Source organism: Diplotaxodon limnothrissa, linkage group LG4 (genome assembly GCF_057381915.1).
Source record: "Diplotaxodon limnothrissa isolate DT_005_m linkage group LG4, D_limnothrissa_male_GT1.1, whole genome shotgun sequence".
Taxonomy (NCBI): domain Eukaryota; kingdom Metazoa; phylum Chordata; class Actinopteri; order Cichliformes; family Cichlidae; genus Diplotaxodon; species Diplotaxodon limnothrissa.
In genome coordinates this window covers 25,166,479-25,281,676 of record NC_140599.1, presented here as the reverse complement: position 1 = coordinate 25,281,676, position 115,198 = coordinate 25,166,479, and the positions used below count along the sequence as shown (strand labels likewise).

Here is a 115,198-nt window from a genome sequence, read left to right as displayed (position 1 = left end):
GACACACACATTACAGCACATTTCTCCATTCAGCCATGTTTAAGTGTATCTGGGCATTGTCGTTACATACGATCATCACAGTATACCCATTTGTTGACTCTGCTGTTTTAGAAATCATAAAGAAGTAGCATTCAGTGCTAATACAAATGCATTTCTCTGTTTGAGGAAATGATATAATAAGACAATTGATGTATAACAAAGTATTAGCAATTTGATTTGATTTGATTTGATTGGAGCTGTGGAGTTAGATATCCTATCAAAATCAGCCACATGTATGTGTTGTCTCATTATAACCCAAACAGAGACGCTAAATCATTCCTGCAGCCTCTTAAGTTTTCCTGAAAACAACCACTTGTGTTCTTGAGACACAAGGTTCAACCTGACAGCAGACCAAACTCTGAACCTTTCATATAGCACCCTGTCCTGCCAATTCCTGTCCCTATATTAAGATTAATTACACAAGCGGCCAGTATGCTGAAATGGGAAATTATATGCCCCCAGGAACGGGGCCGTTAGATGCTCTGTCTCAGTTAGTAGAACAGCTTTTAGATTGCTCTTGCATATTCTTATGCTGAGCAAAGCAGGCATGGGATTGGCTGTCCTGGTCTATTCTATGGGTTTGATAATACCTGGCAGAGGCAGCTTGGGATATGATGACACTGATTAAAGAAACTTTTGCTCCATGCCAGGTGGGGGCTGGAGTCCCTTTGTTTTTCTAATCAGTTGTTAATCACAGTGAAACAATGCGGCTCTGTGTGTTCTGATCAGATTGTTGGTACAAATTTTTCCATTCAAACAGAATTTATAAATGTGTCCGGTAGCATTTTGAACCGTATTGTGGGAATGTCTTACCTGGAGGCAAAGAGGAAGTAGAAATAAATTAGGAACACAACTATTTAAAGTTAATACAGCACACCTGTTAGCATACGGTTACTCAAAAATTCAACATTTCCATGTTAAATTCCATTATCCATTCACGATTCATTTTTATAGCAAGCTGCCAAATGTAAGACCAAATCTGTAAAATGTGTCACTATGTTTACTGGTAAGCTAAATTTTTCAGTTATTTAATTTTGTTTTATTTTTGAAAAGCGCTGTCTGCTAAATTACTATGAAAAAGGTGAGAGTGAAACATGACAGTCAAACATGACAGTGAGGGCTAGACTGCTAAACAATCAGCTGGGAAGTGTGTACTGATTTGACTTTGGAATTGTAATAAAGTAGCAAATTGATGTTCATTAGCACCTGAAACCATTTAAATTATTTTGCTATTAATTAATTCAGGTTTTGTCAAGGATGTTTTTCTATATATTAGCACAGCTTCCCTAAAGAAAAAAGATTTCATGACATGTCACTTTCATGTTTGTTGTTTTGGTGTTTTTACTTTGAGATGTTGTAAATCTTGCATCACATTGCACAAGACCTGCTGCCCATTTTTTGAGTGCTTCAAAGTTCCAGTTATTATCTTTTAGCTGATGTTTTATTCAAACTAACACAAGTGGAATGACCGTCTTTCTACAAAACTGCTTTATGTTAAAAACTTTGCCTCATTGTTACTGCATATTTAGCTCAAAATTTGATGCACTGTGCCTCTGAAACTAGGATTATATGCGTAACATTTCTGTGTTTTTCTGAGTCAAAGCTGCACGCAGACAGTAGACTGATGACTATCACAGACTTTTCTTTGCAATCATTGCAGAAACAGCATCAAAGGCCCTTCATGTATTAGAGGAAAAGCTTTGACCAACTTGGACCAGCTCAACCACCCAATCCCCCACTGTGAACATTACCAAGGGAAAATTCATGCCGAGAGAACTGTAGGGGAGCAGAGGAAAGTGTAGCACCTGGCATGTTATGCAATGCAACCTCCTCATTGTTCATTGTGCAGCTCTGTGTGCTGTGATTTGCAGTCTGTGACACATTATGTCCATTATGTCCTGGACTGTGTTCGATCCTCTCACCAAGGATGGAAGCTGAGCTGGGCAGCTGGTGGCTGCTTCTAAACGATTTCACACATGACAGACTCTGTCAAAAATTTGAATAAATTCAGTTCTGAAGAACGACTTTGAAGAGAACGCTAATGACTAATGCAATGCTTTCAAGGTATAAGGACAAAAGGGAATCCAAAATCTAAACACAACAGGCCCCAAAAGAGTGCACCTCTACTATTTTGTATCAGTTCATAAAACGAATATTTCAAGCTGCAGAGATGGTGTGTATGACACAGCACGCATGTGCTCAGTTTGTTCCCAATGTAAAGTTTTGGATTATCAAGGATGAAGGTCCAGAGTAGGGGTGGGTACTGTAAAATTATATCATGATATTTCAAGAAAACTTGCGATAGCAGTATTTCTGATGATACAGAAAAACTACTGAATGTTTTATCAATGCTTGCGGCTTGCAGGTAGCAGCATTCATACAGTAAGTGTAAGAAATGAAGAGCATTTCCCATTTTTCTTTTCCAGTGAGCTACTGTCATTGATGATACACTACCTAATTTGAAGTGTGAATCTATTGAAAAAGGTGCTAGCAGCAGCAACATTATAGTGCGATAGTAGTTCTAAGTAACAGTATAAAACAACTCAGTCACACTTTAGTTTAACATTAACTGAAGTAACTTAACCTTGTAACTCTTCTTCACATATTATTGTCACATAATATTGGGATATTGTATCTAGGGCCGAACTTTTTTAACCAGTTGCTTAAAGACCTGCTTTCCCATCTTTTTGTTCTTTGTGTCATATAGAGAGCAACTAGCAGGTACTCCACTGGGTAGTACTGGGTGGTGCAATTTATTTACATTTACATTGCACATCACCAGCTACTAGCATTCACTCCTTCATAACCTGGTAATACTAGACCAGTGGTGGTCAAGTGCTAAAACACATTTGCTGTTTCCAACTTGAACAGTTCCACAGTTTTCTTGCATATTTTGCAAAAGTACTGTGTTTTGCTGACGGTTGCTAAAGTAGCGCCCTTGTTCAGTAATAATTATGGTGGCTGAACACGTCTCTTGCTCGACATGCCTGGGCTTATTTCTGGTGCACTAGAGAACATAAACACATGATTATGTTATAGATGCTATTGTGATTATATTTTTTTTTTATCACTTATATATCTTTTTTTACCATGTTTGGTTGTTAGTGCATGGGTTTACACAAAGTGTAAAAAAAAAATAGAGCTATTAGCTATTTGCCAATATTTGGATGAACATTCATTAATGGGCAACAAATAAATTTAAAGAGTAAAGAAGAGAGAGCTGTAAGGTCATATTACCTTAGTAAAGACCCATAAACTACACAATTTTAGGGAAATCTTTGTATGTTTCATGTATATGAAAGAAAAAATTATTTTAAATCACCAAATACAAAAACATAAATGTCCTCATATTTGATCACTGGTTTTTTCACTATATATTTTCCACTGTGCACAATATTGTAAATTAACTTTTACAAAAGCTTTTTTTAGTCACTGAAATATTAGACTGTGTGCACAACTTGTGCACCACTGTGTGGCCCATCACCTACAATGTTATACAAAAGGTATTCATTCAAAACTGAGATCAATACTGAGATTCATGACAGACACAACAGCCGGGGGCTTTGGAGGTACGCAGCAATAGCCAACTGTGTTTTTATCTCATTTCTGTGTTTTACTTTCTACATTTTTCTATACGTGTCTTCTGGCTTCCACTTCTTTATATGTATACATTTTCTTTGTTGTGACGATAGTTGTCTGGAAAACTGAGTTACCCATGTAAGCACTAAAGAGAGAAAAAATAAAAGGGGAATGGGGGGAAAAAGTAAGATTTGAACAGTGGTTTTTGAAGCTGGCAAAAAGTCTCTGCTGAGGACAAGAAGAGAATACTAAGGAGAATTGCTGGAGCAAGCAGTAAGGCAGTGAACAATAAGTATCCATCTATCCGTCCATTTTGCTCCACTTATTCAGCTAAGGGTTGTGGTTGGGTTGGAGCCTGTCCCAGCTGTTATAGAGCAGGAGGCAAAGTATGCACAATATCACTGATATATTCTGCAAATTAAGATTAGCAAACAACTGTCCTGTGTAAAAAGTGCAATAAATAAAAGAAAATACTGTTTTTAGTAAAATGTGGGTAACTGTAATTGTAGGGGCTAAGCCTACGCTTGAAGCCACTGAGGTGTTCATTGACGGGGGTGACGCGATGCCACTGGTATGCTTGAAATTATTAAACTTGATACAGTCCAATAACCCCAGCCTTACTCATCTTGTCCTTCCACGATTTAACATAGCAGCGCAGTGGTCACAAACTGTTTACCTCCTTCCAATCAACAACACACCTGCCGCTAATTACGCGTGTCTACCTTAAATACATTCAACACATCAAAAAGTGACTTCTAGCTGCATACATAGGGTATCAACCCAAAAATAGCTCCTACAGTAATAAGGAAATGCTAACACTGAATGGTGGCTGGAAGAGCATTCAAAACAGGCTTCAAGGGAAAGCTTGTGAAGATGAGAACAAGCACTTGAATAGTATAAGCTATAAAATTTCATACATATCATTTAATTGAAACCTGGCATTGATCACTTAGTAACCAGAACCAAAGCTGTGACTTAAGACATGAAGGTGGATGTCTTCTTCATTGGGCACTGGTACCTCCTTATGTTGTTCAGCTGACACACATTTGTTACCCATTTGAGAGTTACAGAACAATATTTTTGTCCTTCATAATCAATAGTATTTGGCAGGCAATGTTAATGTGGCAAATCTCACCAATACTGATGAGTCACAGTAATCAACAATGTAACCCAACTCCAACTCATTCCTCTGGCTTAAATAGCAGAGGCTGGGAAGAATTAAGAATAATGGCTTTATGTTAGCACCAGATAGAAGTATCAGTCATGTGAGGATAAATGATGCAGTCAAGGGAAAGTGAAAGTCTTCTGCTTCTTTGTAAGACCTGATAACTCTTTCCAAACATATCTTGTCCTTCACCGAGATGTCAGTGCGAACCCGATTCAGAGACAAAAGAATGCAATGATTAAATTCCTGCCTTCAGCCACGGGGAAACTCGACGCTCGAGAGGATAACGCAAGCCAAGGTCACCGCATTCACATTCCAAAACATGGTTTCTTAGGTCTGTTTGCTTGTTGTTGTTTCCTCTGAGCCCACAGAGAGGAAAGAATACCAGAGACAAATCAGTGGAAGAACTATCAACATGGTGGACTGTAATCTATTACAGTGACGTTCCCAAGGATCAAAAGCAATGAGCTGCTGACTGTTTAATAAACTGCAAGCTTACACTGCAGTATGGTCTTAACTATGATTCATTACTGTCACTGCATCTTCTATGAAAATAAAAGAGGCGCCTGAGGAGGCTGCTGGATTCCAACCACACTAAATTGCTGTAAATTGCCTCTGCATTACATGTAAAGACTTTTTGTGGAGTTCATTTTTGCTCTGTTTTCTTTCCCGTTCCCTTTATTTTACCACCAATTAAAAATGCATGAAAGTAGGAGTTTTAAGATCCTCGTGAGTTGCCAGGGGGTTTTCAAGTTTACACACTCAAGGCACAGTTTGATATTTTATTCATTAACGTGTTTCCTCACGTCATAATTATAGAGGTAGACTTAAGGAGCTTGCCTCAAAGTCAATGCTGACATTTCAAGGAGCAAACTGCAGTGACTCTTCTCCAGCACTTATGAGCTTCATCTGATCTTTTACATCAACAGCTAAATGAACTCATTCTGGCTGGAGACGATAAGAATATATTGAGTATATAAATCTGGAGAAAAAAGATCCCTTTTTATGGGAAAATTGAAAAAAATAGTCAAATCTGAAATTCTGTTTCATGCTATCCACTGAGAATCTGAAATTGTTGGTATCTATGTCTCAAGAATGTGCTGTTCTTGTGAGGCTGCAGCAAGTATTGCTTATTTGCATTTTAAATAACAAAATTTAAAAAAAAAAACAACAACAAAGGTAGTGCTTATCACCGAAGAAAGCCTGTTTGGGAACCCAGCCAGAAACTGGTGGGAAGTGAAGGAGAACGCTTGAAACACAGCATACACACATCAGCAGGAGCATGGGCTCTGGTTTAAGGTGCTGCTCTGGCTAAAGCCAACACTTGGCTGACTCATTACAGCACCATGAGTACACTCATTAGTCAGTTTCTGTGGGTGCTGAAAACAGCTTAAAAGTGCCTTAAATGGTCACCAAAATTTACTGTGTACTAAAGCACTCGAATTATTCTTCAGAGTATAGGGCAATCTATAATTCATTCAGCTGGGTTCATTGTTATTCTCACTGGTGAAAAGGAGACTCTGGGGAATGTGATAGGGTCTCTTCTTACTATTAATTAGCAGAGCAGAGAGATTGGCTTTTTTTTTCACTTCTCATGAACATGACACAAGGCCGTTACTGAGTGCAGAATTTGATTCATTGCCATATAGCAGCGGTACAATTTGTAGTTCACTTTTCTTTGTAAAAGCTATCTTTTAAGCTATCTCTCAGCAAGGAAATATGAATAACAGTAAAAAAAAAAAGAGCTCAACTCAGTACAAGGGAAGCACTTTGTTGCTGTATTCATCCACATTAAACCAACAGAATTCACCAGAGATTGTTTTGAATAGTAAAGCAGTTTTAAATGTATCTTTGTGTCAACCAAAGCGCTCTTCTCAAATGCTACAAAAGTAGAACTACAGGAGTAGGGATATATCCCCTTCAGACACTATTAGGTTTATCATTCATTCAACTTCAAAGCACAAGGTTATGTTTATTACGTAAATATGTCAGTGAAGATGGAGTATTTGCATCGGGGGCATAAAGAAATGAAGATCATTTCCTCTTTTAAAGCTGCATTAGAAAAGGACTCTATTTTCTTTATACTCAGAAACTATTTGCTCGGGCTTTTACTGCTTTCCTGCTTTGGTGAGCAATCAACAGCATTTGCGCTTCTGACGATTATGATCAAATTTTCATTTCTGTTTTTAGAATGCATCAACTGCAGGATATAATAACAAAAGCACTTATTTAGATCTTAGTGCCTCTACAGGCTCGACTGTCATCCACTGTCAGCTCCTGCAGATTTTCTGTATAGTAGGGGGTGAAAGAAAACAGGAAAAAAAACACAAATGACAAAGTGTTAACTTTAGAGATTTGACAGGCAATAAAAAATCCCAGGCCATGCTTAACAAAAATATTAGGCCATTTCCCTAAGCCCAGGGATGTATTAGTGAAGTTGGAGGATATTCATTCATAAATAAATAATGGTGAAACAGCTTATAGGGACATCTGGCTTTATATCCGTAAAGCTGCTGTGCTCGTAAAACCATGTATCATGATAAAGAGGATTCATAGCACCGAGCCTCATTAAAATATTGTTCCTTCAAGCCTTTTCTTCCTGTAGAAAAACATAACATTAAGAGTCATGTTATATTTCTTGTCCAAATCCAGCAATGTGATGGTTCACAGCAAAAACAGATATAATACTGACAGAACATATATTAGGTCAGGCTGCAAAGTTTATGCTGGATCTAGTCTAAGATATACAATTTACACTTGACCATGCATGACCTTTACAGTTTTTACTCTGCTGCCTTGATTATTTACTGTCCAAAGGGCGATCACATAAATATGTGTAGAGATTTCTAGACAGTGACACAGTGTTCCTTTGTGTTAAACGAAACATGATAAATACAAGTTCAGGCTTTTTGCTGTAATTTAAAGCATTGAACAGAATAACTGCATTAACTTTTGAGGAACTGCATTTGTTTGTGTACACAATCCATCTTTTTATCCTTCAAACTTCATCATTTTTGTGATGCTTTTACTGCGCCTATCTTAATAATGATAATAATGGATTGGATTTATATAGCGCTTTTCAAGGCACCCAAAGCGCTTTACAATGCCACTATTCATTCACTCTCACATTCACACACTGGTGGAGGTAAGCTACAGTTGTAGCCACAGCTGCCCTGGGGCAGACTGACACAAGCGAGGCTGCCATATCGCGCCATCGGCCCCTCTGGCCAACACCAGTAGGCGGTAGAGTAAAGTGTCTTGCCCAAGGACACAACGACCAGGACAGAGAGCCCAGGGATCGAACCGGCGACCTTCCGGTTACAGATACGCTTCAGTTGATTGTTCTTGGGTCTTTATCCTCTAGTTTTATCTTCAGCAAATTAAATGCATGCTCAATGAGGTTGAGATCCGGTGTTTGACCCATTGCATAATATTCCACTATCTGACCTTCAAAAACTCCTGGCAGCTTTTGCCGTATGTTTTGGGTCACTGTATCTGTGCTGCGAAGTGCTGCGAAGTGCTGCAGAATCAACTTTATCCCATATGCCTGAATATGAGCAGAACACATTGCTCTACACACTTCAGAATTCATCAGAATTCATCCAACTTCCACATCATCAGTAAACACCAGTGTAATGAGCTCCCAGTATTTGCTATCACAAGGTCATTTCTCTATGGTCAACTTGCATAAGGACATCCTCTGCCAGCTGGAAAGTGCTATTCAATTGGCTTGAGTTTTTCTTTACTATGGAAAGGATCCTGTGATCAACAACCACCGTTGTGCTCAGTGGACAATCAGGCTGTTTGATGTTGCCAAGTTGATTTTTTTTTATCCCCCTGATTGTTTTAAAACTGTTTATCCAACCACCCCTAAAGTTTCTGCTCTCACAATGTTGGATTTGCTTTGTTGTTGCAGCTGGTGGTCTATTTCTTTTGCACTGATATCTTCTAATCTCGTAAAATAGGGAACTGCGAAAGTGAGAGTCTAGACTTCAACTGCATCTTGCTTTATTTATTTTTTTAAAGCTGTTGTGATGACTTACAGACGCAAAAATAATGAAATTTGTCTCATTGCTGAACTGCAATGAGACAAATTGCATTATCCATTATAAGATTTTTGTTTCCTGATTTGTTACAACTACAATGAGGGACACGGCTAAGGGTGTAATTTCCTTAGAATTAAAAGGAATTTAAATATATTTTATCTACACAAGATACAAGAAGACACAAATTAGCCTGCAAGCAAGTAGTGAGTATCTTCCACGTATTCCCGCATAAAAATAAGCAATATTTCCACAACTTATTCTGTGAATGCACTGTACTTTCAGGGCCACGGGCTGTATTCTAGAGTAGCTTAACCTTCCAGTCTTATGTCGTAATTGCACAATATTTTAGTGCACATGATGGGTTTTTGACTCTTCAGCTGTACTCTTATAGTACATATAAATTGTGATAATGACCAATCTCCCTTTCCTACTTACAATAAAAAAAATAAACACCATCAAACATTGCAGGTTATAGGCCTATCTTATATACTTCTAAGACATTATGCACTACTTAAAATTACGTATAGTTCAATTATTTCTTCTTTCATGTATCAACTTTAAGTGTTACCCCTTTATTTTAGTATATTTCAGATATAATAGATTCCGTTCTAGCGGAAATACACAATTAATTGTGGGCCTTATGAAAATGAGTTATTTCTGTGATATTTTTCATATTTAAAATGTATGTTTCTGTAAAGCGTTGAGAATTATTTTGTCCTCTTAGTGAAACGGTAGGGCAGCAATTGCATTAGCTACACTAACTGAATAAGTACTCATTTTCAAGAAAATGCTTACAACATTAATGTTCATTTTACATCATTATTCCAGAAATGTATGCAAATACATCTATGCAAAGGCAATATTCAAGTACCTGTCACCTGCTCAGTGCCAGGTTTGAGTTCTTTATGTTTTATCCCACACTGAAAGTAATACAGCCAAAATAGAAACTGGCCATCAAAGTCATAGTGAAAAGGCTCTCACTATAAATCTGCTGAGCTGTACAAAAGGTTATTGCACCTGTCTGATTCTGGTCATGCAACCAACATAAGAAGGGATTTTTAATACATACTGCAAGCTATGCTGCAAACTTTGAAGATTCCTAGTCCTGCCGATACATGGTCGCTGTATAGTAATTGTTTATTCAGTTATACTTTATGCTGCCATATACTGATGAATACTTCCATATATCGTCACAATAACAAGCTGCCGGCTGAAGTCAAAATCTTGTGTCAGAAAATGTTTCCTCTATGAGACGCACACAATATTATGTGAAAGGTCATCCACCTTTCCACAATGCATACCCTGAAGTGGAGAACCCAGCGATATCAACTTTTAAAATCACTTTTATAAGCATGTTGTTTTCATAAGAGAGGAAAAATCAGTGGAACACTGCAGCTGCACTGCGATTGGATGTGCATGTGTGTATGTATCTATATTAAAATCAACTCACCGTTCGGATGGCTCTGATCAACATCAGGAAGAGTGACGATTTCTCTCAGTGCTAATCTTGGGGTATTTGCTTTGTCTGAGAACACTAGATAAGAAAGGAAAGGAAATGACAGCAGGGAATAATAAAAAAAAAATTCAATAAGAGGACAAAGAACAAAAAAAGAGAAAAAAAAATAAAAGATTCCATTTTCTTTGAAATTTTACTCATCCCGAAGCACTGGTGGATCCCCAGGTGCTTAGATCTGAGTCTGCAGGTACTGAGTACCATTCAGCAGTCCTGATGACAGGAGGGATATGGCCTTCAGCCAAAAGACCACACACAGGCCCGCTCGCATATACACTCTTCACCACATCTGCAGTTTTTGCCCCACCTCCACTCTGCTCTGCTGGTGCCTTGGATCACTGCTCATGTTGTCCAACACTGTTCCGCCTGGGAAAGATCTCAACTATCAATCTCCAAGCTGTCAGCCACGCTGACCCATCAGACCCCAGACAAATCCTGCAATAGAAATCAAACAGCCTTTTTTCTCTGTACTGAAAGTCTGTTGCTGTTTTGTCCTGCTTTGAACATTACCCTGATTGAGTGGTCTTGGAAATAGAGGACTGATAAAAACTCAACCTTAAAAGCGACAACAGGAAACAGGAAAATAAGCAACTAATTGGCTGCTACAAGGAGAAACATCACCATGAATGCTTATACAAGGGCAGCAGGTTTTATATCCGATTTAATGCATTTTTTTTTTAAATGAACAGAAAATGTCAAAATCTTACAGCGTTTATAAGCACAACTGCCAAAAAATGTCTTCTCTTTTAAAAATCTCTAAAATTGACTTTTACTGAACTCAACACACCTACCTTTTTATTGAATAAAATGACTTACTGTCACTGTAACTGTTTGCAGCTGCCACTATTCTTCTTTTATACGCGAGACCTCAGTAACTGCGAGGCTAGACACTTTATAATCTGTTGTTACAGACAGGTTCATGTTGGTGACCTTTATCTGTGCCAGCACATGCATATTATGCTTAGGGTCTTGCACCTCTTTGCTCGTACCTCTCTGTCTCTGTCTTCCTCTGGTCCTTCCCTTGAATTCTAACCTCCTTTTCCTGCTTTCTAAAATCAATTATTATTGATTTTGCTGCACTCTCTGGGGTGGAGTCAAAAGAGGGGACAAAGAAGATAAAACCACAGGCGAATTGCTAAAGTAACTTCACTGTACCACAGGGGACTGGTATTATCGTGAGAGGAGACTCAGATGCTGCTCTGACTCCATTTAAAAGCACTGGAGAATAAGAGTAAATGGCATCCTTCGTTTACCAGGAAATTTCAAATGATGCATGAAGTGGATGTCAGCCAGCAGCTGACTGGCTGTCCTGTTTGATAGTGTAAGCTGACAAGTTGATAACAGTCAGACAGACAGTAAGAGATATTCAGATGCCTCAAAATTTAGGCAAACACCACTATGGCTTAACGGCTGCTTTACAATGACCCATGACAGAGAGCCAGTAACGAGGCCTCTACATGTGGCACCTAAATGCTGATTGTTCTTATCTGGTAACGAAATGAAGAATCTGATTTAAAAAAAAAAAAAGAACATTTATCAAAGATCTTTACACAAAGTATTAATACGACCACTATGAAATATTTTATAGGAGAATAGAAACTATGCTAAACTAATAATAAATTCATGTTTTTTTAAGGGTTCTTTTAAAAAAAATAATCAGTTTATTTAAAACATAATTGTAAATTTGCAGTGTCTCAGAGCTGGAAGTTTGAAGTATTACTGGGAACACCTCATATTTTACCTCCTGCCTGAAAAAGATATGTTTTATCTAATTTGTTGCAAAGTATTGGCAGAAAATGATCTTCTTTTAACTTGTCTTGGGAACATGCTCTGCTATTCTGCTATGCAAGTTTTTTGTTTGTTTTTTAAATCCCTTTTCACTGACACAGAAGCCAAAAGGTGGATGGAAAAAAACAAAAATCTGACAAGTGATTACGTCTTTGAGTAAAAGCTAAGCTCAGACTTGCTCCCATCTGCACTTCCCACCCCCGGACCTCGATATTCTGGAACCAGTGAAAGCTTGAAATAATAACCCTGTCCAGAAATTTAGAGCCTCTTATGTATTTCAAAACCTTGAGATCTCAGACAATAGTCTCTACAGCAGCGAGACAATAACCAGTAAATTTTGTGTGCTCATTCACTTGGACATCCAACCTAGCTCACGTTGATATTGATAAAAAGGGAACTTTGTACTCCAGAATGCCCTTTCTTTTTTAATGCACTAAGCTTTGAACAGTGTTCTGAAAACTGACCACATATAGGTTTGCCTGAATTATAGGTAAGTCATGCTTTTCTGGCATTTATCAATCTCGAGCTGTGCAACAGTAATGCACACAATCTTACCCAAAGACTACTTTTTTTTTTTCTTCATTTTTTTAATGATGCATAAACCAAGAAAACACATGAGATGCATTAGGAGTCATGCTGTGGACAGATTTGTTAGAGAAACACTCCCCCTAGTGTAGGAATAGCTATACCTCAACATTACACAAAGTAAAAGCACAACAACCAAGACAGTTTCAATATTTTTAATCTTTTTCAATTTATACTTGCATGGATTAACCAACAAAGTATATACACATTCATTCTTTTGGAGGGAAAAAAAGTGCATATATGACTTTTAAAAAAACGACAAATACAAATAAATTAACAGAATGCTTGGACACAGTCTAATGAACTTGAAACTGGTTGTTTCAATTGTAAAAATATATATTAAAAAAAAGTGAAATAGCAGGCATATGCTGGAACAAATATTCTAATGTAAACTAAAATTAAAAAAAAAAAGAAAGAAAAATTGGTCTATTCAGACACTGCAGATGTCAATATAATAACCACATAGTTCAGCAGGGAGTAGAGTAAAAGACTTTAGAATGAAAACAAATCTCCATGAATGCAGTGTACAAACGCATTACAATTTATACAGAAAGTAAAAGAAGAGGCATGCTTTCATTAAGCACTGTAGTGTTAAAATAGTTTAAAAGAAAATGAGACTTGTGACATTCATTCATCAAACCTCTCCTTAGATTCTCTGATCCAAAGATAGAAACTGTCCATTACAATTTTCTTTGCTTAAGGCTTCTGAAAAGTTTCAGCATCCTTTTTTTGTAGTGTTTCCGTTTGAAAATGCTCTCAAAAGCTTCTCAAATCCTAACCGGCTATTTCAGCTCATCCAGGTGTGTATTTGCAGTACCTCACCATCTGCAGAACCTTAAGTCTGTACCTCAAATGTAGGATTATGGTAGTTTTGCTACGGCAACTTTGAATTGAACATCATGAATTTAACAGCAAAACAAAACGTCTATGTCGCAACAACAACTCTAAGCAGGATTCTCTAATCCTAATTAAGTTCTGCAGGGAAGCCTGAATGCATTTTACAACTAAAGTGATTAACGTTTAATACCCACTTCACCAGTCATTAGAAAGAAAAAAGAGAATAAATGGCACCGTTTTAAAACATTGGAAGTTACCGTTTGTTGATAAACAGTTTACAATAAGAAAAATAAAATAAAAAAACCCTCAAAAGTATTAAGATATTAATATTATAATGTCACTGATCATGTACTGTGTTATAAAACTATAAATTTACTATCTTTGTTTATTGCATTGAGCTACATGTATCTATTTTATATGACAGACAGACCACATCTTCAATGCAGCTGAGAACATGGAAACAGGGGTTCACAAACCGTTCACTGAGGTGAACCAAAGTTGGAATTCTTACGATATACGCGTACATAATGAGTCTATATAGTGATCAAAGAGAGATAATCGATTCCATAGTGTTGTCTCTGCTGGTGTACAACAGTAAATATTAAAGAAGACACACAATAAACAACCACTGTGGTAGGAGCACCCAGAGAGCACAGATAAGCAGAATTAAATAACAAAGTGAGAAAAAAACAAAACACTAATTGATATAATGCTATATGCAGTTAGGGAATTAATTAGATTTTCTTTCATATAGGCAACATTAAGTTTAATCCTTTAAAGCAATGATGAAGTATGCTAGATTTTACAGTTTCTAAATGACGTGCAAATTAAGCAATGAATATACCAGCCATGCCTTGCTTTCTACTTAACACAGCTGCAGAATTTTGCATAGTTAATAAATACATGCATTAGCGTTTTCATGCAATACTGCATTCCTTAATCATTCTCGATTTTGTACACTGACAACAAATTTACAAACAAAAATGAAAAATGCAGACACATAACTGGCGTGGAGATAAAGCTACGAGATGACCGATCCTGGAATTGATAACTAGGAATCTTATATTTTGTCCTTCAACCGTTAATAAATTCAGTGGCCCTCAAATGCGGCAGTTTGACACGTTTTTGTAAATCAAACTGAATCCATCTGATGAACACCAAACAACAAAGACATTGTTATGATTTCTTTTTTTTTTTAGATTTTTGCAATCGTAGTGTTTTTATGGTTCATGTTTGGCAGCAGGGCTGTAACAGGTGCGCAATATGCTTCCAGCTTTCTTTCAAGAGTTTAGACTGCACACCGCCAATTTTAAGCTCAACAAACTGCTTGCCATTAGGACCTTTAACTGCAACTGCTAAATCAACAGCTCTCATCTAACCCTACGTTATCAAAACAAAGCCAATCTATAAAAATGAGTGAAAACATCCTGCAGTTTTTAGTGTCCAACATATACAGGAAAAAAGCCAAATAAAAGGTTTGGCGACATCCGCACCTCAAACCACAAACCGTATTTACACAGTGTGTTATAAACACTATACATTTTGACTTTATTACATTATGAGATTGTCTACTGCTTCGTGAGATGTTCTAATAAATTGTTTATGTAGCAAGAAAATTTATGGGCAAAAAACAAAAAAGCTTAATGCCAAGGCCCAGCTCTCTAAAATACACACTAACCACTACATTTCAATTACAGACTTCTAAACAGGCAAACAAGAAAGGGAACGCTAAATGTACTTAAAATGATCCTGCTTTGATCCAAAGTGCCATTGTCAGCTTCCTGATAGATTACACATGTTAAGTAGAAAAGAGCAGCTACAAGAACACCACCATATTTAAACAGCTCTATGTAATCTCTGTGGTCTGTTGCAGCTTGAATGCCATAGTCAGTCCACGTACGGAGAAAAGTCCCAGGTCTGCAGCAGACACCTTTTTATGCAACCCCACACTAACACTAAAGATTAGCACGCCATGTTAAATCGCAGAAGTAGCGATAAAAACGTCCTGAGGATAAATAGGATGTTCATCACTGACTGAGACCTTCAAAAGCTTCCCTTAAATGTCAGGTTTGAGGCTACTTTAATAAGTGTCCCAGTTATAAACAAATTAATTATTACTGGAAGGTTAACAGGATGTTCGACCAGTTATTAAATGCAAGGAAAGGTTTAACAGGTGGCTTCAATAAAGACATGAAACGTCATCTAGTGTTGCTCGAGCACATCGTGTTGTCTAAACGTGACAATTCATCAAGCAAACCAGGTAGATTAAACGTTTCTGGGTATAATTTCAATTTTAACAACCTGTACAGACCATTGAAATAATACACCGAACTGTTTAAAAATGAGTGGCATCCAAAACCATCTGAGAACCCAATGTAAACCTGAAACCTCATATATGCTACAGAGAAATAGTGAGAAAGATACTGCAAAATACCAAACTCAAAATGTTTTATGCTAGAAGTAAAATCACTTAGTTGTGGTTTATAATAAAATAACTTTGAATCTTTTGAAACATACACTACAGTGGTGCCTAATGTATGAGTATTGCCTTATAAATGGGGCATTTCTATAGTGAACTAAAGCTGATTGTTCACAAAAAGGCCAGCAAGCATCATGACGGCAGCACTGATAATATTCTGCCACTGCTTTGAACTTTACTCCACAATGCATCTGTTATTTTCGCATACATGTCCATATTTGGACAACAACCACTCCATGACAATGTATGTGTAGATCTATAATCAACCAAATGGCTCATTATCAATATTCTGATTCAAGCTGATGAATAACAAAATGGAAAATATTCTCCAGTGAGGTACCGCGGGTTATGATAAACAATACCTTTTCTGAAGTTTGTGGTCACAGTTCTGAACGTCATCATTTGAAAGAATGCTCATTTAAGAAACAAGAGCTAGTGGAGCAGTGGCATTTTAGAGCACCAGGTGAAATAAAGGGGTGATTTCTTAAAAAAAATGGCCCCTGAAACATCGAGATGAATGTACACTTTTATCATTTCAAGTCTAAGGCCTGTTGAATCTACTGTCTGATATGTCTCGAAACTACTAAATTAATAATTACGACACTGCTTCGTGTTTACAAAGTGCGAACAAAACATTCCTACTCAGTGATGCATACAGTAGAAGACTACTATGTTGCCAAAGGCAATTATTTGTTTACATGTACAGCATTGAAAGGCGCTTAAGATTATTTTCATCTTGCTCATGGAAGGAGAAAATAAAAAAATGAGTTACATACCATATACTTTCTGTCAATATATGTACAGACACATATACATATATTTATATACCGTGACTGTAAAGGGTTTCATTCCAAAACACACTATCAATTTAATGCAAAAGTACTTCAATAAAATTTTGAAAAATAGATTTATATTTAAAAAGGTACTCGTAAAAAAAATAATAACGTTTTGAATTATTGGACAAATTGTAAACCAATTCTAATTTCTTGCCAACATTAGTTCTGGTTTTGTTCTTCCTGCTGCTCTGTATCAATGCTAGGAACTATCAAGTAGAGCCACATTATGAGATTACTTATTTTTTCTTAATGGAAAAATGGAGTAAGAATAATATTTGTAAGACCTTTATAGACTAAAGCAGTAGGTGCATGGAGAAACTTGCTTGAAGAACAGAGATTTAACCCATCAGTGGTAAAAACAATCAATGAAATGTACTATTAGCCAACTCTATTTCGGAATGAAACTCTTTTGTATTTGTGTGCATGTCTGAATAATTTTGTTTCAGTATTTGTCAGAGGCTATTTTTGATGTTAAAGTTTTGTACCCTTTGACAATGATTTGAAATGCTTACAGAACAGCAGCAGAATTCAAGCATCAGCAGCCAGCTAATCAATTCTAGAATAACTAGAAGACTTGGAACCTGTGTAACAGAAAACTACAACAAAACTACTACAATATCTGAATTACAAGTTACTGGTGCACAAGACATTGATAAGTATTTCGTAGAGACTCAAGTTCAAATGGATAAGCTGCTGCATTTTAAATCAAGTTTTGTTTCACGCTCGTGTCGTACAGGTCTTCCGTGCACAAAATCAAATATGCTGCTGCACCACCAAAGGTGGAAAAGGTATCAATATTTACTACTGGAAGAAGCTAAATTGGCAGCATACTACACAAGTGCTTGGCACTCAGGTAGGCGGATGATGATACAGTACTTTTAAATATCTTTAAACACTCAAAGCTGGCTGCCAATACTAAAATTGCAAACCCAACATGTGCATTTAAACCAAGAGTACAAAACCATAACATCAAAAATGTGTCTTAAATACATCTGGAGCTCGCTGAAACTTAGGCACAAAGATTAGCTGCATTATGCTTGTTCAATATACCGACTATAGATGTATCATTGAGGCCTCTGTGTTGTTCGTGCAGGAGATTGCATGCTCGATGACAGTTTTCGGGAAGATGTCATTCTTTCAAGGGGTTTCTTCCCATTAGGAGATTTGGAACTTACTTCAGAAGTGGAAGACTTGGACTTGCCTACATTTAAAAGAGAGCGACTCAGAGAGCTGGGGGGCTTGGAAGACTCCTTTGTCTCTGATTTTGTCTCACCTCCAGGAGTCTCTGCAGATTTCGGAGAAGACGCCGCGTCTCCTGGCTTTCCACCATTGCCACCGATCTCCTTGGCTTGTCCATTCTGCTTGCATGTCCTCTCCGAGGCTTTTTTGGTGAGCATGGTACTTTTTCCTAAATCAGCCGACCGGCGGCTTTCCCTTTGTCGGAGGGCACTCTTGAAGAAAGACAACCCTTTCTCCTCAGATTTGCTGCTGCGCTGCAGATCTCTGGTGGAAACGCTGGGTGAACGCAGGCTAGTGACAGAAGAACTGCTGCTGGAACTCCGCACAAATCTCCTCTCAGGACGGTTGCTTTCGCCGCTCTTTGAAAGTGAGCAGCGTGCTACCGAGCCGCATCTGAGGTTGTCAGCCAGAGGGCTAGTGTGCATAGAATCTCTACTGTAGCTCCTTTCTATAAGCCGCTTCCTGCTGTTTGTTGAGCTCTTCTCAGTGACAGTGGAATTCTTCTTTGAGGTTGGTGAAGGAGAAGCTGAGGACTGAGGCGTGGAACGGACGCATGGCTTATGTTGTGGCGTAGCCTCTGGAGGCTGATTTGACTCTTTCGTTTTGGAGGGAGTCCCGCTAGGTGTCGAGGTGCTTTTCTTAGCATTTGCACTCTTCTCTTTAGTATTGCTCAGCTTTTTACCTTTCACTGGTGTACTGGAAGACGTCTCAGGTGCAGAGGTCTTGTGGGTCGAGCACAATCGTTTTTTGGAGCTTTTATCTTGCTCCACTTTGCTGACACTCTTTGTGGATCCTGTGCTTTCAGCCTTTAAGCCAAATCCTCCGATACTATTCTTACGTTTCTGTTCTTTGGAGGGAGTAGCTTGAGTGGGTAATATGTTTTGGTCTATAGCTGTGATCTGGTTGTTGTTTTCAGTTGGCTCATTTTTGGTGATCTTCTTTTCCACTGGAGTGGAAGCCCGACAGTACATGTCTAAGAACCTTTTATTGTTGTCCTGGTCGGGGAAACTGCTCTCCATCATAGACAACGGAGTCCTGTTGCCAAAGTATCGTTCGTGTTTACTGTAGCTGCCAAAACACGATGTGGAAACCTTGTCGTCACATGCCTCTCCTATCCTCTCTAAAGGAGGGGAACACCGAGAGTCAAGGGAGAATCGTGAGGGCGAGTTAGATCTCATGTGCAGCTTGGCAGAGAGAGACCAGGAAGGTTTTATCCCACTGTCACTGAAAGCTAAAGGACTGGCAATGGATGACCTGGAGGACAAACTCTGTCGCTGAATACTCCTCACAAAGGGGCGGACAGAGAATCCTCCTAAAAAACAGGGAATTATTTAGTTTAAAACACACCAACATCTACACAATAATGAACAAGCATTATTATTTTTATATTAAGAATCAAATGAAATAGTTGTACTGTTTCACACTTTTGGGGGGGTAAATCCATCAGTGTATCTACATCAATAACAATACTGACACTGATATTTGATTATTTAAAAAATAGACATTTTGGCTGGTTTTCTTTTTTTGAGTCCTTATTAGATGATGTGACCGTGTTGTTTAAAAAAAATAATCTTGTTTTATTACCACAACAGATCATCTATTGCTCATTAACACTGACTCTACTGTGATCAGCTGGTTGTTTTGCAGCATTATAAACACATGTTACCAACAGGGAACTTGCAGAGTGCCATCTGATGGACAAACTATGTAATACTCTCTAGTTTTTAAATTTTCATTTATTAGCCATTATCAAAGCCAATATCAATAAAATTGCAAACAGCTATAACCCACTGGACCTTAAACATCACTCAGGCCATATTTCTACATTGCTACAAAGCTATGCTATATAATAAAGGACTTTATCACATTTACAGTGCCTGTAATGTTATTCTCGCTTAGTACAAGACCAAGGCCTACACGATGACTAGTAAAAACCATGTTAAATTATAAGTTAATAAAAAGGGAGCATCCAAGACAAGTCATGCATAGTTTTCTGAAATTTTACAACATGCAAGCCATATCTTGCAGACTGGCTAGTGAAGGTTTCCCACACCTCAGAGATCTGTGGGGACTTGTTCATTTCACTCCAATGCCATATTTGCCTTGTGACTTTAATTATTAGAGTTGGGATTGGTAAATTTAAGGTCTGAGTTTGTAATTCTTGACTGTAATGTTTAATCCCACTTTAGATATTGTCTTTAGAGGAAGCTTTAAAGTATCCCTATAAATGCGATGGACTTAAAAACCTTGAAACCAAACTCTGAACTTTGTGCATTTCTGAAACTATGACCTGCTCAGGAGGCAGTAGATGTGTGTATGATGAAAATCAATGAAAATGAACAATCAGGAACCTTTAAATAAAAAAAAATAAATAAATGAAAGTTCAGCATTTTCTCACCGTCATCCTCACTACGTTCGACTGGAAACTCAACCGACTCAGCCAGTGAAGCCAGAGAAGTGCGTCTGGATGAGGCTCCAGAGGCCAAACTAGCAGGCCTGCTGCCAGGTAGCCTGTTGATCCAGTGATCACACAAGGATGAACTAGTAGAGCCTGATTAAAACACAAACATGGATACATTTTAAGCCTTAAATGTCACATAAAGCTTATTATGCCACTTTATGGTACGGTATACATTACATATGCTAGGTGGACAAATGGTGTATAAATAAATACTGACCAGCCACAGAGCTATTGGCAGACCAAGAGGGGATGACTGTTCTCCTCTGATAGAACAGTATATAGGCTGTTTGCTGGCACACGTCATCATCAGCTATTGCTGTAACTTCACTGTCATCAAAGCAGTACCACTGACCATCAATGGAGTTTTTGCAGTATGCTGTGAGCACAAAGTAAAGAATGAGTTAACATGGATGGCAAACACATTCAGCTGCTTGATATGCTCATTTCCAATACAACGTTTAATTTGCATCTTATCACAGTTAAAAGCAAATCAGTGATTCATTGTTTGACTTGATCTTTTTTACTCCTTCCCCTGATGTCCCACTCAGTTTTACCTCAGGCTGAAACAAGCCATTTTTTGGTTTTGTCCCTTTAAATGCCCGCTTGTCTGAAAGCCCACTTTCTCCTAATCCCAAAATACTGCTCAGCAAAAATGTTACCAAGCAGCTTGTAGTTTGACTCTACTGGGATATAACACTTGGAAATATAAGGAAATCATGTGCTTCGCTGACATTAGCTTGGCATGAAGCTTATATTCCAGTAGTCTGGAGGCTGACTCTGAGCTTTTGGCTTACAGGGATTACTTTTATATACTTTTACATCACTATTTGACAGCTTGCCCACATTTCATTTGACTTTCAAACACAGTAACATTGCACATATGAGAGAAAATAAGGACAGGCATTAAAAAAAGGTTTAATTTGCATTTCTGATCCATTTTAAAATAGGTCTGAAGCAAAGAACTGCTCGCATTACCAGTGTAGTGGCCTCCGTGCATGTTCCCGTGATGGTTGCAAACAGCATACAGGTCATACAGGTAGTCATCAGGATTCCTTCCCAGTCCATAGGACCGTCTCCACGGAGACCAATGGGAAGGTAAACTCCAGCTACTCTGGCTTCTCTTAACCACGTGAGGAGCCATGTCCATCCCCATCAACGGGAACCTCACCATGTTCTGCATCTTCACCCTCCGGTCCCCCTCCTGAAACAAAAATATAGAAGCATGTTGCAACAGAGTCTCGTTATCTGACCATCAGCTGTCCACCTAGACTAAAACTCTAACCTTTAAGTTCTGCAGATGTACAGTGTTAATTTTTAATATCTGCTGGTCAACATATAGGATTTAGCAAAAAACTTACTTACAAATTCTTACTGAAAATATCCAGATGAACTAAAATACCTGTCTGAACCTCTTGAGATGCAGTATGAGTACATCCGGGAGCGTCCACAGGCTGAGCTTAATCCGGCCCTGCTGCAGCTGCTTGCAGTGGGGACAGCGCCAGGCGTCGTCTGGGGCCAGCTAAAACACACAAGACCCAAGGAGTAGCTATGAAGAGAAAGCCCCAACCACAGAGCTTATATAATAGACCTCACACAGGATGAGGCCCCGAATTTCCCTCCAACTTCTCTCTTTTACTCCAGAGCAAAACACAGTAAAACCACTGTGAGCGCATGTGCCAAGGCCAGTTTACGATTTATTTATTCAACTTAAACTACTAACAGTGCCGTCTTGCACGCATGCATACATGCTCGTGTGTCTACCTGCTCTTCTTTAGTGTACAGCTGAAAGCACTGAGCAAGGGTGCAGGCCTGCGGCTGGTGATGTTGTTCTCTATGCAGATAGACACTCTCAGCATCCGGAATATACTCTTCCTCGGTGTGTCCAAACAGACTGTGGGAAACAGAAAAAGAAACACACCCTTCGTGTAACAGCGCAGTCAGGTGAGGATCACAGGATCTGAGATTGATAAAAGAAAAATAAACTGACCAGTATTTTATTGTAACTGAGACAGATGAAGTAATTGTTTACCATGTCATAAGAATGCTGTTTGTCCTTACATTAACGGTTCACACCCAGCAGTGCAACTAAAGGATTTAAGACTTTAAAGGGCTTCACAATCAGCACTTGTGCAGACATGCATTACACATGAACTCGACAGGATTTGTTCAAAGCCAACATCATCAACATCATCAACATCCAAGTACCAAAAAGGGGGAAAAAAAAGTTTGATTTGGCCAGCATGGGCGTTTGTGTTAACTGCTCGACATATTAGTCAGCTTAGTGAGAAAGAAGGAACTGCTTCAAATGCAGCGTGAATTTTTTGACATTTTACATAAGTTAGTTCTTGAAAAAAGAAATCCTGTCAAGCAAATGATATGTTAGGAGGTACGCACAGAAAAGGCCACGTCCTCTGAAACATCCTTAGTTAAGTTTGAGGTGTTGCTCAATTTGAACGTCTTTTCAGAAACACTCGGCAAAGCAATTACTGTCACCATCAATTTTACTGAAAATGCTGAGACACATTGAACTGCTAAACCACAGCCCTGACAGCTATAATAGAAGAGATGGGAGTAGGGAAGGTGGGGGGTTTTCTGTGTCTGTGGCACTACAGATTTTGCCCTTAAAGTCAAAAGGCAGTTACATTAAGTCAGGACCAGAAACGGGTCAAAATTCTGCAACTGCAGACATCAAAACACTTTGAAGTTCAGCCGCATTTGTCTGTAATGTTCCATCATTTCTATGGTGGCCTGAATGGAACTGCTTACGAAGCAAAACGAGGCTGTCTGTAGCAATCATAATCAATTACAGAGTCAATGTTATGTCAACAAAGTCAGTTATAACCAGTGGCTTTACCAATTTTCAGAACAGTTTTCAGCATTTCCCCATCTCAAAATGGGTCTTAAGCAGAATTGGTCTGCCTATAGTAAAGACCTCATTTCTTACTATTTGTCAAAGCTGGCTTTTATATTTGGGTAGATAGGTCATGGCTAACAAAAACTATACTTTTTTAATTTAACAATGATATTTGTTTAGCTCTGGTTAAAGGGCCCACAAATTCCAATTCAAACTTTTTATCCTTTGCAGAACAACTGTGCTGTAGACAAGTGAAACTGGACACATACACATCCGTATTTTTTTCCACTTACTAGTCCTTGGTCTCTTTGTCCCATTCAACCACAATTTTCACATGTGGTGGTCCCCCTTGTCCACAGGACTTGTATGCTCTGTAATGAGAAAAAATAATTTAGCAACAAAGTAAGATGAGTGAAAAAGGTTTTTTCCCCTCTTCCAAGCACTGTATGACAAGAGTTTCATTCACTTAAATGTAATTTAAAAACACCTTTATGTCAGACAGACATTTGAATACAGTATGAGAGTTAATAGTTTATACTGAGAACAGAGCTTTATTAAATGTTTCAGGACTGTAATCAATAAACAAAAGAAAGAATGCTAGTTATGATCGCCACTGATTAATCATGATCATAATAAAATCAAATATAATTGCACTTTGGTTTGTGCATCTGCAGTGTTGTGACTTGTTTTGTTATTCTGAAATCATTCAGTTTCTAAGTCAAACAGGCCAAACTGGTAATTTAACATTCAAATCCTGTTAGGGCATGTCCTCTGCTCAGGTCATAAGTGAAGTAGAACTGATGGGGCAAGTGTGGAGAGGTGAGATTAAAGCTGAAAATTGATGTAATTACAACTTCAAACTATTTACTCAAGCTCATGCCTGCCTTTACCTTTATGTTTATGCACCAGTATTTATTAGGATTTCAGATTTTCTCACTTTCACTGACGTGCTGTGACTGCTGCAAAACATTAAGGCATTTGGAGAGCCTGGCACCGGTAATACACCTTTTTTAAACTGCTGAGTTTGTTACTACATTACATGACTACGACATGTCAAACGGCTATACTTGTTTTGCAAGGCAAGGTTGCATTTTTATTTATTTTTTTAAGTTCAGTGATCCAATATAATTATGGCAATGTAAACAGGCTTTAGAGAGAAAAACAGTCATTTTATAGTCTGGGTTATTAGCCTTATAAGTTGCTTTTATGAGCTGTAACAAGAAGTCACAGTGTGAGTAAGCTGAAATTTACTAAAGAACGTTCTGAATAAACATATCCCGACTTAGTTAAATTTTAGGTCATACTTCTCATCTGAAATCAAGAAGTTATCAAATATAACAATGGCTATCTGAACGGACCTTTCCACAGTTGGATGACACAGTGGTCGCTCATCTTGGGGCAGGAGGTAGGTGATGCCAACAACGCCAACCACTCGAAGACTGAAAGGTCCAACCTGCACACAGAATGAAAATGAAATATAAACCCCCCCAGTGTCATCCAACTACTTTAAACTCTTTTGTCTTAAAAATAGTTTTGATACCTATTAAAATTTCAACTTCACTTAAAAAATAAATTAAGACTATTGTCTTTCCAGCTGTACATCATCTGTCAGAAAGTGTCACTCGACATTTGTTTCTGTTTTATGAACTTTCATGTTAAGCTAGCAAAGATGTGACCCATCAGTGCAGGAGGTATCTAGACTGATGGGTCTAGATACCTTGTTGTTTAAAATAAAGCTTTCTTAATAATCTCCCCACAAGTGGTAGTCACTGCTTGTATAGTCGGTATAAACAGGAGAATGCTGGAGGAAGGTTTGTACTTACTTGTGATCAAACAGAGGGTACGATCACTATAAACCACCTCCAAATAAAACCTTTGACTTCAGCAGTTCAGGTAAATAAAGGCTGCAGGACTACTTAAGGAAATAAACTGAGTATAAGGCAGTGAGTGGTTGTCATCCTACCTGAATGTAGACCCCAGGCCTCAAAAGATGGCGCATTTTCTCAAGGATCTCTTTTTGCAGAGCATCCCAGGTCACAGTGCGCTCCAAGTACAGTACAAAAGGCAGGCCAAACCTAAAAATAAAAAAACAAAATGCACAAGTTCCATTAGCTGCTATCATCTTCTCCATCAGGCCTGTTATTAGGTAAATGCCAGGGACAAATTGTGGGTTATGTCAATAACCCTTCTTTATCACTGACAGACCCACAAGAACAGGGCATGTATTACATAATCAGAAGAAGCAGAGTGGATGAGTAAGAAATGCAGAACATAAAATCATTCTGAGATGCAGTACCTCTTTCCTTGGTGGCCAGTACACGCTCTGTTACACACCAAAAGGATCATTTTTTCTGGTCCCAGGTTTTTATTGGGTGATGCAGTTACAGGTGTCACAGCGCCCTGCATAAAAGACGGAGTCCTGCTGATTTCTGTCCCATACTTCAAGTTGTTATGATTCAGATTTGCCAGAAGGCTTCCTGCGAAAGACAGAATGGCACGCGAGTCTTTTTGATTAAACGTGGAAAATGCAGAACACACCTTTTAAAAAAATAAAATAAAATAAAAATGTAAAACTACTGAGTAACCTCTTTTTGTGCGGATGTTTTCCAGCCTGAAGGTCTCGGGTGTCTCAAAGGCAAAGATGGAATCGCTCTCTTGTATGATGTCAAGATCGTCATCATCGTCACAAAACGAACGGTGAAAGCCGTCGTAGTACATTTCAGTCAAAACAAACTACAAGAGAAAAACAGCACATTTAAACCTTGTAGCAATTATTCTGTATCAAGTCCATATCAGTATTACAGCAATTCAGTAATCTTATTAGCAGCTGCATCCTGCTTTAGCTGTAATTTACATATGCTCTCAAGCCCTTTTTTGCTGCTGTAGTACTAAGAACAAATGTTAGAATTGCGTACTACCTCCCAAATATAACCTATAACAGCCAGGGGCTTGGAGCAAAACTCGCTTCTGTTTTAGAACTGGCTGTACCGACACTGTGCCCGTAATATAGTCTCACTGTGGCAGACCCTGATAAGTGACAGGAATAGCACCTGGTCCATTGGGATCTTAGTCTCGCGTGACACAGCATCTCTGAGGCGATACACGGTGCTGTTGAGCGGAACAGCAACTCCAATCCTCATACAGTGAGAGTACTTCCCCTGGTACACCACCGTCACATACAAGGGCCTAACAAAAAGAAACGGGAATGAGCAGCACAAATAAAACACACACACAAAAAATTCACACACCTATTTAATACTGGACAAAATGGGGAGGGTGTGGTGTTGCAGCTTGGCCTTTAAGTAAGCCGGAGCTGAACTGATATGACGGGAAAGGTGCCACACTAGACGCAGGCACTGTTGTGTAACACATCACACCTCTGATTCTGCATGCTACCTGAAAGTACATGCTAAGATAACATTACGCCAGGTTTGTTTAGTCCATGACGCTGTCTTTGTGTCCAAGTGCTATAAAGCCACTTTTTATCTTTATCGTACTGCAACCATAAAAATACTTTGATATGTAATCCAAATACTTTGAGCCTAAAAGCATTTGGACAGTTAGGCAATATTTGTTCTTTGCGAGTCCAGAACAATCAGTGTAAAGTATAATAATGGATATTACAATAAAGTAAATATTTGGATAGGATCATATCATAGAACAGAAATGTCTATGAGACTTCTAATAGCAGAGCCCTGGTGATGCCCAAGCTCCAGAGGTTAAAAAGTAACAGGATGGTGACACGCCAAAATCCTCATATTTCATAGTTTGTGGAACTCTGTTTGTCAGTGACCTTTAGACATCGCCATACAATTTGTAGCTTCCCTGGTGACATCTTCCTCTTTCTTTCACTTAGCTAGGGAATCATCTTTACTTTATCCAAACAGTAAAGCTTTGTTCAAAAACTCTGCGCTTCTTTTGTATGCTTTTGAAATTTCACTCTGGGTCTTTCAGTCTCTGAGGCTTACAGAGTGTTTGTTTTCTGTTATGAATCCTTTAAGGTTCTAGTCACATACTCTCAAATTCTCTTCTTCGTGGGAGGAGTCGTGCTTTTTGGCCTTCCAACTCATCTCCAAAGGGCTTTATTCCTTAAAATGTCAGACAACCTCGATACACATTCCAACTCTGTCACCTCTGAGCCATGTGAGCTCTTTTCTTTAGGGAAGAGATTACTTTTTAGCTAATGGAATTCATGTTAAGAGGGCCATATCAAATTCTTTCACTACTGATGTAAACTTAATCATGGCTTTAGACCTTCATGTAAAAATCTATTATTTTAATTGAAATAAAATGTGAATATCATGGCCTGAAGAACAATTTTTTTTTTTAATTTATAAAATGAGATCTATGCTCTACAACACAACAACAACAAACAAATCTACTCCTGGACATTTAACACGCCCACTTTTGCAATCACATATACTGCATATTTTCACACACATTCTGTTTTACATCCAGTGAAAGGTATCATTCCTCTAAAGACCTTTAAACAAACATGCCTGCTTAAAGTGTAGAAATGCAAACAACCTGGTAGAGCAACAAACACATCAGAAACATGTAAGAACATGTCATCAAAGTGTTGTTAACTGATTACTCCCTGACCTATAGCACAGCTCAGATGGAGAAACTCACCGTGTGTGAGGCAGCGGGATTGGTAATGAGATACAGAGGAAGGGATCAAAGGTATTGCTCTGCTTTTGGCAATGAGGGCAGGTAAGAGAAGACCTGTTGGGAAAACATTAAAAATCTTAATGTGGTGCAGAGACTTCCCTGTCACATTGTCAGAGCAACAGAGCTTCTACATCTACGGCTTACCTGTACTGAGCCTGAAACAGTTCTTGTACAAACGACCCAGCAGAAAGGGGAGGAGATGGTCCCTCTATGCTTTGATCGTCTTCTTCAATAGGTGGCTGAACAAAAACAAACAGGTTTGTTTAGTCTGATTACTTCATCATAATAAATTCTGGTCTATCAGGGTTCACAAGCTGCTGTGGGAGCTACACAGTCTTGTTATTGAGTAGCTCTGGGGAAAAAAGAGAAAACAAAGCCTGGCAAGCCTAGATGAGCCAGACTGTGAATGCCGCTCATTTGGAAGCTGCACCAAGTGACCAAAACACCCCGAACACTGATGAGATATAAACTGAAACAAAATAGCCTTGGAATGAAAACTGATGAGTTGCAATGAGGAGAAAATACCCAGTTAATGATTCACAATTGTGGCTTGATTAGGGGGGGTTACGTACATTAGAACACCAAATATTTTCTGGATTCACCTTAATAGCAGGCCTGCTGTTGGGGTTGACGGTGTTGAGATCCTCATGTACTCTGTCCAGCAGCCACAGCAGAAACTCTTGGGCATCATGCTGAGCGTTTCCTTTAAACTGTGTGGCATTTTTTGACACAACATTCTGCAAGAAACAGCATGGTCCAAAAGTTACGATGCCTGCCACCGTTTATCCTGAAATCACTCTGAATATCTAGATCATTGAGTAAAGCTTTATTAACAACAGGTATAAGACTTGTGTGGTGTAGGTACGCATTGTTTTTACCATACACTGTTATAAAAATATAATCCTGGTCATCTTTACTTAAAGAGGGCTTGTTATGCTCAAGTCCAACTCAATACTTTTTTTATCCTATGCAAGTAGTTCTGCATCAGCAACGGTTCAAAATAATCTTTATTTATCTCAGATCCCTTATCACCACTCCTGCTCATCCACGGTCTAAAACGAGCCCATTCAACCTCCCTTTAAGCTATTTTATTAGAAGTGGTTGGTTGCATCAACAAACAAAAGCAGCCACTGCAATCACTGACATCATACAGAGACAAGAGTAGAAAAACATATCTCCATCCAAGCATCTAAAGCAGACAGAAGCTTAAGTTTGGCCCAAAGGAATTCCTTGTTTATACAGTGCACTGCCCTCATTCTTTGAAACTTTGGTCATGTTAAATATGACTGTATACACTACTGTAAGAGTATATATAAGACAGAAAACATGAAAAAGCATAATAGGTCCCCTATTTATCTCGCCTTGATTTATTGATGTCACTCTTACCTTGAAGTCCCTGCTATGCTGGGGGGTATACTCAAACGTCCATAAAGCCCGCACAAGTCCTGACAGCTGCTCCGTGACCTCTCCTTTGGCCAGAAGACCCTTCTTCTGCAAATGCACACCATTTGTCTTTGGTTGGTCCTCGTCCTCCTCCTCGCCTTTGTAGTGCTCCAAAACGAGGTACTCGGCAAAGAGTTCAGTGTTACTGAGGCACTGCAGAATTGCATTCATGAAGCAGGTGTTGCCGTGGTTTTTTAGACCGGACACCCCAGGAACCCTTTCCCTGGATAGGAAGCCCCCCAGGTCCCCATCTTCCATGGGTACATCTTTACTTCCAGATTTAAACGTGGAAAATCCTCCATCATCTTTGTCATCCTCGGTTTGCACTTCGGATCCAAAGTGTGACAGCGCTGTGAGTGTCCTCAGGAGTTTACTCATAAAACTGCCCACAGAGCGCACAGAGCCTCGCCTGAACAGCTTCTTGCTGAAGCTGGACTTCTTGTCCTTGGTTGCGGCTTTACAAGACATGATTTCCCCTCTCACAGACAGCTCACATGCAGACGGAAAACTCAGATGTGCTGCACGGAGTCCGAGTCATCTTGCTGGCTAACTGATGCTACATCTCAAAATATGTAGACAGCAGCAGTGGTTAACGTTAGAGCTGCAGGGAGTGTTAGGTGCGTTAGCGGGTAACATGTTCACTAAGTTGTGTCTTCCAAAAGCATGCAGCGGTCTTTATGTTGTCAAAAAACGTTAGCTAATCCTCCACAACAATCCTGCCTACAAAACAAAACAAATGACCTAATGGCGGAAGAGATGCAGCACTGACATTGCTTAGGTTAGCTGTTTATGCCTGCAACTTGCTTCAAAGTTACCGTGTTGTTGCGATCTACTGCCCTGCAGCACCGAAGCGACAGCGGCTGTGCTGAAGTAAAAACAGCAGCGTTAGCTGAATTAGCTAACGGTTCAACAAGAGCAGCAGAAACCGCGGCAGTGCTTCCCGGCCCATCCACCACGGTCCGATACGAGCAGACAGTCCGCCATGGTATGCAGGTAATTACACTCTAAGCAGAGTGTGTACGAAATCCAGTTAAACCTCACATCTTCTAGCACATTCAGAGGCACATTCGGGATAAGCTACCAAGTAGCTTGTCGTTTACTTCTTCTTTTTCTTCTTGTCCGAGTAGTCGGCAGATAACTCTGTTTAGAGCTAATATACCGCCACCTATTGGCTAGGAGTTGGATCAGCGGTTTAAGATTATATTCTTTTGTTAACTGGGAAAATGTACCTACCGTGGCTATCATTCAGTTATAATTAACTCTAAAGGTCTGATCAAAGGTTTAATTTTTAAGAGATATATTAGTTTCAGGAAGGAGATCTTAAGAATTCAGATTAGTGACAGTATTGGGCTGTACTCACCACAGGGGTGTAATACACGCAAAGGACTAACCATGCTGATACCAGTCATCGTCTGTCTCTTATATTGATCATTTATGATTCTGTTTACAGTCATTTGCTCCTCTGCGTCTGCCCTGTTGACACTGTTTTTGGTTGGGTTGTTTTTTTGGGTTTTTTTTGTTTTGTTTTTTGCATCTTTAGTGTCATTTTGTGTATCTTTGTGTTATACTTTCTTTTGTTTTGGGGGTTTTGTCTCTCATTTGGTGTTTTTATATCTCATTTTGTGCCACACTTTGGGCTTAGTGAATTTCTCTTGTAATCATTTTGCATCTCTTAATCTTTCTCAAATTGGTTAGATCACATCTTATTCTGGGATTTACAATTGTAGTCTGAAGTTCACACACATCATGGACATGAGTAATTTGGGGATTTTAATGATTTCTTTGAAGTGTTCTTTTTCCAGGGTATACATCTATTATGTACTTTACAAAAGCTTACAGGAGCTGGATTTTCTCTAATCCACAAAGAGTCAAAAGTAAACATACAGGCTCTAAATACATACACCAGCACTAATATTTGGTTAAATGTCCTCTGGCAAGTTCCTCAACCAGAAACTTTTGGTAGCTAATAACCAGTTTTCTGACATAATTCTAGTTGGATAAGTGACCACTCTTCTTGGCAAAACTTAAGTTGGCTGGTTTCTTGGTATAGACCTGGCTTTTAAGCATTGTCCACAATTTACAACACAACTTAGTAGGGTTGAGACCAGGGCTTTGGGAAGGGTATTTCAGAATTGAGTGTTAAGTTGTTAAGATGTGTACACACTGGAAGCAATTGTCTCAACATGCATTACTTTCAGTTCACTATTGTGCCTGAAGGAGGTGCAACTAGCATTAAAAAAGGAAAAGGAGAGCCACAAGTGTGCCTATTTATCTGATTATCTGAGTAACTGAAGTACATATATTAGAAGGTGGTATGTGTATATCTACACGTGTGTGAATTTTGTATGGCCATGCTAGCATATGGTTGTCCATATCTTTGTACATTTTTTCAAACAAAGAATCAAAATAATTAACGCAGGATATGTCTGATAAAATACATTGTCGTGACTGTGAGAGAAGATTGTATTTTATTTATCACTCCAAATGCAGCAATATCTTATTTAAAAGCTGCTTAGTCAGACTTTCTAATGTCCTTGTGTCCAAGTCAAATCTGATATCGGTTGTGTTCAGTCTGAAAAGGGTCATATGCATTTTACTCTTAGCTAGTTAGTAGCAGCTACATTGTCAAACTGACTGTTATTTGTGAAGTGTTTTTGTACATGTGTTTTTGTGGGTTATAATTTAACTCAGGCTGGATATTTTTGATGCTCTCAAAACAGTCAGGTAACATTGTTGCTACTAACCTTAACAGGGTGACACTTCCAGCCATCCTTTTAAAGATTACAGAGATTACAGGGCCAAATGTGAGCTTCTTTTTTTTTTTTCAAATAAAGCATAAAGCATTGTGTAAAAAAGTCCGAGCCACCCCACCCTATTCATTCATTTATATTTTGCTAGAAAAAGGAGAACTAGGCTCAGTAATTTATTGAAAGATGTTTGTCGTACATAGAAATACAGTATATAGATGTAGTTTAAAAAAGAGTTTGTGCACTTCTAAAGTACTTTAAAGCCAATAATTTGTATGATCACTTTTATTCTCCAACACAGGCTAAATTTTCTTTAGAAGGTTTCTAGTAATTCTTTAAGTAGTCTTTAGGAAAACCTTTCCAGGCCTATTTTGATGCTGGCTGCCTTTTTTTTTCTGTTCTCTCTAAGCTGTTGCCAATCATTTACTTTCCAGATGGTGTGGCATCATAATTCCACCAATTTTGACAATGTCCCTAATACCACTGAGTGAAATGCAGCTCCAGACCACGATCTTCTCTGCTGTACCTGTCTCCTTGAAGCAAAAAGTTCCCATTCGCACTCATCACTTCATAAGAGCTGTTGCCACTGATTTCCTGTCCAGTTATTGAGTAATTTGGCACACATCAGTCTTTTCTCCCTGTTTTCTTTTCTTAAGAATGATTGCTCGACAGCCACCCCATGGACACCATTTCTGGTGAGGCTTTCGTGAATAGTACATGAGTCAAATGAAGGGACAGATGCATCTCTCAGGTCCTCTGTGTCACATCCTTCTTAAAAATGTGACTTTCAGATACTGTTCATCTGCTGCAGATAAAGGCTAAGACCTATTAAATTCTCATTCGTGATCGTGACGAACTCCAATTGGCAGTTTTCTCTGTGGCAGCATAAAAAGGCAGCATGGAAGTAAAAGTTTGGATGTGTCACCACTTTGCCCAGGTCTGGAAGAAGACACAAACTGTCACCCTTGGATAAAATTGCTAAGGATTTTCAGAAACAACCTAGAAACCACCAAAACTCAACCTTGCCAAGAACTGGACACTGCTAGAACACCAGCGTCCCATCTCCCACGTGAAGCCAGTTTTTTATCATCATAAACTGAGGGTGCAGACCAAGAAAAAAATCTTAAAATTCAGTTTCGCAGTTATCCACATGGAAAAGCCAAATGCACTTCGGAGAAATGTTTTATGGTCAGACAAACATTGAGCTATTTGACCACAATGACAAGAGGTATATATTTGGAGGAGTGCAGTTGAGGCTTTTAAACCTCCGATTTCAAGCATGTTTGCAGTGGCATCATGCTCTAGGGATGTTTTGCTGGTACTTTGCAAAGCCCTAACCTCACCTCTATTGAAAATTTGTTCAAAATGTATGCTTAGAAGACAGGTCCCTGCCAGGAAACCAACCAGTTTAGATGAACTCAATTCTGCCAAGAAGAGTGGTCATATATTCAGAAGCTTACTCCTGACTACCAAAAATGTCTGGTCAAGGTACAACTTTCTAAGGGACATTCAGCAAAAATATTAGTGGGGAGTAAGTATACATTTTAGCTTGTACGTAAAATTTTAACCCTGTGTGAATTAGAGAAAATAAAAGAATCCAACTTGTAATCCCAGTAATTGTTTTTTAAAATCAATAAAGCTGTACGTACCTACTGGATCTGGACACCCTTTATGCAATGTATAATGGATTTATCTGTACAGAGAACGATGTTACAACTAATATACATATGTGCTGAGAATATGACGCTGTTGGGTGGGTTGGGGATTTCAAGGTAACAGTTACAGGAAGTGTATTTTAACCACCTTATAATGGTTGAAAAAACTGAAGTTGTTAGTGCAGTTCTCATCAAGAAAGTGCAAGGTCTCGTTCAATGGAAGGAAATGATTCAATGCACTAAATTCCAAGACTATATTGAATATATACTATAACTGCTCAATCATGTGGCATCTGTAGGACTTTAATCTCTTCAAGTGCTGGACTTTGAAAGTCACTTTTGCTTTTGTCTTCCTTTTGAAAAATCCTTCTCTTATTATTTGCCACCAATACTTCAAGCACTTGGAGCCAGCTGGGGAAGTTCGCTAATGATGTGTCCATGGAAACAAGGCACAGGGTCACATGTGTCTTATCACTCAAGACAGGAAAAGCCCTGTGCTTGATTTTTCTTAGATTTTAAAATGATGTCAAAATACATCAAAATCAAGGAACAGTCTACCTTTTTGGTTTTCCTCATTAGTAGATTTGATAAGGCTTTTGATATTATTCTTCCGACTCCAGCTTTGGAGTCCTTGTCAGTCTATTTTTGTATTACTCACAGGAGGCACTTGCAATCAGTCATGAAAAAAATACCTCTCATAAAAAAATAGAAAAGAAAAAATAAATGAAGAAATAAATAAATAAATCAAATAAACAGGCTTTTAACATTGGCAATTATCCCATCACGACCCTCCCAGTGATCAAGTATCAATTAGGAAAGGCTTTGAGCAGAAAAACAGCAAAATATAAGATTAATTTTGAAGACTGAACTACAGCTCTTATGTTCTTGAATGCCAATGTGTTTACTCAAAATACAGCTGAAGTGCTCTGGTATTGTTTTGGTTTTAATTGGAATGTCAAGAGGCTCTAAAATAGATGTAAAAACTTTTTTTTGTTTACCGTGATTTGAAATAATATGCTAAATTATTTCCATAAAACATGTCTATGTTTTATGGGCTTTATAGGCTTTATAAACAAAGGTCACTCTTACTTAATTTAAAACCATTGTAACACAATAACTGCTCCAGGCTTTTATGTACATTATTGTCAGTAAACTGTGATAAATGAAATCCCCTAATAAGATAAGCTTTGACTTTGTTGACGCTGATGAATAGTATACATTAGTGAATTGCCAGTCCTACGCTACAAGATGATGCCTGCTTGCACCTTCTGCTATGATATCTATAATTAGAAAAAAGCAATGGTATGATTAATGTTCCTGAGCCAGTTTAAAGCACATGCACGTTCACTCGTGTGTCGTGTGAGAAAATTTCTGACGTGTCATAAAAGAAATGACTCCCATATGCTGTGTTTTATCTATTTAATCCTCAGAGTAACATTATATTACTGCAATGAAAAACAGGCCCTGAACTTATTATCAAAGCAGGCGTATTGCCAAGATGTCTAATTTAGCTACATAAAGAAAAGGATTATTTCTATCATTTAAATACTAATCCCACATTTTTAAATTAAATGGGAAATGATTATTAATAATGGATTACCTACTGTGGCCATTATATCCAATTGTGTATTTGTAGTCTACTTGAATTTTTTTGGTTGCAGCATGTTTTCTTTTGTCCCTCTGTCCCACATTGCTCTGCCTGTGGAGAAATTTCATGTTCAACACATAATGTACATTCAGAACTAATACTCTGTATTTAAAAAAAAAAAGAAAGAAAAGAAAGAAAGAAAGAAAAGAAAAGAAAAGGAAAAAGTGAAATATTGTCTTTTTGTATGAAAATGAGACCTCAGTTTGAGAAACCTCTAATGCCTTTTTGGTATTCTGCATAGGGCATACTCTACTTTTATTAAAGTCCCGTTTAGGTGCAACAACGCTGTCAGAGCACCGGAAGAGCTAATTAAGCAAAGCAAAGAAAAAAGTACATGAATCTCAATCTGACTGACAGCTGAACTTGCTCCCCTCTGCCGCTGAGAGGATTATTCTCGGCGACATCCCTCAGCAACAGTCAAATGATGCCTTCAGGTGAACAATGTAAACTTCCGAATTTCACTAAAGTAGCTTGGTTAGTAACAATCAGCATGAAACGGGCAGGGGACAAGACATACCTGTACTGTAAATCAGTGTTGGAAAGCGTTCATTTAAAGGACAGAAAGTAGACTAGTAATTTTACTGACTTAAGTGGAATATGACTAAAAAAGTGACTTGAATATTAATGATAAATGATCAGAGGGACAGCACAGGTTTGAGCTGAAATTAAAGTTGGAGACGCAAGGCTGAGATTGTTTGGACATGTGCGGGGGAAAGATAGTGGATATAAGGGGGAAGCATTTTGAAGATGGGGCTGGCAAGCAGGAGGAAAAGAGGAAGAAGTCAGAGGAAATTCATGAATATAGTGATGGAGGACGTTGGTGTGAAAGATAATAGAGGTGATGTGAAAGTAAGGAAGATTATACGCTGGGCCGAACCCTAAAGGCAGCAGCAGGAGGAGAAATAGAAGTAGAAGAAGAAAAGGGTGCTCTTGTATTCTACCCAACTTGTCATCAGAAAACAAATTCTCTGCTAAACCTACCTCACCCCTCAAAAGTTAAAAAATAAAATAAATAAAATTACTAACATAAAAATATGTAGCCTACATTTTTTAAATTTATTTTTGATTTTCACTTTAAGTCGAGGTAGCAAATGTTGGCCATGTTACACGATAAATGATTCGACTGTTTCGTTTCTATTTCCTTTGCCTTATACTTTTTTCTCCTTATCGGTTAACCCGGCCAGCCATATTACTTACTCGTGTATAAACAGTAACAATCAATCTACGCAGTACACTTTGTTTAACGATCGGTTGTCCACAAAACGGTCAATGCTTAATAGCCATACATCCGACCGTATTCAAGGGCATTGAAGTATCGCGGCACTTCCTATGGCCATATTTGGAGTGAGCATCGGTGGAGCGTGAGCACAGGAAAGCATTTCGAAGGACTAAAATGAGCTTTTGTCTGTCGTCTGTCATAAGAAAAAAAATCCAAACGTTGTTTTCACATAAGTTGACTGCGCCGCGTTCACAGAGGGAAGCAGCGTCCTGCTGCAGTGAGCTTTGATTCACAGGAACTCTGACACGCAGCAACAAAAGAACATTTGACACTGAGAAAACTGTCAGGAGAAACAGGTAAGGTGTTTTTTTTATTTTGAATCATTTAACACCTTACAAAAATCCCCCTTTTAAACTAATTAACCAAAGAAATTAGAAAAAAATGCGTCACACAGCTGCAGACTCATCGTCATTTATAAGGATGTTAAATTGGCACCTGTTGATCTGCATTTCCTCTAGTTGGAAATCATTTAAAATTAGTCTTTTTAAAGGATGATAAAGTTCTGTTGACGCACTGATGATATGAAAGTAGGCTCTACTGGAATAGCACATGAAGGACGACGTGAGGATTTATGCACTGGGCAGCATTTATGGCATTTCTCGAAAAAAAGATCCTGCACAATCTCTCTGCCATATGGCCAAAAGTTGCCCCCACTGATAAACATACAGATCATAAACATGGTGCTGCAAGCTTGATCAGAAGCTCGAGGAAACACTGGTATACATTTAATAATAAATATTCATTTTAGTAGAATTATGTTGGCCTTAAACTCTCACAGGTAGATATGATTGTATGGTATCATCATTAGTATTATTACTACTATGTTTTATGCATGTGGTTTTTATAATTGAGCTGAGGATATAAAGCTGTTTACTCTTCAAATTTCTATAGATACAATGCCCCACACCCATAAAACACACACACACACACACTCAGGAAGATAAAGGTAAGTTGGATTTAAACCTTTTGATTTGTTTTTGTTTTTTTACTACTTAATCATGTCAGTTCTAAAGCTTATTGAGCTTATTTGTAATGCTTACTGAGCTTTATGTATAAATCAATGTTCTGTCATAGAGATGTATGTGAAGCGCACCCTCTCTCTTTCTCTCTCTCTCTCTCTCACACACACACACACAAACACCGACTTCTCTGCTTGAAGCGTCTTTTTCCCCAGTGAAAGCCGCAGCAATAGTGAGCTGGTAATTTACCTGAGCTATTTATATTGACAATAATTACATGTACAGCAGATTAAAAGGGTAATAAAAAGGATTATATCTCATTATTCACCATCTGTATAAAACTCGAAGCGCTGGTGGTGTATGAAACAAAACAAAACAAAAACAAACAAACATAGTGATTCTCAATTTTGCAGAAATCATCTCCAGTTCATAATTCCTTGCTCTCTGTGGCCTCCCTTCAGCTATCTCCTTATGAGCCTTGCTGGTGCAGGTCATAGCCCCACTTTAGAGTCATGAGTCCATTAGACATTAATTAATCGTTACCTCTTTTTATCATACAGGGCCTCAGTGGTTATTACTCACAAACCTGTCTATGTAAAAAGCAGCTTGCGCACACTCATAGAGGCATGACAAAAGGTTATGGTAATGCTGTACAAACAGAGTATTCAGATGTTTGGTAGTACGCCATTAATTACAGCCTTTGTGAAGTGTTGCATGTCTTCAGAGAATCGTATTGTAGCTCAGTGTCTTGTAGATGCAGATTGATGTTTTTGCGTAAACTATAGAGCATTATTGCCGCTGCATAATAAGTCAGTGGTTTCTATTTTTGAGAGTAGTGTTACTGCTGCTGAGCGCTTTCAGGGTGACAAAAGATGCATTGTGTGTAGTATAATAAGCAGGGATTTTCACTATTGTTTAAATTTTATATTTTGTGCGTGGCTGTCAGTGGTTTTTGCTGCCTTACTGTGCTGCAGATGCCCTTTACAAAAGCTCTCTGCCGTCAATTCCTGGGATTTTCTCTGGCAATCAATTTCCAAGCCGGAGTGCCTGTCATGTGCCTTGACAACACCGACTCTGTTAGCTCCTGGGAATAGACAGCTAAATGTTCAGTGTTTTTTAGGTGAATCATAGATTAGGTGTTATCTGCAGGTGCATACAGGAAAGGTCACTACGATGTAATGTCTGCACTTTTTCCCATTGATCCCACTGAAAAGATATTACAGAGAGCTGGCAGTTTAATCCATTTAGCCTTTTGTGTCCCCAAGGGCCAGCCACATAATAACATTCCAGTGACGAGGCTCTTGGATTTGACTTAAAGGTGGTTTTTAACACGGGCAACTCTGCAGAATAATCTACTTAGAGTTATGATATGATCTGAATGTGTAAGCTGCCATGCTTAAATTAAGTTTTGAGGAATATGCAGGTCAAAATAAGCACGTCTTGTTTTATTCAATTACATAAACTGCCACAAAGGGATGGTTAATTGTTCCCTTTTATTTCAGCGACTCAAGGGGAATGTAATAGCATTTCAACTATGTTGATCGAGGTGTCTCTTTAGAGCTGTTGTTAATCAACTATTGCAGAACGCGCTACACTTTTTTGAGGTTATTGATTTTTTATTCTTTCGCTGTCTTTTGGACAGAATTGAAAATATCAAATGGGACCAAGTTAAAAGTATGAACTGTAGTTATTAGCTCATGAGTCACACTGAAATATTCTCAGGACTGAGCATTAGGTGAACTAATGACTGGCACTAAATAGGCAAATGTAATGTCAGTATCAGCTTTGTATTTTGCAGCATTAAAGTGAATGCATTATAAAACCCAGGGTCTTTTTTTCAGCCCTTGCAGAATTCCATTTACCTGTATTTACCGACTCCTTTCCGCTGCTGTTACCATAGAGACTAACCATCCCTATCAGCAAGTCGCCTTTGGCTGCCGGGCTCATTGGATCTCACAGGAAAGAGACACTGGTGAGCCAGTGTTTCCCTGGCTTGATTTCGGCACCAGTGTAGTGAGAAAGGCATTTGCTTGGCTTTGACAGTGTTTCCTTGGCAGCTGGCGCCACACCAATAGTGGCACGTCGACCCATTTTGTCACTATGGGTTGACAGCCGAGACAGAGTGAAATCAGCTGGGAGAAATCCACTCCCGTAATTGAAATGAGTTCACCTGGGAGACAGCTGCTCTGCGGCGCCTGCTACCTGTCAACAGTCCACGCTTGCCAGTCTGCATGTAGTAGATATAATATGATGCCTGAGCAAGTCTTCCACTGGTGGCGCCATAGTGTGGAAGTTGAAAGAGATGCCTCGGGTATTTCAGCTGTGTGGCCTTTGTAAGATGTCATCCACAGAGCATAACTCTGTTAAATAGATGCTCTGCAATAAAGCTGTGACAAGTGGCAAGTGCACACGAAGCCAGCTGGAACATAACATTTATGTTACAATTAATGCTTTTTGAAATTTTTCTAGGCTTGAATTAATTTTTTTATTTTTGTGATATTAACTGACTGACTAAAAAAAACTTTTTTTTTTGCAATATCTGTTTTTTATACAAATCATATAAATATTTGCTTTACAAGTACAAAGTATCCCATACATACCCTCAGCATGAGCCTTTTCTTTTTCCACTGCACTGTGCTTTCTGTTCCGAATGCTTAAATCTCTGGATAACTGCAAAACTTGTCATTGTTCACTGTCACTTTCCTCTCACCTACAACTCACAGTAAAGAACTGGAAGGACTTAACTGTTGTTTCCTGTCAAACACTGAAGAAGCAACATTTAAGCTCTTGAAAAAAGCACCCTGAAAATTAGGCCACAATTGCTTCTTTTATAAGCTACTTTTTGGCAGTCAACCAGGAAACCTAGTAAATTACAAGTGTATCATATGAATAGGAAGCAAACTAAAAATGCCTCATTTATAGCACCACTTGAATATAGTGTGGTCTTTGATTATCATGCAAAAAAAATGTCAATATAAGTCAAACAAATAAGTGTTAATAATTGCATTTGTAGGGGACTAGGAGTCTTAACCCTACTGATCAAACATATTTGAACATTGAGAATCTCAAAACCACGGGAAGTCATTCGATTACGAATAACTTTTCTTCTTCGACTGCTTCCTTTAGGGGTCATCGCAGTGGTTCCTCTTCCTCACCATATCCCTAGCATCACCATCTCTAAACCATATATCATAGCAGGTCTTACAGTTTACTCAAATATTGTAAAATATGAAAAAAATAATGGTGTTGTCGAGGCTGGCTGTGTGGCAGGCAGGAGTCGGATCAAAACACAGGACTCTAAAACAAGAGGTAAACTAAAACGCAGCTTTATTGCTGAACTTAAACTAACTACAAAATAATGCAGGTCAAAAACCAAGGAAACCAAAACAACAAGTCTGCTATGGGGATAAATGTCAAGGGAGGACACAACAAAGACAGAGGCAAACTGAGGGTATAAATAGACAAGAGGAGATTGGGGTAGAGTGGAAACATCTGAGAAAACACAGTTGAACTGAATCTAACTAATGAGACAAGGGGGTGCAAAAGTAGGAGGTAAAATAGGAGATAACAAACACTGGGATCAGGACTAAGACATACAAACTTGAATGAGAATTAAAAAGGGATCCCAAAGACAGCACACTGAGAAACCAGACCAACACAGGGACACGACAGAGGAGACAAAAAGGCACACAGACATACTGACAAGCCTAGGGCAGACTGGACAGGAAAGACAAGGATAGAAGGATAGAAAACAAAACTCAAAGAAAGACAAACACACAAACAAACAATATAATACTTCAAAGGACAAAATATAGAAGTTGAATGTTTCATTTCCCAAAAGAACAGAATCACAAGTCCACAACAAAAATTAGTTTTAATTAAGTGCTGGCTCGAAGTGCCCAGGACCAGGAAAGATTATGTGAGGATATTATAGTCAGGAGTTAAAATTACATTTTAAAAACATGCAATCTTTATTAGTCCTGTTGTAATTGCTGGCATGTCTATATGTACAATCACCACCACTGATTCAAAACAGCAAATTTACGCCTTATCGCTACCATTTTGGGAAACATCGAAAATTGCTAAGTGCGTCGAAGTAGAGGAAATTCCAAGAGTTTCCCTCTGTGGTGCACTGGAAACAAAACACTGATGTTATCTAGCAGAGAAGAAGTATCAACGCTTGAGTCTAACAAAGTAAAGTGTGAATTCTCCATGTGGACAACAGATGCCAGCCTCCAGGATCGATAGCATACTCTCCTTTGGCACAGTCAATGATGCAACTTCTACCCCGAGCTTCTGGCTTACTCCGAACCGGAAAGCCGACTGCATGCTGCTCTCTCTGTGCAGTTGGCCTGGTGCACCGACTGACAGTCACACACACAAATACAGTATGTTTCATTTTCTGGATTCATTTGGTGTAAGCAAATTCAATTCAACAGGCAACCTTCATCAGCACCATCCTAAAAAGACAAAAAAAAATCAACATTGCCAGTAAAATGGGTGCCATCAGCTCAGAATCTCTTCCCACATACCCACCAAGCTAATTATCCTCTAACGTTGATATTGTGTCTTGTAAAAGTCAGAACAAACCCTTCCCCTGGCTCACTCTGTTTCTTTCTCGTCGATGCGCAGACACTGGCTGTCAAATATTGAAAAGGAGTCTGACTGTTTGAGGCTGTCTGACTGTCTTCTGAAACAACTTCTCCATCAATCAGACCCTCTCTCCGTTGTGTCCTTGTCATTTCTTTTTTTGAGTGTTCTGTCTCTTCTTCTTTCACTGTTTTTCGTGGCACAGACACTGTTGCAGTTGCACAAAAGCCACTCATTCATCCAGGTGGAGCTGCAATCTCAGTCCCTTTTATACAAATTTCACATCAAAATTTAAAAGCCATAAGCAGTGTCGATGGGAAGATGTGAAGGGGATTCTTGATACTCTCCTCATCAGTTACTAGACAGATACAAGCTGCGTGATTAATGAGGTTGCAATCATTGTAAAGCCTTTTGACATGAAGAGTGAAATGAAAAGTAAACACAACTATAAGCTGTTTTGCTGCTGCGGTGATTACAAATGTAATGTTAGTGCTCAGAAATGTGGCAGCTAATAAGTGTGCTGTGTTCCTGTGAAAGTTTGGTAATCAACATCAGTTAAGGCTGAGCAAATAATATTCTGCTAAATCACAATTTTTCATATAATTCAAGTGAATGAATGACAGATAAGAACTGCAGAGGCCTGAAGGTATACCCCTGTGGCTGATCCAGGCACAAAAGAGGGAGGACAGGTGGTGATCAGGCAGGTAACTATTAATCACGTTTCCAGATGTCTACCTCTGAAAACCTCCTTATGACTTTTACATCCTCTAGATCAATCTTGCTGACCAAAGCTCATTTCCTGTCATGTGCTGTCTGAGGTAAACAGTTCAAAACATGGTTTGGGCTTTTAAGGAGAGGTCAAAGTGGAATGCTGCAAAGAAAAGGCGTGTGCTGAATTCATAACACAGTAAAAAAAAAAAAAGGTCTTAATATGGTCATTTAAGACTATTTTACTTTGTTGCTTGCCACTCTTAAAACTCCAGGAAAAACCAGTATGTTAACATCAGAGGTGAGACACACCAGCTACCACAAAATACAATGTGATCACAATATTTTGACATTTTTCAGTATGGTAAGTATTGCAATAACATATAGTGAGATTTGTAACCTTCTTCAACTGCAAATGATGTCCTCAAATTAAAAGTTTGTCAATATCTGTTTTATCAAAAAGATAAAGCTGTCTCATTTGATGACACTGTCAGCAAAACCTGCCATAAATGTTGAGTTGAGTGCCCTTAGGTTGTCCTCATTGATAAAGACTAATTCAGAATGACAGCAAAATGTTGGCAATCTGTCTGCATTTATAAATTAGATTGTGAGATATGCAAATAATTGCTATCTCTTTGAGGAGGATTGCTGTCAGTCCAAGCCTATTTAGTCACCACAAGTAGTGATCGGTACCAGGATGTAAAAAAACCCCCAAAACAATTCCATGTAATTACCATTTAGCCACCAATTTATTTATTTTTTAATTGTGACTGATGACTCCTGTCACTGAGCCATTATTAGGAGCTAGCTTTATCAAGCTAAGTGTGTCCGATGTTGGATTTATTTTGTTTGTTTGGTTGTCTTTTTGGGCCGAGTCAATTTGCTAACGTAATCTCACAATAGTGGTGTCTGAGATGAGGCTTCTTTTTCTTAGTATTTAAATTTATTTTATAAAATATAGATATTTAGTGTCCTTGTATGAAAAGAATATCACCATGCAAAATATCACAAAATGATGCTCTATTGATATTTTTCCGGTACCCCTATTATGGATCAGTAACAAATTGATATGATGTTATATTTTGCCTTTAGAAATTGGTCAGCAAGGTTGAAATTGGTTAGAGTGTGTGTGAAACTGAAGACTGGAAATAGAGTGAAAAGAGTTAACCGTTCATCTGATATCACTCTACAAAACAAGACAGGAAATGAAATACAGCAGGATAATCATCGTCTCTTGATTGTATTTTTAAATAATCACTAGAGCCTAGAATCACAATTAAAAATAAAACATGTTTAATCATCCACACCCTAACTTTAATATTAAATTGCAAGCATTTGTAGATTAAGTCCTAATAAACAGCACGTGCTTCCGACATACATAATGAAGTTCTTTGCTTGACTAAGACAAAAAAAACTGAAGCTTAAAAAAATATTTTTGTGTGCCATAGTTTTGGAGCAAACTGTGGTTATAGGCTAACCACAGCTGATTTTTGATATTCTTGATATTTTAAGCTTTATATTGTGGTTCCTTCACATATTTGTGTTATTCCTTTACATGGTGAAAATGACAGCATGTGATATTTCCATCCAGAAGAATTTGTTTGATTGTTTGGCTCTGCACGGAGCTGTGACAGCATATGATATTGTTATTAGGACATATAATTTAGTTACACTTGAAAGTCACTATGAAGCCAAAATGAGAATTCACTTTATGGCAATTGGCTTTGAGAGAGAACTACTCAGTCTCAGAGAATCGCTTAGCAACACAGTGCCAATCTCTTTCAGGATGTTGCATAGGCTCAGATTTCTAAATTCATATTTCATACTCATGACAGCCCGAGGATAGCTTTCTTTATATATGCTCAGATGCCATTTTTGAATTTGTTAAAAAAAAAAACTGTCATGTTATGAAATAACTATATAAGAAATTAACTATTGGACATAATCTTGTTTAATTAAATGTATTATATGCAAACAACTCTTAGTTATTGTTTGCAAAGATAACAGTCAACCTGGTTTCATCCTGTGTAGCTCAGCTGTCCACTCATTGAATGCTTCAGTAGTGTGTGTGGCATAGCTTGATGAATGGCTCCTTAGTTCAATAAGTCTAATTAATGCTGTTACAAATGGGTCATTTACAAGTTAAAACATTCATCATCCAGAATAATTGAATGACCAAGGTCAGTTTGAGATCACTAAGTTCCTTTAGGGGATTTTGTTTTGTTTTTTACCCAGATGGAATTAATAAATAATTTTTTGTGATCCTGACTTTCTAGCCAAAAGACAGATGACAGGACTGATAGCACTTGTCCCAAAAATGAATATAAAACGACAGAAAGCAGCTGGTAGTCTTCTGAGCTCCAACCTACAGGGAATTGCCAATCTCTGATTTCTCAAAATCCACCTATCATTAGTCACCACATTCCGTAATATCTGTTTTGTGTAATGTACATAAAACAGAAGGTAAAGGCAGCCAGTACAGTTATCAGTCTGTGAGCTAAGCCAAGAAGAGCAGCTGAAGCTGCCAGCATCTTATTTACTAAGAGACGCAACACTTGCTATCAATCTTATTAATCAAATTTAAGCGACAAAACAATAACGTTAATTGCCAAGAAATGCAAAACAATCCTGTGTAAAAGTTGCAAAATCTCGAGATGTTAAAATTCCCATTCATCACACAATGCTGAATCCCCCAAAGTGCAGCTACATCATAGCTACATCAGCCACCCATTATTTGTCTATATTTTGCTAGGAAAATTGGGAATATAATCTTTATTTATTAAGAGATTTATTGACCAATAGTGTTCCATTGTGTGTTTTTCTTTCCGTTTACTGCACTGGCAGTATGTTTGGGATTATTGTTAAGCTGAAAAATGAATATGTTGCCAATCAAATCAGGAATTGTTGGGTGGATCATGCACATACTGCTTAACATTTGAACTAAAGAGTTCAAATTTGCACTCATCCCTCCATAAGATCTCATAAGTTCTTGTGTAATTTGGCATACCTCAGAACAAATTATACTTTTGCATTAGGCACCTAGTAATAACGTGCCTAAAGGAATTAAAAATCATTTTTTTAAGTTGTCTTATTTGTCTATTTTAAGTCAACATTAAGTGGCTTAAACAAACAAACAAACAAACAAAAACAAATCAATTCTTCGAAAATGGTCAGGTATGAGAACTTGAATAATTACGTTTACATTAATATTTACTGCTTTCATGTAAACTGGTTTTGATTATGCAAGATGTTTTCCCCAGTCACTGCAGGCAGGGTTAATACATGCTAGACAGATTAGCAGCAAATTAAAAGGAAGTGAATAACACTGATTATGTTGATACAATAGTAGTTGATAAGGAGTGGGATACATAAGTATTGTATGTAAGAGAAAGTCTGCCCAGGTCTATGTGTTATATATTTGTCAAAATCATAGCTCCATGAAAATTTATGTGTGCCTGCTGAATTATTGTGACAGCCTGTGCAGACACTGACTTCTAAAATGTATAACAGGAACAAATACTTGGTTAACGTGTGTATAGCTGTCGGTGTTAGTGTCTGCAAGCGAGTACAATCCTAGTCTAGAACAAAGTGAACAGTCAGTTTGTACTTGATGTACTGGAAGCAGGAAAAAATGTGGATGACTTAGCAAAGGAGCAAATTATAACAGCAAGCAGCAGGGTCAAAGCAGCCGGTTTTGTGATATGCAGTTGTTAGTACCTAATAAGTACCTACTAATTCCCAAGAAGGACAAATGTTAAGCCCATTATAGGTTTTGGGATGGCCATAGCTCACTGACGCCTGTGAAAAGCTAAGGCTGGCTCATATTGTAGTGTGAACATGGTGTGATGATCTGGCTAAAGTTCTGCTAAGAAATCCTTGTTCCTGGCATTCATGCAGATATTACACTGCCAACTACCACTTACCTAAAATGATTGTAAACCAGATACCAGATACCAGTAAAGTGGAAACTCAGTCCAGTCCACAGATCTCTACCTCTTACTCACGTCTGGTTTCCTGACACGCTAGAAGATCAAGCGAAGTCTGCGCCTCGAGGAATCTGAACTGTTTTAGCAGTACGATGTAGAATTGCATAAAATTACATCCGCACAAAGACCAGGTCTATAATTAAGACATTCATTTCCAAATTTAGTTTCTACGTAACTCATTATTTTTTTAACATATATTTTATGGTTCTTTTAATTATAAAACATCTTTTGTGACCATTACTTTTATGCAGCCTTGTTTTTCCACTCTCTCTTTTGTTTTGCATATTTTTTTACAAAGTGCAGTGGAAAAAATAGGGTTCAATTGGCTCTGAGCAGGCCAGACATAAAGGTGAAAGATAAATTGCATACCCTGCAGCATCGGTTAGGTGCAGACAGAAATAGAACACAGCTCCTGTTGAGGAAGAGAATAATTATGTTAAAGGTGAAAGAGGGTGATTATGCAGCTGATTAAACTAAAAGAAGCCTTCAGACCAAGTGTATTTCTAGAAACAAGTAGTTTTATGAATATTGTCTTGTACCTAAAATCAAATGTATTATGACAAACCTTCCCAGAGTTGAGCCTGCAAATTACTAACTCTCAGGGGTTGCAGCGAGTTGCAGAGTCTTAACATGTGCTTCCTGTCTCCACTCTGCAGTGAAACATCATGACTACGCTGCTGGACCTAAAAAGTAGTGTGCTGAGGCAGGTGCAGAGGAGCCAGTCGCTAAGGAGCCGAAGGGAACCTCCTCCTCCGACTGCCAGCAGCCCCCTCACACACTGTCCTGACCCCTTACCTCGCAGGTGAGTCAGCCGGATGCACATACATGTACAAATAGTACCACAAACAAATAAACAAACATTCAATCATATATGTTCACCGAGAATAAGATTTCCATACCCGCATTCCACGCCACCTCTGGGGAAAAGGACTTTTGTTAGGCAGAAAGATCGACCTGGAAAGGATGTGCAGCAAATTAGGGATATTAAAATGTACCAACGAGTGAAGAGAGTGTCAAGGTGGAGTACATTGAGAAGCTCGTGAATGATGAAAATGAAAAGATGGATGGATGGATGGATGGATGGAGGAAGGTTAGTGAATCACGTGGTTAAAAAGATGGTTGGCCCAGGTAACACATCTGTGCAGGGATGGAGATGTCTAGGAGAGAGGGCAGTGAGCTTTTTATTCAGACTGTTTAACACAAAGTTGGAGAGTCAGAGGATGTTTGAGGAGTGGAGAAGAAGTGTACTGCTGTTGATTTTCAAGAACAAGGATGTGCAAAGGAATAAAATGGTTAAGTTGGTTAAATTTTGAGAATATGGGAAAGAGTTGTTAAAGATATGTTAGAAGAGTTCAGTGAGCAACAGTATGGCTTTATTCTGAGAAGGAGCACTACAAATGAAATATGTGCTTTGAGGGTGTTGATGGAAAAGTATAGAGGTCAGAAAGAGTTGCGCTGTTTCTTTGTGGATCTAGTGAAAACATATGATAGGATAACATGAGAACATCTGTGGTGTTCTATGAGGAAGTCAGGAGTGTAGAGAAGTATTCTGTGCAGGAGATGTTTGAGGACAGCAAGGCAGTGGAGAGGTGTGTGATAGGAGTGACAGATGGGTTCATCAGGCATCGCCTCGGAGCCCCTTTTTGTTTGCAATGGTAATGGATAGGCTGACAGTTGAGCTAAGTCTCTGTGGACTGTATTTTCATAGACATTGTTGTGGTCTGTCTGAGGTGGAGGTATCCTCTAGAGAGAAGACAAATGAAAGTCAGGAGATGCAAGACAGAATACCTATGTAAATGAGAGGGAGACAGGTGTTACAAGAAGCTGCAAGGAGCAGAGGTAGTGAAGGTGGATGTGTTTAAATGCTTGGTGTCGACCATATAAAGCAACTGACATTGCACTAGAGAGGAGAAGGAGAATAGAGTGAAAATTTACAAGATAGTAATTAGAGACCTGCTGTGATGAATGATCCTGGAAGAGTTGAAGATGTTAAGGTTTTCAGTGAGAGCAACCAGAACAGTCAGGATTAGAAATTGGTATATCAGAACAGGTTGAGTGTTTTGGAGGCAAGGTTAGAGAGGCAAGGTTGAGATGGTTTGGAAACACTGAATATTGAATTGCCAGAGAGGAGGAAATGATGAAGACCACAGAGAAGATTCTAGGATTTGATGAAGAAAGGCATGCAGAGTTATCAATAACGTCTATCTAATTTTGGGTCATGTTATAGCAGCCTTCAAATCTAATTATGTGTAAAAACAAAATGTTGCTAGGCAACCAGGCGTGCAGCAGTAGTAGTTTTACATTAATTCCTTTGGGGTCAAAATGACGTACCCGGCAGTTTTGGGTAAAAGTGTCATGGTCTCCGTGCCTGCCCGGTCGGCCCCACAAGGCTACAATTGCTGTTGCTGTTTTCTCCCTCTCTGCCTGGGCGGAGCTCACTGTGGGCTCCCGCCCTTGGCCCACACACACACCTGACAACACTCACCCATCATCACCGGGAGCACTATTTGAGGCTGGAACACAGATCCTCTCGTCGCTGGATGATTGTACCCCTAACATTCCCCCCCGGACCTGCGACCTCCCTGCTGCGGGAAAGTGTGTGAGTGTGAGAGAAGAAGACGTGAGCGAGTTACCCTGTGATTTCCCCCCCCCCGGAGTTTTGGATCCCTTCACTGTACATATATTGCACTGCACTGTAAATAAACCACACCTTGGAGATACCTTACCGCTCTGCGCTTGAATCCCTGTACCAGATCGTGACAGAATCATCCAGCCACGGAAATGGATTCAGCAGACCCAGCGGTCTCGACTCCCACCCTCGCCACTTTGGCCGCGATGCTGGCACGCCACGAGCAGATGTTCATTCACCTTCGAGCAGAGCTCGCGAACCTCACACAGGCCGTGGCTCGGCTAACACCGCTACCGGCCGCTCCTCTGGTCGCCGCTCCTCCGTTGGAGGCGCCAGTTCCAGCTGTAAGTGTCGCGCCACCTGTTCACGTTGACAGATTCCTCCCTACTCCCAGGGCTTTCACGGGAGAGATTGATAAATGTGCTGGTTTTCTCACTCAGTGTGCCCTTCAGTTTCGCCAGCAACCGCAAACCTTTTCTACCGATGGTGCGAAAATCGCTTATATCGTCCAGTTACTCCAGGACCGTGCTCTAACCTGGGCTCAAGCTGCGCTTCAGGCGGAGCCGGACATCACCTTTTCTGACTTTCTTACTAAGTTTAAAGGTGTGTTTGACAGGAAAGCCACAACTGCCACCGCCGGCCAGCGCTTGCTTGCGCTTAAACAAGGTAAACGCAGCATGGCTGATTTTTCTATTGACTTTTCTACCTTGGCTGAACAGGCGAAATGGGGGGAAGAGGCCCTTAAAAGTGCATTGCTCACTAATATTAATGAGGAAATAAAGAATGAACTAATGCTCCGTGAACTGCCTTCCTCCCTGGATGCGCTTCTGGTTTTGTGTATGCGGGTGGACGATCAGGTGCGCGCACATCGGAGCGCACGCGCGCGTTCGGGGCATGCCCCGCTGGACTTTTGTGGGACCCCTACTGCAGCCCATGGGTCGTGTGACGCCGACACCGGGGATGGGGAAGAGCCCATGCAGCTTGGGCGCTCACGGCTGTCGCCCGCGGAGCGCCAGCGCCGTCTTGCCTCCGGTGAGTGCGTTTATTGCAGCCGTAAAGGCCACTCTGTCTCCTCCTGCCCAACGCTGGCAAAAGGGCGCGCTCACCAGTGATCGTGAGGGTGCTGGTGGGCGATCTGTCGAGTGAAAGCCCTCTCCCCAGGCTTCTTTTGCCGGCTACTCTGCGTGTTCGGACTGTTTCTCATTCTCTCTCCGTTCTCATTGACTCTGGGGCTGAGCAGAACTTTATTGACACCTCACTCGCCGCCAAACTGAACATCGCCTTGGAGCCTCTGTCACGCCCCCTCCGCGTTCACGCACTGTCGGGCCAGCGCCTGCCTGACATCACTCATGTTTCTGAATTCCTTTCATTATCTCTCTCTGGCAATCACGCAGAAAGGATTTGTTTTTTTTCGTTTAAGGCTCCTCTCACTCCGCTGGTTCTGGGTCACCCCTGGCTTGTCCTCCACAACCCGCATATCGACTGGGAGAAGGGTGCCGTACTAGGTTGGAGTGTGGCCTGCCATATGAACTGCCTCCGGGCTGCGGCTTCCCCCGTTTCGCTCCCACCCACGGCCTCGCCGTCGGATGCCCCGGACCTCTCGATGGTTCCGCGGGTTTATCATGATCTGCGGGATGTTTTTTGTAAGGATCGGGCGCGGTCCCTTCCCCCGCACCGCCCGTACGATTGTGCCGTCGATCTTCTTCCTGGAGCTCCGCTGCCGTCTAGCCGCCTGTACAGCCTCTCCCGGCCTGAGAGGGATGCTATGGAGCGCTACATCTCGGAGTCGCTGGCGGCAGGGTTGATTCGCCCCTCCTCTTCCCCTGTCGCGGCTGGGTTTTTTTTCGTGGATAAGAAGGATGGTTCGCTGCGGCCGTGTATTGACTTTCGGGGCCTTAATCAGATCACTGTTAAGAACAAATACCCTTTGCCGTTGCTTTCCTCCGCCTTTGAACTGCTTCAAGGCATGACCGTCTTTACCAAGCTGGATCTGCGCAACGCTTACCACCTGGTGCGCATCAGGGAGGGGGATGAGTGGAAGACCGCGTTCAATACGCATCGGGGCCACTTTGAGTATCTTGTGATGCCGTTTGGGCTGACTAACGCCCCCGCAGTGTTTCAGGCGATGGTTAATGATGTCCTTCGTGATTTTGTTAACCGTTGTGTATTTGTGTACTTGGATGACATCTTGATCTTTTCTAAGACACTCGAGGAGCACAAGGTCCATGTCCGGCAGGTCCTGCTACGCCTTCTGGAGAACCGGCTCTTTGTGAAGGGGGAGAAGTGCGATTTCCACGTGGCGTCAGTGAGTTTTCTGGGCCACATTATCGAGAAGGGGGACTTGCGGACTGATCCGGAGAAAGTGCGGGCTGTGGTGGAATGGCCTACTCCTCCTGATCGCCGCCAAGTGCAACGTTTTTTGGGATTCGCCAACTTTTACAGACGGTTCATTCGTGATTTCAGCAGAATCGCTCTCCCTCTCACTAAACTCACCTCTCCCAAGGTTCCCTTCCAGTGGGATTCTGCCGCTCAGCGAGCCTTCGCCCTGCTCAAGGACAGGTTCACCACCGCTCCCATACTCCGGCAACCGGACCTTACACGGCAGTTCGTTGTGGAAGTGGACGCGTCGGACTCCGGGGTTGGGGCAGTTCTGTCTCAACAGATGGACGGTAAGCTGCACCCGTGTGCCTTTTATTCTCGCCGTCTCTCCCCAGCAGAGTGTAACTATGACATCGGGGACCGGGAGCTTCTGGCCGTCAAGCTGGCCCTGGAGGAGTGGAGACATTGGTTGGAGGGAGCAGCACAACCATTCATCGTCTGGACGGATCACAAGAATCTGGAGTACCTGCGCTCGGCTAGACGTCTCAATTCCCGGCAAGCCAGGTGGGCACTGTTTTTCGCTCGTTTTGACTTCACTATCACCTACAGGCCAGGAACACGGAACGTGAAGCCAGACGCCCTGTCCAGGCAATTCTCCATCACTGGGGAGGACTCGGACCCTGAGCCTGTCCTCCCGGCCGCCTGCGTAATTGGAGCCATCTCCTGGGAGATCGAGGGGCTCATCCAAGAGGCGCAGGAGACCGAACCGGATCCTGGCACTGGTCCACCTGGTCGCCTCTTCGTTCCTTCAGCCGTCCGCTCTCAGGTTCTCCAGTGGGCTCACACCGCCCGCTTTTCATGCCATCCTGGGGTCCTCCGCACCTGCTCGTTCCTCCGACGTTACTTCTGGTGGCCTGCTATGACTAGGGATGCCAAGGAGTATGTAGCCGCCTGTTCGACCTGCGCCCGGAATAAGCTTTCGAACCGCCCTCCACCGGGTCTTCTGCAGCCTCTCCCTACACCAGCTCGACCATGGTCCCATGTTTCTTTGGACTTTGTCACGGGCCTGCCGCCCTCCGCTGGTAACACCGCCATACTTACCATTATCGATCGTTTCTCCAAAGCTGCACACTTCGTCGCCCTCCCGAAGCTCCCCTCGGCCTTGGAGACGGCCCGGCTCCTCACCTCCCATGTGTTCCGTCTGCACGGGATCCCCGAGGACATCGTCTCGGATAGGGGGCCGCAATTCACGTCCCGTGTTTGGAGGGAGTTCTGCTCCGCACTGGGGGCCAAGGTCAGTCTGTCTTCCGGTTTCCATCCACAGAGTAACGGGCAATCGGAGCGGGCCAACCAGGAGCTGGAAGCTGCCCTCCGCTGTGTCACTTCGCACAACCAATCGACCTGGAGTGAACAGCTTCCATGGATCGAATACGCCCACAACAGCCACACATCCTCCGCCACGGGCAAGTCTCCCTTCGAAGCGTCCCTGGGCTATCAACCACCTTTGCTCCCGGCCATCGAAGGTGAGCACTCCGTTCCTTCTGTACAGGCTCACCTCCGCGGGTGCCGTCGTGCCTGGCGGGCGACTCAGGCTGCCCTGCTCCGTACTAAGGAGCGGAACAAGACCCTCGCTGACCGTCACCGGACACCGGCCCCCGTGTACACCATCGGTCAACGAGTATGGCTGGCTACCCGTTTTGTGCCGCTACGGACTGAGTCGAAGAAGCTGTCTCCTCAGTTTATTGGCCCTTTTCCTGTTGAGGCCATTGTGAACCCTGTGTCTGTCCGCCTCAAGCTGCCGCGCAACATGCGCATTCACGATGTCTTTCATGTGTCTCAGGTCAAGCCGGTGCTCTCCAGCCCGTTGTGCCCTCCCTCCAGGGCCCCGCCGCCCCCCCGGCTCGTGGATGGTCAGCTGGTCTACAATATCACCCGCATCATGGACTCCCGGCGCCGGGGTCGGGGTTTTCAGTACCTGGTTGACTGGGAGGGCTACGGGATAGAGGAACGCTCCTGGGTGCCTCGAGCTGCTGTCCTGGATGGTGCCATGCTCCGGGACTTCCACCGCAGGCATCCAGGTAAGCCTGGTGGGTCACCGGGAGGCTCCCGTTGAGGGGGGGGTACTGTCATGGTCTCCGTGCCTGCCCGGTCGGCCCCACAAGGCTACAATTGCTGTTGCTGTTTTCTCCCTCTCTGCCTGGGCGGAGCTCACTGTGGGCTCCCGCCCTTGGCCCACACACACACCTGACAACACTCACCCATCATCACCGGGAGCACTATTTGAGGCTGGAACACAGATCCTCTCGTCGCTGGATGATTGTACCCCTAACATTCCCCCCCGGACCTGCGACCTCCCTGCTGCGGGAAAGTGTGTGAGTGTGAGAGAAGAAGACGTGAGCGAGTTACCCTGTGATTTCCCCCCCCCGGAGTTTTGGATCCCTTCACTGTACATATATTGCACTGCACTGTAAATAAACCACACCTTGGAGATACCTTACCGCTCTGCGCTTGAATCCCTGTACCAGATCGTGACAAAAAGTGTTCATAATTTTTTTTTATTTTGATCCCACAACCGCTAACAAGATGAAAACGTGCTTATCAGGATAGAAATGTTATGTCATAGGACAGATCACTCCAAACAACTTTGCATTGATTTGTACGAACTTTTCATTCCAAGGGGGAAGTGGGCCTTGACCATCCTTATCACAGCCCCCTCCCCTCACTAGCAGCTGAACACTTCAGCAATCGTTGAGATTCATACCACTGAACTACACTTTATGAGGAATTTAAAAGTGAGTAAAGGTCCCATTTAAAAAAGAAATGTAGCATTGTAGTATTAAAAAGTTACTGAACTACCTGATCTTTTCTTTTAAAATGTGTGATATACTCCAGCCTCCGCGCAACCCAGAATTGGTTGCATGGTTATTTTACAGCTTCTGTTTTGTTTCTCACTATGGCAGAGAGCTTGACAAATAGTTTTCTCATTTACGTAACTGAAAAAAGTGCATCTTGATTTTATTTTGTCTTTTTTTCCCCCTGTGGTATTAAAAATGGTGTCAAGGATTTTCCTGGGTATCCGTGTCAAGTTTAAACCCTAGTCCCAAAAGGTTCATTCTGTTGATCCGGACGTAATGTTTACAGTAGCAGAAACATTTAAATCCTAGTATTGTGAAACCCTAGTCTCCTGTGGATACTCAAGAGTTACTCAGCGCACAAACATGGCAGGTTTTGCAAAAGCCCTAAACACCATTACCATGAGGCAAAAATAAATCTCTGCCAGATGTAGAATCAGATATATAATGCTCATGATAATCTCCCTAATGATAAGCGGAAGTCTCAAAGCTCATTTAAGGAAAAAAAATAAATGTTTTTTCCACATTTTGGCACCTGCAGTGAAAGCACAAAAGACATAGTTCAGTTGCTTTAAACTAGACCTCTCCAAAATCACAAAACACATTTAATAGATGTTGAGTTTTCCCTCATTTAACAGTTTCCTATTACAAATTGAAACACCTGTAAACAACAACTTTTAAGTAAAACCTTTACTGCACTGAAGATCCATCCACAAAGACTGTAGAGTCAGGATTTGACAAAACTCCATCACGCTTTATATCCTATTGTTAAATAATTTGCTGTTTGTGACTAACTGCAGATACTTTAGTCTTCCTCAGCTTCATCGCAGTTCTTTCTAAGTAACTACAAAACTAGCAAGAAAACTGAGACCTTATATATTTCTCTTTTGAAGGCACTGTATTCTTGAGTGTATGAAAAACATTGCCTGGTTACTGTGGCTCTGTTACTGTCATGGATATGTCTGTATAGAGTTATGAGGATCATTAACGTAAAAGTGACACATTCACATGACAAAAGCGCCGTGATGGTGACAGTCTGATGAAGCCAGTAATGTTATAGATCCTATTTCTGAAATGAGATTATGGTAGATAGAAACCTTGTGACAGGCCAGTGAATATGCTAACCTCAGAGCTTTTTTATGCAGATAGCCAACAATAGAAAACTAAATGGATAAAACCTATCTGAATCTCTGAAAGGGCACATTAATCTAAATCCAGTATTTTAGTCACCCTTTAAGCCAGTATAGACAGTGGTTGCCCTGTATTGTTCATCTTCATGCCATACACACATACATATTTATCTATACTCTGCAGTATATCCACTAGATACCTTGTGATGTTTTCTATTTTTTTCTCTCTCTTATAATGCCATTTTTAATTAATTTCTTAAATGTGTTACCATTAGCTTATGCTAGTTATGTTAGTGGAGTTTAGTTTTTTCTTCGCAACAAGTGGAATAGGAAAAAAAAAGAGTCATCTGATTTATTTCAGTCGTGTTTTGAAGCTTTATATAAAGCCAAAAGTAATCGTATGAACCTGAGGTTTCTATAGCAACCTAAACACAGGCTGCTGCCGTGATGTGAACTTATACTTGTAATAACAACCATTTCTATTTTTAACATTGAAGATAACCTCAATCGCTGCGTTGAACACTAATCGAATTTGAATTTGAAAGTGTGATGCTGAACATACAGATTATTTTTGACGCATTTTTCACATACATTTTAATTCATTGTATTTTTTAAGATAACTTAAAGAGGTTTATTGATTTAGAATTTTAATATTTTTAAGCAAAATTAATATCACATAATAGAAGCTGATTTGTGCTCTTTATTAAAGACCTGATTTATTGTCTTCATTAAGCAGTGATTCGACCTGACAGTATCGCACCTTTCTCTCATTTCCCATGCCAGCTTCTTGGTGCTGCAGCTTCCCCACTGAGTCTCAGCTGTGTGCATACCCTGAGCCCTCATCATTAGAGTCAGGCTGTTGATCTTTGTTATCCATTCAGACGCCTGCTGACCTGGATGCACTTTCACTTTAATTGAGAATTTGCAAATGAGGCCGGGTGGATTTAGGCTGCTCCATCCACGGTTGTTGACCCAGTAGTACAGTCGGCTGTCAGAGCCGAGCAGAGACCTGCACATCGGAGGTGAACTTTTTAATTCAGTAGAGCAAATTATGTTTTACCTCTATGTGAGCTGGTTTTTTTAACAATGTGGAAAAGCACAATACACTGTCAGCAATCAGCTCGACTGGCGGTACAGCATATAAACCCACCAGGGTTTATATTTAAATTTATATTTTGCTTTTTTGTTGTTGTTGTTGTTGCTTGATTACTTTGCTGTCCACTTCCACATCCGTCAAGAGAAGTAGTCTTCATATTTCACACTTGCCTTCACTGTGTTTTGAATCCCCAGCTTGCTTAATGGCTCTCACTTCTCAGTGTCACGGTATCGAGGCTCTCGTTTTTTAATAATGCAGAATAACACAGTCAATTGAGAGTGACATTAAACAGAAACCCCTAATGCAATAAAAGTCAACACCTGCTATTGCAAAGTCAGCCAAGACTAGTATATTTTTAATTTTTGCTTTACAAGTCCTTGAAACGAGCAGGACCTACCATGTTTTACTTTATTTTCCTGACTTCCTGGCTGTCTTCCCAAAACCTAGAAAATCTTAGTAAAACTTTATTTCTTTGTGTAGTAATTAAATTTTAAAAGAGCTCAGTAAAGTAGCTGAGAATCTCAGCCTTTAGCATGTCAGTCAAATAATAATACTGCACTTATTTGAGACTGCTTCCAGCATCACATGAGTAGTTGTTTTTGCATTCAAACAAGAATTTAGATCGTATTGTGGGAATAACCAACCAGGGATGGAAAGTAACAGAGTAGTTCTGTGCATGCACTATTAAAAGAGGCAGTTGTGCTTTCCACTCTGATTTGGATAAATATTGTAAAGTTGACTGTTTTACAAGCTCTGCAAAATGTAATATGGTCTCCTAAATAGGTTATTTAAACATAGGATATATATAAACATCCTAAAGTGTATTTGTTCCAAACAGCTCCACCTGTCAAGTATCAGAGGAGGATGAGCCAAAATGCAGACTCCTAGGCAGACTGAATAAAAAAAAGGAAAGCCCTTTATTTCAGCTGATACAAATCCAAAGAAAGAAAAACAGAATCCAAAACAGGCAGAAAACACATGGGGAGGAAAGCAGATGCTGTGAGGACAAAGGGTACACATACACACTGATGGTGAATTAGGAATTTAAACACAGTTGGGAAAAAATGAGACACAGGTGCACACAAAACAGGGAAACACACACAAGAATAAGCTTGGCACAGGGGAAAGACACAGGAGGATAGACAAAAAGGAAACACAGAGGATAGGATTGTAGGATTTTGTACTACACTGTACAAAAAAAAATCCTAAAAAAAACAGTAATATTCCAGCAGCTGGGGCGCCAAAATAATACCAGAAAATAACTTTCTCATGAAAATACGGTTATTTTCAGTAATGACAATACAGTTTGTTGCCCTAATTTTACATGGGATTTTGCCTTTTTCAAGTGCTTTAAACATTAAATTAGGAACATTTTAATGTGATTAAACAATGAAATTACCTATAAACAAGGTCAATGAATGCGGCAATATGAATAATAATACTTAATTGTACAGAAATATACAGTTAACAGTTGGTTTAAATAATAAAGGATTGCATTCATATAGCGCTTTTTGAGAACCTCAAAGCGCTTTACAATTCCACTTTATAATTCCCCTCTGGCCATCACCAGTAGGTGAAGTGTCTTGCCCAAGGACACAACGACCGAGCGTGTCCGAGCCGGGGCTCAAACCGACAACCGTCTGATTACAAGGCGAACTGCCAACTCTTGAGCCACGATCGGCCTAAATAGCAATAATACCGGTAATAATTATTATTTGATGTAAAAACAGTTTATAAGAATCACTTTATATATTTTTCCATAGCATTACATTTGAATTTAACAGTTCAATCTTTCAAATAACGGACAAATATTTGTGAAATTATGATACATTTTTGAATGTATTTTAACAATATAAATATGCATATGTACAGACAGATACATTTAAAAAACAAGAAAATTCTGTTTTATTACATTTACAGTGATTTTATGTTAATTTACATTTGAAATGTAAAATCACAGTCTATTTATGTGAATTTAATGATATTCTAGAAGAACAGTACAAAACTGTAAAATACACAGTAAAATACTTTTATATTACAATTTTTTTTTACAGTGTATAAACAGTACTAAAATATAGCAAAAGCTGAATCTTCAAAATACTGGGGATAATTGAGAACAAAAAGCTACCAAACAAAACCCACAGACCATGACACCACACTGATCAGGATAAAATTTATATACGGTTCCCGTAGGGAATCCTTATATTACACAAGTTCCAAATAATGACCATATGTGGAAGTAGTCACAGTGAGACAAAATTTTAGGTTTCAGAAGTTAGGCTTTAAGCGTTTCTTTTAACTCTTTACACTATTGAGAGGCAATATTGTAATCATTTCAGATAGCTTAACCCACGTGTTTACATTTTTGTTTATGAGGGACAGCGATTCACAGGAAAAGTAGCTGATGGGTTGCTCCAACCTCCAGAATAATAATGATCAAGTTTCCTTGATTGGTTTCCTCAAAGTATGTTTTGCTGATCCTATTTTTGTCCTTCAGTCAAACAAATTTTTTAACTTTAAATCCTTCTCATCACATACAAGGTCTTCAATAATCAGCCTCATCTTATCTTAAAGACCTCATAGTACCATATCACCTCAATAAAACCCTATCCTCTCGGATTGCTGGCTTACATGTGGTTCCTGCGGTTTTTAAAGTAGAATCACTACTTTTTTATTTTTGCATTTTTCTAATGCCTTTCCTTTAACTGATATAAATATCAGAATGTATCTTATATCACAGTACATATTATAATTGTAATGAATGAACATGACATAGAGTGAAACATTGTTGCACAAGGATGTTTCATGAATTAAAATGAATTAAAATGTCAAATTTAATTAGCCGGTTTCTGGCATTTAGAACATTCTGGATCAGATATTGGAACACTTTGAAAATTACTCAGTTTGTAGTTAAGCTTTAGTTTAGTTTAAAGTTCAGTTTTGGATTTGGTTTTTAGTTGTGGGAGTTGTGGAAATTATGAAAATCTAAAATACTACCAGACAGGCAACCTCTAATGCACATTTAGTTGTGTCAGTAAGCACAATGTTACAACGCTTGGTCAGCACTTGTAAGGATTGCATTGTAGTACGCTGGGACTCCATTTAACTTCATTTTTCAGTGGGCAGGATAGTTCCACAGAATTAAATAGCTAGACTTTGGCCAACTGTGAGTTTTATGAGATCATGGGTTTGTTGCAGATGTGAAAAGATTTCCTGGTTAATGTTGTATACCCTCACTGGCCACTTTATTTGGTAAAACTTGCTAATACTGGGCTGGTCTCCCTTTTACCCTCAAAACATCCTTAATTTTTGAAGATAAAAGGGGTGATCTGCTCTGATACTCATCAGACCGCATCATGTTTTTCCAAAGTTCTTTTGTCCACTTTTGAATGTCAGCCTCACCTTCTTGTTCCTAGCTGATAGGAGTGACACAGTGTGGTCTTCTGCCACTATAGCCCATCTGCTTCCAGATTCAACATTATGTTTGAGTTAATATTGGCTATCCAAAGCAGACTGGCCATTCTTCTCTGAACTCTGGCATCAACAAGGCATTTTCTCTTTCACTGCAGACCAGTAGATATTTTCCCTTTTGGAGACCATTCTCTGTAAATCCTAGAGATGGTGGTGTGGGAAAAAAACACTGACAAGCCTGTCTTCAACAACAATCTTGTCACATTCAAAGTCATTTATTAAATGACCTGTTATCCCAATGCTAATTTTGGGTTTGATCTTCAGTCGGTAGCCTTAACCATGTCTCCATGCCTAAATGCATTAAATTGCATTTTTTTCCCTTAAAAATAACCAAATAACAACAGAGAAGACAAATCAAACACAAAAATAAACGTGTAAAAAAACAAAGTGGTCCCACACATTTTTACAACATTTGAAATGTTATAGTGATGCGCTATTCTTCATGGTAATGAGACATGCTGTGATGCATGGCCTGGGGACACTAGCACTAACAAGAAGACATGACGCAGAGCAGGACGTGGCAGAGATGCAGATGCTAAGATTATCATTTGGGTGACGAGAATGGATAGAATTATGAACAAGTATATCAGAGGGAAAGCTGAAGTTGAGACATTCAGAGACAAAAGTGACGATAAAATTCTGAGATGGTTTGGACATACAGTGGAAGCATAGTGGATATACTGGGCAAATGATGTTAAATATAGAGCTGCCAGACAGGAGAAAAGAGAAAGACCACCCTAGAAGATTTGTGGATGTAATGAAGCAAGACAAGCAGAGAGTTAGTGTGACAGAAGAGGATACTAAGACATAGTTAGATGAAGGCAAATGATCCACTGTAATGACCCCTAAAGCGAGCCGTCAAAAGAAGAATAAGATTGTGCATGCTCAAAGAGCTCTGAGGGGGCACATCTTACTTAAAATTGTGAAAACAGTATGTGATAAGTGGGGAAAAAGTTGAAGGAAGGAATAGCCATTTACTCAAAGTATCCAGGAGAATTGTCTTTTACCTCAGCAATCCTTTAATTGTGTCTTTGTGTCAGATTTCTTGTTGACACTGCTTTTGTTTTCAGAAGGCATGCCAAACCTTTACTTTAAACCTGACAGTGGTCTGTTTTAAAATATGTCAGATCCACAGTCAGCCACTGACCCACGGAATGAGAAAGTAAAAACTGTGAAACGCAACTGGGAAGCAACCAAGAAGTCTTGAGTTGGAAATAATTTCACACCAGGCTACTTTTATGTCTGTCAGTACCACTGGCTGCATGAGCAACTGCAGATTCTTCCACGGTATTGAATGGAAAGATTCAATCAGAGCTTTTGTGATTTTATCTCCGCGCTGAAGCCTTCCACCTGTAATGTTTTGCTGCTTAATCAAATGTGTAATTAGAGTATAACAAACAGTCTTCTGTGTTGTTTTGAGGGGTTCCTTGTCATAGAGATCTCAGTTTATGATTGGAGCCACAGGCTTATATTATGGATTGACATCCATAAGGAATTAGATTAAAAATAAATAAATAAATAAAACAACATTTAACTTTACTAGAAGATGACGCAGATGACAGCGATGTCGGCAATATTAATTACTATGTATGCACTGCCATCATGTATTGGGGTTTGAAGTGAAGGGCTTCTGTCATCTTCGCACTCTCAGTCAGTTCAGGTTTATTCTGAGATATTCTTTTAGACAGAAGACATTCTTGTTTTTATTTGTTTTCCTTCTGATTTACTCTCCAGACAGGAAATCATAATTGAAGCATTTGAATGAATTCGGAAAATAAATTACAATAAAATGAGGTTTTAAAAAAAGGGACCTGTTTCCTAGCAACATCAAATCAGTTTGTTATTCTGGTAGCGTGCGTGCGCGCGTGTGTGTGTGTGTGTGTGTGTGGATGAGAGATGGAGAGAACGATTTAACTTAATACATCTTTAATATATCTTTTTGATGTATCATGTTAAAATGGACTTGATTTGCATCATTTGTGCTGTACTGCTTCCCATGAACATGTTGTCCCAAGCCCCCAGAAAGAAAAAAAAGTATCCCAGACTGTTTGGACAAATCCTCAAGCTGACTGACAAAAGATGGGACAGATTTCTGGATACAAAAATACTCTCAATTCAACCCGGATGTGGAGAGAACCGAGTGTCTCTAAACACAAGTCTTAGTGTGGAATGAAGCTTATTTGTACTATTTGTGCAAATGAAAACTGAAGCTCCGTGAAACAAAGCTCCCAATCCCTTGTTAGTGGAACAGGCTTTGTCTTTGACAGACTCGGTTTGGGGGTTTCTTTCAAATGCTGTTTGAGGAGGTTTACTTACGAAAAACAGCTGTGGTTTTATTTTCTGTATAATGCAGGAGGGTGGTTGAAAAGTATAGCTATGGGTTTTATTCAGAACTGTTTTAATGTAGAGCAAATTCAGCAGCTGTCCTGGTTATCAGTTAATTGCTGGATTTTTTGTTGTTGTTGTTGTTGAAATGTCACTTAGACAAAAGAAGATACCATTTGTTTTGGGATTTTTGATGGGAATAGGCAAGAAATCCTGAAGCAAGTTTGAGTGTCGAATTTTTTATTGAGTAAACATTAAATAATGCTTAGCTAGTCTTACTGACTAATGGACATTCAACAAGTTCCAAACATATTCAAAAAGGTTGGGGTTTTTTAAAAGTTTTATTTTTATTTTGGGGATGTGTTGAGGGAAATTTGGGATTTAGTATCTGACCCAAAGAAACTTCAGATTAGATTAGTTGGGGATCAAATCACTAAGGCAAGATTCACAGAGGATTCAGGCTTTCCAGAATTTTGAGGTCAGGATATCTTTACTAGGGCAATTGTCATAGCAACTATAACCAGTCATCAAAAGACTAGCTAGCAGGGCTTTGACTAATGTTAGCATTAGCCAAGCTAGCTAATGCTTGTTACTAACTTTGTTTATATCCAACAGCTTGATTATTCACTGCAATGATCAATTACTCCTATAAAAAATAAACAGACGGGCCAATTCATGCTCTCAGGATATTTGCATAAAAAATTTAATTGACTAACAGCCATGCTGGCACTTCAGAAGTTGAATTTCTCTTGACTTTCGCCACGTGTAGCGTAAGAAAAGAGAATTCATTTCAGCAATGCATGACATCACCAACTCAAAGTGACAAGAAATGAGAACACTGAAGCCTGAAATACAGCCATGTGAATCCTGCCATAATGACCAGTAAGGCTGCAATGGCTCAGTCACCTGAAATGAGTTGTCGACTTTTTATGGGTTGAAACTGCAATGAAGAAAATACTCTTTAGAAAATATTCATACATGATTTATTCCCTCCAAATATCTATAAGCTGTCACTTACCTACAAAAAAGATTTCTAACTCCATCAATTTTACAAACAGAGTCAGATGAAATGGCATCATGCCAATAAACTGCTTTGGTAAAATGGTTTCTTGGCTGTAGATTAAAAAAAAAAACAACCACTGAAGGCCTAACATTAGACACTGATATTGGGAGGACTGACCTCACTGTCAAGCTGTACACCTCACTTTTCTTTTTTTTCTTTTTTTTGGGGGGGTATACCAAAGGCATGACACTCAAAGATAAATCAAATACCATTGCAATGCAGTGTTTTTCTCTTTATCCCTGTTCACAATTATAAACCCATAAAAAAACACTATGTGGTATAGTTATAGCCATGCATGAGTGTTATGTTAAAATGAATGTTTTAGTGACTCTGATATGATTATAAAAGTTTACCCAAGGAAACTTTCACTTTTCCAGTTCAACTGGGCCTCACCCCAGTGGAAACTTCACCAACTCACCCAGCATGGCAGCAATTAGTATCCATTAAAAACCTCATGGGTTTACCATCTGCTGCCCCACCACTGTGATATTCAGTAAGTGCTGGGATGTGGGATGCTGGGATGCTAATAAAGGAGTGTGTCAGGGCCTCTGTGGACAGTTCTTTTAAAGTATGCCAGGATAAGAAAAGAGGTAGATGTGGTGGTAGGGTTAGGTGGTGGAGGTGAGAAGTTAAAGGCAGACGGCATGGCTGATCCTGATGGTTCCGCTACAGCTCATATAAGAGTGGCTGCCGGTGTCTGTGAATTCCATAAAGGCTGAGGGGAAGATTCCCCCTAGAGAGATTTGGACGATACTGGGAGAGATGGGGTGTAAGTGGTGGTGGTGGTGGTGGTGGGGATTCCCAAGGTGTTCAGCCAGCTCAGTGAATGTGCCCGAATCACCATGACAACTGGGGCTGGCGGGAGTCCGGGGATTCACTCACACCTGGAGGAAACAGAAACATCATTTGCATTTTGCACACAGCCCGGCTCATAGCAGATTAACATGGTTCATGCAGGGTGCAGACATGCTGACTTTTTCTTTTTTTAAGCTTGAGACAAGAGGGTGTTTGATAAGTAATAAAAAGCTGAACGGTAGGCGATGGAGTCCAGTAGTTCAACATTAAAAGAAAAAGATCCTCTTTATTGACAGATGCTTCTTCAAAGTGTCTGCAAACAGGATGCTGTGTGATCCCACAAATGTCACTGAATCCTGCTGTAATTACCATCCATAAATAATTTAGGTTGATCAGATTGTGTGGGTGTATAACAGAGTACAACATGCATTTCAACTCACTTTTTTATTTTCCCTCTCTATCTTTAGAGATAATCGATTTTCAATGTGTTCCGTCTACTTGGCAGGATTTCAGAGGAGAGCGTGGAGTTCTTTGAGCGTATGAATGCCATCCTGCAGAAACAGGAGAACATGATGCGGGCGGCCCAGGCGGAGGTAACCCCCACCTAACCACCTCATTTCTGTCTGTTACAGGCTTGAAACATGTACAGCATGTGTAGCGAGTGTAGATCTCTGCGCTGTCTTTCAGCCCACCACCATGACCACTCTGACGTCTATGGACAGACGGACTAGGTCAAGCAGGGCGCTCAAAGGGCTGGAAACTCGGCTGTGACAAACTGCTGTCGAGGCTGTGTTCAGTTTCTCCTACTGCCAAAGCTAGACAGTGATGCTTTTTAAAAATTTGTAGCAAATGCTTGATGATTTCATTTCCAAATTGCTGTATCGCTGTCAGCAAAATAGCCAATAAGCCCAAAGCAAACTGCTGACTGTGATCAAAACAGAAGGTATATTCACTCAGCATGCCATTTATCATATTGTCTTCTGGAAACATGATTTTTTTGTTTGTTTGTTTTGTTTTTCCCCTACCCGTCGGTGGCTAAATTTACGCTTATTTATTTATTTTGTTTGTGTGTGCAAGATAGAAAGACAATTGAACTCTGAATTTCTATTCCACCAGAGGGATCAAGTTGAGTCAGATTCATTTGTATAGTGCTATTCAAACACAAGGTAAGTCAAAGGGCTTTACAGAGGGCTTTCCATGCAAATGAAATTGAGTGACATCCCATTCTTAATACATTGGGTCTAATCCGATTTCAGCCCATTCCTTTCCACAAGGTTTAGGAGTTTGTTTATAGAAGTTTTTGACCATTTTTCCAGGAGCTCAGAAGAGTTTGGACATTGATGTTGGCACTGATTTACGAGTTGTCCCTTGTAAACCTGTCCATAACTATTGACCATTTCTCCATTCTTGAACCAGTCGTCAGTGGAAGTTCAACTTGAGTTCCGTTTCAACTTTCGGTCTGGTTGTGATCATGTTGTCTTTCAGCACTTTTTGATGTTGTGCAGAATACATTGCTGAATCAATAACTACAACCTGACTGGCTCCTGAGGGTATGGGGACAAGACCATAATGTTTTTATGCCTTTATAAGGTTCTTTTCATAGCTGTCATTGGTCAACAACAAACAAATATTGTACAAATATTTGTTGGCCAATGACTTTGACCCATCATCAAGAGCACATTCTTTTAGGCACGGTTTTTATCCTTGTGTTCAGTGGCAGGTTTGCTGTAATGTTCTTTTTGGAGAACAAAGGCATTTGACTACCCTTCAGTTTTTATGATTTTTTGACACCACCAATTACCTGCAGATCCTGTTAAATTATTTCATTTTTTATTCTTTTTCGCAAAAGAGAGCAGCTCTTAGGATGAGTTGTGCATTCATGGAAAAACTGCAAATCATTTGAAATCTGTGACACAGTAGGAATTTTTTAATTAGATATGTGTCTTGAAGATAATTTCCATGAAATTTCCTCAGTTTTCAGTGAGACGTCTTAGATTGTAATTTTTGCTTTTGTGTTTTTAGTTCAAAAAGATTATTATTTTTATATTGTTGTATTGATGCTATTACCCAAATAAATGGGCGTTGTACTTCTCCTACCACTGGAAGATTTTTTTAGGTTGAAAAAAAAAAAAAAAAAAAAAAAAAGCCAAACATGTATCTTATAAGTTCTTCCTCTCAACACAGCCTTTATCCAAGGCCAATTTTATTTTGGCTGAACTGGTTTTGTCCTCTCGCAGTGCCAAAGAGGGGCCTGCACAGTTCCACCACCCCAAGAGCATGTGGACCAGGCCTTTATCCCCGACAGAATCAGCAGGACAGAGGTGCGTGAGCTCAGCTTCTCTGTTTTCATCTTATTTCAGCAGGGATTAAATCTCAAAACTCACAATAACAACACAGTTGAGGCTTTTTATTCCTGCTTTTGATGTGCAGTGGAGCAGAACGCATAAGGGCAAAAGAACACGAGCTTTTTATTTTTGAAAGGTTGTTATTAACTGGAGTGTGTTTTCATGTAGCTGGACCTGCTTTATGAGGAAGCTGTGTACACGGTGGTCAACAGGGTTGGAGTGCCCTCACCCGAACATGTGAAAAGTGACGATGAGCTATTTGCTTACCTGCTGAAGGTATCTATTTGTCTGTCTGTCCGTCCGTCCATCCGTCTTTTTCTCTGTCTCGTGGACACATGAGAAGAGCAGACTGTATTTCTTGAGCTTCATTAAATCTCTGTCAGTAACACTGATGGTAGCCTCAGAGAGAGCGTTATTTGTTGTGAGCGGGCTGTAAGAATCAGAGCAGATGCTCTTGGCTCAAAACTGATTAAACATCAAAGCCCAGTCACACTGTGTACTGATATTCAGCTTTTATATTACATTCATTCAGATGATGTCATGCTATGAATCGTAGTCTCCTTTTGTTTTTTTCTGAAGTGGGCATCTTTTTCTGGCTTTCTTGTTTTAACAGAAGGTTAGCTTCTGCCAGGGACTTTGACCGAATTATGTTTTTTTATATTTCTGAGATGGTTTGTTAGATTTAAGCAGTAACTCTGTTATCTATTTTGTAGGTTTTAATCTTGCTACCAAGAAACTCTAAGTCAGATATGGTTAAAAGGTCTTTTTTGACTGACACTCTCCTCCTTAAAGGTTTTTGATATGGGTGAGGAAGAACATGAAATCATTCTCCAAAAAGTTCAAGAATCCAAGGTGAGATTTGTTTGTGGTGTTCAAGCAAATTTTGTGTCTTCTGTTATAGGACAGGCAGAATTCAGCTGTAGTATTATGTGACTTCTATCAAATATTCTTTTTTCGGGTGAGCCTTTCACGATATCCCTAAGTTAAAGTGAAACATTGTAGAAAAAAAAAAAATCCTGAAAAAAGTCAGCCATGCCCCCGCAGGAGGTGCAGAATCAGAGCACAAAAACAAAAATGTGTCCAAAATGTGTGTTTGATGTGTCCATCAAAGGCACAGGAATGCAGGGAACAGTTCATAACCCCTCAAGGGGCCGACCCGGAGGGTGATGGTCCAGAAATCCATAGTTCGTTAGAGGCCGGCGGCACAGGAGTTCATGATCAAACGGTTCAGGGGGCCAGCCGTGCGGACGGCAGTGGCGGCGATGGAGCAGGTCCGGGGGCCGCCCACAATGGCCATGACGCCCAGCCAGAGGCCTGGAAAGTGGCCGGTGATGTCGAGGAGATGACCGTGGAAAAGCCAGCTGTGCTAGGCGTGGACGAGGTGGTGGCGTGGCAATAGCAGGACCAGACGAGGCAGGACCAGACGAGGCAGGACCAGACGAGGCAGGTCCAGCTGCGTGCAAAGGAGCAGATGGCGGCGCTGCAAGCCACAGGTGGTGGAGCAGGTGGTGGCTGAACGGACTCAGAGATGTCAGCAGACACGGAGAGATGCTGGGTGGGTGCTCCAGAACTCCAGACCCGAGCCCTCCAGCTGGAACATGCAGCGACGTGGGAGCCGCGGAGTGCTGAACAGACTGTTGAGCAGTTGGCTGTGCAGATGTTTGGGCTAATGAAAGGGGTATAGGTGACAAAACTGAAGCCTGACCTGGAGGCAAAACTGATGACGGAACAAATGACTGAGATAATAACTGAGCAACAGACTGAACTATGGAAAAAATGAGAGGTTGTAGTGACTGTGGTAGTGGTTGCTGACTTAACTCTGAGCCTCCAGAACACAAGGACAGGGGCTGGATAGGCTTGCCTGAGCCTCCAGCGGACACAGGAATGGGTGCAGGCACCTGCCAGACATGAGCCCACCCACCCGAGGAGTAGGTACGGGTGCAGAGGTAGGCTGTGTCCTGGCTGGCCTCACCCTGGGAGCCGGAACAGGTACCGGCGACAGCTGGGCAGCTGCTGTCCCCACCCGAGGAGCTGGTACAGGTGCAGGGACTGGCAGAGCCTCAGCCAGCCTGGAAACCAGAGCAGGGACCAGCTGGACCTCAGCCTCCCTCACCTGAGGGACTGGTACAAGTGCAGGGGAAAGTTGGGCCCGAGCTGCCCTGGGTGCAGGGACTGGAGCTCAGGAGCATTTTCACTGACAGTTTCTGTGTAAATGGGCTGGTGAGTAGCACCGTCCGGGGGTAAAGCCACTCTAACGGTGGACACAAAAGCATGGTGAGCTGGGTCAAGGTGAAATGGTTCTGAAACACAAAACTCAACTTGATTCAATGGTTCTGAGGCACTGAGTCCAAGCTAGCCAGTTTTAATAAGGCAGATGGTACTCTGTTGCTAGTCACATTTTCCAACTGAGGCACAGAAAAAAATACGGTGAGGTACTGGCGGAGCAACACTGGGAGTCTCAGACACAGAAGCAGGATTATCGAGGTTCAGAGGAGTCGGTTGAAAAACCAAAGTGTTCATAGAAGGAGCGTGATTAACCATGGATGAAATGGCAGTAAGTCTGGTACCAGAATGTGGAGAATGTGGCAAACAGTCATTTTCACTCACGAAAGTCATCTGCTCAGCTGCCGTGGAGCGACGGCGGCGTGAACACTGCCTTCTCCTGGAAGAGGGAGGAGACGGGTCGGCCCGCGAATCCTCCAGCGTTCTTGGCTGAAAATCCTCCAGCTCTTCACACAGGAGCGGCTGCTCAGGGTGGACGCGTACGATGGAAACAAGGAAGTCTTGAATGAGTGGGTGTAGTGCGCCAAATAGCCAGGGAAGTCCAGAAACCATTCTCTGTAACCGAATAGCTAGCTCCTCCTGGTATTCCTTAAAAGGCAGGGCAAACCACTCCTGACATAGAAACTCCACCACGTAAATCATGTCCTCCTGGAGCTCAGCGGAGGGATTGTGAGCTGCTGGGTCCATTGTCTGGTCGTAGTCTTCTGTCACAATACGGCTGTGTGCAGGCAAGAGAAGGACCCAAACGCAAACTCGCAGAGACAAAGGTAAACTCAAAAACACAGCTTTATTGCTGGTGTAGGGGGACACAAAAAAACAATACTAAACTAAACTAAAAAACCTAAAGCACAAGGAGCCACAGGGACCGTCACACAGCTATGAGGGACTCTACAACACAACACTGACAAAGAGAAACACAGGGCTTAAATACACTGAGGGATAACGAGGGAATGAGAGACAGAAGGAGAGCACAGCTGGGAGCAGTCATGCTGGATGAGACAAGGGAAGAAAAACTAGAAACACTGACATGATACACGGACCTTCAAAGTAAAACAGGAAACACACTGACTGAACTCTAGACAACTTAACAGCAACTGGGGAGACGGAACATAGGAACCTGAAACATGGTACAAAAAGTCACAGTAGACATAACATGGAACGCAGGGAAGCCATATTACAAAACCTAAGAACTAAACCTATGATAACCATAACTGAAACCTAGGGAAATAAGAAACAGTACAACAAAGGACTCAAAACATGAACCATAATATAAAAAACACAAGAACTCAAAAAGCTGGGTCAGAAAGACCCAGAACCGTGACAGTAACAAGTAAAAGCTACAGCATGTTTTTTGGGGCTTTTTGGCTATTTACTTGACTGCCACTTTGCACTTTTTAATATCCACGTAAAGAACTTTGAAGTGTTTTGAAATAGAGGTTGCCTGAGTTTTACTGACTTTTTACTTGAAGTTTATCAGGAAATAGGAAGTTATTGTTTTTTAAAATTCATGCCCATCATCCTTGAAATATACTCAGATGTTTTAAACTAAACAGGCATGAAATTCTTTTTCCACAGAGAGCTAATTTTTCCTTGAGAGTTTCTGTTATGAAAGCAAAGAATCTAATGGCCAAGGATGCAAATGGTGAGATATTTCATTCATTACATGTTCTTTTTCTAATATTTAATTGAAATGCTTCATCCACTCACTGTGATTAATCACTTTACTTCTCTACTCTGACACTTTGTACAAAAAGAAGCCAATAAGCCTAAAGTGTAAGGATGAGTGCTGATGTTATAATCCAAGTAATCTGATATCATGTTTACTCTATGACCAATGAACTATGCTAATGAAACAGCAATAACAGTAACTATCCAACACTGTCTTCTGGTTGTCACCCTGCAGGCTACAGTGACCCGTACTGCATGCTGGGCATCCTCGTGGGCCAGAGCCCTCGGGAAACGGAGGAGAAGAAGGAGAGAAAGTTCAGCTTCAGGAAGAGGAAGGACAAGCTGGAGAAACGCTCCAGCACCAAGGAAGTGTTACCAGCCAGGTGTATTCAGGTGACTGAGGTCAAACCTGAGACTCTGAACCCAGTGTGGGACGAGCACTTCGTGTTGTGAGTATAAGACAAATTCTAACCTTTATCAGAGAGCTGCACACGCTGGTATGTGTGATATGCAGGAATCACGGTTTCATTAGTTTCACACTAACGCCCAAAGCTGCTAGTTATGTGACCAGTGCGCCACAATGTCATTTCTGTGAAAAGAGCCACTGAAGAATTGAGCCGATTATTGTCAGTGTTGCTGATGAAATTGAGCGCTTAAACGATGATGTTTCCGGGTCTTTAGTTTTTTATTGTTGCTTTGCTGTTGTTGTGTTCTAGTGAAATAGACGATGTCCACAATGACCTCTTACATCTGGACATATGGTAAGATAATTCAATTCAACTTTATTTCCTATTAATGCAGTGTGTGATCTGAGGAGACTGTGCATAGTAATGCCAAGCTCTTACAGCTACAAACATAACCTACAGTATATTTGATTTTGCTTTAATGCCAGATTACTACATTGCATTGCAGAAATTTAAAAGAAAACATATATGGAAGCAGAGAAACAAGAGGTGGTAAATAAATATATTAAGTATACAATAACTGATTACTTTATCAGTTAATAATTAGATCTATGCAAACTTTTGAAAAACATGACAAATTGAATTATTCTCAACTAATGTGTTTGATTTGATCAGTTAGCTGTCAAAATCTATTGATATACAATTGAGTTAATTCTTCTGCTCTTGCTCTTGACTAAGGCGGTCGCACTTTTCTCCTCTCCTCCTCCTCCTCTCCCTCAGCTTCCCTGCTTAGCCTCTTATGTCCTTGTCTAGTCTCGTGTTTTTTTGTATTACTTTTCCCTGGAACACTCTCTCTGTTCTCTAAAACCTAAAAGAGGAATTATGGATTGGATCAACTGGTCCCTAAATGCAATTGACACCCCTTTCTCAACGAGAAGTTTGGGCTTGGGTGAGCCTGAGTGCTGAAGATATCTACCTATTCGGAACCATGGTAACAGGGTTCTGGCGGATCGGAGCTGGCTTGGCCCTGACTTATCAAAGAATTAAGAAAGCGGAACCAGCTGTTCAAACCCCCACAAGGCTGCCCGCTGGGATTGGAACGATGGGAAGAGGCGTGAGTTTCTCAAAATGGGCTCATTGAGTGCAGCACGGATAAGATCTTGGAGAGGCTACGGCTGCTGTGAATACTCAGAATAAGATCTCTGACTGCAGACTGGATACATCTCAGAAGGGCTAGCTTGGAATAACATCTCTGGGCGCAAATTGGATGACATCTCGGGGAGGCACACTGCCGTGAGTTCTCAGAAATCGGCTCCTTGAGCACAAGAAATGACAACATCACAGAACGCAAGTATGGCGAAGCTCGCGGCTCTCCAACGGGAGATTGAGAGACCAGTGTTGGACTGTAGAACTGCTTTGAAATTCATATGAGCTGTTCGCACTAACGTAAAAAGCACCATCACCTCATGCGGATACCCCTTTGGCGCCAGCTGCGTTCGCAGGGCTGGAGCCGAACAAAAACACCCTGATAACGACTGTGTTTAGTCTGTTCCTTCCCATTCCATGCAAGGCCACCTGGGTTGGCTGGAAGACTGTTTACTTAGCCTAGCAGGGCGAAGGACACTGTCTCAGCTGAACTCTGGACACGCACACACAAACATATACACTGATATGCACACACTCATCCCCCCTCCCTTTCCAAACGCCTTCGACGCTTATTCCCTTCCGATGCTGCACCCTTTACCCACCCCTGTTGCTTGTCATGTGTTTCTTTGGTGTATTAAGAGTTTTTTCATGTGCTATGTGCAGAGGTGTTTTTTTCTGTTCTCAAACTGATCTCCCTGTTGGAGCTCAGTCTGGAGTTATTTTTTTCTCCTTATCTTTCCTCATGTGGGGCATTTTCCATTGTTATACCTCTCTGACCTGTATTCCCCATGTGATGTTTTGTGTAATGTATATATGGTCGGAGTGTAAGATGGCGCTGCCATTGAGTGCAATAGGTCGGCAGCCTTATGAAATTTCCCCTTGTGGGACTAATAAAGGTATATCAATTCAATTAAAATTAAATGTAAGGCAGCATACTCTTTCAGCTGAGAAACATAAATCATCACATTTTGGGTTTTTTGGAAAATTAACAGTCAAAAAACGTTTATATTTTGTGTTTGAGCAAAAAAATCCTCTAAAATAGCTCATCACTGCAGCTCTAGAAAAGTCACAGAGCTCTATCTTTTTTATTACTTTGTCAAAAGCTTTACAATCTTCCCAGTTTAGTGCCTGGTTCTGCTGACTTTGTCAATTTTAGCAGATCAAAGTTTTACAAGCAAAAGAGAAAACGTCCAAAGTGAAGCGAAGCAATCATCCTTTCTAATTATTCAAAAATGTAACAATTTTATCCGCATCATTCAGTGTGAATATCATTACTATGCAAATCAAATAGCCTGTTAAAATGTGATGTTCTAAATTACAAAATGTCCCCATTATTCAGCTGTTACCGAAACATTTCCTGCCTCTTGTCATGGTAAAAGTTGCTTTTCTTAAACAACAATGGGCCTTGATTATAGATGACCTTCTCTTCTCAGTTTATTACAGCTTCTTACAGCCTCTCATGTTTTGCAGTAAGTGAGAGTGTAACAAGCTTTTATTCGTCTTCTTTCCTTCAGGGATCACGATGACGACGTATCTGTTGCTGAGGCCTGCAAAAAGCTCAATGAAGTCAGTGGACTTCGAGGAATGGGCAGGTAGAAAAAAGTACTGCATGCTAACTACAGTAATTCTGGATTTCCAGCGTAATTTTGTCAGAAATCCTTAAAACTTTCCTAATTTTGGAAACAATTAAACTTGTTAATTCGTGAGTCCAGTTGACATTGCAACAGTAAAAATATGAGTCATTAAATATGTAATTTCCATGTGAATTATTCCAGAAGTTCCAGCTGATGAGTATAGAGACCTGGTTTGTCTCCGCATGTTCAAAAAGCTGATAGCAGCCTACTTGTTAATTTTACGGGATCATTTGGTATTTGCCCTTTGAAAGACTGACATACAGAAAACCCTGGTGCCAATAAATCTGTGCACACAGAAAACATGAGGAGATCTGCCAGGTCACAGAGAGACTAATAAATAGCAGACATGTCTAATGAAAACCTGAGAATGCCAACCATAGCCAAGGGATTAAAGGATCCTCATCCCGTGGTGAAAAATCTGCAATTTTAATCCAACAAGAAAGTAACAAGTGGTCAGCTGGCATCAGTAAATAAATGCAGTATCTCTAATTGTGAGTCACACATAATGAAGGCATTAGCTAAATGCAGAAAAACTGAAAACTCACCATTTACTTTGTTCCTCGCATTTTCCGCTCAGGTATTTTAAGCAAATAGCAAAGTCGGTGCGTGCGAATGGATCTGCATCATCAGGCTCTGAGGAGAATGTAGATGACTTCCTCGGATGCATCAATATTCCTTTGAATGTGAGTGAACAAAGTGCACTCTTTTGGGCTTTTTTTTGTTGATTGGTTGGTTATTGTTTATTTGTTTTTTTCCAGTGCCACCACATCCAAAGCAAACATCATAGCACGTCTCCCACCATCTTGTAAATCATCTCCTTCTCTTGCTGCTATCCTTCTGTCACGAATCACCTCTAATACTTCACCCGCTCCATGCTTCTTCCCTTCTCTTATGCTCAATCTGTGGCTTCAGATGGTTTAGCCCATTAATTCTACCCCTGCCCCTTGCATCTTCAAAATCTCACACAAACTCATATACATTAAAGGACATACTGTAAAAGTTTTGTCAGTATGTCAAGTCAAGCTGCTTTCCTTCTTCAGGAAATTCCCGTTATGGGCTACGACACCTGGTTCAAGCTTGAGCCACGCTCGAGTGCATCTAAAGTTCAGGGAGAATGTCACCTGATTCTGAAGCTCTTCACCAGCCAGGTATTAAAAGTACAACAGTTATTCATTATATAAAAATGTGTCTTCCTCTGTGTACGATAAGACTTCAAATGTTCATTTGACCTTCAGAGAGACACAGCTTTGTCTAAGAAGGAGACAAATGTCTCCATTCACAAGAAACTGCTGAGTCAGATTGTGGAGTATGAGCATGCTCATGTTAAGGTGAGTTTCCTTTAGATGGTTTTTTTTTCTACGCACACACTTTTATAACAGCTTCTATTGTTTTCTGTTTAACTATTTAGTCATATTTTTTATCATTAAATGTAAACTTATACAGATGGAAATAATCCTGCTGTCAGAGAGTGAAAGGCAGGGTACACCCTGCATAGGCTGCCAGTTTATCACATGGCTAAAATGATTGTATTTAGAAACAAAGCCTCAAAAGTGCACAAACTGTACAAAGAGTTTCTTCTTACATTGAAGTGTGGTTGAAATGACTGTAATCTTCCACATGTATTTCCAGCGAGAGCCGTACAACTGGAACGGGCAGGTTTCTCCTCCAGCATGGACTGTGCTAACTCACCATGCTGTGCAAACTGATCTCTCACCTCTGCAACAGGCTATTATGTGAGTATTAATGGAGGAATAAAATTGATCAAATGTTATATGAACGCTTTAGCATCAGGAGGAAGGTGCGTGTTTTATTTTTAATGCAGTCGCTGGCAGTGCTACAGCAGCCACCATCGGACCCAGAGGGTGTGCTACTCCCTGCTGCTGCGCCTCCTGAGGACTATCGATGCAGAGTGGGACCCTCCCGCTGTGCGGGGAGACCTAGTAGGTTCTACACCATTGCTCCCCCAACAGGGAAAAAAACAAAAACCTTTCATCATCTAGAAACAGTCACCTCATTAGCTCAGCTCCTCACTGACATTCATCAAGGTTTTTGGTTCAGCCAAAAATGTCTCACAGCCAGTGTACTAGAAGCTATAACTGAGGGCCCTTCCTGTGTCCAGGAGAGGCAGCTGTCAGACAGCTTCAGGCTGTACACAGAGCACTGCCTGTGCCTGATGAAGAACATGCGTCAGGTTTTCCCCTGCACCAGCGCTGCTGCCATTACACGCTACGAGCTCATGCTGAGGTAAAGGCACACCACCATCACATCACGCACTCGCCCGTGCTCTCATACCAACATGTTCAGCCATTCACCCCAACAAACACAGAGAGACTACAGAGAGTCACACTCTGTGGAGGAAGCAGTGTTGGGTTCCTTACTCACTAAACAATGTTTTAAATGTCATTGTTCATTACTCATGTCAAAAGAGCTATAACACCTTTTCCTCAAAGCCCAATTTGTTGTAAAAAAAAAAAAAAAAGACTAACACCTGACTAATGTACCAAGAGGGAAATTTTAACTAGAAGTCTTGGATAACTAGAAATGAGAAGCCATCGACAAGCAAAATCTGGATCAGCAAGAGAAGAATCGCCATCTTTTGGCTTTTGCTTGTACGTAGCAGTGACCAAAGGAAGAAAGTAAGAGCACAGAGATGAGGAGTCTGTATCTTATAAATTGCAGTAAAAGCAGCTAATTATTGAAGTTCATGTGCCTGGTTTGGACTAATTTAGAGGCGACTGGCTTTTTATAGAAGCTTTTACAGTAAGAAGTCTTGCTCTGCCCAGTTATCAGCACCTCAAGGGAACTCTTTTCTACACTCTGAAACACACACACACATAAAGTGACTCACTAACAGTTAAAGTTATCTTTCTCATTTTCTCCACAGATATGCAGAATCTTGCATACAATTAAAGTGTAATAGATATAGCTTTTATATTTTCTGAGGTGTAAAGAACATTATGTTACTGTATAACTGCTTTATGATATAATCGCACTCATACATTGTCGCTGGCTTTTTCTGTCTGTGACTGTCAGGGGGATTGGGTACATGCAAAACATGCGTGCCTTTAAGACTGTGTGTCCTCTTCGAAATGACCTGCATCTCGACATCACTACTGCTATTAAGGTAACAAGAAAACCTGTGTGGGTGACTCATGAAGTTTTTGACCAGCAGGATTTTTTTAATGTAGTACATAAATTAATTGTTGTCCTTCATGCATGTACTTATGAAACTTTATTAGGTACCAGGTGCTAGAACTGCCCTAAAAAAACCTTGCATGTAAAAAACCTCAGTGTCTACCTTGATGGTTCTTTTAAATTGAATAAGCAGGTGAGTGCAGTAGTCTAATCCTGCTTTTTTCAGTTAAGACAGCTAGTCAAGCTTCTCTACACTGGCTTCCTGTCTCCTACAGGATCCAATTTAAACTTTTACTTTTTGTTTTTAAGTCACTTAACGCTGGAGCCCCTTCTTACCTGTCTGAGCTCCTTTCTGTTTATGCTCCAGGAAAATCCATTAGGTCTAGCTCAAAATTAATGCTATCCATCCCACGGACTAATCTCAAATCTCGTAGCGATAGAGCCTTCTCTGTGGCAGGTCCCAGACTTTGGAATAGTCTTCCCCAAAATATTAGATCTGCACAAACACTTGATCAATTTAAATCACTACTAAAGACATATTTTTATGCCCTGGCTTTTAACACACTATGACCCAAGCATTTTGGTCTTATTTAATAATCTTAGTTATTGTTTTAATTCTTTTATTGTCCTATCATTGTTTTATATTGTTATTATTGTTTTACGTTGTTTCTTTTTTATGACATTTTTATATTGTTAAGCACTTTGTGCAGCATCATCTATCTGGAAATGTGCTATATAAATAAATTTGACCTTGACCTTGACCTTAAATCTTCATAGTGTAGATTCAAGAAGGTGCTGGAAATGTTCCTCACAGATTTTGGTCTATATTGTCATGAAGGATCTGCTGGGTGTGGATACAGTTTGAACACAAACTCGTTTTCATGTTTAAAAAACTGTTTGAGATGATATGAATTTTGTGACCTTGCCATGGAGGACATGGTCAGGTACGCTGTGACACTGAAATGATGCTCATTTGGTACTAAGGGCCCAAAGTGTCCCAAATAAAATATTCCCCACGTTGTTAAACCAAGAGCAGCAACTCAAACTATTAATACAAGGCTGGATGGATCAGTGCATTCATGTATTTAATGAGAAATCCTGACACTAGCATCGGAAAGAAAGTGAAATTCATCAGACCTGGCAATGTTTTTCCAATCTTCTATTGTCTGTTGACCTTGTGTAGATATTTTTCTTAGTTGACAGGAGTGGCACCCAGTGCCATTTTATCTTTTTCAGACCATTCTCTGTAAAACCTACAGATGGTTGTGTGGGAAAGTCCAGGCAGATCAGCAGTTTCTGAAATTCTGAAATAAACTGACAACCATACGTGAATATTTTGAGTTGCTGTCATAGCTGGTTAGCAGTTGAACAGATGTACCTAATAACCTAGTCATTTAGTGTACAGAGTGTAGTGATGTACTGCATATCTGTGGATGTCATTGTTGGTCTTAATGGAGCAAAGTACCAATAAAATATGGAAATATGGATATTAGTTTTAAATGAGGAAGTAAATGTGTTTAACACTTGAGCTTTTATTGATTCATAGAGTGTTTTTGATGAGAAATGATGAATGTAAGAAATACTTACTAGTCAATAAGAGCCCTTTACTTCAGCCCAGTTATTCTCCTTTTAATCTTTTGAACAGAAAGGAACTGCTGAGTGGTACGAGAGCTTAATCACTCGATATAAACCAGAGGAAGGAGTAAGCTTGTTTTGGTCCTAAATCATAGATATCCTAACATCTTTTACACAGTGTACCTTGAGTTTTTTCATCCAGGGTGATGTTCATTATATTCTGACAATGCAGACTCTGGAGGAACAGCTGAAGAAGCTGGTTCAGGTGATTGATGCTGCATGTGCAGATGTCCAGAGGGCCCAGAACATCTACAATAAACTTTTCTACAGGTGAACAGCAGTTTTCTGCAAGAAATCCGAGGGAGAAAAAAAAACAACCGATAAGTGTCATGCTATATTATTCAGTGGTGACACACTGATTTGTGTGCTTGGTTGTTGATGGGATTTTTATATTTTTCTTTGTTTGTTTGTTTGTTTGTTTTCTCCACAGTGCAGTGAAAGTAGATTTCTTCAGCATATCATACAGACTGTTGGAAAAGCAGGTATGTCACTGAAAATGATGCGACAGGTCACTGTAAACATGACATGACAAGTCTTTCTGAGTCATATGTTGTTGTTGCTGCTAACTTTTACACGGATGAAACACGCTGACTTCCTTTGACCTGACAGGTAGCTGATGATGTGAACGTGGCGATGGAGCGGGTGTGTGGGACTCTCGAGCAGGAGAGCTCCAGACTGTCTCAGACAATGGGAGAGACCATCTTCGAGCTCTTCGTGTCCTTGAAAATCCTCAAAGGCTTTCGAGAGTTTCTTCCTCTCAAGTTGGTTATCCTTTTGACTCCAACGTCTATTGATGTAACAATGTAAAAGGCTCTGACTGGAAGTCATGTCCTAATGAATGTATTTCTCTTTTACAGGGATGCTAAAATGTTGGCCTTGACAGGTTTCCATAACTGGTTCAAGTCCTCAATTCACAAGTGGCTGCAGATTGTTCACGACAGGTCCTGTGACAGGATTCGCAAGGCAGTGGAAACAGATAAGGTGAGAAATGGCATGAATAATAGAAGGAACATAATAGACTCTTTCTCAGAAAACAAGTCAACTTACAGAAGTACTGAACACGCAGGTGTGTAAAATATAGCTGTGTGCCACATAGAGTAGGTCTAAAGCTTTAGAACAAGCTAAAACTCATTAGGATTGTAGCTGTGAATAGCTGTAAAAGGCACCTTTAATGTGTTATCAATTAACACATTATCACAGCATCAATGTACAATTAACCTGTAATTAATTATATATATATATATATTGTATCCTTATTGCTCAAAGGTGTTCCATTGTTACCAAAGGTGTAAAAAAATTATGAGACCCCCAGCTCTCTTGTTTTTCTATATTTTTTCCTAAGAATTAAAATATTTTGTACAATAATGATTTATTCACCATTATTAAACATGTACAGTATTCACTTTAAGGAGAAGCAGTAATCTGCTGATAAATTATTTGTCTGGCGCTATAAGCTAGCATTCATTAGCTGATCAGCCAGTCCCTCGATCAGTTGAGATGAGCTGTAATAGAAGTGATCCAATTAGAAGGAGCAGCATTGGAAGTGAGCTTTACAACTATATGACCTTAAAGGGGAAATTTTAAATCAGGTCTGTTTTTTATGAATGAACTGCCTATTTTTTAATCGCAGGTCATGTACCTCCTTGGAACTACATTAAAATGTTTTACCGTGTTAAGTTTAAAACAGTTATTCATTCCCTGCTTGCAAAATATGCTAAAATGTTACAGATTTTCATGCATGTAAAAAAAAAAATGTAAATATTAGGAAATCCATGCTTTGTCTTTTTTAAGATTGATTTTATTTTTTGTGAGTAGCTTGGACCTTTGCAGCAAGCCAAGCACAGTTCCTCAGCAGTTGAAGTGACAGCTTGCTTCAGCCAGGTACGCGAGATCTGGGTCCAGCTGGCCTGGCCAGACTCTGCGGGGGCCTTCATCTTTGTCACACGTTTGACAGACGTGAGTGCCACTTATAGTGTTGCCACACTCACATACTCATATTCTGTGCACATAGAAACATGACACATACAGTTTATCAGTCAAAATCATAAAGGAAACTGAGGGAGCTGTGCCGTAATGACAAGACTGATTTTATCTACTGCAGAATTTCTGCAGTGAGGCCGTGTGCTACTCAGAGCTGATAACGCACAAGATTGAGAGGAACCAGCTGGGCCGAGACCACAAGAGTTTCACAGTGCAGGTAACGCCTGTAGCAAGACAGAACCGGGGGTGGGCACAGAATTACGTCAACGATGTCAGCAAGCTCTCTGTCAACACAAAGGGCTCAGTGGGAGAGCAGATATGTTATACACACAAAAACAAAGCAGTTGCTTCTTGTCGTCATCAATCATTTACACTCAAACTCAATCCCTCCACTTCTCTGTAGCCCTGCTTCTTTTCCTTCTTTTTTTCTCCATCTCTACCCTCTGTTTCTCCGCCTTTGCTCCTCCTCGCTTTCTGCTAGCTCTGCATCGCCCTGAACAACATAGAGCATGTGCGTGTTTTCCTGGGTCACCTGCCCCGGGACCTGGACTGGCAGGGTGTGGAGCGCGCCATGGAGGAATCATGCGGGGTGGAGGGGAAAGAGCAGGTTTACAAGGCTCTGAATGGACAGCTGTTCAACATGGACCTGGATCTGCAGAGAGAAGCTAAACGCCTCATCACACTGCTCACTGACAAGGTGAACACGAGGAGTATAATTTTCCTGTTTCTCACAAACCAGTTTGTAGAACTTTTTGAGCGTATCCGGACATCTATATACTTTGAAGTATGCACCTTCATGAACATCTGTGACTAAATATTCCTGTGCAGATGCTGCCTGAGCTGCGGAGGTACATCCAGCACATCAGCCTGTCTCCTGACTCCATCAACAATGATGATGTATGTAGCAATAGCCGCCTAGCCTTTTTTATCCTTATATTAGCGGTGTTTTGTGGTATTTATGTAATGTGTGACATTCTCCCAGGCTGTTTCCCCTCTCATGAAGTACTTACAAGACACTATGGTCATCCTGACAGAAAACCTTGTAAAAGAAAATCTAACCAGGTACTTTTTAATTCTCTTTTTACTATTAATATTAAGTTCTTATTCTTGCATTTCTTTCTAAAAAAAAAACAGCACACAGACTTTTGTTGCCTTCAGCAAAACTTGCTTTTTGAGTCACTATGCAATGACATCACAAGATGCCAAAAAAGGCAGGGGGGAGGTAGACTTTAATGTGTTAATAACTGTTGTGAGTCACAATGTGCTAAAAGAAATAGACATTCAGTACAAAACCACTGAATCATGTCATACACAAGACAAAACATGAACATAACAAAGAACATGAGAAATCAGAATGGGCACATAGAGCTCATAGTTGAAGAGGCATACATGCAAATGTCTGTGAAGGTTCTCAGTCATCCAGGTCATCGTAGTCTAAGGAGCTTGGAAAGAAAAGCGTCTGGACTTCTTTAAGTTGCTTGAAGACGTTTCACCTCTCATTCAAGAAGCTTCTTCAGTTCTAGAGTCAAATGGTGGAGAGTCTCAGATTTAAGCTCTGTGTGAGTAACCCACCAAGAGGGACAATGGACCACCTAATGATCCTCTACCTAATCACATGAGCCAAGGTGTGGAAATGGGTGTAGGTCACAATCAGCCAAGGCTTCGGGTGAGCTCATTGTGAAACTTACATAGGGGATGGCAATGTTGTTGCGTTTGTCCTTCTTATCCTCCCTAGTTGGTGTCTGATGTGAGCGACCATCTTTGAACAGAGTCGGTGGTTTACGACACCAACTGTCTGCCAATCCAGTTTTGAGATCCCTTCTCAGACGCCTTAACGCCCTCTCACATCCTGGGTCACCTGACCTCAGGAATTCACAGGGTGGGGCTAGGTTTCACAATGAGTTCACCCGAAACCTTGGCTGATTGTGACCTACACCTATTTCCACACCTTGGCTCACGTGATTAGGTAGAGGATCATTAGGGGGTTCATTGTCCCTCTTGGTGGATTACTCCCACAAAGCTTAAATCTGGGACTCTCCACCATTTGACCTTAGAACTGAAGAAGCTTCTCGGATGAGAGGTGAAATGTCTTCAAGCAACTTAAAGAAGTCCAGACGCTTTTCTTTCCAAGCTCCTTAGGCATACATGCAAAACTAATCACAACATTAATTTGAGTGATAGTCAAAATACTGTGAAAATAAGTTTGACTGTAGCAGGAAAAGACTGTTCTGAGGCTTATTTCAAAGTATGGTATCTTTATACTAACTTAAGATGTGCATAACACTGATGCAAGCATCCAAGGATCTAGACTTTCTCGTAATGTTTCAAGGTGGTCTTGAGCAAAAGTTCTCCAGGCTTTCTGAAGCTTTGGATGATTTCTTTAACACTGACTGCTTTTTCACTAATTTTCCGTCCAGTGCTTGTATCTTTTCCAGGCTTTTTCAGAGGAATGTTTTTATTTGTTTTTTGGTTTATTTAAGCCACTTAACACAGATCTATGAATCATTCAAGCCTAAAAAGACATGTAACAGTGCATTTAGCAAATCACCACTTTCAAAAAAACAAAGGTCAAATTTAAAACTCTTACCCTTTTGTTTTTCAGTAGCCTGCAGAAAAAGCACATAATTGCCCCCATTTTTTAATCTACGGGAAATGATGACACAGATAACACAGTTTGACAGGCATAAAATAGCAAGATTTTATTTTTGCGCTTTAGGATTCACCTATTGCACTACAACAAGGTTATTCCCAAAGAGCTATTAGCCAAAAATTGACATCTTGACACAGGAAACTGGACTAGTGGAGGACAAAAAAAAGAAGTGGCAGGCCTGAAAAACTATCTACAGCAGATCAACAGTATCTCAAAGTCATGTCCTTAAGAAATAGCAAAAAAAGACCTGACGAAGGACCTGAGAGATGTATCTGCCCTCCAGTTGATCCAGCTACTGTTCACCAAAGCCTCAACAGAAATGGTGTCAGTGGAAGGGAATCAAGGAGGCTGAGGTGTGTGAAATTACACAAAACTGGACTAACCAATAAAATCTGGCAGAGGCTCTGTCATAAATTTCAGCCACATTTCAGTCAGTGTTGTTGTGAATCTTGTCAAAGTTGATGGGATTATGAACTCAGATCCATCATGCAATGCCCTCTGGAAAGCATCTGCCACGGCTTCATTTTTCATTATAACAACGATCCCAAACACACTGCAGTGAAAGATACCAGGATAGGGAAACCCACAATGGAACACTATTGGTTAAGAACTGGCATCCCCAAAGCCTGGACCTCAATATTATTAAAGGAGTTTGGGATCGTCTTGATAAAAACAAAAGAAAAGCCAGCCAGTTTCCAAAGAAGAACTTCTAATGTCCCTGAAGAAGCCTGGAGAACTGTTCCTTAGGACGACTTAGAGAAATTACAAGAAAGCTTGCCTAAAAGAGTTCAGGTCGTGTTTGAGAATAAAGGAGGCCATACAAAATATGAATTTTAGGCTTGTTAGAACTGTACAAACTGTATAAGGGTGGCTCAAGATTTTTGCACTGTACTATAAATATGATTTATATGAGTTCAGCCAGTATGCACCACACCAAATATCCCCTGGTTCCTTATGTTTCCCATGCACATGAAACACTGCATGATCAGCATATATTTGATTGTTAAAACCACAATGAATCCAAGCCAACCCAAAATAGATTTCTGGTTCACTCCAAACGCAGTTACACAACAAAATCCATTGTTTCCTTGTCTTAAAAAGAGATTTTCCCTATTCTGTTGCACTACATAAAATGTGTGACAGCTCAGCAAATAAGATGCTGCGCTTGTGTATGAATGTAAGCGTTGCAATAATAATAATAGCCTTTAGCACTTACACTACTTACAAGTATTCATTATCGGCCTATTATCTGTGAAAACATAGTGAGAGTACATGGGGTGTAATTGGAAGAGCTGGTAAACACACATGTGTGGGTGTCTCATTGTCTGCTTCCTGGTAGAGTTCTCCAGAGCATGTGGGAGCTCCTCCTGCGGATGATCCTGGACACGGTCACTGAAAACAGGGGTGTCCAGGTGGAGTTTTACAACCGCTTCCAGTACACAGTAGAGGTCAGTGATTACTGCATCGCACAATAATCCTTTTAGTCTGTGTGCCCACTGAAAAGAATGGTCTGTTTTAAAAGACGTGTCTAATATGTTAAGATTATCATTGCCACTTGCATTCTTTAATTATCTCGGTATGCCCTTTGGCATGCAATCATTAGCATATATCAGATATTCATGAAGACACTAGGTAATAGTTCAGTGCCAAAGTGAGCTCCCTTATGAATGACAATGTGGGAACTGTTGTATATTCTAATTCCAATTTAACCAGCTGGAAGAGGACGTGACATATTTGCATGAAAAGTCATGGCATGAATTCGGAGGCTGGCAGACAGATGCAATGTTTGCCAGAGGTTTCATGCTGTTTGTGTGAACAACAAGTCTATCAAAAATAGAGGGATAAATGTTATGAGCTCCCGAGTTTAATGCTTTTGTTCAATCGCTTTAGACTCTGTTGCAGTTCTTTCATGCTAGGGGAGAGGGTCTATTCCTGGAAGACATGAAGAGCGGAGACTACAAGGTAGGAACTCGTCCAATCTGTCAACCAGGAGCCGGCTGTATAAATAATGTACATCTTTTCCCAAACGTATACTGATTTTTATAAACAAAAAAGTGCATGAAAAATGTTGTGCACACTGCACATGATATGAAAAAGTTGAGATTTTAAAAAGTGCAACAAAACAGACAATTTTCACAAAACTTGCGTTTAATATTACACTTATTTTGGCAGGTGGTCCTTCTGTTTTACTAATGGTTCATGTTTGTCTTCCAGTCCTAAATCTGCCGTGATCTTTTACCCTGAACTTACAGAGTTGATGGCTTCAGTTACTTTTACTTTTACATTTTTGGCATTTTTCTTCTGTTCATGATTCCATAAGGAAGGAAATTTTCTACAGTGCTTAACCAAGTTATAAGACCAGCACCCAATGCCAGGTTTATTTATATATGCCACAGCTGCCCTTAATTGTCATTGTTGGTAATTGCCAAATAATAATAATAATATTTTTATGTTTCTGTTATGGTTAATTCACCAGTATGTGCAAGGTCTTTAATTAAAATAATATTTTTAATGCTAAAATGTTGCATAAAACTGCAGCCTTTCAGTTTTACATAAGGAAAAAACAGTAAAATACATTATTTATTTAAAAAAAAAATGTCATTAAAACACTTGATTAATTCCTAATTTTCCAGAGAAGTTTAGTTTGGGTATAAAAATCTAAATTCAGTTTGTTATTTGGCTAATAAGTGATATAGTTTTTAGTTTTAAAGTTTTCGAAAGATTTCTAAAATATTTTTGTTTTTATGACAGATGCTCTGCTAAATTGTTAAACTCTACAAGTTCCACTTTCTGTAAAGTCCAAAGATTTATAAAAGAAGCAAATTTCTGCACTTTTTCCATTACACACACTTTTAGTGGTGAACATCTACTAGTACATCTACTAGTCTGGCTCCTGGTATCTTGATAAATGGGTTTAAGGTCAGATTTATGTTGCGTTATCCATCATGCTATTGATCGCTTTGTGACAATCTCGATGCTGTTTTAGGTCTTGGATGAGGAGCTGAGGCTGAATAAATGTTCATCCTTTGAGCTGATTGAACAGTACTATCTGGAGAAGATTTCCCACCAGGTGCGTTTCAACCTACAAGACTGACAATCTCATTTTGTTCTCCTTTGAAGTGAAGAAGGAAGTATTGATTGGACAGCAGAGTGCTCTTTCTTCTGTTGTTATACCTCTGATTAAAAATCTGCCTTCTCGTCGGCCCTTTGAAGACACGACACAACCCGCGAAATGAGGATGGATGCATGCTTAATATTTCTGTCAATACTTAATGTTGCAGAAAACTCTCAAACATACACGTTACGGTCGGATCAGCGTGAAGTGCTACTATGATGCTCCAGAGCAGCGCCTGACAGTGGAGATCCTGCATGCTGCTGATATCATTGCACTGGATGCCAATGGTAAATATGTGAATTTATGAATTTAAATTTTTGTCTTAAATTAAATATTAAAGTTGAACACTACTTCCTCAGGTCTGAGTGATCCCTTCGTCATAGTGGAGTTATGTCCTCACCACCTGTTTCCTATGGCCAAGAGTCAACGCACGCAAGTGAAGCTTAAGACGCTGCACCCAGTGTTCGATGAGCTCTTTTACTTGTGAGTACTCTGCCCTTTTGTTAGGTCTCCCTGTTTATATGCACACACCCTGTGGCTGATTTGTTTGATTCCATTGTCTTCCAGCCACGTCAGTCCTGAACAGTACAGGCACAGGTTTGCCTGTTTGACCTTTACTGTGATGGACTACGATTGGCTGTCCACCAACGACTTCGCTGGAGAAGCCGTCGCTCCTCTCAGCGACTTCTGCTGGCCGGGGAGACCGAACGCCTCAGCGGCTGGCAAGAGCGTCCAGCCTGTCATTCTGCATCTGTCTCGCAGTAAACCCAGCGGTACATACGGCTCCGGGCTGTATCATTTATTTTGTTTTTTGTTTTTTTGTTTTTTTTTTGGGGGGGGGGGTTATGCCGTCGTTTTGTTTACTCAAACATAATGTTTGCTTCTTGAAGACCAGGGGGTGTAAGTCTGGGTTTCCAATTACTTCTTCAATGCAGCATGAAAAGCCATTCAATCAAGAGATATTTGTGTCAGGTGTAGAAACTGTGCTCATCTGTTTTCTCTCGCCTCCAGAGAAGCCAATCATGGGGATGCTGGAAGCTCGCGTCGGGGACCGGGAGGCTCAGGAGTTTGTCCGCAGGCTGAAAGAGATTGAGAAGTCAATGGAGGAAGAGTAAAGGGTGACAGCGCTGCCTGTGTTGGTGTTTTCTGACCACGTCTTGCGACATGTGCTTTTGTACTGGTACAATGTTTACACTATTGAAATTATTTTTTCCCCTCCCTGATGTATTGTTTGTTCAGTAATTATACCAAAATGAAAAGAAAAGGAAGACAGTGAAGCATATTTCTGTTTTCTTACTGAATGAACGTCCTGTCACTGTGCAACTCGATGCTGTCTCAGTTAAACTATATTTTAGAATTCAGTGGATAGCTGATCCTAAATGTTACTAGTCTATATTTTTTGTAATGAGGTAATCGTTATCTTTGTTGTATACTCTTTGATATGATAGATTTAACATTTTAGAACTATTTTGTGGAAGTAGCTTACACATCCAATAGTATTTAGTCAAAGTCTATACCTCAGATATGCTCATTAGTTGAAGGGAAGTTTGACATTCTTCATGACTTTGTGGAGATAAATTGTGGGAAGGACTATTAAGAAAGTAAAACCGTGAACCCGCATTTAGTTTCCATTTCATAAGTTGAATTTTAAATAGAAATTTGTAGAATAACTCATGAAAACATAATGCACAGCTTTGGGAAACTGCACCAGTCATTCACTCAGCAGCAGCAGGAGCAGCAGGAGGAGCAGCAGGAAGGCTTAACGTTCCCCTGAGGCACACGCCACAGCTCGGGTTCATTCAACTTTTCAGATTGTTCCTCACAAAGATTGTGATGGGTCAGTGAAGAGACCAAAGACAGTGCTACCTTAGTGCTGGAAAGCTCTATCATTTGAACTCCTTCCCGTATTTTGTGCGACACCACCTCCTCAACTGACAGATTAACTTTACAGACATAGCGCCAGAAACAAATGTATCCTCCGTGTGCAAAAGGTTGAAATGTTGCGTGTTTGTGCATTTCCTTAGTGGATGCTCATTAAAATATGGACAAACTTTCAGATAATGAGGGCATCATATGTGTAGCTAATCCCTAACACTCAATTTCAGACACTTTTTTCTGCTTTTCAATCTGACATGATGTCACTGAGAGGGATATCTATAATATGGTCATCTCAGCATAGAAGCTTTCCCCATCTGATGTACAAAGCTTTTGTTTCCAAGAGGCAGCCAATCAGTAGAAAGTTGGCAAAGTGAGAGGAGCTTAAAGAGCTTGTTCATCCAGAGATACTCTAGTAGAGTCCAAGAATAAAGATGCAGTTATGAAAGAGTATAAGAGGTTCCTGCTAAACAGACAGTTGGTTCATTTAGACAGCAGATATCCCAAGGAGGAAATAACTCCTAATAACATTTGTACTCCAGAAGTTCAGCGTTATTAAGAAGTCTGGTTTATGGTAGGGGGTGTTGTTACATTAATGCGTCACACACATGTCGACTTATTAGTCACTTATTATTACGATCTGATATCCAAGGCAGTGTGGTTGGGAGATGGAGAGTAGAGCTTATGAAAACAGCAGCACTGAACTCGCTGCACATTCAAAATTCTAATCTAGGAGCGAGCTATTGAAAAGCACAGTCAGGAGAGCAATGGTAAAAAGTGGTGTCCCTCTCTGTTACCTTAGTAATGCTTTTATCCACATCTTCTCAAGTGTGGAAAATCATGCAATCAAGCCCACTCACCACCAAAAGACTTTCACTGCATCTGCAAGGCCGCGGGGAATTGCAGAGTGGAATTGCAAAGAACAGTCGAAAGAGAGAGGCAGGACACCTTTTTAAAGTTTTCGTTATTAAACATGATAAATTAGTTGTTGTTTTTTTCAACTGAGTACATGTGAAATCCTTAATAACTATTACTCTTTGCTACATCAGATCTAGATCAATCTGATGGGTGGGGGAATATATCCCCTGACACTCTCAAAAAGTAATACACTTTGTGGCACAGTGTATGGCCCTAAACCCCGATGAAAGAGGTTAAAAAATATTCATTAGGTGAAACAGTAGTGTTCAGAAAACCATCAAACATCAAAAGATCTCCATTGATCACATTTGAACTCATCGTAGTCCTTTTGCGAGGAAAAGAAATGAACATTATGTCGTGTTCTGAAGTTTAATCTCTTGAGGTCAAAAGGAAATAAGGTTAATGAACCTGCGCAGGGGCTTAATCATACTTAAGGGGTAAAGAAAGCTCTCCTTACCAGCAGCTGCTCTCGTGTGGCTGACAGAAATAACACTAGCCAGTCTCTCAAAGCTGTGCCAGTAACTGAGAGGTTAGGATGTTAAGGTGAGGGTTAAACCACACCCAGAAATCCAGCCACTATTTATCTTGTTAACCACATGGGATTGTTGTTATATTTTTATGCAATTTAAAGATTAACAAACCATTTTATTTAAAAAAATATATAATAATGGAGTATTCTCAATTTCACACTCATTTAATTCTAAAGGGCTCGTTTCCTAGGAAGGTTGAAATAAAAATTAGCCAATTATGCTTTTAAAAAGAGGCTTTTTAGTAAACCTCATATTTACTTTTAAAGGGGAGGTTGTGGATTAATGAGCTTAATTTCAGTCTTTAGTGTTAGAGGTCTGGTGACATTGAGAATAATATCAACAACTCAAGCCATCTTTCAGCAAACAAAATTTTAAAAAAGGAACAAAACATTGAAAACGAGCGGAGTACTTTGCAAAGAAATCAGCCGCCCCTCATTTATTTGACTTTTGCTAGGAAATTGAGAAATACATGCAGACATTTGTTGAAACATGTCTTATCACACCTGGAAATACAACATATTTTAGAAGTCAGTACTCGCTATGACCACCTTTATTCTTCGACACAAGCCAAATTCTCTTAAGCAGCTTTCTTGTTTTTTCTTTAAGTTGTCTGCTGGAATAGTTCTCCAGGTTTCTTGAAAATGTTAAGGTCTGACTCAACACTAATTCCACACCTTGAGATATGAACCTTTTTTTATGCTTGAATGAGTCAATTGATAGGTTCATAGGTCAGTGTTAAGTGGCTTAACAAACAAGCAGTCAATGTCAAAAGAAAAAATCAGAAAGAGCATCAGAAAGGCTGGAGAACTATTGCTCAAGACCACTTGAGTCTGCAAGGAAGGAAAATAAAAACAAATGAGGGGTGGCTCAAGAGTTCTGCCGAGTACTGTACCTTTAATTATTTTCATTGACAACCAGAACTTTTAAATTGGAGGTTTAATGCTATATTTTTCTAGGAAATTGCCCCTAATATCAAAAATGTAGCTCAAGTTTTACAGTTGTAATGCACTAGAAACTCTGAACAGTCATCTGCTGTTGTAACAAGCTACTTTCAGCTGCTCCCTTGGTACAAGGGGTCACCACAGCGGGTAGCTCTGCATGTTTGATCTGGCAGAGTGTTTCATGCCAGTTGCCCTTCCTGACGTGACCCCAAAGGGGATTTGAGACCTATGTTAAAAGCATTTAAAAAACAGGAATACATTCGGGTTATTGGAAAGTATTAAAATCGCAGTTCTAATTACGAATGGAACCTTTTTTAGACGAGACAGCGGGATCACAGAGTAGTAACAGAGGTGTAGTGAAGAAACACTGAAAAAACACTGTAGCAAGTACTTAGCACCAAAATCTTCACACCGACAGCATTTTGATAGTGATGTAACTTTACAGTAGCTGCTTGTGTAGTGCTTTGTCGTTAACCTGTGGAGTCGTGAGGATGAAGCACCCAAAAAACCATATCTATGCCTGGAGAGTGTGCTGCATTTACAGGCATTATTAAAGCGTTCGATAAGCCTGCCTTACAAACAGGAGCTGGGAATGCTTTCAGTCCATCTGAAGAGCACTTGGCTTTACATTTAGTTCTTAGGATATTTCAGGTAGAATAGTGTTGGCGTTGTTGCAGAAAAAAAAATCACCCAGCATCTCCACTGTTAAGTCTGCAGGTTTTCATAGGCGTGATAAAAGGATGTAACTGTGATATTTGAGTGAGTACCAGTGTTGCGATTATATTTTCTCCGTATTATTTTAAAACCAGTTCTTCTGGGCCAGATGTTTACAAAGAAAAATGCAACCTCACTTTGAGCGTAAGCAACTATTTTAAAGTCAAATAAATGTTATAAGATAAGTCTTATATTGTAGGATCAACATGCAGGAGTAAGTTGCATATTTATAGTCAAATTAAAACTAACACTGATGATTTTAAATTTTAGAAAAAGAAGCAAAAACCTTTTTTTCCAGAATGCAGTTGAAGAACGCAACTATATTTTCCAGTTATTAAAGATTTGTCTATACTCAGTCACAGTTTTGTAAATTTCCTAACGTTGCCCTTAGACAGGCAGATCCGGTCAGTATTATTATGGATTTGTTCTGCTGATTATTCAGAAGCAAATGAAACATTTTGGTCGTTAAATGTTCAGTTAAGTCAAAGTGTTAACATAGTGTTTGGTTCATTGAAAACGATGTAAAATGTTTAGTTCTGAATATACAGGAAGTGTGGCAAAGGAAATCAGACTGTGAATCAACACACCGTCATTATGACCTAGTGTCACGGCTTAACCAATAGTTTATTTAAACTATTATGTGATATGTTGCTGAGTTGAGCACTTTCTTTGGTCGTTTCGATTCAAAGGCACTGCTGGTGAAAAGTATCTGCAAGAGGCAAAACTCTTTCAATTTGTTATTGTGAAAGTGAATTATTTGTCCTTGAATTGTAAATGCCTGTGTTGCTGTTTATTGGATTATACCTTTGGGAAATGTCTACAAACCCAATAAAGATTGTATTTAACTTTAAACTCAGTGCCGTCACTTAGATAGCATTTGCTGCATCTGTGTCAGTGTGGAGGCATGCTATAGGCTCACACCTATTTGTTCACTCCGTCATCCCGACCATCAGCCCTCCTACCCCACCCCCACCCCAAGTTTTGTGTCCCTGGTTTTCGGATGACCTTTAATGTTTTACATCCCCTTGGCAGCGGTTACATGAAGATCAAATGCACCTTGTAACGCAGCAGCAGCCCTTCAGAAAAATCGCATACGACCACAAAAATCATATTCCACAGCCAGTGAAACATACCTCGACACAATCGCCTTGCTGTTCGCATTTCTCAAGGAGCTGCTGTGATAGTAGATTAGACAAGAATTTCTCACAGCTGGAGGACATGAATGTCTGCGAGTGCTTGTGCTCTACTGAACACTAGTCGATACGTTCTAAATTAGAAGCCTGGTGATGACTGAAGGGTATTGAATTGCATGCTGGCTCAGGTGTGGAGAGGAACTTGTCATCTAATGCAGACATTATGCCCTCTAGTCAGTGCCAGCGCTCACTACATCTGTCGGTGCATATGACAGCTCTCTGGTCTTTGTCTCCGTGCACCTGTGAGCCGACGTACAGATTATTAATGCTCTCGCTGGTTGACTGTCATCTATTCTGGATTCTAAAATACAAGCTATATTCAGTGTTTGCGCGATAACATGTATTTGTGTTAGAGAGGTGCTCAGTAGACAGAAATGGTCCCAAGGATTTCCAGTTCTAACCACTAGATGTAGTCGTAACTTTACAAATCCTCACTCAGCCTTATAGGGGTCGCCCTAGGCCTGATGTCACTTGATTGTTTACATTATTTTGTGATAGGAGCACAGAATAAGAAGTGACTACTTTATCCTTTTAAGGTTCTTCCTCTATCGAAAGGACTAGACAGCCTTCAGCTGGTGACGCTGGGTGTTGGGGCATGCATGCATGTTTTCAGACATACAGACATAAGCGCCTGCTGCTGTGACTAGTGATTTGATTCAGTCAAAACATAAAAAGCAAGTGTAATAATTGTGGGAAAATGCATGTTATTATTTCTTATCGTCATGTTTGTGTGGCAAATCTTAAATAAATCTTAATGGACCAAACAGAGAGACAGAAATGAGAGAAATAATGTTGCTCTTTGAGCTTTAGTGGTGTAGAAGTACATGAAGTACTAACAATGTAACAAATTGCTACAAAAAACCCAGGACGTTTTCTAAAATAATCTGCTATACTGCAAGATTGGTGGCCTTTATGGTAAAAGAAAATAAGAGCAAACTACTGTACTTTTTTAAAATACAATATATGTAGACTTTGTTGTGGAAGTGTGATGCAGTTTGCACTGTTTGTGTGACCAAGAGCAGTGTTAAAGTATAGCTGCCAATGTGAATGACATTTGCAATGAATACATTCAGACTTCTGTCCCCTTGCAATGCAAGTAATGGGCAACAGTTGCTGAGTACAGGGGGAGGGTGTGCAATTATATTTTACAGTAATAAACTTTGTGGAGATTACATCAATACACTTAATACCAACCAAACAGACAGCATCATAAAGTATAGTCCATATTCATTCATAGAATAGGCCTATAATACCATTTTTGTGATGTGTTTTCCTGCCAGTATTGTTCTTTATCAGGGGCATTTTTTACAGTGTAAGTATTTTCCATCAACAGAGTTTAGTTTTTTATTTTTGGACAGTAACCTGATTTAAAACAAAGCAATAGAGACATAAGAAGACAGTTTAGTGTGCTGGAAGCTCCAGTGAGCTCCATCTATCAGGTTTTCTTTAACTTCTGGCTGTGGAGGAGAGAGGTGGGAGCATTTAGCTCGTGTTGATCCCCAGGAATGTTGGCAGAGTCACTGCATTGCTGTAGCTCCTCTGCTGGCTCTGGCAGATACATTTAACAGCGCACTGATCCCACAATCTCTTATCTTCCCTCAAACAACCCTCCAACTCCACACAGTAATGTTACGCTGCAGAGGCCGTCTCCTCCCACTGCAGCAGGTCAGCCTGGATCCCCCACACAGACACTTTTGTTTTGTTTGTCTGAGATGTAAAATTTCACACCTGCAGATTTCCAGACATGGCACTGTATGGCTTTCTTAGACTGATATCACAGGTTTAGTTTTGTAGCTTGATACATGTGCTGAAGGAGGAGAGGGAGGTTATTAATTCAGCTTAACCAATCTGTCATGTATATCAGCATGCACTCGCTTGCTTGAGTTACTTAAAAAAATCTTTAAAAACTTCCACTTCAAACAATGAAAAGAATTCACATCTGAATCGCTTCCAGAGAAAGATCCACCTTTGAGGCTTCACGGAAAATGTGAATATATATAGACACAGCACACTGGCAGGACCTCAGAAGCTTTCCTCAGAATAAAGGAAGGCTCCTCGCAGGCTGAGGACAAAAACACCTGTTGACTGCAGGTGCATCCTTTGGTGTGGCGTCAGCATTATTAGAGAGGAGAGTCTGTCTGGACTCTCCTCTCCGGCAAATATGATGTGGGAAGAAGCCAACACAGCAAGTCCTTTGTGGTTTCAGGGGCCTGTGATGGAGTGAGTAGAGATAATATTGGACAGCTTGCCTATGAGGAATGCAAATAGGACAGTGTTTGGGCCAAAGCCAGTGAGCTTTTTAATGAGACCCATCGCAGAATCATCTTCACACAAAGTTGTATCGACTGATCTCTATAGAGTGAGAAGGCGAGTCTATTCCTGGTCCATCAATATAGACACATGGGTTTTGACATAGACATTACCTTTAACCCAATGTTCAAGCAATAAGTGCTTGAGGTCTCTCTGAAGTCTACAGTCCCACCAACACTTTTTAAAAGAATTACTGTGGAACTGTATATAGTATTATACTGCTAGCAGGTAGGGCTGTGCGATATGACCAAAATCTCATATCCCGATATAAAACATCTATCGTCCGATAATGATATAAATCACAAAAATTTAACATTTTCTGTAAATTCTGTGAATTCTCGGGTAGCTGAAGTGTTTCCAGTGTGCACCTGGAGTCGAGTGTTTTATTGATGCACGAAACTACACATTTTTAGACATAGGTTGTAACGGCCGCCGTTTTCTTTGTGAGTATTTATTACGCGTGCTGCGGGGAAAAACCTGTTCTAACGTTTGAGTCTAAGGTTTATTTTTTAGCACCTGGCGGCTCTTTTTTGCTTCTCATGCATAAACTCTTTGCATACTATTTCACGCGATTCAGTTTATTTTGAAAAGTCTCAACAGGATCTTGAGCTTTATTGTGAAAGGCTTATGTGGAAAATAAACACGCAGGCACATGATGGTTTTACCATCGTTGTTGCTAACGACAACACATAAAAACAGGCGCTTGTCTGTTGGTAGTGTGGTTATATTAAATATAAGAGAAAGAGAGAACTTTAAGAAATTAATAGAGCCACTACAGTGACCATCAAAACGATGAAAAAATATTGCCGTAAACAGTTTCTTTTGCAACACCACAAAACAAGCGATAGCGTAAAATGAAACGATAGACTTTTTATATCATCATCCGATACATATCGTTATATCGAACAGCCCTACTAGCAGGCCCCTTTGTAACTGCAGGAGCAAGTAGTTACAACATAAAACAGCATTATAGGAAAGAGTTCAGAAGCAGCATTACAGGAGTGGGTGAAAAGGGCAGCACTAACTGCCGTCTAACACATCTTGATAAGTATAGATCAAAAAAGTAGAACTAGGTAGAAAGCTTAGCTTATTTAGAGACCCTACATGCAGCACCCACGTGCATAGAAAATGAGGGCGTGCAGAGAAGGAGAGATGAATTCATGTAAGACTGTAAAAGGAAAAGATAAGAATGTTAAAGGAAGGAGGAGATGTTTTGATCAAAACTGTGTATGAAGGGTACAGGAACACAGAGTACTAAATAACAGGAAAAGTAGGCACTGAATGAGGAACTTTGAAAAAGTATAAATGTAACAGATCGAGGGACTTCGCGCTGTGCACATCTCCCCTTCATGGGTGAATAAAGAAGTTCTTGAACTGAGAAGTCCGCCTCGAGTCGTGTGTTTCCACCAGGTCAGAATCCAAGAATCGGGAGCGACAGCTGGTCGGGACATTACCCATGATTCATAGCGTTATTAAATTATTAAAATGAACAACAAGGGAAACCCAAAGCCTGGATTTGACCCCAGATTTGGAAAGAACAAGTTTAGGCCTACAAGAATATAGCCAGGCACCAATGCAGTGAGTTCATCCAATAATAGCAAATTTCTAATGTTTATAGATGATCTCAGCCAATAACAATATGGCTTTATTATTATCCCCCCTTTTAGTAACACTCATTTAATGAGATACAAAACATGAGCCTCACTTCCCTGACCACAGAAATGCCTGTGCTCCGGTCACTATGAAGACCAATATGCTATTTTGAGCTATTATCCTCATGCATTCATGTTATCCTGTCCGTGACGTTAGTGCAAGCATGTAGGTCACCACTCGTGGCAAAGGGTGACAAGTGCCAACCACCGTGGCTGACCAGCAAAACCAGCAAAGTTCATATACATTCCATTAAATACAGATTTTCTAAACTATTAAAGCTGTGCTATATTGTTTGATTACCAGTTTCTTGTGGCCTCACCTCAAACAAGTGAACTACCTTGAAACAACTACCAAGATACATCACTGTTCATTTCATTTCCCAAGAAACAGTGTTTTTAGAAAGTGAAAGAGATCCACACACATTTATTAATTCAGGTTTATTTTGCACAGGCTAAATACCCTCATTTCCTGAGAGGTTGCCACAATGGATGGATTTGCATGTTTGATTTGGCACAGACTTTTGCTCTGGATGCCCTTCTTGACGCAACCCCCAGGCTACATAATAAAACAGAAATATTTCAAAAGCTAGCGCGCATGTATTTACATAAATACAAATTACTACCGGTAGTGTTGCCACATCAGCCTCAGAGTACTGAGGTGATGACATATTTCCTTGATGTGTACTTGTCAGGGATGCATCAGGACCTATTCAAATTTAGACTGCAAATAATTAAGTAATCAAATGTGACCCAGATCGCTTCACAAGGGGTAAGTAAACTGTGTGGAGCTCGGCCCCCTGATGGGTCGCGAAGGTACTGCTGACATCATTTGAAATAAATAAATATAATAAAACTTGTTTGCTCAACAGTGATAAAAAATTTATTTTAAAAGAATGAAAACTATTGAAAGTTGTTTTTTTTAAAATTACATTAAATTTTGTGCTTTTAAAAAAAGATATGTTTAATTGTCATAGAACTAAATCGATGGTGCTCGAAGAACAGTCATTAAAGTAGAATAGACTTTAAGAGGTAAATTATTTTTAGAATAAAATGAATTTTAAAAAAACCCCAAAGACTTTATTTTGGGTTTGCTTGATGATCAGAGGTGTTATCAAAGGTTTGGGTGGCCTGCAGAAGGTTTTTCAGATTAAAAGGAGCGTTGGGGCCTTAAAATTGTGAATGGCTGGTTGTCAATTTTCATCTAGCATTCAAAGTTTAAACCAGGTAACTGTTTTTGTTTTTTTTTTGTCCTGCTAAATTTCTCAGCCCTAGCAATGCAGAGCATTTAGATATTTATTCCTCTGAGACATTTGTGAGAGAGCAGGAAGGAATTTGCAATAAGTTACCTATGAATTTGAAAGATATTAAAATGCCAGTGGTTTGTTAAAGTTGCTCCCAAGTGGCCAGAAAATTCTTCAATTCAGTTACAAAAAGAAGTCAGAATATCAGTAACCTACACAACACTATTTGACACTTCAATACATTTGTGTTTAACCCTGTGTCTACACAATGCACTCGCACGCCACTGAACTCCCTTCTTCTCTCTGTGTTGTGCATTATGTTGTTGTTTTCTTTGTCCACAATTGCTCCACATGACATGACTCCCGGGTTGCAATAATAATTAACTTTTCCTCATTCTTCACTTGAAGGAGTGACAGTTGGAAGTAGTTTAAAGAACAAACTAATCAAGGAGACACCCCGCTGTCTCGCTCCTCCCCTGCTGGTGCCCTTGCAGAGTCTGCCTCAAAGCCTTCACTCCATCTTTCTGTTCATGCTCTTGTTCAAATGTCTCCATTGTGTTCACACAGTAATTGTGCTGTAAGCTTTGAAGAGCTGTAAATAATTAGTTATGACAGCTAAACAATAGATCGTATACACAAAAAATGTGCAGTGCCTCAGCACACATTCAGCATTCTGGCCTTTTTTGACTTATGATATCTGTAAAAGGTTATCAGAGGATTGTTTTCTAGTCATACTCCAGGAATTACTAGACAGCTTGCATGTGAATGACTCCTTTGCTGGTAGACCATGGACTGAGGACGTCAGCTGCACAAACCCAGAACCTAAAAAGCAGAGACAGGAGCTCACAGTTGAGGCAGGCCAGCTCTGCGCTTTGATGTCGGTGAAGGATGTTCATTTTGGGACTTAAATAAAAACAGAACGGTTTTCTTTCTTCTTTCTGTGAAGAAGTCATTATTGTGGCAGGGCATGTCCACATGAATCCTCTGTTTATCCACTCAGTGCGGGGAGCACACTAACCGCAGTTCACTCAGTTGGTCTCAAACACGCACATCTATCCCCAGCTATTTCTGCAACATTATAAAAGACTTATACTTCCACAGCAGTATGTACTTACACAAAGCTCCCAAACAAATCACAACGCTGGAAGAAAAACATGTTGGCACAGTAATTATATGACTGAAAGTGAGCATTAAACATTGTTATCTCCCCCTGGTATTCTCCTTTGTCTACAGTATGGGCATTCATGCTTGATTTTCTCTTGGCAGTGCGTCTTAATGGAGAGACTAACTGTTCCTAACTTTGCTTGTAGTCTTAAAATAAGCCCGTAGTTTAACAGGAGGCCAACATAATTTGCTGCTTGGCAGGACTTTACATGCAAGGCTGGCCTCAAGCTGCTGATTTCTTCGAGTCTTCAAGTCTTCATCAGTAAGATGCCGCTAAAATTTAACGTTCATCAGCGAACATATGGTTCAGAGCAGATGTAAAATGGTAAATGACGGAAAGTTTGAGATTAAAAACCTGAGCTAGACGCTAGACTGTGCACAACTCGCCACAATATAGCGCTTGGTAGAAAAACACATACCATAAATGGTCATTTCAGGTGAATGTGTGTGATTTTAATTTTGGATGTAAATGCAGGTTGTATTTAAGGTTTTGAATACATGAGAAAACATATCTCACCACAAGGATGTTTTTATTTTCTTAGTTTCATTTACAATCAGGGGGACTTGTTTATAGAGATGGACCGATCCGATATTACGTATCGGTATCGGTCCGATACTGACCTAAATTACTGGATCGGATATCGGAGAAAAATAAAAAATGTAATCCGATCCATTAAATATCACGAAAGCACCTCACAAAACTTGCAACACGCCGTAACTCACCTCAGAACGTTAGCACGTCGGAGCAGTATGCATCACGTGATAGAGCGGCTGTGGCATGCGGGACCTGTCGGTGGTCTGGATAGCATTTGGAGCTTCGCTAGCAACCCGGCATTTCATCTCTGACAAAGTTACCCCAAGAGAAGTAAAGCAAGTGTGTAAGTCCATCTCTGAATGTTTGTAAAGCATTCCTGCGTTAAGCTTAACTAGCGACTGCCTCTCGCTCTCCGGCTGCTACTTCAATCATGAAACTGCTTAATGATCAGCTGATCGGCTTTTCTGTCGCAAGTCCGTGTCTCTTGTTTGTTTTTGGCCCACTTTGCACCAGAAAGAGGAAACCAGCGGCTGAACAACAGCAGCACGTTTAAGCTTGATCAGCTGTTGTTAGAATTTATTTAATATTACTTTCTACTCCAGGATCTTTTTCTACGTAGCTGACGCTGGTAACTGTGCAGGGGCGGATCTAGCAAAGTTTAGCCAGGGGGGCCGATAGGGCATGAACAGGGAAAAGGGGGCACAAAGACATAATTTTCTTTCTTATTCTCATTTAAAATGTCGAGCTTTTAATTATTTAATATTTATCTGAATCTTACACCCAAAGTTTTAATCTGATGTAAAATGTATAGAAGTCCATTATTGTATATAGTAACTGTTAAGTCTAATATACCCTAGTAAGCTATAGTACTTTTTCCTTTGGGAAGGTACCATCTGTGCAGTCTGCAATTTTGTTGAAGAAAGATGTTGAATCTATTTAATATTTCTTGAAAAATAATTGATTTCTGTGCATTTTTTTTTCACACTGCATCAAATTAAGGTTGATTACGTCGATTAAGCATCATGAGGTGGAGCGTGAGGGGTGGTTCCCTATTTTTTATTTATTTATTTTTGTTGTTGCTGGGAGTTGGAACCCTATTAGTTAGGTTGCTTAATATTTATGCTAAGTACTCTTTAAAATACCAGAATAGGGAGGATGGTGCAGGTTTGAGTTTATTAGATTGATCAGTATTGCTGAACTATGAAATATTTTTTTTTGCATACAGGTATAACAGAATAGCTTTAGTGTAGTTGTTGTTTTAAACTTGAGTATGAACTTATACAAAATGCAGCAAGATATTTAAAAAACAGTTTTGTTGATTAAAAAACATTATATCGGATTCATATTGGTATCGGCAGATATCCAAATTTATGATATCGGTATCGGTATCGGACATAAAAAAGTGGTATCGTGCCATCTCTACTTGTTTATACTTCTGGTCTGCTTATTATAAGAGCAAAGCGAAATAAACGACTTTTTAATTGTTGCGTGTTTCCCTAATAGCTTTCGATACCTCACTCCTTATATGCAGTCAATAGCATTAATTAGAAAAACACACTATTTCAACACAATGTGCACTTATTCATGCTGTTTGCTTTGGCACTGAGAGAGAACATTGGCAGGCTTTAAGGAGAACTGAATTTAGGGATTGTGCCAGCAATCTGGCATTGATAAAACAGTTCAAAGTGAATAATTTTTATCCAGCACTAAATCTATTTTTCATCACATTAGTCATACGATGTGACGCAGCCTTACTTTTACTACAACTGCACAAGCAAACCTAAACCTTTCCTCTTTCTGGCTCATGCTGGCTGTGTTGATGGATGCAATGAAAGTTATTTCACTTCCTTTAAAAAATGGGGAAGAAAAAAAAATGCGCTCACTCTAATTTCACGAGAGAGCAAGAAGGTCACAAAAGGTGGGGACCGCATCCAAAAGAATGGATCTGTATCTCATGCATATCGAAGAATGCAAACCATTGCACCAATGCCTGGGGTGACATTAAAGATGACATTTTGACCAGAGTTGTTTAGACCTCTTGTTATTCATTCGTTGTCACCGCTGCCCTTTTCACAGGCAAGAAATAACAGAACCAAAGTCTGAATTCTTCAAAGTAGCCGCCGTGCCACCCAAAGTCAGGATTAATTGAATCTGAAGGACCACCACCCTAGTATTTATCTCTGAGTGCCCGGTGTATTCTTCTCGCTTCTTGTTGCAAAGGCTAATATCCTCTGGTGTAAAGCCTCTTTTTATCCCCTGACTGATTGTAGGCAGACTAATCTTCAGTTCATTTCCTATCACAGCTCTCCACGAGCAGGGCATCTGAGGGTCAAGTGGTCAGTCTTAAAGCCAAAGTGCCCACAGCTCCATCTTTGAAGTCTTTGAAGGTGACTAACTAATAAAGACAACTGTATCCATGGCCACCAGTGGTGAAAGAGGGAGAATGTGACCAGTCACTGCAGTTGAAATCTCCCAGTTCATTTCAAGGTCAGCAGACTTTTCACACTTCCCCAACTTTTTTTTGGACAAGATATAAATTGTGTACCAAACCTTTACCGCTCCTTTATAACTTTCATAGGCTTGTGATGATTCATACAGGAAACGCTGGCTGCCGAAGCAGACTCCACCACAATGTGTTTCCTCTCGCATCCCTTGGGGGCTTTTGTATGACTGCAAATTCATAAAGTATACGTGAGCTCTAAAGAGCTGTCTTGTTTTTTAGTGCCAGCTATTCCGTTTCCTTGGAAGATTTCCAGTCAGCTCACATGAAGGATCTCATGCCCTCTTTCACTGCATGCATTAGCTGGATGACTGAACAATGCAGTGTGCAAATGAAGTGGTGAAATATAACTGTATTGAACAGGGAAACGCATATCCTCAACAATTTCAGATGAAATAAAATAGCACACATTTCTTCGTGGACGATGAGGAGATTTGCGATAATGGGGGCTATTCCTGCAGCACTTCCTGAAAGTGCCATAAAGTCGAGGTTCACAAGGTAGAGGGTACAGCTGTAAACAGTGCCCCCCTTTCTCTTTCCTGACCGGACCTCTTGCATGGAGGCTGTGGGAATAGATTCAAAGAATCCTCCCAAAAGAGAATAAGGGTAAGAAACACAAATCTAACACAAATCTGCGGTTACTCGGCCTGTGGGTGTAGTGTATAAATGTCAGCCTCTCTCCCATGCCCCCAGACCTCCACATAAGCCAAATCAACTTTCCCTGGGTGGTGGAGAGTAGGTGGATGGGGTCTCAGTTATGGGGGTGTTGGCACTTTCAAATTGTGTGTTTTTTCATGGACGGGAGCAGCTGTTAAAATGTTATCCTAACACCCTGTCCAATCACACATATTTTACAGCCGGCTCAGCTGTCCCACGTTTTGTTTTGCAGTCTCCTGTGATCTTGACTTTAAACGCCTCTTAACAGATCATCAGAGCAGGTAGGAAATCTACCACGAAAGGCGGGAACAAAGGCACAGACCCTAGCTTGTCTTACTGGTGTTGAAACATGCAAATGATTTCACATGAGCCAAAGGGGAAAGCTGAGGCTGTCAGAAATAGTCCTGTTGTCTCCAAAACATTCTTCCAGCCATGCCATGTCTGCATAAATAAACAGCCTCAGTTAAACACAGTATGTGACCACAAAGCTGAAGAAATTCAAAAATTTTAAAAAGCTCTTTTCTCTGTATTGTAAGCAGTATATTATTTGAGTGTGTCACTGGAACAAAGATGCATACACAGAAGGAGACAAACGGCTCAAAGGTGACAGTTTAAGCAAACTATTTGGCCTCGACAAGTCAAAATGCTCTACAGTTAGACTTCAGCCAAAAACCCACATTCAGCCTATTTAGTTTGCTCAGAGCCCCAATGGATGCCATCATTGAGTCCCTGGGACCACCATGGCAGCTGCCAACACTCACAGTCTGCTCTCATCAGCTCCCACGCAGTTAAAAAACTCTGTGGCCACTGTGGGTAAGCACTGCTCCGTATTTTCATATCATGTGGACATCATGTGGTGAGATTTAGAAAGAAAAAATTGCCATCCTGTATTCCAGTGGAAATGTAGCTCGGGCATCCCTCTCATGCTCAGTAGTATGCAGTTCTTTATGCTAATGTACTTGTTTGTTCTTGCTGGCATGCTTGACAAAGACCATTTGCCCCTAAATTCCCCTAAATCCTAAAGTAACATGCAAACAAATTTGTAGACTTTGTTCTTACCCAAAATGCCAGTAAAGGTTACAATCAGCACTCAAAGGTTCGCAATAAAGTGGACAGAAACAGAAAGACAATGCTGTTAATCAGTCACCACCAGCTTTTTACTGTAAATGAAGCTTCCCCTACCCTGATCACAGAGGCGTGTACGGCACTCACTTTCCTTACATGTTATTAAAACTGGCCTTTGGACAAGCATGCGTGAAATGTGTGCATATAAGTGAGAGGGCTGCCCCTCTGGTTCTAATCAGCGTTGCTTGTTTGGCGAGCACCATCTGCTGAGGACCAGGCCTCAGCGTGATGAAACTCAATCCAGATGCCTGCTATTTGGCAACACCAGCACTGTCTCATCCTATACCCCTGAGTGGATTCCACTAACAACATGGCTGATTCCTCACATAGCAGCGGAGCTTTGCTTTAACAGCAAATTTATCCAAAATCAGACAAAAACGTGAGCAGGTCTTCCACTTTTTCAAAGCTTAGTAATTGTCAGTAAATTGTCAGGATTCTCTATCAAAATAAGACAAAAAAAGAACAACGTATTATGTCATGAAATAACATTTATATAAGCTGAACAATTGACGTGAATGTAAACCGAGGTTATCCAGTCTTCGTTTATATGCACATCTCCCAAAGCTTCAATGGAAAATACCAAACAGCCTCGGTAATCAGTGCATGAGCAGACAGACTGTACTTTATCAGATCAAGTGCATACAAACATCCACACGCTCACACATATCAACCCAGCCAGCCAGACGCACGCACATACGCACACACACACACATACAGCTTCCCTTTCACTCAGATCCTAGAAACACCCCATGGTTGTTACACAACAGTAAAATCCTGCAGTTTGCCCCAGAATGCACTGCTCTCTTTGAAGTGAGGAGAGTGGGGAGTGGTTGTTTTTTTATCATCTGAGGATGAAACCCTACTGTAAAACCCTGCTCTGTCTGTTCATCTAACATTTATCTCGCCGTTATTGCAGGAGCAGATGTCTGAATGGAGATAACAAACAGGTTAGTCTGGCTCTGTGTTAATCTACATCTTCAGTTACCCAGGTGGATAGAGCACACAAAAAGTAGAAACCATTAAATGTTCAATGTTCTCAGTGAATTGAATTCAAAATAGTTCACGAGCCTCACGTACACATAGTTACCCCTCAGTTTAAAATCATTTTTTTTGTCTTGTATGCACACACTTAGACAATAATCGGTGTCATAAATCTCTGTCCCGGCTAAACTGCAGTGTAGTGCACAACATTTAAAGAACCATACATCACACTCTTCGTCGAGCCAAAACTAGTAAACAAGCCATTAGACTTAATGAAATATTACTTAAGGAAAACTGAATGCTGCAAAAATAAACGCCAGCATAATGACATCAGATATTAATGGGATGGAAATACTTCATGATGACTTCATCCATCAGCAAAACTCGGGAGGTGTGTTACCGTAAACGGAAAAAGATTTACAGTTTTAACAGCAATTTGTGATGAAAGCTGGTTGACAACATAAGTGTGACTTTTGATTTGATGGACAGAAGATTTAGATGCAATGTATGAAAATCAGGAAGCAGGAGTCTAAAGGAAAAAGTTAGAACCTGCAATTATATGCAGACATTACCTAATAAGAAATTCTGACTAAAAAGAAAGATGTACTTTCTAGATACAAAAAGATGTTTTATGTTAATTTAGTTTTATTCTTTATTTGTTAGGGATTATGCACAAAAATATTGATCTCATGAGAAAAAAAATTTCTCATTCCAGATTTAGCTGCTAGTTAATTTCCATCTGTATTCCCTGCAGGTACACAAAATAGTAAAGTGATAAAACACAGGATACAAGATCGAAGTAATAAAGTGAACATATGGTAAAAATAACATAATCAAATGTGCAAGTGATCCTTATACTTTTACTGTAAAGTTGACTGCGCAGCAGGCTTGTTAAAGGCTGGATTGTGAGTGTTGCTGCTGACCCTTTCCATCCCTTCATGAACGCAGTGTACTCATCTTCTGATGGCTACCAGCGGGATAACGCACCACGTCAAAAAGTAATCTCAAACTGCTTTCACTTTCAAAATGTTTCGACTGCCTTGTTATTTCTAAATCATGAAACACTAAGGTAGTTCATAAGGAAAAAGGGGGTCCAGCCCAATGCTAGTGATATGTACCTAATCAAATGGCCAGATTATATTTCATCCTTTTCTTTGTGATTAAGAGATCCTAAAAGTCTTGGCAGGTAAGACTACATCTACCACAGAAATGTAAATGATCTTTTTTTTTACTTGTGCAGCATATTTTCTTTGAATTTAATGTAGCCAGGTGTCGGAAATTCAGAAATGCCCTAGAGGGCTTTGAATATAATGATAGTACTTCTCCCTGTGTCCCAGCAAAGAACATTAACCCCTTGTATCTCCAGCTGAATGCTACAGTGCAAAGCTCAAGATGAATTCGAACTTACATGTGCTGTCTGATGCAGTTTCTCAGACACACGAAAGGGAATCGTTATTGAAAGGTGAACAAAACATAAAATGTTGTACGTATATAATAATTATGTAAGTGCAGCTAAATTAAACTTTAAGTTGGTTATTTAATATGCAGATGCAGTACTGTCTCTCTGGAGTTTATATGGCATTTAATGCCACGTACAGCTGGGTGGCCCATTATCTACAGTAGATGTAGGCTCTAATCGCATCATCTTTCTGTGTGATCCAGTTAGGCACAAGCAGATAAAGCCTTTTGCATCTTAAAAACAGCACACATCTAACACTCCCAGTGAAATAGGGGCCACAGCTACGGAGGGAAGACAAAAGCCGTCTTGTGTAGCAGCACAGGAATGCTCAGAGAAGTCCATGCCTGCTCCCTGGACTTACTCTTATCTGATTGAAAGCACATGGAGGCCCATGCATTTATTCAGGCTTTCTTGTACAAGTCATTTAAGCTTGAAGTCTGCCTCTCCTGCACAGCTGCTCTGGAGTAACTCAAGTTCAAGATGTCACCCTGGAAAACCCAGGACTTTGGGAAGTCAAACTTTGCGGTGAGGGCAGTCAGTCTGCCTTTGAGTTTCTGGACAGAGTGGAGACATGCTCTTTGTTTGCACTACAGTCATGTGTTTTGGGGTGTGAAGGATATGTGGCTGATGTAAGCAAAACTGTGTAATGACACCCTTGCGGTTCAGTGGTCCTAGTCGCACCTATATAGCTTTACTTTCCCAACACGACTTTCCGGTCTTGCAGCTTAAGCATATAAATAATAAGAATTTTACAAACATGGGAACAATCCCTTATGTACCTGCATCGTGTAGATTCTAACTCTGCGTGCAGACAGAGAGGTAAGTCTGTCATCTGCTAAACTCTGCATGTCTCTAGAAAATCCTGTGCGGTGAACGCAGACCTCCCATAAAACAAACCTTCCAGACAAGGGCGGGCAGCCTTAACTCTACCTCCACACAAGCCTCCCACAATGCACTAAAAGGGCCAATAAAAGGGGCTGCTGGCAGGCAAAGGGTGGAGAATGTCCTGAGAGTGAGGAAAACTTGGTAAATGTGATGGATGCAGACAAATATGTCCTGCAGATTTGTCAACTAATTAGCTGTGTTTAATGTTATATTTGTTATTGCAGCTTTCGGGAGCCAGGCAGTTAGTGCGCAACGGGGGGAGAATTTGAGATGTTTATAAATAGGACAGTTGGAGCCTGTACAGATGATAAGAGAAAGCCTCAAACAAAGCACCAAACAGATGAACAATAGCGAGTAGGAGGGTTTTGGAGGGGAAGGAGGCCCAGAGAGGGGCAACTGAAAAGGCCCACAGTGTAGCCAGACAGAGAGAGACACACACACACAGCACCACTCTGAAAACAGCATAGCTAATGTGTTTTGCTTGCACTATTTCACAGATCAGCAACTACATTTCGTAACTCAGATACCAAAACCGGCCAATATTCCAACCGTAAGATCAGCTGATGAAAGGAACTGGTTTTAGGGAATGACTCTGGAGCTTGGAATAAATTAAAATACAAAGTTTGATGGGGTTTTTTTTTAAGTCTGTCATGTCATCATGTCACTAACATGGAGGCAACAGACTAGTACTGGGTGTATGTGTGTGTGTTGAGCAGACTTCTCATTAAAAAGGGGCTTTTGTGGAAGAATTTAAACAGTTATGTAGAAAAGAAATGTATTAACAGTTAAACTGCAACTGTAATATGTTTTGGGAAGAAAGGATGACATTTTCTAACTTAATTCATCAAGTAATTGTTAAGTTATTGCATCTTGCAGTACAATTACTTTTGTGGTGACTGGAACCCCCACAGCCTTGAGGTCAGGTTGGCAAAATATTGAAGTCTACACAAATAAAGTTTACAGTGACCTGAGAGACGATGTGTTTATTTCATTTAAACCGCATCTTTTCTCAACACCAACCAAGGTTAGATTCAAATACTGTGTGCGTTTCTTTTCTCTAGGAGACAAGAGTACTACTGAAAAGAGTCCATTTTATTTTCCATTTCAAATGATCTTCTAATTGAAGATTTTTTACCAAATGGGTACAAGATACAGACAGACCAACAGCTTATTGCACGGGTCAGTTCTATAGTGATCCAGCTAAAGTCAAAATAAGAAAGAGGTTGGATGAAAAGATTAATAGCATTCTTTTGCATGCTAAGAAGCATTTTGATTTAACTCCCTCTCAAGAAAACAACATCTGCCTACAAGCACATCTGGAAGCTCAGTGTGCACATTGATTAGTTTTTGCTGAAAACACAATTGGTTTTATTGGCTGTTCTTCAGAACAACCACAACCAAGGTTGTAGTTGACTCAGGTGGACTATTGGTGTATTTATTTTATTTTTCACTGTACAACTGAATAAGCTAGCTCAGACTTGTCTGTGAGAAACTTGGAAAAGTTCTCCTTTTTATACCAGCAGGCCACTTTATAAGGCAGACATAGCCACCTGACCTGCTGAATCAAAATAGGCTTAAAGATTAATTTAAGTGACTTTGAATGTGCCATGTGTGTTGCTGAAAATGCTGATCTGCTGGAATTTACAGAGAAAAACAGGAAATATCCAGTGAGCAAAAGGTCTTTGGGTGAAAATCCTTTGTTGATGCCAGGGGTCAGAGGAGAATGGTCAGACTGCTTTGAGATGTCAAGAAGGCAACTGTAACTCAAACAACCACGGGCTACAGCCAACATATTCAAATGAGTATCTCTGAAAATCCTGAAGCAGATGGCCAAGAGCAGTAGAAAACAACACTGGGTGTCACTCGTCTCAGAGTAAACTGAGGCTACAGCTCGAACAGGCTCATCAAAACTGTACAACAGAAGAAAGGAAAAAGCTGCTTTGGTATGATGAGTCTCGAGTTCTGCTGCAACATCTACATGGTATGATCAGAACTTCGGCGTTATCAGTATGATGGCATGTGTCCAGCCAGCCATGTTTCATTAGTTCAGGCTAGTAATAGTGGTGTAAGGTGTGGGGAACACTTTTTTGGTCCACTTCATCATGCTATGATGTTAATATGGACTAAAATATCTGAAAATATCTCGTTGAATGTATGCAACAAAGAATTAAGGCAGTTTAAAAGCAAAAGAGGGTCCAAACAAGTCCTAGAAAGCTGTAGTGAGTGTGTGTGTGTGTGTTTCTAAACAAGAAAAAAGGCGCATTTCAAATTGTACAGCTTCAGCCCAGCCTTTACACGCCCAACTCTACTCATTATGACATCACTTATGAACTTGATTTTTTTTTTATAACAAAAATTATAGTGTTTTCTCAGGGCATCTGTGTAACATTAGTAAAACAACAGCAAGCTGCAAGATTTCACTTCCAGTTATATCATGTTTGCCAGCAGAATTTAAAAACAAAGGCAAGAACAGTACATGTTTACAGTGAATCTAAGACATGTTTCTGGTATTATGCACAAAACACAGCTGTTTTAGTCATTTACATGTTTGTAACTTGACGGCTTTGCTTCACAGTATTAAAGTGCCTATTACCACACAATACAGAAATATGACAGGTTTGAGTTATGATAATAGCCTTCAGATTTATTGCCTTTTCTCAACCACGCTATGTTGGGTAACTTTGTCCAGACCTCCCTAACTGTGGCTTGAGCCATGGTAACCAAAGATTTCCCTACAGTCAAGAAGATGTTTTAATCGTACAACTTAGTGTGCCAGAAAGGCTGATATTGTTTAACCTTCCTTTTTATCCCCACATGAGTCAAAGCAGAAATGTGTATTTTGTAAGGAAGCTAATGATTAATCTTTCGGGGGCTATTTCAACATGAACCCACCTCGTCTCTGATGAATACACTGTTTTTGCGCATGTTTTCACATCCATTCGCTTTCCTTCCTCTCCTTTAACAAAAGCATTCCCCTGCTTGGAAAAGCTCAAGTTGAGAAAAATAGACAAAAATAATACAAAATCAACTTTTGTGCAAGTGTAACCTGATCTGTATCTGCACTATTCATCAAGCTGGAACAGGTGCTACAGCCACTTAAACATCATGCACACAGCAGATGTTTTAATTTGGGTGCGCTAGCTTTTAACACTAAGAGATCTCATGGAGCCAGTCATCCATATAATGAGCATCAGCGCGAGATCAATGGACTTCATGCGTATGTAGTTTCATATAATTTGAGCTCTGAGAGAAAAAGCACTCTTTGAACTTGAATCCAGGAATGTGGATTATCAGCGTTTGAAGCTGGTTGTGCAAAAATGACAGCTGTATGTTTTGTGGCTTTAGAAATTTTAACAACTTGAAAAGAAGCTTAGGATAATGAATTCAGAATTTAAATAGTCCCACCTCATACACTGACTGTACTATCAGGTATATGGGGCTGAAAAACTGAAACACAAGTATAGGCAAGTGACACTAAGAGTGCTTTCATCTAGAAGTCTAGGCCTAACAGCTGAGGGTGATGAAAAAGAGGAAGCCGCATAAATAATGAATTTAAGGCTGGATTGCATTCATCTGCTAGCACAGTCAACTTCTCCCTGAAGTATATTATTACACAGTACATGTTCCCCATGTAGAAATCATTATTTGAGCTGTTTCATTCAAACACTTGCGAGCCAGCATGTACCTTATGGGACTGTGCATGAAACATGTGGTCTGATTCTGCGGCTTTTTTCCCAAAAAATGCATGGTTAATGTTAGATCACCCGCTGGTGGCTGTTTGGCACACCACAACGGTGTGAAAAGAGAAACGTCTTACAAATTATGGTTTCAGCCTGATCTCGTGTTAAAGCTACAACATTTGTCACAACCACAGCATGAAGTCATAAAACGTCTTGCTTTTTGGTTGTTATTAAATTACACAATAGAGCATATCTTTGCATGCAGAAATCACTAAGTAGTTAAAAAAAAACTGGCAGGTTGATGAAACTAGTAGAAGGGTGAGATTACTTGTGTATTTGACTTTAGAATTTTATGAAATATGTGCCATTCTATCGCTTACTAGCTTACCCTAATATAGCTATAGTAGCTATGTTAACCCTAGACAGGGTGACGGTAGGGTTGCCAACTCCCTGAAAAATAAATAAGGGACACCTCGTGGCCAGGGCCGGGCGACCCAATTGTCTTCACCCTTCCCAGTGTGGTGAATTTTCTAGCTCTTTTTTTGTGTGTGAAATTATTTTTTTAACCATTTGACTTGAATTTGATTTAAGTAGATGTGTATTCTTTGTGATATGAACACATGTGAAACAAATGATCATTTAGCCATTTATTTTTAGCTCAAAATGACAACATTAACACGATAAAACAGGTCTCCTTCTTAAACAGAAGCCTGTCATGCTTAACTTTTGAGAATATAAGTAAATCTTTCTTTAAAAGAACTCTGTCCTGCTTAACTTAAAATAATAGAAAACAATAGAAAGAAAAACATTCTTGTAACAGTGCACATTTAGTGCATTTAGTACAATTGGCTTCAGTTGAGGTATTATTTCAGCTTTTCTAATGCTAATCAGCTGCTCCTGTTTGTAAACCCACTTGCTCCCATGATTACGCATCTTAACTCATCATCATTATTCATCTATGTATTACTTTTATGTATTAGTCATCTATTTGTTGTAATCATCTATTCTTGCAGTTGTTTATTACACAAAATAAATTATATTATCACACTTCTGGCCACATAGCGCTGATATTCACTGCACATGCCCATATTAACTTTTTCCAGCCAGGTGTTTTCCTTTTCCCATTCTTCCCTTTCTCTGAGGGGAACAAACATTGCTGCTCTAATGCTGGGCTCACACTGTGCAGTTTTAGGCCCATTTTGAGCCGATTTTGGCCTTCATCGTGCATCGTGTAGTATACGTGGGGTAACGAGAAGTGATTAACACCTCACGACCAGCTCCCGATCATCAATCGCTCGTGAGGGTCTCACCACAGCCGCTCACACTGCTCGCGCGCAAACACGTAAACGTTGGTGTAAAAGATGGAGCAGCACGGCTGTGCAGCCTGTGATCTGGACACAAGCGATGGAGGCACAACTTGTAGAACTTTGGAAAGCTCATCCGAGCCTTTTCGATGTGGCATCACAAAATTATCACGACCACAACAACCGTGAAAATAGTTGGATTTACATTGCTGCTCAGTCACAACTGCCCGATCAATGTTTTTCATTAGCAATTTAGCAAAGTTGATGGTGGTGGTGTGTGTGTCTGTGTGAGTGTAAGACGGAGAGAGAGAGCGCGACAGATTTTCTGTTATAACCTTCATTTTATGGAGGCACAGTGTGAGCACTCAGGTCGCATCAGAGCATCGGGCGGTATAGTGTGAGACCTGCATCGTGACCTACCAACTGCGAGTCAATCGTGCAGTTTGAGCAGGAGCTGAATAACGTGACTGAAAAAAATTGCACAGTGTCTGCCCAGCTTTAGGTGTACTGTCGTCCGAGACTTGCACCGCAGTGTCTGCGTTTGTTTCCCTGTTGGCCATGCTTCTTGTTGTGGTCATTTGTTGTCTTCCGGTATTTTCTCCGTAAGCGACCTTTCCTCGACCAATGAGATGAGTGGTAATCTGAATTGTCATACTCGTAAGTGTGCTGTCAGCTCATTGGTCACAAAGCAGGAGAGGGGCTGGGAATTATGTTTTCAAACAAAGCGTTAATTCCATTAAAAGTTATAGACTACTTTTGATTCTCACTGTATTACGGGACAAAGTGCGTCCCTTATTAGCTCAATACGGGACGTGTACTTTTGTTTCGAAATACGGGACGATTCCGTATTTTAAGGGACGGTTGGCAACCCTAGGTGACGGTGTGACATGACATGTTTAGGAATGACACTAAACAGGTCACGTCTTGTTTGTTTAATTTGTACAAAAAAAGTGACTGCTATGGTATGTATGTTAAGCTAACTGGCTCCAGGAAGTAAAGCTTTTTTATTTCAGGCAGTAAATCATTCTTCTTTGGGAAAGGTATTTCTCACAGCTCTTAAACTTTATTTGACTTATTTATGCAGTTTGCAAATTAACACTAACATTTTCCAACACTATACAACAGTTGTAGCACAATCGCCTAAGCTACTGAAGAGGCTTTAAAGCTAATGTATGAACTAGAACCAGTTCTTTCCAAAGGAACTAATTGTGCAAAGAAGAAGCAAGTTCCAGCCGAGGAAGTGACTGTTGTTTAAATATTATGTTTTAGTAGTACTTATAATTTGACCATAAAGCCATTGGTGGTGCATCAGCAAGAAAGTTAGTACTATGTTTTTGAAGAAGTTCAAAATCAGTTGTATCTCTTCACCACTAATGGCGGCATAAGACTTATGCCACCATTAGTGGCACAGGCCTAGTGACCAATCAGCAGATTACCAGTGGTGGCCTTAACTTGCACGGAAGAGTAAGTAAAAACACTCACCAACTAACATTGGTGTCTTGCCAATGAAACCAACAAGTTTCAAAAGGCACATTTACTCTGAAGGCAAACTGTTTCTGGGGGTTTTTGTCACACTTTTCACCATTTGTTTACTACTTGGCAAGCAATTGGTGAGTGTGCACGAATAACCTATTTTCCTAGCATCTGGTGGATGACAAGCAGTCACCCACTGGTCTCTAGGCCTGTGTTACTGAGGCCTTGTAGAATTGGCACCAAGGAGTGTGCATACTGTGAAGTGTCCTACTAGTTTTCCCTTACCTTATTAAATAGTAAACCAGAGGTCAATAACTGGGATATACCAGAATGATCAATAATGTTACAACAAATGACACACACAGATGTAGTCGAAAGGTGACACATCAACGTTAGTAAGTCATTCATAGATTGAAAGTTGGGAAGTTGGGAAACTATTTTAAGACAGGAGGTGTTGCGAAATATGATGCTCGGAAGAACAGAAATGATCTATAGTCAACAGCATGTCCTGGCAAAGAGCTTTTCAACTTCTGTGTTTTGTCATCTCTGCTTCACTAAAAAGCCAAAATGCCTTTTGACGTCATTCTTCCCCTGACACTCACTCAGTGGAATTAAATCACAGCAAAGTTTATTGTTTATTGCCCCATAAAGATCATTAGCATTTCCTCCCCTGCCATCATCCAGTCCCTTGTACAAATACCCACACCAATTCAATTCTTCACACTCAGAGAGGCTGCCCTGAGTCACAGCCAAAAGCTCATACAGCCAAGCAGCAGAGACAAACTCCTCATGCCGATCAAAAGTCATAAACACAGAGGTCCTCGATTGGACAAGATCCCGATCACTTTTTCTCGCTTCCAATCAGTCCTTGCAAAGTTCCTGTCTGTCTCTGCTTTAGTTATTCTAACAATGACTTCAGGGGGAACCCACACTGGCATGCCCTAGGGCATTACATATTCACAATAAAAAGACACTTCTGTTTTAAAACAATGCATGTCCCTGTCAACAGGATTCCACACAGAAAATTTAAAAGCAGAAGTATGCGGTTTCATAAATCAATCCACTTGTGCTCAAATGGAACTTTTTCTTAGTTGCATGTTTACATAACACTTTAGTCATCATGAGGCCAATCCATTGTTGAAGTCTAGGCAGTGGAAAGCGGTGTATACTGAGATATGGCATAAAATATCAATAAAAACTGATTTATGCGTTGCACTCTCAAGTGGCACCACAATTTGTAGGCAGAATGAAACTGAACGCTGATAGAGAAAGCAAAGAT

The 115,198-nt window shown here is 40.1% G+C and overlaps 2 protein-coding genes across 3 annotated transcripts; one reads left to right on the top strand and one right to left on the bottom strand.

Moving 5' to 3' along the window:
- Window positions 1-17,256: 17,256 nt before the first annotated feature.
- usp31 (ubiquitin specific peptidase 31) lies at window positions 17,257-30,629 on the bottom strand. Its single transcript, XM_085351742.1, has 16 exons — window positions 29,479-30,629; window positions 28,695-28,829; window positions 28,237-28,331; window positions 28,054-28,146; window positions 26,472-26,607; window positions 26,007-26,154; window positions 25,718-25,898; window positions 25,385-25,496; window positions 24,780-24,874; window positions 23,715-23,792; window positions 22,329-22,458; window positions 21,967-22,086; window positions 21,543-21,768; window positions 20,785-20,943; window positions 20,505-20,657; window positions 17,257-19,418 (listed from the first exon to the last, which is right to left on the bottom strand). Exons 1-16 carry the CDS (start codon window positions 30,001-30,003, stop codon window positions 17,932-17,934), a joined length of 3,873 nt encoding a protein of 1,290 aa, XP_085207868.1. The 5' UTR covers window positions 30,004-30,629; the 3' UTR covers window positions 17,257-17,931.
- A 17,143-nt stretch (window positions 30,630-47,772) lies between these two features.
- On the top strand, window positions 47,773-87,897 carry baiap3 (BAI1 associated protein 3). Of its 2 annotated transcripts, none has more exons than XM_085352670.1 (33): window positions 47,773-47,909; window positions 65,293-65,380; window positions 67,025-67,108; window positions 67,301-67,408; window positions 67,925-67,984; window positions 70,991-71,057; window positions 71,319-71,532; window positions 71,800-71,844; window positions 74,148-74,225; window positions 74,845-74,950; window positions 75,308-75,415; window positions 75,503-75,595; window positions 75,897-76,000; window positions 76,090-76,207; window positions 76,387-76,511; window positions 77,301-77,391; window positions 79,048-79,104; window positions 79,210-79,307; window positions 79,468-79,519; window positions 79,647-79,798; window positions 79,895-80,018; window positions 80,853-80,993; window positions 81,139-81,234; window positions 81,499-81,714; window positions 81,846-81,914; window positions 82,000-82,079; window positions 85,007-85,115; window positions 85,558-85,629; window positions 86,654-86,737; window positions 86,949-87,069; window positions 87,142-87,265; window positions 87,350-87,555; window positions 87,794-87,897. In XM_085352670.1, the coding sequence occupies exons 1-33, from the start codon at window positions 47,773-47,775 to the stop codon at window positions 87,895-87,897; spliced, it is 3,531 nt and encodes a 1,176-aa protein (XP_085208796.1). The 2 variants fall into 2 exon arrangements, with proteins under 2 accessions (XP_085208796.1, XP_085208795.1); XM_085352669.1 differs by having other exon boundaries at window positions 79,180-79,307.
- Window positions 87,898-115,198: the final 27,301 nt, after the last annotated feature.

Excerpts from the sequence above, each read along its gene's own strand:
- usp31 (XM_085351742.1), bottom strand. The coding sequence starts at position 30,003 with ATGTCTTGTAAAGCCGCAACCAAGGACAAGAAGTCCAGCTTCAGCAAG. Across the intron at positions 28,332-28,694 it reads ACAGCAGGCCTGCTATTAAG|CCACCTATTGAAGAAGACGA; the intron begins GTGAATCCAGAA and ends GTTTTTGTTCAG. Across the intron at positions 19,419-20,504 it reads CGAACGTAGTGAGGATGACG|GAGGATTCTCTGTCCGCCCC; the intron begins GTGAGAAAATGC and ends CCTGTTTTTTAG.
- baiap3 (XM_085352669.1), top strand. The coding sequence starts at position 47,773 with ATGACTACGCTGCTGGACCTAAAAAGTAGTGTGCTGAGGCAGGTGCAG. Across the intron at positions 79,520-79,646 it reads ACAGACTGTTGGAAAAGCAG|GTAGCTGATGATGTGAACGT; the intron begins GTATGTCACTGA and ends TTGACCTGACAG. Across the intron at positions 85,116-85,557 it reads GCTTCCAGTACACAGTAGAG|ACTCTGTTGCAGTTCTTTCA; the intron begins GTCAGTGATTAC and ends CAATCGCTTTAG.